This window comes from Akebia trifoliata, chromosome 13, assembly GCF_017979445.1.
Source record: "Akebia trifoliata isolate Shusen 1 chromosome 13, ASM1797944v1, whole genome shotgun sequence".
Classification (NCBI taxonomy): Eukaryota; Viridiplantae; Streptophyta; class Magnoliopsida; order Ranunculales; family Lardizabalaceae; genus Akebia; species Akebia trifoliata.
The window spans coordinates 5,147,872-5,292,050 of NC_141387.1; the positions used below are offsets into that span (position 1 = coordinate 5,147,872).

General features: G+C 34.3%; 13 protein-coding genes across 15 annotated transcripts; 6 read left to right on the forward strand and 7 right to left on the reverse strand.

Annotated features, from left to right (window-relative positions):
- Positions 1-4,089: 4,089 nt before the first annotated feature.
- Positions 4,090-17,437, forward strand: LOC147387481 (B3 domain-containing protein Os07g0563300-like). The gene is made up of 12 exons (XM_086420325.1): positions 4,090-4,452; positions 6,004-6,085; positions 6,222-6,320; positions 8,456-9,225; positions 9,465-9,561; positions 10,695-10,869; positions 11,102-11,181; positions 12,257-12,643; positions 13,465-13,514; positions 14,400-14,513; positions 16,042-16,112; positions 16,277-17,437. Exons 1-12 carry the CDS (start codon positions 4,334-4,336, stop codon positions 17,020-17,022), a joined length of 2,790 nt encoding a protein of 929 aa, XP_086276451.1. The 5' UTR covers positions 4,090-4,333; the 3' UTR covers positions 17,023-17,437.
- A 2,612-nt stretch (positions 17,438-20,049) lies between these two features.
- LOC147387482 (QWRF motif-containing protein 3-like) lies at positions 20,050-24,030 on the forward strand. Its single transcript, XM_086421343.1, has 6 exons — positions 20,050-21,243; positions 22,142-22,261; positions 22,380-22,496; positions 23,344-23,433; positions 23,531-23,638; positions 23,751-24,030. Exons 1-6 carry the CDS (start codon positions 20,050-20,052, stop codon positions 23,832-23,834), a joined length of 1,713 nt encoding a protein of 570 aa, XP_086277469.1. The 3' UTR covers positions 23,835-24,030.
- A 343-nt stretch (positions 24,031-24,373) lies between these two features.
- On the forward strand, positions 24,374-26,977 carry LOC147387483 (syntaxin-124-like). Its single transcript, XM_086420734.1, has 3 exons — positions 24,374-25,108; positions 25,585-26,027; positions 26,186-26,977. Exons 1-2 carry the CDS (start codon positions 24,618-24,620, stop codon positions 26,012-26,014), a joined length of 921 nt encoding a protein of 306 aa, XP_086276860.1. The 5' UTR covers positions 24,374-24,617; the 3' UTR covers positions 26,015-26,027; positions 26,186-26,977.
- A 1,241-nt stretch (positions 26,978-28,218) lies between these two features.
- LOC147387484 (F-box/LRR-repeat protein At4g14103-like) lies at positions 28,219-33,084 on the forward strand. Its single transcript, XM_086420733.1, has 4 exons — positions 28,219-28,316; positions 29,789-30,916; positions 31,371-31,538; positions 31,657-33,084. The coding sequence occupies exons 2-4, from the start codon at positions 29,831-29,833 to the stop codon at positions 31,810-31,812; spliced, it is 1,410 nt and encodes a 469-aa protein (XP_086276859.1). The 5' UTR covers positions 28,219-28,316; positions 29,789-29,830; the 3' UTR covers positions 31,813-33,084.
- Positions 33,085-37,182: 4,098 nt separating this feature from the next.
- LOC147387485 (vacuolar protein sorting-associated protein 28 homolog 1-like) lies at positions 37,183-39,025 on the reverse strand. Its single transcript, XM_086420735.1, has 2 exons — positions 38,863-39,025; positions 37,183-38,187 (listed from the first exon to the last, which is right to left on the reverse strand). Exon 2 carries the CDS (start codon positions 38,038-38,040, stop codon positions 37,411-37,413), a length of 630 nt encoding a protein of 209 aa, XP_086276861.1. The 5' UTR covers positions 38,041-38,187; positions 38,863-39,025; the 3' UTR covers positions 37,183-37,410.
- A 5,557-nt stretch (positions 39,026-44,582) lies between these two features.
- CCDA (cytochrome c biogenesis protein family) lies at positions 44,583-55,110 on the forward strand. Its single transcript, XM_086421796.1, has 12 exons — positions 44,583-44,740; positions 45,093-45,227; positions 45,938-45,993; positions 46,491-46,621; positions 46,714-46,799; positions 46,901-46,932; positions 51,124-51,285; positions 51,789-51,861; positions 51,974-52,074; positions 52,752-52,844; positions 54,454-54,500; positions 54,830-55,110. The coding sequence occupies exons 1-12, from the start codon at positions 44,656-44,658 to the stop codon at positions 54,900-54,902; spliced, it is 1,074 nt and encodes a 357-aa protein (XP_086277922.1). The 5' UTR covers positions 44,583-44,655; the 3' UTR covers positions 54,903-55,110.
- A 2,552-nt stretch (positions 55,111-57,662) lies between these two features.
- LOC147387487 (cotton fiber-like protein (DUF761)) lies at positions 57,663-59,175 on the reverse strand. The gene is made up of 2 exons (XM_086421797.1): positions 58,536-59,175; positions 57,663-58,238 (listed from the first exon to the last, which is right to left on the reverse strand). Exons 1-2 carry the CDS (start codon positions 59,107-59,109, stop codon positions 57,871-57,873), a joined length of 942 nt encoding a protein of 313 aa, XP_086277923.1. The 5' UTR covers positions 59,110-59,175; the 3' UTR covers positions 57,663-57,870.
- A 6,521-nt stretch (positions 59,176-65,696) lies between these two features.
- AGD5 (ARF-GAP domain 5) lies at positions 65,697-75,094 on the reverse strand. Of its 2 annotated transcripts, none has more exons than XM_086421795.1 (11): positions 74,864-75,094; positions 72,668-72,726; positions 72,438-72,528; positions 71,661-71,715; positions 71,394-71,484; positions 71,043-71,271; positions 68,331-68,526; positions 67,984-68,162; positions 66,600-66,845; positions 66,443-66,504; positions 65,697-66,113 (listed from the first exon to the last, which is right to left on the reverse strand). In XM_086421795.1, the coding sequence occupies exons 1-11, from the start codon at positions 74,912-74,914 to the stop codon at positions 65,954-65,956; spliced, it is 1,419 nt and encodes a 472-aa protein (XP_086277921.1). In that variant the 5' UTR covers positions 74,915-75,094; the 3' UTR covers positions 65,697-65,953. The 2 variants fall into 2 exon arrangements, with proteins under 2 accessions (XP_086277921.1, XP_086277920.1); XM_086421794.1 differs by having other exon boundaries at positions 66,443-66,507; positions 74,864-75,093.
- A 14,213-nt stretch (positions 75,095-89,307) lies between these two features.
- Positions 89,308-95,354, forward strand: LOC147387489 (uncharacterized). The gene is made up of 4 exons (XM_086420604.1): positions 89,308-89,486; positions 91,488-91,558; positions 94,107-94,196; positions 95,059-95,354. Exons 1-4 carry the CDS (start codon positions 89,366-89,368, stop codon positions 95,080-95,082), a joined length of 306 nt encoding a protein of 101 aa, XP_086276730.1. The 5' UTR covers positions 89,308-89,365; the 3' UTR covers positions 95,083-95,354.
- Positions 95,355-96,260: 906 nt separating this feature from the next.
- Positions 96,261-101,264, reverse strand: LOC147387490 (uncharacterized). Its single transcript, XM_086420603.1, has 2 exons — positions 100,935-101,264; positions 96,261-97,504 (listed from the first exon to the last, which is right to left on the reverse strand). Exons 1-2 carry the CDS (start codon positions 101,139-101,141, stop codon positions 96,305-96,307), a joined length of 1,407 nt encoding a protein of 468 aa, XP_086276729.1. The 5' UTR covers positions 101,142-101,264; the 3' UTR covers positions 96,261-96,304.
- Positions 101,265-104,706: 3,442 nt separating this feature from the next.
- On the reverse strand, positions 104,707-110,008 carry LOC147387491 (uncharacterized). The gene is given in 6 exon segments (XM_086421274.1): positions 104,707-105,241; positions 105,886-106,176; positions 106,706-106,828; positions 106,919-107,016; positions 107,019-107,210; positions 109,854-110,008. Coding segments are annotated over 5 exon segments (873 nt in total). The 5' UTR covers positions 107,185-107,210; positions 109,854-110,008; the 3' UTR covers positions 104,707-105,046.
- A 15,285-nt stretch (positions 110,009-125,293) lies between these two features.
- Positions 125,294-128,536, reverse strand: LOC147387492 (phenolic glucoside malonyltransferase 1-like). Its single transcript, XM_086421878.1, has 2 exons — positions 127,537-128,536; positions 125,294-125,897 (listed from the first exon to the last, which is right to left on the reverse strand). Exons 1-2 carry the CDS (start codon positions 128,347-128,349, stop codon positions 125,319-125,321), a joined length of 1,392 nt encoding a protein of 463 aa, XP_086278004.1. The 5' UTR covers positions 128,350-128,536; the 3' UTR covers positions 125,294-125,318.
- Positions 128,537-136,709: 8,173 nt separating this feature from the next.
- LOC147387493 (phenolic glucoside malonyltransferase 1-like) lies at positions 136,710-142,699 on the reverse strand. Of its 2 annotated transcripts, none has more exons than XM_086421604.1 (2): positions 141,778-142,699; positions 136,710-137,350 (listed from the first exon to the last, which is right to left on the reverse strand). In XM_086421604.1, the coding sequence occupies exons 1-2, from the start codon at positions 142,588-142,590 to the stop codon at positions 136,772-136,774; spliced, it is 1,392 nt and encodes a 463-aa protein (XP_086277730.1). In that variant the 5' UTR covers positions 142,591-142,699; the 3' UTR covers positions 136,710-136,771. The 2 variants fall into 2 exon arrangements, with proteins under 2 accessions (XP_086277730.1, XP_086277731.1); XM_086421605.1 differs by lacking the exon at positions 136,710-137,350 and adding an exon at positions 139,636-140,276 and having other exon boundaries at positions 141,778-142,676.
- Positions 142,700-144,179: the final 1,480 nt, after the last annotated feature.

A 144,179-nucleotide genomic window follows, 5' to 3' on the forward strand; every position in this document is an offset into this window, starting at 1 on the left:
AGAGAACGTGTTTGATGCGAGCTTGAGGTGTAGGCACCTTACCAGAGAGGAATTGGCAGTTTTTGAGAGAAATTCTATTGGCACAACAACTTTTACTAACAACACACCAATCAATTCTATTATCTACAATCTACATATATATGGTATGTTGGAAGAATTTCTCTTTTATAAAAAAAAAATACAAAAGTTTGATGGGTCAGTTGAAAATACTTTTTGAGCAGTTTGTGTAGAAGCTGAAGACAGATTTTTACTCATTGTGGGAGTGCAGTAGAGATTTTCTATCAACAATTAATGGAGGCCCTCCATCACACATCAAACTGATGGTTGTGATGCTTGGAATTTGTAGGAAAAATGTATCTCTAGAAAAAAAAAATTTAATCCCTATAAAAAGGAAAAGAAATCTCTAGGAAATGTGTTCTTTTTCCTCTAACCTCAACCATCTGTTTGGTGGAGAGCCTCAAGTATTAAATACATCATATCCTTGAATTGGAATTTGCTATTTACAAAAAAGACTTGAAAATTTTCACTCGATTGTACTCAATCGACGTGAAAAGTGCACAAAACCGTAGATCTTTTTCCCTTGTGAATCTTGAAGAAAAAGATCTATGGTTCTGTGCACTTGCCAGGTCGACCAAGTGAAATATTTTGTGTCAAAATATTGCCGACTCTACAAAAAAATGTGTTTAAGTCAATGATTTAACGACACAATGCCATGTGTGTGCAGAGAAAAGAGAAATAAAAACAATTATAATCCACATTCTTTCTCTTATAATTGAAAAATGATTTACCTTTTGCATATCAGTTTGCTTTTGATTTAAACATCTAAACACCATTATCTTCATGTAATCTTACCAAATTTTTTTTCACTTCTTTATTAGTTACTCTTATGTCATATGGATTGTGTGATCATACTTCGACGATCAAATTAATGATAATTCTAATAGACTAACAACATCTAGAACAAAAAAAAAAAATTGTATATATTTGTCTTTAGTCCTTTATATAGTGGTAGATAACTTTTGGTCTTTGTGCCAAAATTTACAAGGGACATCTCTTCCTTGCAACATGCTATCATAGTATTGATTTATGTTACTTGATTCGTCAATTCGATCGATTTGAATTTGGGTTTGTAGTTCGCACTCGAGAATGAACATGATTCGTAAGAGTAGGTAGAGAAAATTCATTTCTCGGTTCGCTTTGATTCCTTAGTTTGATTCACTAGCTTGGTTCGCTTGTGCATATATATAATAATTCAAATATACAAGTACGATTACGATGTTAAAACAAGTCTAAGTTAAATAGAAACTAATTAATATTATAATTCAAATTTTAAGTATAAACAATGAAAACAATATAATAAATTGATTTGGTTTACTGAACCGATAAAAAAATTATTGCAAACAGACATTCTTTGGTTTGTTGAACCCAATCAAAATTTGGAAGATTCGTGATTTGCTTGATTTTAGGAGCAAACTGGATTATTTCGAGTTGCAAAAGTTCGGTCAATGGAAAATATATTTTATATACTTTATATATCCCATCTCAAATAGTTACATTTCTAAAAGGAGTCAACATATATAGTAATATAATTATAAAATTCAAAAATTTTCAATTATGCCGACTATCAATCAAGAATCTTAAATATATGACGTACATATAATAAACTAGAATCCAAAAAAATAATTAATTTCTCAAGAACTTACATAAAAAAATTCTCAAAATTTAGAATAATTTGTATTTTGGAGAACGTTCATCATGTTTAGTTATAAACCCACAATGCGACAAATTCAAACAAGGGAAGAACATCACGGGAACGTGGAAACTTTTGTCTATTTAGCGCAGCAAATGTTGAAGTTTGATACTCACTCCGTACATAATACCCAACGTTGACCAGTAATGGCCTACAAACGTGGACCGTGACGTCGTTAGATAGACGTTAGTAGTTTTACTTTTAGCTGTTTATTTGCTTGTAACTTGACGAGTAACGACGTGGAGTAGAAAAAAAAGGGCGAAACGGAAACCCGAAATATAAGCGTGTGTGGTATGCGTGTGAGAACCGAACAATGGAGGCAATACGTGTGACTCATGACGTCACTATTTCATGCATGATTCATTCCTGATAATGATGTTGTCGTCTTATTAAGGAAATGTTTCAAGTGTTGATACGTTTTTTCCTCCCTTAAATAATATGTTATATTATAAGATCTCCATTATTTATAAATAATTGTATTTTCTCCATAACATCTAAACTATGATCGAATTTAGTCCTCTGTGATGAATATTTGAGATAGGCCATTAATTTTTTATTTTTTTTTCAAAAGGAAGATATATTCCTTGATTGAGGTCTTCTTTGAGAGACTAATGGAAATGAATTAAATGCCATTATCTCCAATCTCCAAAAAAATTCCTTGAACTATTCTATACTAAACTAGTCATCTTCAACCTTGATATTTTATCGTTTTCAATTTTCGGCCCTCGATAGCAGAACAAAATTTACGAGGGAATTGAAAATGATAGACTTTCGAAAGAATTTTTTATTTATTTTTTATTTTTGGATTTTTGACAAGAGTTTTAAAATGAGGGGATTAGGAAATGAAGTTGAATATATTAAAATAATTTGCCCTACAAATTGAATTTTCAAACAATGATTTAATTCAAAATAAAAATCAATGATTTGAACAAGAGATTGAAGATGAAGGCACTTAGGTCATTTTTGTTAGTCTTACATAAAAGAGCTAGATAAAGGGGGACTACGTAAGTTTGAAAACATATGATTATTTAAAAAATTTCACCAAAACCGGGTGAGTGTATGTAAATAATCCTTTCAATTATGAGGTAATTTTAACATCCCCTTGGATTTTAGTAAACATTTGAGTACTTCCATGATTTTTTTATTGATCTGTTCTTATCTATTGGAGATAAATATAAAATGATTCGCATCTCTTAACATAGTGGACCTCAAATCCTTGGGTTGATGATGGTGACAACAAACATTAAATGTTCTAAATAACCCCATCTCAACCTCTAGACACATGGGAGGATTTTACAATAGGGGGATTTTTCAAAGTCTATGGATTAGTGAACTATTGCGACAAATTTTAGTGACGGATAAAAAAATATGCCACTATTTCCCCTCACAATTTTTTTCTACTCTTAGTTGCCTCCACATGAGCAAAATCCTAGCTCCGCCCTTGTCTAGGTAACAACCTTAAATATATATTTTTTATTTAAAAAAATGCATTGTGTTGAACATCTTCATTCTTTAGGACATAAACTTATATTTGAAAATCATTGATTTAGAAGATCATAGTGATCTTGAAGATGGTTAATTCAGTCATTTTGTAAGTGCTCATATAAGATCATGGTTAGCAGGGGCAGAGCTATGATGTTCTTGTAATGAGGGCAAATTATGGTTAATTGTATAGTTGAAGAATTTGAAGATGAATGATTTTAGAGAGAAATTTAGAGGTTTTTATTTAGAGGTTAAAGAAAAGGATATTTAAGTCATTTCCAATTAGTATGAGAAGGCCCATCAACAAAAAAAAAAAAAAATTGAAGGGGGGGCGGGGGGGAATTAGAGGGAGGTGAGGGTGTGGGGGCAAATGGGGAGAGAGGTGAGGGAGTGGGGACAAATGGGGCATGTAATTAGTTGAAAATATAGGGGGCGTCAATTGCACCCCCCAACTCCTTGATAGCACCACCCCTGGTAGTTAGGGATATTTCACTATATAAGGGGGTCTTACATATATTCACAAAAAACTAAGGACCGACATATAATTTTTAGTGAGGATGCGTAGCTAATATGTCACATTAATAAGGGAGGGAACTGAAAAAACTACTTTATATCCGAAAAATTCTGAATTGACTTTCTTGGGTACTGCGTTCAACACTGTACTGACGTGGAAGTGTACAGGGAACCATTGAATTTGCTGTTTATCTCGAGGAAAAAATCTAAGATTTCTGGGCACACAACCACGTCATCGAAGTGTTGAACGCAGTGGATAAATAAGTTAGTGTAGAACGCCTCTTTTATCTATCCTTATAGTTACAACTTTTACAACGACGACAGCGACTCAAGGAAGAGAAAGTTAGAAAAATGAGACCCGAGTGTGAGTAAGAAGAGAGAAACGGACGACGCCACGAATAAGGAGCGCCACGTAGTCTTATATAACTCTACATTCGTCTTCTTCTTCTTCTTCTCTCTCTCTCTCTCTCTCATGCTTACAGATCACGGCACCACTAACGTCTCCTCCTCTCCTTCTTCATCTCGTCTTCGAGGATCTCTCTAGGGTTTCTCCTTCGTTCTTCGTTTGTTGTTGTTCTTCTTCTGTTAATGTCGTCTTCGAAGAAGTTCTGCTTCAATCCAGACTGTAACGCTGCCATATCGGAGCGATCGAGGAAAGGATGGCAGCTTCGAAGTGGGGATTTCGCTCAGCTTTGCGATCGATGCGCGTAAGCATTTTCTCTCTTACTGTGAACTTCAAATCTGTAATCTTTGTAGTAGGTAGATTAAATTTTTTTTCTTTCTTTTAATGTTAGTTTTGGAGGTTTTAGAATCGATTTATGTGGATTTAGTCGACTTGTTTGATGTTTTAGGTTCTAGTTGATGCTGATTAGGTTCGTTTGAAGCTTCAATTGGCTTTTAAGAAGGATTTTAGCGTAGTTTGTGAAAAAGGACTTGTTTAGGTTCTCGCTTTGATGATTTTGAGGTTCGTTTGTAGTTACATTACCGTATTAGTGGAAATATAGAGCAATAGGGAGGTTTAATTGTCCAGATTTTGTTTGCTGAGTTAGAAGGATAGATTTCGCTAGATTGAGTTTGAATAAATGTTTTTTTTATAAGTTGTTTCTATTGGAAATAGCAATTTTCCTTGCATTTTGATGATTGAATTCTTAACATTCCTGGATCAATTGCATTGGCTACTCTGTTCTTCTCTGCTGTCTGCTGGCTTTTTTGTTTTTGTTTTTTTGTGTGGGTGTGGGTGGTGGTGGTGGGGGTTAAGAAAGCAGAAACTATGGAGAAGGAAAAAGGACACAAACAAGATGCAATCACACAAAGAAACACACAGATTTTACGCAGTTCCCTCAAGATTGAGATTTGTCGACGGATCACACCGATTCCACTATGAAGAGAAAACTCGCAATTACAGATTACACCCTTTCACCAAAAAAGAGAAATATATACTCTAGGAAAACATAACTAGGGTCTTACATTATACTAATGAAATTACGAAAATATCCTTGGGAAATTTAAGAGGAGGGGGGGGGGGTTGTATTGTAGAATACTTGGCACCTATGGATTGAACCTGTTGTGGAGACTCATTTTGTGTATTCGGCTGCTTTCTAACTTAAACTATTTTGGTTTCATTCTTCATTTTTTGATGTTCATGCCATTAAACTTGCGTAGATTAAATTGAAAATTTTGAGTGAGTAATGACAAATGATGTGAGTAGATGATTCTTTCTTTATCTTATGACTTAATTTTGTCCAGAAATGAGAAACAAGAGCTCATTCTTTGGACTATCTTTGGGTTGCATTCTAACCTTGTTTCACATCTGCTTTAGGACCTTTAGGAAGCATTAATTCTCCCATTTTTACTATCATCTCATCTGAGATGACCCTATTGAGGATGTTTCTGTTCCATGTGAACTATTTGTAATCTGGTTGGGAGACCTGTTAAAGTTACAGAAAAAGCCCCCTATAAAAGACAGGTGTGATAAAATAAAATAAGCTTATCCTAGGCTTTTGAACATAGAACTAATCTCTTTGGATGATTACTCATTTAAATTGTTTGATTCAAAATATCTGAACATTTTAAAATGATGAGATTCATGAATGAATCCATTTTGGAATAAAGTCATTTGCATCATAAGTCTATCTCCATGTTTTCTTGGGCTGTCTATATTGCATTTTTGGACTTATCAAGATGAACATTGTTTGTTTCCTTTAAAAGATTCAAATTGGCAGTTTCTTAAAATTTGATCCTAGCTTTATGTGAACCAGTTCTGCATTTGAGGATGGGAAATTCTGTGACACATTTCATTCAGATGCTGCTGGTTGGAGGGATTGTGAGTCTTGTGCAAAGGTGAGCAAAAAAAATGTAACCTATTCAATGCCTTATATGTCAAGTTGGGTAAATGCTGCATAAACCCCTGAATTTTATTTTTGTTTTATTAAATCATTTGTGCTCTGATTTTCTAATTTTACATCTCCCTTCGCAGCGGGTACATTGTGGATGTATTGTTTCAATTCAAGCACTTGTTTTGTTGGATGCTGGAGGAGTCGATTGTATGGCATGTGCTGGAAAAAACATCATTATGGTAAGGGAGTAGTATGCTTCTGACCTGATATTCTCATCTTTTATTCCCGTTGTTCTATTTTAATTGCTTTGAGATGTGAAAGACATCTCTTCTTGGTTCTTTAAGAATCATTAAACACGATCTTTTTATGCAGAAGGATCATTCGTGATCCTTGTCATTTTTAAGACTAAAAAAGAAGGATAATTGATAATGCAAGGACCATGTTTCAATTCCAGTACATGCATATGGAAATCAATCTTAGTAAAGAATCAGGTCAACAATGCTAATAATTGTGAAGTATATGAAACTATGTTAACAAATGTATTGGACATCAATGCAAGTAATTTATTTGTTCAAATGGATCCTAAGAAAATTATATGGGACCTAATAATAAATTGATATATAAGTGGTCATATAATTGTGATTGCATAGACCTTTTATCAGGGAGCAACCCTAATTAAAGATACGAGAGTATTAGCTGAACTAACTCATTTCTTCTATAGATAAGTAATTGATGGAATTATGGATGTTGTTGGTGGTAGTAATTTTTTTTGCAAGAAAGAGGATCAAATATGTATATGTAACGGGTTGGTGCTATTTTGGTAGTTCTTCAAGTCACTACTTGGATACATCATTCTTGATGGTATATTACAGCAATATTTGCGGATAATTTTGGTCATTGATGCTAAGCTCCAAACAAGAGTATAAATCAATGTTGGAATGCTCCTTTATTGACTTTTTTTTTTAATTATTTAAAGAAAATCCTCTATTCACATTTTCTAATTTGGATTATTTCTAATTGTTTAATTTGATGCCTATGCACAAACTTGTGTCCAAGTTCTCTTTTAATGGCGAGTGATCTATATTTTTGGATATACTTGGCTATAATACCGAATGAAAAAGGAACACTAATTGGCCGCCATAAGGTATGGCATAATGAACTTGGTCATGCATAGAGACCCTCGTTCCTAAGTCACTTTGATTAGTAATTTTTATTCACAAGTGGTGATCCATGAATGGTATTTTAGATGTGGAAACAATCAATGTATTATCAAATATTGAATTCTTGACTTTGTTGATGTTAATCAATTACTATTGATTTTCGCTTAGAATTGATGGGTATTGTATTGAAGGATGCCAATGGGCATGCCTATGTAAGGTTGTAAATGTTGGTGTGGTGTATTCCTTCTGGTTGGGGGTCTGCCTAACCACCTCTTACTATTAAGAAAAAAAATTACCATTGTGTAATATTACTTGACAAGGCAAAAGGTTGAACTGGATAATGTGAATTTAATGAAATGGTATTGTAAATTTATTGAGATAGGACCCCCGGATGGTGGAGTAGTAGTTCAGACCATAGCTTGCTCCCTAGTGACGTGAGATCGAGTCCCCCTTCCCCCACGATTATACCTGATACGTTAGTTTGTGGTGGTTGGGTGTATCCATATGGACTAGTCCTATATCCAAAGGGGGTGGAGGCACCCTATGTCATAATTTTTTTTTGTTGAGATAGGAGTATGAATCTACTAAGTTTGGAGCATGAATCAGCCCAATCTCCAGCTCCTAGCTCACATTCATGCCTTGAGCAAGAATGCATCCCTAGTTGAAAATCCTTACTACACCAAATGCATATTCATCTCAATATAATTTAAAATAATAAGTCTTGCATCTAAAAGTTGTCTTTATATTCATACTGTCAGTGAACATACATGGTTGAAAGTATTGGATTATCCCGGGCAGGGTCCAAAAACCCAGGTGACTCGGTCATGGCCTTGTAGTGGCCTGACATAGTATGGCTCACTTGGATTGTTTTTAAATTGGCTAATATTCCTTCACTCCAGCTCAAAGTTGAGTTGGTCTAACTCAACCTTGACTTTGCCTATCTTGGCCATTGAGATGAGGTCTGTCTATCTTCAAAGCTTTTCTTTAGATGTCATAGGTCCATTCTCTGTTAAATCTACTCACCATTAAATCAATTGTCTGTTTTCAACAAAACCAATTCTCTGCTAAATTTGTAAGATTTTGCTGCTCTTTCATCAGTTTGAAGATCTTCATTAATGAATAGTTTCTTGCTTTTTAAGAGATAGTTACTCAATGCAGCTTCTACTCTGTCCAAAATTTATATTCTAACCATTATTTCTATATACTGTTTCCAGGCTTCAAACCAGATACGACCACCCCCATTGTTTTTGCCTGTACATGAGAGGCTTAAAGACATCTCCATGAAAAAGTGGAATCCAATTGATGGAACAAGAATGGTTTCTGGACAATGGCGGCAACCACTCAATTTATGGAATTCTGCTACAACTCATTCTGAATTGCATCCACGGATGCCCTATGAAGTTGCCTATGCAAATAAACTTGAAGATCCATCTGAAAGAGTGATGGCTAGCAGTGTCAACCCTGCTGCTTTAGATAGACTTGCACATGATAATACCAGTATTGATATGGTGACTGCATTTCATACTTTCCATAGGGAAGAAGGGAATGTAGATGTCTTTCGCGGTTCGTCCCACTGTACAGGAGACAATGATCCACTAGAGACGAGAAAACGAGTGATTGCTGAACCTCTCTTGAAGACTTCTATTTCAGGAATGACCTATGAGGCCCATCCAAATTCATGTGTTAATATTTTAGCTTCAAAGGATGAATCACCAACTCCTCATTTGGGTCTTTCTGTACCTTATTCATCACCTAGTGGGGCAAACGGACCAAATAGGTTTTCTGGAACTCAGTCACAACAACAAACCCCTCCAACTCCATTGGCCAAGCAATTCTATGCTGGTCAGCACAATGGAGAGGACTCATCTGTTGAAACTCAAATACCCAATGAAAGACCTCGAGGGGATGCACAAGGACGAAATCAGTTACTTCCTCAATATTGGCCAAGGATAACAGATCAAGAATTACAACAAATCTCTGGAACGTATCCACTTATTTTCATTTTAGTAAAAGCATTTTGTGGTTGCCTAGCACCAAAAAAAGGCAAAAAAAAGAAAAAGAAGCAGCAGCAATTTGTGGTTCTGAATTCAAATTGCATTGCTGTTCTACTATTTATTAACTTATTTCTATTTTGATCTTGTAAGATAAGCAAGGATTATTTTAAATTTTGATCTCATCCTACTTAAATCTAATTTAATATTATAAGCCTTAACAATATCCAAGCTCAAATTGTGTCATCACGCCTTTGTTTGAGAAGATATTAAGTGCTAGCGACGCTGGCCGCATAGGGCGTTTAGTGCTACCAAAAAAATGTGCAGAGGTGAGCCCTTACTATTTGTTCTCTATGGCATTTATGTTTGTTTGATACTTGAATTTGTAAAGTTTACCATTCTAGGAATTAAGTAGAACATGGTCATTTGGACATAAGATAGTGTATTAAGGTTGATATTGTGACTTCTTTGAAGGGTTCTCCCTCAACACACTCTTAGAGGTACTGGATGTAGAATTTTCAGTTGTGATTGCTGAAGCTCAAAAGGAAATAAAATGCATAGCCCATGTTTTCTCTCTACCCCCCCTCACATCATCATCTCTCATTTTGATTGTTATCCTATCCCATTAATATTTCATGGTGCTTTTTTTATGTTCAACGAGAAGAAATACGATGCCTTAAATTTTTGAACGTTCTAATACCATTTTACTCTGGGTTGTAGTTGCTTTTAAGCATCATATATTAGTTTTTAATCTCATGGTTTGCCCTAATATAGGGTATATCATCATCAATACCTTATCCTGAGTATTGGGTTGGCAACAAGAATCCTGTTTGGCCATTCAACTCTATCTAAAGTGCTATCTTCTTTCAAGGAACTTGTGTTGAAATTTTTTTCTTACTTCCTCAATTACTTCCTCAATCCATGTTGGCTATCTTCTTGTGGAGCCTTCAACCTTTACTGAAGCACTCATCACTAGTGCTGTCATTGGTCTATGTTGGACATGACAAAGCTCAATCAATCTATATTTTATCTTCTATAGGGGTTATTCCTAGGTTCCAACCATTGTGCTCATTTCTGATTTTTTTTCCTTGTCTTACCACTCATCCATCTCAACATCCTTACCTCAACTACTCTCATTTATGAACATATTGTTTCTTGACTGCCTGGAATTCAGCTCTTCAAAGCTTAACTATGTGCTGAATGGAGTATCATTTAGGCCAAAAGATCAGCGTCACTATCTTAGTGGCAACTGCAATCCTTTTGTGAAGGAAACTTAGCTTAGTCTGATTTGTTGTGGTCTTCTCTCTAGTATTCATTATCTTTTAGTGCTTCCATGTTTTTTTACACTTTACAAGTTGAATTTCCTTTTCTACTTGCAGGAAGATATTAAATTCGTGTGCTACATATTTCTTTAATTAAGATGGATCTCTTGTTGTATTGACATGCACTTATCATGAAACAGGCTTATTTCCCTACCATTTCTCAGCCAGAAGGATTACCTCTTAAACTTCAGGATGCAAGTGGCAAGGATTGGGTATTCCAATTCCGCTTCTGGCCCAATAATAATAGCAGAATGTACGTCTTAGAGGGTGTCACACCTTGCATTCATTCAATGCAATTGCAAGCTGGTGATATAGGTAATTGATCAACTTCAAGTGAAAGACTGTTTCTTACGTCCTTTTTTTTTTATTGGCTGACGTATTCATCTATTAGAATACTGGTATGCATGTGGTTTATTTTCTGTCCTGCAGTTCATGCATTTATTCTTTCCATTTTGAACCCTATATTCATTTTCTATGGTTATACCATTAATATTTGCTCCCCTACCCCTCGTTTTTTGGGGCTGAGTGTTAACTGTTGTTTTTTCAGTGACATTTAGTCGGAAAGATCCAGAAGGAAAGCTGGTGATGGGATTCAGAAAGGCTTCAAGCATTCCACCTTCTGACCAGGTTTAAATAACCAAGTGCCGTAATTTATTGTTTGATATATGCAGGGTGTGTGTGAATTTGTATATCTTCATCTTCGCTTTGGTTCATGCAAATTCTTCTTGCAGCCATTCTTAGTTATAAATGCTCAAGCAAATTCTCTATAGTTGTTTATCATGCCACGGTTTCTGTTGTTTTACTTTGTATAGCCAACCTATGTATTCTGGATACCCAAAGATAAATACAATGCCAGGAACTCACATATTATGAAGAAAAGCTTTGTGGTATCTTTAAGTAATTGGAAACACAAGATGTACTAGTAAATCATTGTGTTACAACATTTTTATCAGCTCTCCTCTCAGGCTTCTTGGAGGCATTGTGTGAAGCACCTCATTTTTATATCCAACACTAACATACGTGCACATGTTATTGATGCATAGCTTAGACATAATTTGTAACTTTGGGTTGGGTACATCTGTGGTCTAGAGAACTATCATTCACTACAAGATAATTTTATTTTCTTTATGAATGGTACTCAGAGAACATTATAAATTTATGTCTAGAATTGTGATCTACATATTCCATCATAACTTATAATACATAAGATTTTGGAAGTTATTCGGAATCTTCATTTCCTGAAGATTTTCATTGCACATACATCATTCTCTTTGTGGCTTCGCTCCTCAATAGCGAGCCTAAAAGATGGTAGATGGCTCTTCTCCGATGTGATTGATGTCCATGATTTTGAATTGGTAAGTCTGTTATAGTGCTGATGCAAGGATCTTGATCGGCCAACCAATTTTGTGATTTAGTTAAGAATTATTTTTCATTGGAGAACTTCATGACTTATTAGAAACATCTTAGCAGCTGTGGTGACAAGTTTAGTGACTTGCATTACAATTATTGGGTACATTTATTTATTTTTTGTAGCCCTTATACCCCTTTTATGCATGATCATCTATTGTTAGAATTTGGTACTTCTGCTTATGCATTTTGATGAGGTGACTAGAATGATCTTTTAATTTTTATTTTTGTTCCCGACAAGTCTTCACTTGATTTTACTTATTTTTTTAATTATATATATATTTTCTGTTGACAGGACAAGCAAACACCCAAGTCTGGTAACAGTGTCTCCAAAAAAGTTGTGGTTAATAATAAAAAATCTAAACCTAGAGAAAAAGTTTCAAATCCCGATCGTCTAAAGCGTGGTGCAGAATCAACTAGTTATTCATCAATCCAACAGGTTAATTCAGTAGATAAATCAAGTTATATAGCAAAAGAAGTTTCTGGGGCCAAGTCTTCCCTCCTCCCTAGTAGGAGGAAAAGCAGCATTTTTGGTTCAAAAAGTAAACGCCTGCGGATAGAAAAGGAGGACCTAATAGAGCTCAAGCTTACATGGGAAGAAGCTCAAGGACTGTTCCGCCCACCTCCTAACCATGTTCCTAGTGTTGTGATAATTGAAGGCCATGCATTTGAGGAATATGAGGTATGCCTGTCTATGCTAGTTGTGTTAGAAGTAAAAACAGTCAGCTTATGATTTATTTATGTATTCTCTTGTCAACGTTTTACTATTTCTTCCTGATAGTTCCCATTTTAGAGTGTCGGATGGGAAAAAAAAAGGAAAAAAAAAAAGTAAAATTGTGTCTGTATTTCTTCTGTAGAGTTGATATCCATGGATTATACTCATTGACATTGAAGCAGAAAACAAGAACTTAAATTCTATTAGTTGTAGGAAATAAAGAATGTGTGAAAGAAGCTAATAAATTCTCTTGTTTCAAACTCAATCATTTTACCTGCTTCAAGACTAGAGAAAGTTTGTCCTGAAAATCAGTACATTCTCTTCTTAGAGTGGTAGTTCTGTTTCATATATTCAATGAAGAAAATCTTTGAGTAGGTAAAAATATCAATATAGATGTCACCCAAAAAAAAAAAAAAAATAAATAAATAAAAACATCAGAAGAAAAAGAGAAAAAAAAAAGGGGCTAAATAATGCTTATATTGTTTTCCCTACCAATTATAGGGCTTCTACATAAATAATGTTTGGATGCTAAAATCCTCTAGTAATGTGGGACCAGCAATGTAGTGTTAAAAGGCAATGTGCGTAAAGATTTAATTTGTGTTTGTCAACTGCTCTATTGGTGTATCTAGTGATTTACTTTATTAGCCAAAACTTCTGAAAAATTGTTAATCAGTAAATGCGATATGATGATTTGTTGGTTTGCTAACCCTTGTTTCTTCATCTTAATGAAATAAACTGTGGTATAGTATGAGTTGGTCCTGGATCTCTGATATGATTTTCCCTAACAGGAAGCACCTATACTTGGGAAGCCTACAATTTCCACTACCGATAATGTGGGGTAAATATCGTCTTTCACAACTTTCTTAGCTGAAGAGTCTTTGTCAATAGATATTTCTTATTTGATTTTTAAATGTTCTTCAGTGTAGGTTTAGGTGGATTATAGATGCCGAAGAGTTCCTATACTTGTTCATGCTATAGGTTATATGCTTCTTACAGATATTTTTTTTAGGGTTTTTGTGAGAGGATATACACTTGTTAAGTGATCTAATGTTGCTTTACCATGCCTTTGTCATCATCATCAAAACCTTACCATAAAAATTTGGGTCGGTTGCACAAATTGTGATCCTTCAAATGATCAGAATTCATGTTAAGAGATGGTAAAGTTTTTACATTGGCCACCAACCTGAAGTAAACCTCCTTCAATATTCAGGCTTGGGAAATGCATGAATTGTTGCCCTACCATGTGTATTGGTAGCTGTTTCGGTGAATTAAAAAGTGACTATTCTTAACTCTGAGAAAGTGTTGTAACTGCAACTTTATAATCCTTCTGGCACTATATTTGATATAAAATGTTGGTTGAAAGTATGTAGAGCTACAAGTATATGTGCTCACGCATTCATGATCAGTATTTCTTGACTTCAACTACATTTATCAATCTTGATTATTCTTAGCCGGGATCTGGTTGAAGGGTATTCTTTGTATAAATGTTTGGCATTTCACATACATGGGTATTTTGCTAGCGCTCCATTTTTTGGATCGTATTACTCAATTTTGTTTACTATGACCTCTCGTATGTTTACACAGTTCATTTTTTCCCAATCAAATTTTAATTTCTGGTCATATTTTTCCGCTGTATTGCTTTGGACATGGTTTGGTCAGATTTGTTGAACCATGCATTTATCTTTGCCAAATGAGTTACAATATCGTGCTTCATCTTTGTCAGTGAAGAGATTCAATGGACTCAGTGTGAAGACTGTTCTAAGTGGCGTAAACTGCCTGTCAACACACTTCTTCCCTCAAGATGGACTTGTTCTGATAACTCATGGGATCCAGAAAGGTACTAATGGCACCCAACATTTTGGATCTAGAACACGAGTTCGTTACATTCTACAATGCTCTCTTTGCTTATGAGACGTTGAAATGTTTCAAAGCATCCTTTTTTTAGGCATAGGTGTTGTTAACCAAGTTCAGTATGTTTTTTTGTTGTATTTATCTGATTATTTCCATGTAGAAAATGATTTACATTAATGGCCCCCTTGGCTTAATTAGGGATCTCTTGGCCTCCTATCTATGAAAATCACCTATCCTACATGTCTAGTGCTTTCACAAATATTACAAATTAAAGAGGGAAAAAGGTCCCAAAGGGAAAAAAAAAGATCTGCGAGCTGCTCTCTTTGTGGGTTAGTGAGTCTTGTAAAATTAGGTCCACCATGTGGCACACAGTTCTAGTCTACAAGCTCACGGACGTTTGTTCCATCCCTTGATTGATCTTCCACTATTATTTATGTGTTTCTGTTGTAGTTTCTTGTTTTTTCTTGTGAAGTCTTCACCATTGCCATTGCTTACACCTTCTCCCAGTTAGTGGGATCAACAACATAGATCTTATAGAACCCTTATTTTTTTTTTCAATTGGTGAGTCCTCTAGAACCTTGACTTGGTCTAAAGCATTCCTTCTCACAATGTTATTTGAGATCAATATACTCATTTTTCTTTTCTTTAAGATAAGTTTGTTTAGCGGTTAGTAATCAGTAGGTGAAGGCAGGTTTGAACCCAAGTTATGGCATCAACTCTCACAGAGTTTAACTGACTTAACAAGCTGTCAATTTCAACATTCTCATCTGTACTATGCTCATTTTATGAATATATTGTTTCTTGAAAACCCATCCTTTGTTGTCATCATCATCAAAAACATTACCCAAATAATTTGGGGTCGTCTAAACAGACCATGTTCCTCTATGAAATTCAACTTCATATAAGATTGAATGTTGACAGCCCAACATTCAATCTGAGAGAGTATTGCTAGTAATATTGTTGTTTTGTAAAATTTTCCTTTTTTTTAAATTGGTATATATATCGATTGGATAACACTTGATAAGTGATCATGTACTTCTTTTCCATCTAGCACGAATTATATGAGTTACTTCTGTGTCAATTTAACCATCTTTTGTGGTACTGCGTGTCCGTTAATCTTTGTGCTTCATCCCTATAAGTGTCCCAATTAATATTATAATTCATATAATTTTTGTCCTACTTATCTTAAAATCTTTAGTTTCTTAGTTATGGTTTTGAATTTATTCCCTCTCTAGTTTCATTTCTTCAATGTTACATCATTAGCACCGAGGAACTTCTCCTTTAACATGAACCAGATAATCCATCCATAACTAGTGGACAATGGTACAAGTTTAGTGTAGATTTTTGGTGCATAGACATGGTAACTAGAAACTCACTCCTCTCACTATCAGCTGTTCTTACACTTGTATATTTGACATGTCTGATCTTTGTTCCTTATTGACATCTAGTCTCTAATATCCATAACTGAATATAGAATTTAATTGTTATTTGTTTTATTCTCTTTATACTTGTAGGTCTTCATGTTCATCAGCACAGGAATTAACCACTCAACAGCTTGAAGATCTGCTCTTACCAAAGAATACTGGTATGAATTTGAAACCCAGATTAGGCTAATTGATAATCACATTTATGTTTTATTATCATCATCACGATACTGTCAACATGCGTGGGTTGTCATATTCTAGACTAAGGAATACCAAAACATAATAATGTTAATTTTTGTCGCATGTGTTGTTTTTGACTCATCAGGTCCTCGCAAGAAAACAAAGGCCGTAAAGAAAGAAAGTGATGCCGTTGAAGCATCAGAGGGGCTTGACACTCTTGCCAACCTTGCCATCTTAGGAGAAGGTGAGGTACTACCTCCTTTATCCCAGCCCACCACAAAGCACCCTCGTCATCGTCCCGGGTGCTCATGCATTGTCTGCATTCAACCCCCAAGTGGGAAGGGTCCCAAGCACAAGGATACATGTGCATGCACTGTCTGCGAGATGGTCAAGCGCCGTTTCCGCACCCTTATGGAGCGGCGTGAGAAGCGACAGTCGGAGAAGGAAGCAGAATCTACCCAGAAGAAGCTGCAGTTGCTCCAGCTGCCCGATGAGCCAGATCAGGAGGAATCTCCACCATTGGTCAATGGTAGTGTTGATGACGATCGTAACCGGAACAGACCTTCATTTTCACCATTTAAAGGTGGCATTGACCTCAATATCCAGCCCGAGAGGGAGGATGAACCGTCTCCAGTGTCAGATTCTGGCAGCAATGCGAGAATTGTCCAAGAGAATGCTGACATGTATCTAGAGCAACGAAGACTGGTAACTTCATCTGGCAACACAGATCCAGTAGTCAATCAAATAGTACCATCTGGAGGTGGAAATGCTGCAGGAGGGGCTAAGCTCGATGTTGGTGTGACACATGGAAATGGTCTATTGGATGCCGATGTAGACCACTCCAGTGTCTTGTCTATGTCGATGAAAGCTTCCACATCAGCAACTGGTTAGATCTCGAGTTCTCTTTGGTAACGTTGAGCGTCACCTTGATGACACCTTAAATCTACATTTCATCAAATCACCATTCCAACAACTAACATCCCTTCAACGTAAGCTAAGCGGGACGGGTTGTACATGTACATAGAGAAAAAAAGGGTAGGAGTTGATTAATTTGTAGTGAGAGTGGGTGGTGGGGTTGAAGCTATATTTTTTGGACTGCTAATCTTGCGGCCCTCTGTATAGAAAAGTTGAGGATGTGGTGGGGAAATTTATCGGCTTGTTAAATGATTAAATTTTTAGTATTGACCTACTGTCAGCTTAAGAGATTATGTGATCTTATGTGCAAGGTCTACCGTGGAGTATGTCGATCAGACGGTTGGGATCATTGATCATTTGCTTCAAGAGTTTATTATTAGTGCCCTACAAACGATGGTAATAAGGGTAAAAATTTGTAGGACTTATTTTTCTTTCTTACCTTTTTTTTCTTATTTTTTATTTATTTATTTAAAAAAAAAAAAGTGCAATACAGTTGATTGTTTATGTTATGTGCTGATCTAGCATTAATTAGCAGAGTGCATTAAGAATTTAAGAATTTTAAGATAAGTAGAATCAAAGACAAAGTATATGGAATATAAAGTTAGTGTTGACAAACAAGAAAAGGAATATTTAGTTAAAATTGATAATTTAAAAATATTTTTAATGGGAAGATAGTTAAATCAAGAGAGCTGCTACTGCCACACTAACTTTTATTAATGTTACACAAATTCCTACGTAAATCACTAAAGAATTGCACAGTTGCTGTGTTGTTAGTAAAATTTGGTGTGACAATAGTAACTCTCTAAATCAATTCTGCTTAACTAAGCTGAATGTCGGACACTCAATAAACATGTTATTTTGGTAATGATGAGGATGTTGAGACAGAATTATTATCTTTTTATTTTTGTCTACTTCTACTTAGTTTTAATTTCTTGTCCTTAAATCAATATTTCAATCAAAACGCAATCAAGTCTGTATGGGATAGAATCTGGGCTACATCTTGGCCTTACACGTGACGGTAGAGGGTGCCTGTGAAGATGATAAGCTCAACATGACTGAGTCGACCTAGTAACCTGTTAGGGTAGCGGAGTAGATACTCAACGTGAGGATCTCTTCAATCGAACTGGGAAAGTATCTCAAGAATCTTAGAGTGATTAAGCGTATTAGTCACCTTTATCTAACCTAAAGAGAAAAAAGATAATGCTGTAAAGGACTTAGGAAAGTGGTTCGACCTTATAAGCATTATTTTTTATTGATACTGATATTAAGTTGAACGTTAGAGGTTTTTTGATAGGTGCCACATCACTACCCTAACTAGGCAGAGTGAGGCAGATTCACCGTTGAAGCTACGTTAAGGTGTTTGTTTAGATAAAATAAAAATAGAAACAAACGCGTTTGGGAGGAAGATTACAAGATTCATTAACCCGACTCCAAATCTAAACCTGTGATAATACTTTGTTATCAATGTATCACGGAATGCCCCACAGTCAAAGGCGTCACTAAACTCAATTGATGTGGAATGTGAACATAATCATAGATTTTTCTCTCTGTATCTCGAGGAAAAATCTATGATTCTGTGCACATTCCACTGAGCATGTTTTTCTTTAATCACGATGAGCTGATTTGAATAAAGTCACTCACGTGGCATGTGCATAGATCGGTAGATCTTTTTCTTCGGGATACGTAAGGAAAAAGATCTACCACGTTTCGGCAGCTAAATAAAGGAAAATGGGGTTTCTAAACGGAGCTTGAATATACCACGTGGCATGTAGGATGGCCTCCACTTGGAATCCCTCGTCTCCTTACAATGCCGGCACAAGTCGATATCTCGAACTGACTTCTTAGTGATATTTTAATCCCTGAAATGCCCCCACCCCCTTATTTCTCTAAAAGGTATTTTCCAAAACCCCTGTTAAATCGGTGATATTAGGGTTACACCCTTCAAAACAAAACGCAAGATTGAAATTACACCTCTTAACAGTAAGTCAACACTGTTTTTTTTTTTTTTTTTTCTTGATGAAACAATGAAATTTTGATTCAGTAATTTAAGTATTTGAAGAGCATTTAAAAAAATCAAAATCAAAATTTCACCATTAAATCATCAAGAAAATGCAACCTTGATTTACGATTAAGGGAAAAACCTAATCTTGCATTTTGCAATGGGATAATCTTAATATCACAAATTTTATCAAGGATATTTCTAAAATACCCTTCTTTAAATAATAATTATAGGGTCGATTAGTCTCAAATCACTAATTGGTGGTTGCATACCAATCTTAATTTTTTTTTTTTTAATAATCTCTATTTTAACTTATTGCTTGCACTCCAATACCTAATATTTTAGGGTTTAAGTTTTATTTTAACTTATAATTTTATATATTTTTCCTCATGCTCTATTTGATCGTGTTTTGTGATTGATTTTGTTCATATTCTCTTTTAATCCAACTTTATTAAAACACTGATTTTTCTAATCTTCGTTTAGAACTTAATTTGAGGATGTGTATTTCAAGATAATGTAACTTAGTAAACATAATTTTGAAACGAAAAAAAAAAGAAATTCTTGTAAAAATTACTAAATTAACAATAATTTCTTTGGACATAATTGAAAAAGAACAATAAATAAATAAAAATGACTGCATAATTTTTTAATTATTTTTCTGTCATCATCCCAATGGAGCAAGCAGCAGAGGTGAATTTTTAAGTGGTGAAGTGCCATTGGGAATGGGTGGTGTGCAACTAGTCCGTCCCTAATTATACCATATTAAAAAAAAGAAAAGCTTAAGAAAGGCCATTTCGGTAAAATTACCTACATCAATGTGTAGTGCGCCGGCTAAGGTCCTATTTTGCCGCCTATTTACAAAATGTCGTTTTTCTTAACCACTTTTCAAAAAAACAAATCTTTGATTCGTTCTCTCTCTCTCTCATTCTCTCTATCATAAATCCAAAATTTTCGCAACTTTTTTTAACTTTAAATCTTTGTTTCCTCTCTAACTAAGAAAAAACATGAAGAACGAAACTGAGAAAATGGTTTCAGATCAATTACCTAAACTTCGAAAATCCAAATCTCGTGAAGTTAGCTCTCGATTTCTTTCTGCCACATCGAACGAATCTGGAATTTCTTCTCCAAATCAAACTCTCTCTCCTCACAAGAAAAATATTGGATCCAATAAGCATCGAAGTGTCGAAGAAATCGGATTGATTCGAGGATTATGGCCATCTTCAAATTCTTCAACTTCATCTTCTTCTCTATCTTCAAACAAGAAATTAGGTACTTTAGCTGATTATCTTGGAAACGATCGATTAAAAGATTTTATTGATAAAAAAAACAGTAAAAAAGCATCTGATAATGGATCATCTCAGTTTCTTAATCGACAAAAAAGCTGTTCCGAGCTCAGTAGATTCGAGAAAGAGAAAGAAAGCTTGAAGGAAAATCACCATCCGATCGGTGGATCGATGAGATTTACTGGAAAATTACGATTTCCAGGAAAAACTACTTCTTGTGATTCTTCTTTAATCCCTGGAAGATTATCTGTCGACGAACACATTCGACGAAGATCTGATTCTCTTGATGATATTCTAAGCTCTGAATCTGAATCTAGCGAGATCTTCTCCAGTACTGAAGCTAGTTCTCCTGCGATTGGAAAAAACTCTTCGTTCTCATCTTCGATCTCATCGTACTTATCTTCTACAGCAAGCTCTCGAAGATCTGGAATCAAGATCTCTTCAAGGTACCTCCATGATCCATCATCAAAGTCATCGAGGACTCGTCGTGGTACTTCAGATTCAAACATTCAAACACCAACGACATCAGAAAATTCTCCAAATCTTAATAATTTGCCACCGAAAAATGCGATTAAGAGAGCAAAATCGATGACAACGACATCTAAATGGGCGTTATCGCCAGGGAGATCGGGATCACCACCAATGTCAGTTGAGAATAAGGGGAAACCGATACAATCGTTTTCGAATTTGAAGCCTCCAAGTAGTCCTTCTAGAAATAAAAGTGTGGGTAATTTGCTTAGTTTAGGGTTGGAATTGTTCAAAAGTAAGAAATCTTCGTCGAATTGTTTGTCGATGGGGTGTGGGATTGGAGAGAATGCTCATCTGCTTCGTTTGCTTCATAATCGGTTGGTTCAGTGGAGATTTATTAACGCTAGAGCTGATGTTGTGAGTCAGAATAAAATGAACCAAACTGAGGTATGTATCTAAGGGTATTTTCGTCATGAAAAAAATTATACTTAAACAACATTTGAGGGTTAGTAAAGTCATGAATTAAAATATGGAGCCCCTCCATGTTTTGGTGAATAATTGATATGCCCCTTGACTTCGGTATTCTATTGTAGACTAATTAAACTGACCTAAAAAGCCCTCATCTTCAATCATCGTTTCCATTCTCGTCTTAATCCCCTTATTTTTCTATTTAAAACTCCATCGGATACTTAATCTCCAAAAATTCAATCTTGTTCTTAAGGCTTGAAAGATAAATGTTAAGATTGAAAATGAAGGTAATATTTTAATTTTTTTTAATCTAAGAGTTGAAGATGATGAAAAAAAGTTTCGAAAGTTTTCAGCTTAAGATTAAGGATGAGGGCACTTAAGTCATTTATTCATTATTTTACTAGAAAAGACCGAGATCAAGGAGGTATGTTATCAGTATGTTCTTCGTGACTGGCTATCTGTCTGGGAAAGTTTTAGCTCCAATAAAAAAGGATAAATTCTATTTCCACACCAACTTTTACTTACTACACACCAATCCTTTTGAAATCTTTGCATATAGATTGGTGTGTTATTAGTAAAAGTTGGAGTGCTAATAGCAAATCTCTAAAAGATCCTTGATATTGCTAATGCTTAGAATTATTGCCAATTGTCTTCATGTAATGATCATCAAATTATATGGTTAAGATGGCCAATTGATTTGAATCTATAAAAAAAAATGGCCCATTGACAAGGTGGCCCACTCATTGAGCAGTTTGGATCCTAGGCCATGAAGGTTGATCGGGTAATCTTAACCATCCCATTCGGATAAATTTATTTGTTCATCTTGCGATTTAAGACCGCATCACCCAATTACAGCATTTTTGTGGTGATCATGCAGGGCAACTTGTTAAACGGATGGGCTAGTCTTTCAAAGTTGCAATCTTCTGTGGCACAAAAGCGCATTCAGTTTGAGAAAGAGAAGCTTGAGCTCAAGCTGAACAACATTGTTCATTCTCAGGTCAGTTACGAAACATATTCATGTAGGATGTAAATGGGTCGGTTCAGAACCAACCCGGATCTAGTCAACCCAAGAAAATTAACACCTTGTATGGTATTGTATGTGTTCATATATGTAGGTCAAGCCATTGGAAGCTTGGGGAGATATGGAAAGGCAGCATCTTTTAGCAATTTCTATGACTAAAGATTGCTTACATTCAGTTGTGTGTAGAGTTCCCCTCATTGAAGGTGCAAAGGTAATGCTAAAATCGTCCATTTCACATTATTATAAAAGGTCATTTTTGCCGTGTGTGGATGCAAAAAAAATCCAAGATGCTCCTCATTATTCATGATTAAGTTTCGATTATTGACTTTCAATTCCAACCCCTTGCGATGATCTAGTAACCGTTTTCTCAATTTCAATAGTCACTTGTGCATTGATTGCGTATATTGCATATGTGGAGTATATATTTTCCTTCACTCTCGGATGTGTCATACCCTAGTTAAAGCACGTGACCCTCTTATATTCATAGCTATCCCCCTCTCCAACGGATTGGTCTTTTGGAGTAGTTGGTTGGTTAACATGGTATCAGAACACTAGTTTTGCATAGGTCATGGATTCAATTCTTTCCACCCTTGTAAGTGAGGGGGAGTGTTGAGTGCATATTTTCCTCCACTCTTATCATATGTGTTATAACCTAGTTAAACCCCGTGACCCTCTTATATTCATAATTCTCCCTATTTCCAACAGATCGATCTTTTGGAGTAGTTGGTTGGTTAACAGTACAACCATTCCACGAGTCATGGAATCAGCTTGTAACCGCGTATAATTCCAAATCATTATAGATTCACTTATGGGACATGTGATGGTACTTGCTTAAGTTCAAATTAAAGTTCAAGACAAACAGTGGGCATTTCCAACACCAAAATCAACACTACTATAAACTTAGATTTGGACTCAACTTTTATATTTGGTCCATTTTACTGAAGAATTACACCATGTAATCATCTTGTATCTCGAGATGACATGTGTTACTATCACAAGAAATGTAAAAAAATATCTTCACATTGTGCACTATAACTTACAAGTTGAAGTGCATCCAGGTGGATCCACAATCGGCTTCGATTGCACTAAGACATGCAACAGATCTCACAATGTCGATCAAGACAATGTTAATCGATTTCTCACCCGCGGTATGTCCCATATTATTATCTTTGTTTCAATAATGTTTCTACATGGTATTTGAACATATATCTTAGTACCTATACCTTGAAATGTTGTGGACAATAGGGTCAAAAGATGGGTTCATTACTTTCAGAGTTAGCGGAGGTGGTGTCAAGAGAGAAATCACTCTTGGAAGAGTGTTTTGAGTTGCTGGGAACTGTTTCAGCTCTAGAGGTAATCAATAAACACCATATATATAACCAAAATATACATGGGAAAAGACATATGGATGTGTGTATGATTTTGTGACAATTTTTTCTTTTTGTGTTTTTAATTTTCTTGGCAGATCGAAGAGAGGAGCTTAAAATGCAGCATTATTCAATTGAAATCGCGACAACAACAACAAGAACAAGAAGGGATTATTGTGTAAAATTATTGCTTTTTGGATGTGATTTTGGACTATTGTTCTCATATCCAAGTGTTTAGCGAAGAATCATTCTAGCTCACATCTTTGATGTTTGTTATTAGTGAGAGGTTAGAGGGAAACCATCTTATTGTTTTGGACATGTTATTAGATTAAACGATATAGATAGGTTTTTTTAGTTTTAAACAAAAAATGAGGTAAGAAAATAAAGGTAGAATTAAATACAATTTTGTATTTCTTTTGTTAAATATCTCTACATGGGTTTTACTTCCTGGCAAACATGCAGATCTTTCTCACTTACCTTCTTGGATTTGACCTGTCGAAATTGACTCGGTCAAAGTTTTTTAAAAAGGGAAAAAGAACTCTTTAAAATTTCATAGAATGGCTCACAACCGTTGGTAATTGATGGGAAGAAAGGAGGACCAAGTCAAACCAAAAACCCCCATGCCAACCATTATAGTATCTATTGAACGATGGAATGCCACGTGGCAGGTCCAAGAGTTGATTTAAAAAAGCTTCCCCTTTTACATGTGAGTTGTGATTAGTTTGGTTCGTCCAATTAAGGCCCCCACCAGGGGGGACAACACACCAACGTTTGTTGATGAAAGCCTTGCTTTTGTCTTGTCTACTAGTCCTCCTCTTCCCACCATTCAACCAAGAACAAAACAGCAAGAAAAAGGTGCAAAGAGGATAGAAAGTAGTGTTTTTTAGCTGCATTTGTCGGGTATCAAAACTCAAAGAGAAAGATCGTCGAAGAAGAACAAAATTTGATAGAACAAGCCAATCAAAATGAATGATCTTTTCTCGAGTTCGGTCAAGAAGTACAGCGACGTAAAGAGCCAGACCGACCTCGACAACTTGGAGATCAGTGGAGAGGCCGAGAAGGAGAGTATAAACCTTGACAGATTCTTTGAAGATGTGGAGAATGTCAAGAACGACATTATGGGTGTCGAAAATCTCTACAAGAATTTACAAGAATCCAATGAGGAAAGCAAGACTGTCCACAATGCTGAGACCATGAAACAGCTCCGAACTCGAATGGATGGCGACGTCGAGCAAGTTTTGAAAACGGTTAAAATCATAAAGGGGAAGCTTGAGGAGCTTGAGCGTTCCAATGCCGCTCATCGGAACCTTCCTGAGTGTGGTCCCGAGAGCTCTGCTGATCGTACACGTACATCGGTTGTAGAGGGGTTGGGGAAGAAACTCAAGAACATGATGGATGATTTCCAAGAATTACGAGGGAAGATGACAATGGAATATAAGGAGACAGTGGAGCGAAGGTACTATTAAAATTCTTGGACTATGTTGAGTTTCTTGAGCGTGTCATACCCCGTGACCTATACAAACCTAGCGCTTTGATACCATTGTTAACCAACCAACTCTCCAACAGATCCTTCTCTTGGAGTAGTTGGTTGGTTAACATGGTATTAAAGCACTGGGTTTGTATAAGTCACGGGTTCAATTCTTTCCACCTTATGGGTGAGGAGGAGTGTTGAGTGTATATTTTCCTCCACTCTTGGGTGTGTCATATCCCTCTTATATTCATAGTTCTCCCCCTCTCCAACATATCGGTCTTCTGGAGTAGTTGATTGGTTAACAGACAATGATTACATTATTTTATTGGGTTTAAATAGATTCAAAAGATCTGCCAATGTGGAAAGATGATCAATCTAATATTATTACTAATCTATCTTAATTGATGCAAACATGATTTGCGTCTAACTTATCGCTATCACCACAAACTTTTTTCTATAAGGTACTTCACTATAACAGGGGAGAAGGCTGACGAAGAGACAATCGAGAACTTAATATCAAGTGGGGAGAGTGAAACGTTCACACAAAAGGCAATCCAAGAACAGGATGGGGGGCAGATACTTGACACAATTTCGGAAATTCAAGAGCGGCATGATGCTGTGAAGGAGATCGAGAAGAACCTTATTGATCTCCACCAGGTGTTCCTAGACATGGCTGCACTGGTGGAGTCCCAAGGTCAGCAACTCAACAACATTGAAAGCCATGTTGCACACGCTAGCTCGTTTGTCCAGCGAGGGACTGAGGAGATTCAAATGGCCAGAGAATACAAAAGGAAGGCAAGAAAGACCACACTTCTTGCCTTGTGTCTCGCTGCTGGCATTATCGTTATCCTTATCTTACCAATCTGGGCATCCCACAGGGATCCTTATTAAGTCGAAATAAAAGGTAAGGGGAAATGCCCAAATCCTCAAAGCTAGCATTTTTGTGTGTGTGTGTGTGTGGGTGGGTGTGGTGGGTGGTGGGTTAGAATTTGAGACGTCCCGTTAATATTTGTCTAACATGGTTCTTCCCTTCTGTGGCCTATTGTTACAAAATTATTGTAGATGGATGATATTCGTGTAGACTTACTTGAAAGAATGGAGTGAAGAGCAACTTGGACAAAGCTTCTCTCTTTCTTGTACATCCAAGCAACAGCTAGACTGGCAACCTATTCTTGTTCTTCACCTACAATGTCATGTGTGATTGTCAAAGAGATGGAGGAAGAACCCAAAATTCCAACGCAACAGAGATGAAGAACTAATTGCAGTGTCAATGGGTACCCCTTCCTTTGAATGAAATTGCATTCAAGATTTATTGGGGTTAGTCCAAGGTCTTATATATGAATGTATGGTGGAAGCAGATTAAACCAGATCAAGGAGAGGAATATGTATCACTATCCCAAATAGTTTGCGACGTGTAATTGGTCCTTTGAGCTAAGGTTCTACCAAGTTTGATAAGGATTTCTCTCTAATTACTTTGATAAATCACTATTTTTAGGTGCATCGTCATGGTAAATGTCTCTTATTTATGCAAAGCGAGTGATGAATTGATCAACCATTTGATTATTCATTGTTCTTTCAAGCATGACATTTCGTATCATTTCCTCTCAGTTCCATATTGTTTCGTGTATTGTTTCTAAGTCATTTGGAAGAAAATCACAGTCGCTTACTTGAAATGAAGGATCACTTTGTACAATAGGTCATTATTTATATTATTGGCTTCTTGTTTTTTTTATGCAAAGCGATCAAGGAATCAAGAGGTAAATACATTTTTCAGATGGGATTTGATTTGTATTGAGCAATGTAACTCAAGTTTGGATCTTATTTTCGTTGGTCTTTGGATTGTCACCATTTATGTCCCATACCGTGATATTGGAGATCTTGGGTCTCCGGTACTTATGGTGAAAATTATGTACACACTTATGAATTCATACTAATTACAAATGGTAGATTTTACAAATGAGATGACAGCTTGTAATTTTAGATGGTCTACTTGGTAGTTCTACTTACCACACACACCTCTTCTATTTAATGGATTCGAATTATTCAAAATATAAAAGGGAGTTGGAATTTACTTTGATTACTCACTTGAAGTTGACTTAGCCTTCTCATTGGCATCATTAGTTATGTCATGGTCAAGAAAATTGTAGAACGAAATATCCTTCCTAAAACTTTAGGTGATGACACGAGCATCTTCTTTATGATTAATAGGGTAAAAGAGGAAATATAATAAAGTTGGAGAGATATAATTAAGAAAGGGAGAAATGAGAAAAGACAATAAAATGAGTTAAATGGGTAAAAGAGGAAAGATAGTAAAATTGGAGGAATTTTATTAAAAATAAGGGAGGCGAGAAAAGACCATAAAGTTTGGGAGCGGGTAGTGTGAAGTATGGAATTCATAATGAGACGTTTATCTCTTACCCTACAAAATTATAGCAAAGTGAGCCCTACAATTGTATTTTATTATATAAATTAGAATTCACCCGTGTCAAAAAAAAATTTGTAATGAATTTACCTTTATACCCCTTTGAATTTTTAAAAATTACATAACTTATATTTTAAAATCAAAGAGGTACAAAGGTAAATTCACTATGAAATTTGTTTACATAGACGTAAAATATTTATTCGAATATGTAAATATTTTTAAACCATTTTTAATTGTGTGACTTGGCTAAAACTTTTATCTAATTTTTTTTTTTTCTTTTTGTCACCTTTTGTGTCTTATGTACCTTATTACGAAAAATCCGTGAATAAGTTGTCATGACATCTCTTGTGAGCATTTCCACCATTAGTAGTTCAACTAACATTAGAATCTATATTGCTAGCCCCTCCCATATGTGCTCACGTGCCAAATGCGCCCATTGATTGCTTGGATAATCCCATAAAAATACGTTTCAAAATCATTTAAGAAATCTTCTAAAGAGAAATGTCACGTGCTCTCCAACATAATTTTTTTCCATTTTTCGACTCTTCATTTATTACTTTTAATACAACATAAATGTGCTTACCTGACTGAGGTTAGTCGCGACAAATCTCATTAAAAATTATATTCCTTGATAAATAGATTTATCTTTTGATGCTCTGTATCAAAAGAAGCGGTTACAATAAAAACCTCTATATATAAGGTAGGGGAGGGATAGAAGATGCTTTGAGTTTAAAGATTGCAGGATAGTAAGGAGGGAAGTCACTGAGAAAGGTATCAATCTATTTCTCATGAATAAAAGAAAGTTTTTACATAGTAATTTTTCTTTTTCTTTCTATCGTTGTCATAGTGTGTGTTTGATAACATTTTTGAAGTCTGAATGGAAGTGGTCCACTTTTAAAATTCAAATTTCAGAAGTTTTATTTCCATTTATTTTGTTTAAGAATTTAGATTTTAGAATCGAAATTCAGAAATTTTTGAATTAGCAATAGGGGACGTTGGATGAAACTTTTGAAGTCTGATATCTACTTTCTAGACTTTAGACTTTAGACTTCAGATCTCAGAAGTGTTACCAAACATAGCCATAGTCTAACCATCTTGGAAACAATCCGATCAATAAACAATCTTAACTAGGGTGTGAATCAAGCAGATTGATCAACTAATAAAGTTTGTCAAAATCAAAAAACAAGGGCTATGGTTTTGATCTGAGCCAAAAGTAACAATAGATCAACTTGTAATTCTCAAGCCCTAGAATCCTAGTCAACCTGCGCATATTTGAGGTTTTATATGCTTACGCCTTATAATTATTCCCTTTGCTAGGGCCAATACAAATATCTTGTTAGATGATCTAACTAAAGAGTGAATCATCCATACCCTAGAGATCATCCTCACAAAAACTCAATTGCTCTATAACATATCTCCCGAAAAATCGATTTGAAGTGTATTCAAGAGTTACTCATAAGTTTACTTTTTTTAATAAGTAGTATATGAAAAATATTTTTTTTTTACTATATGATAAACATGTTTTATTTTCTTTGATAATAAACATAATGGTGAAAAATGAGAATAACTCGCATACGTGTGGCTCCCAAAAAAATTAGTAATTTATATTGGTCAAAATTGGGAGAAAAAAAATAATCAATTTTGAAGCCCTAAAAAAAGGCCCAAGCGTATGCTAGGGTTCGATCAATTATGGGCCTTATGGCTCCCACCAAATGAGATGCCAATCAGTCATGCAAAATGAGAACTGGAGTTGGTTAACTACAAACTCCCTGGAGTATAGGATAATGCAATAAAGGACTTTTGGGGGGTCCAAGTGTCCGTTCTTGACGGCGCAGTCGGACATATTAGGTCTGGCTGAGCTACAAGGCATGCTCACTAAGACGTAAAAGAAAAAAAGTTATAAAACCCCAACAAAAGGAAAACTTTCTCCTTAATTTTTAAATCATATAATTGATTCAATATTTTTGCTAATTCAAATCTCTTTTATTTCATTTTATTCATTTGGATTTTTAATTTTTAATTTTATTTAAATTTTTTGGCGATTTATTATTTTGTAACAACCAGTTTGATAATATGCCTATAAGAAGCAATTTCCATCAAAGTAAACCATGAATGATCTATAATGCAACAATGTAATTCAAAGATTCAGATCTTCAGACTATTTTTCCTAAGAGAAATTGTTGTTTACTTATATATATGGCATGAAATCTTAACTAAATGTATTAGAGTTTTGTTTGGAACAGGTTTTTTGGACTCTTTAATTGTGGTATTGGATACCATATTGCATGGATAACAAAATGTTCAATGAAAATGAAGGAAAATTAAAGAGAATATGTTGTCCAAATTTTCCGATTTTAGAAGACGATGATAGAATTAGTAGTTTACCGAATGAAATATGTGGTCACATTATCTCCTTTCTATCACAAAAGGATGGTGTCGTTACAAGTGCATTATCTAAAAGATGGAGATACATATGGGCTATTTACAAGAATCTTGATTTTAGTTACTCTCTTTTTCCGAGTATGGAACTGAAAAGGGATACTTTCATGGAGTTTGTCGAGCGTTCACTTTCTCTTCATGGTGGGTCAAATATACAAAAACTCCGAATCTCATTTGGACCTAAATATAAACATATGCATCGTGTCTCCTCATGGATAGAGTTTGCTCTAAAGCGTAAGGTTCAAGAGCTAGACCTTGATTTAAATCGTGGACTCTATGTACTACCTTCAAGCGTCTTTACTACTGAATCTTTGAAAGTGTTGAAATTGAAGTCGAATTTCGTTACTCCAAGATTTCCATCTACAATGGCCTTTAGTCGATTAATAAAGTTGCATGTTGAGAAGATTGAGTTTACGAAAAGTTCAAACTCGACACCGGAACTCTTTTGCTCGTGTCCGACACTTGAAGATTTGAACCTAGATGGTTGCATTATGTCTGGTTTTGAGGCACTCGATTTCTCTTTTCCAACACTAAAGAGTTTGACCATAAATGATTGTTCTGGTTTGAAAAAGTGCACAATCAAGGTATCGTGTCCATGTCTCGTAAGATTTAAGTACCTTGGTTTGTTGGCGAAAGACTATTCTTTGGTGAACCTTTCCTGTTTAGTTGAGGCATGCATCGATATTGACAAATTATATAGAGCTGGTGATGCTCCTACTTTTCAAGGTTCCTATGATGATGACTCCGATTCCGATATCTTTGATTCTGATGATTCTGCTTATGATGACGGCTCTCATTCTGATGACGGCTCTCATTCTGATGACGGCTTTGAGTTGCCAATAATTGAGGAAGTTCATCGGTGCGACGTGAGCGAGATTCTCAGAGGGATATCCTGTGCCAATGTCGTGGAATTTTCTTTCATTCGCATGGAGGTTTGATTCTTTAAAGATTTTTCAATCATTGCTTTCTCTACATATATGTATCTTTGCTCACCATGATACACATCAATTCAACACACTAAATGATACATGGAGAAGAGTCAAGGCCTGTTTTTGGTGAAGATAGTTTCTCATCATGGAGATCATCCTCACAACATATCATAATGAGTTTTGTTTTTTGTTTTTTTTTGTTTTGTTTTGTGAGAATGATCTCCATGACTACAAAGTAAGGTTTAAAATCTCATTTTGATTATTTATTAGACCAAATCAGTTGTTCTCAATGACCAATTAAAGCCTTACTTGACTTTCTTTGTACAAGATTGATTAACATGCCTGCTTACATTTCTCTATTTGAGGAACTCTCGTAATAAACTCATTCATATTAAATTACTGCATGTTTGGTCTGCTGTTAACTTTATATTTCTAATTTTCTTTCTTTTCTGTAAAGTGGAAGTTTCACATGCCGGAGCGAGATGTATTCGAAAGTTTGCCTAAATTTTATCATCTCAAGCATCTAAAGATAAGGATTGGTCTTAGTAAAAAACATCTCAATTTGCTGACCTGCTTACTAGAGAGTTCCCCTAATCTCGAAACTCTCATCGTTGATTTTCATGAGGTGCCAACTCCCATCTATGCCTTATGTGTTCATACCTTCCCAATTCTAAGCTCTTAATTTTTTTGTTGATTAGTTACTTTCTTTTTAACATTTCAACTTTTTCTTTTTGTTCTCTTAGGGTTTCAACAAGAAGGGGGAATATTCAATATCAAATAAGATGATATTAGAATTTCCAATTGAGCATGTGAAGATGGTTGAGATCCTTTACTTTCGTCGATCAACAAAGATTATTGAGTTTAGGCATCGGGCTCCATCCAACTCAAGAGGTACTTAATGGTGGATCACCTCAACACATTTGAGATCTGATACTCTACTTTTCATTTATGTCTACATTTTAAGGAGAGACCTCCAAGCTATAATTACTTTTTATGACATTATGATTTAGTTTTGGTTTTGTTGTGCTCATTTTCATATTTAAATTCTATAAATATCGTGATCTCAATTTTGTTTAGGCATCATTGTCTGAATTTGTCTATTATTGTACTATCGACTTCTTATTAAAACCGGAACCCGAGCAAGATGAATTAGTGCCATATGTGAGCCATTATTAGAGGCATATACCAAGATTAAGATTGCTTATCCATCTTAATATGATTATTTCAGTGGTTAGATTTTGATTCTTGATGGAATTAATAGTCATTGTTTTCTGTTATTGAAAGTTCAAAACCATACATGTTGCTGCCTCATGAATCTTCATTATAACATATCTATATCTTCAAGAATCAATATGTGTGGTTGTGTGTATCCCGAGGAAAAGAATCTACGATTCTTGCACATGCCACCTTAGGGGACGTGTGTCAGAGGGGGCATCAGAAAATGACGACTCTAAATAAAATTATCGTTAACGACCTTGGCTATGACCCAATGTTTGGGATCTTAACTATTTGATTGGTAATACTTTATGGTGACCATTTCAAATATTTATTCTTGATCGACTACTTGAACGGTATGCAGATGTCAGGCCAAAGAAATCATGTTTCCTAATTCTTGGCTTTATATTACTTTGTGTACCTCTTCCTATGTTCATAGTTTAGATTGCTCTGTCAAAACAGAGAAATCTTGAACATTACTATCGTCCAATTAATTTGTTACCTAGCTCGAAACCTAAATCTCATGGTTTCATTGGATTGTACTCATAATTCCTTGATTCTTAGATCTATATGAAGTGAGAGATTACTTGCTTTGAACAGCAATGTGTCTCTAAGTAAAATATTTAGTCTTTTCGAAGGACGATAAAATTATCCGTTACATATGAAATCTAACACTAGATTAGTTCGAGACCTGACCAAAATTTTTAAGTGAATTTTTTATTTTATCAGACACTTTTCAGGCAATGGTGTGAGAGAACTTAATTATAAACCAATCTTTGTTCATTAGTTCGAACCTAGGTGGTCCTCCAAATATCTTTAATCTGTAATACAGTAATTTAGGAATAAGAAGCACCATGAGTATAACAACCAGTCTAGCTAAAAAAGAATGGCACCACTGTACTACTAGAATAGCTAGTAGAGGAGTAGGTTTGATATGGAGGAAAGAATAGAAATAGGGAAGAAACACAAACAAGTAAAAGAAATAGAGGCCGAAGATTTATATCTAAATCGAATGTCCTGATAAGGAAAAAAATTATAATTACAAAGAGTACTATGTAAAGATATAATAGGCTAGTGGCAAGCCGAGCCTTGATAAGCTCCTTAGGAAGGGTGGATCAAGTGTTCGAAACCCCACGAGGCAATGAATTCCTTGGGGTTACCATCTAGGGTCCAGTTGACCCTTGACTCAACCAGTTGCACGTAGGACTTTCCAAGGGGGCGGTGCTTGTGACCGTGGGATTAGTCTCACCTGGAGATTATCTCCCTATATATACCTTTTTATTTATAATGAAAAGTAATTAGGTGACTCTTTTTATTAGGAAGTCTAGAATAGGCTCTTTTAACACAACTTGGAAAGGCCTGTTCAGGAAAAAAAAAAAAGAAATGTCTCTCTTGCTAATAATTTTCATCACCGTCAAAATAAAAAAGTTGAAAGCTTCTTATCTAGATATTTGATATAATCTTTGTAAACATGGTTTTAAAACTCGTTTTGCGGGCTTGTCTCGTCCATGAACGAGACTGAGTTGTCTCAGACAAGTTTTCTGATATTCTTGAGTCATCTCGTCCAACAATGAGACAAATGAAACATGGTTTTAAATCTCGTCCGATACATTTTACTTGTCTATGCATCTCGTTGGTGGACGATACAAAGACGTATAGGACGAGTCGAAAACCATAACTAACATCTATTATCTACATACATACATGCATATAATTCCACAGGAATGATTCAATTTGTTCTTGTTGTAAGTAAACTGAAGGAATGATAATGCATGCTTCACTATTGTAAATATGTTGGTGAACGGAAGGCAGAGAGGATGAGGACCGAGTACACAAAAGAAGTTGAGACCGAGCTCATACTAAGGCTGTGCAGTGCAGCTGAGGTTGAAAGAGAGTCTGGAAAAAAAAATGGAGAATATGTTGTAAAAGCTGTGTTAGAGAACAAAAGAAAGATTTTGGTGCGAATAGTGGTTCATGTTCCACCTTTTCTTTCTTAAATAATTTCTCTGATGGAAAAATTGAGGAGTCCGACTAGCCTTACTAAGATAGCAAGATAAAAAGGCCTCACTAAGCCTCATCCACCATAAAAAAATCTTGAGATTCGTAAAACAAATCCTTGAGATTTGTAACATGAGAACAGTCAGAGACTTTATTCAATGTGCCCAGTTCAGGAGCCAACAAGCACTTGGAAGATTATTCCTTGTAAAAGAATCCCAAGCACCCACAATCCTTGTTACACTTCTCGCTACACTCAACCAGCTTCAAGGGTCCATCTCCCTCTGTGTAGTCGTTCATGAAGTACTCAACACCCACAGCTTTGTAGTAATCTACATTGGCCCCACCCTTGCATGGAAGAAGCCTAGGAGGTTCACAAGTATTGCTTCACCCCAACAAACCTTGTGGCCTTGGGCAAGTACCACACTGATCATTATGAACCACATCTCTTTGGCAACTTGCACTCACTCAATCTCCAATCTCTATCACATATAGGTATGATACTTCTAATGCATAACTATCCCAGTTTGTTTCTCAAATAAATATCCCAGTTTGTTTCTCAAATAAACAACCTACTATCACACACACACACACAAATCCTCGATTAAACTTCACATATGATTGGCATTTGTGGAATTTAGCTTCTGAAGCGCCATCATCAAAAATGTATGTGACTATATTTAGAAACATGCCATCATTCCCGACCCATTTCTCAAAACTCAAAGGGGAACATAACATTCCAAATAAAAGGGGAAATACATTTACATCGAAGGGATCTAAGAAAAAAATCGAGAAAGCAACCTAATCGCACGATATGGCTCCTAGAAATAGATCTAGCCAAATCTATATTTGCTTTGATTGCAAAGTGTGAAACGGACATTAGTCATGAACAAAAAAGATTACACAAGATGTAAGAATGTCAATATATATAACAGAAGAAGGTTTGCTATGAAAAGAAGAATCAAATGTGCATTCATCTTTCAAGTCTCCCAACTCCAGAATTTAGATATGTCTGTTAATCTGCAACCAAACTACTTTGCAAGCAAGTGTGAGATAAACTTATTTTTAATATCTTGTAACAGAATTAAGGTCTTCCAATATAGCAGAACTTGTCCATGACTAAGAGACACGTGAATGATTAATACCCTATCACCAACAAACATCAGCTTCTACTAAAGAGATATTCCATTTTTCTGTTGCAAAAAGTTTGAACGGAAAGATCTAAAATGTGATTTAGTGCACATCAAAGCAATGATGATTCTCCATCGGAACCAAATCACCCATGTAGGTGCATCATTATCAGTGGACTCCGGGGAATGAATAATACCCTATTACCAACAGATGGTGATTTCTGCAAAAAAAATTATTGCAATCTGTTTGAACTGAAAGATCTAAAATGTGATTTTAGCATACAAGCAAGGATTTTCAAAGGTTAAAACTCTCGTCTTCATGCAATTTTCAATCAAGAGAAAAATTCATACTACATCAACCGGAACATTCTGATGCATTGTGAAACATTCCCCAACATTCAAAGTTCGAGGCCAATGTTTTGTATCGGTCTCAGCCGATACATTCCGATATTTTGAAACAAGGATGTTTCTCCAGGAAAAATTCTTCAGTCACTGTGTCACCAAAATAAGGATCTATAAAAGTAAATAATAAAACCTTTGTAGTAGCCTGATCTAAATTCTAAACAACAAAATATTTCCTTTAAGCCTTCACTAGTGGTACCTGAATTTCAAATCGTCCTAATAAACAAGTATATTATTCTAGTACAATTGTAATGGGACTAGCAAAGTCCTGACATCTACCTTCACCATTTTCTTCACATTAGCAGAAAATAGAAGCAATTTAAATTATTTGGGAAGACTTCATCAGCACCCTTTTTTTTTCCATGGTAGAGATCTCAAGCAACATAATTTTCTTATTAGAAGCCTATCTACAAGATGTCTGCATTGATCAAAGGAGGAAACACAAGATAAGGAAGATACAGAAGAGAGATTAGATGGTTTCAGACATGAGCTTTACAAAGGTTTAATGCACAACCACAAAGAAGGTAAAGACAAAGACTAGGGCACACCAAGTTCTTGAAAAAAGTTCTTTTTTTCCACTCTAGAGAGTAGATCATCTAGCTCAAAAAGCTTTCTTGCAAATGGACTCTTCATGAAAAAGAAACACGGAGCTGACCCCAAATTTTTTAGATAAGGCTTTGATGATAACAAAACGGAAGCATGGGTTTTACAAAGTATGGAAATCATCAGATACTTCTTCAGAAACAATGCATGATAGAGGGATCACTCAGAGGACCCTTGAAGATGAATATACGCACTAAACACCTAGAGGAAGTTAATGTGGTTTGGATCTTGATTCAACCACCTATTGATAATGAGATGGCCAAATCCATGACTAGACAAGAAGGCCTTTGCATAGTTGAAGATTGAGAATTTTTTTTATCTTTTTTTATAGGCAAAGATAGAGTTTTATTAAATAAAAAAGCAAAAAAGCAGAGGTCGAGATGACTATCCTAACAACAAATAGAAGACACCACAAAGGAACAACACCCCTAAACAAGCACTGATCCTCAATAAGATTACAGACTCTATCCCACCTTACAAGAAAGTCCCCAAAGAAATACCTCTAAACTCTTTAAAGGCTATGGACAAAAACATCACCACTAAAACAGCAGTGACTATATCATGAGTAGGGAACTCCTTATTCTCAAATATACGGTTGTTCCTTTCTTTCCAAATGACCCAGCACATAGCAAACCGAAGTGTAAGTTTAGATTTCTTGAAAGAGGCACCCCCACTGAAGAAACCAAGACTCAAGCAACACTTGCACTGTCGAAGGAAAGTCTTCTTTTAACAAAAGTGTTGCTATTTATAAAAGAAAATTAATAAATGATCTAAACACAAAAAATCAGGAAAAAAAAACAGTGCATGCCACTATAAAGAAGATAAACACATACATCCATGGGATTCCTCAAAACCAAAAACTGCAAAGAGGATGCAAATATTTAGATAACCAAAAAAAAAAAAAACACTAAAGAGTACACCCCATTTTTCTAAATATAATATGCAAAATTAATTCTTCATGATCGAAAAGAACTATGGTCTATAAATCCACAATGTCTATACTTTGTCGTGATCCATAATTTCTTACAAAATCTGAGATAACTTTTCTAAGTAATCACAAAAGTCCATCCAGAAGATACAACACATAATACCAAACAAAAACAACCCAATCAAAATGAAATTGTTCACTTATTACAAGCTTACCCATATAGATTAAATGCCAGCATTGGGCAAGGCGGCCATGAACAAGTTATAAGACGATTCAAGGTCGAAGTGAAGCTGTCTTGCCTGCTGTTCTGTGAGCTCGTCTGCAGCTCCCATCTTTGACAACCTAGCAATCCACTCCTTCATCTTCGTCCTTCCCTCAAATTCCGGAGGCAAAATACTAAGCTTGTTGAGAGAAGCAAATAAATCTGCGAGTACTGGATGAACCTGATCGACAGCAACCATGTTTAGCTTCAACGTGTCCATGGCAGTTATGAAATGTTGCACGCATTCCGCCACGTTTGCCGCAGATGTGTTAGAGGACCCAGACGAAGCCGCTCGGTGCTCAATAGTTGCAGGGACACCAGAGGTAACGAGGCGGTTGAGAGCAGCGGGGCAGTCCATCTTGTAAGTGTCAACAAATCTTTCCACACTTGGGACAATGTCTTTGAGACTGGAAGTTAGGGTTTTGAATTGGGCAATAAGTTTGAGGCACTCAGGCTCGTACTCGGCTGAGGAAACGATATCACGAACATAGGCCTTCTCGAGCTTCTCGGTGGCTTTGATAATAGCGTAAAGGTCGGCGAAATTGTCGTACATCTCCCTCTCACGCTTGTCATTCCAAAGCTTTACTTCCATTGAAGTTATAGTTGAATTGGAGATCAATTAGGGTTTATTTATACTTTTGGTTCACTTTCTTATACTAATTACTATAACTAAGATGTTTTTCTCTCGGATTAAAATTGGAGAAGAGAACGGGACACGCGCACAGGGAGATCTTCTTCACTGAAGAACAATTAGAAAAAAAAGATTGAAATTGATATGAATTATGCAATCACAGAAAAAATACAACTTGACATAAAGAAAAACAAAATCCCAATCAACCTAGGAAACACAACAGCATGGAAAAGATCAAATTTTGTGGATGGAAAAGAAAAGAATGAGCAAAAATTCTGTAAAAATCCAAGCTTTGGTACTTTTCTGAATCCTTTGATCAAATTTTGTGGATGGAGAAGAAAAGAATGAGCAAAAATTCTGTAAAAATCCATGCTTTGGTGTTTTTTCCTGAATCTTTTGATCAAATTTTGTGGGTGGAGACGAAAAGAATGAGCGAAAACTCTGTAAAAATCCAAGCTTTGGTGTTTTTTCTGAATCTTTTGATCAAATTTTGTGGATGGAGACGAAAAGAATGAATGAAAAATCTGTAAAAATCCAAAGCTTTGGTGTTTTTCTGAATCTTTTGATAGAGATTACCCCCTCCCAAACAATTTCTGGTAATGGAGGACAAATAGGGACAAATGAAATCCTAATTTCTGAAAACAAATCGCACAGAAACCCTGAAAAAGATGAAGATTTTCTGAAAATAAAAATAAACTTTGGATCTCTTTCTGAATCAGAACCACCATATATAAATCAAAATCCACATAAAATAAAACAAAGCAAAGCAGAGAGAGATCTTACCAATCAATAAAACGTAGCTTTGAATGTTCCGAGGCTATTGCAGGAAGGAGAAGGGTAGAAGAAGAAACAGTGAGAGAGAGAGAGAGAGAGAGATTGCGTGTTGGATGCGAAGAGTACTCTGACGCGTACGGCTCCTTGTAGAAAGATCAAATACAGGGAAATTATTTTTACAGAAAAAAAAAGAAAAAAACAAATAATATTTTTATAAAAAGTAATAAATTTAGAGAATTTCTATTGTCGCGCCAACTTTTACTAACATCACACCAAATGTGTAAAATTGGCCATTTATACTAAAAGAATTGGTGTGTCATTAGTAAAACTAACGTTGAGGGCAGTGTTAAAGGCGCCCATCAAGTTAGCTGAGGCACCGACACATATACTAATATTGTTTTATTTATCTAATTTTAATCTTATATGGATTAAAAGTTGGGGAATGGGTTGATTTTCGGTGAGGAGGATGTTGTGCTTCTGAAATTTCAAATCCCATCAAAAGTGATTTACAAAATAATGAATAATCCACAATTCTTCAACTTGTTTTGATAGAGTTAGAAATTTTAAAATAAGTTGATTTTTGATGATGATGATCTCCTAACCATGGAGATCATTCTCACCAAAATCACCTCATTCCAAAACTTTTAACCCATATAAGATATAAAAAAACTTTTGCTATGGTGTGGGTGCCCCCAATTAAGTTGTTGGGTGCCTTTAAGAATGCCCCAATCTTGAACGGTTGTTTAAGAGGTATTTTTCAAGAATGCTTGGTGGAGTTATTCATTATGTAATGATTATATACTCAAAATACCCTTTTAGAAATGCTTGTTGGAGAAGCGTTTTTCACCTTTGGTTGTTGATTTTATCTTGGGTCGTTCAATTTGCACACACCAAAATGGTCAATTGAACGAACTTACTTATGATATCCATATTAATTTTTAAATACCTAATTGCACACACCTAACAAATGCACTTTAACCTAAATTGCTTATTTCACCCACCTAAAGGTGTTGAATGATTTTTCTTCTTTTTCTTCTTCTTCTTCTTCTTTTCTTTTTCTCTCTCTCTCTCATTTGTTCTTCTTCTTTTCATTTGGAAAGGTTTCATGTTTTAAGCTTTGACCTTATTTGTTTTTCTTACCTTAACACTTTCAATCAAATTGAAGTCGTTTACATGAGAAAGTTTTGTTCAGTAGTTATCTACCGAATTAATTTTGTAATATTTGGTAGAAAGTTTTGTTTGGTATGTACCTACTGAATCTGTTTGGTAATATTCAGAATGTATCTACCGAATTTATTAAAACAATTTCAATCTGAACTTAGTGTACAAAATTTGTCAAAAAATCTTTGATTTCTTCGATTCAAAATCATCGTTTTGAGGTATTAATAGTAATTTTTCATCTTCATTGATGATTAAATGCAAAAAAAAATGTATTATAAAAAAAGTCAAAGAAATAATATAATTTAAAAAAATAGTCCAATACTTAATCTTCATTGATTCAATCTCTCACAAAACTCAGAAGGAGATGAATAAGAAAAATAATGAAGAAATGAAAGAAGAAAAAGAGGGTTTTTAATTTTTTATTTAGTAAATAGTGGTATGTGCAATAAGTAATAACAAAAGGTAAAATGATATTTTTCTTTTTACAAAAGTCACTTAAGTGGGTGCAATTGACCATTTCATCGTTTGTCTTAGTTTCAACTTGAGTTCATGTCCTGTAGTCCACCCATAAACAAACAAATCTAGTGGACCTACACACCAACATCACTCTCATAGAGGTTATTTTCAATTATTGGATTTATTCTTTTTTGTTTTTTTTTATCAAGAGTTTGAAATTTAGTTATATGGTCTGAAATTTTATTATTACAAATTTACTTTGTAAATTTATATTTAATAATAATAATAATAATTTACATTTTGGGCTTCATTTTATAATCTTCCATGCCAACATCCTTGGCAATTTACTTTTAGACCTACCACTTCCAATTTTTGGAAAGTAATAAAAAATTCATACACATCAAACAAATGAAATAAGATAAAATGTTAAAGAGTTGTGAGAATCAGATACTCTTTTTTTAGACGCCCTCTTACATCCCTATCCATAGTTGTAGATCATTTGTCTTGGGATACACTTGAAAAAGATTTATGGTTCTGTAACTATTAAGTCAGGGAGCGTATGAGGTTGTCTGGAAAAAAAAAGTATCAGATAATCATTAGTCAATGTTAAATATATGACTGATGATTTTCTGATGCCCCCTCTGACATATACTCTTTAACATGGCATGTGCTAGAATCGTAGATTTTTTTTCCTTCAGGATATACAATTACACATATTTATGGGGATGTATAGTTGTGTATCCCGAGGGAAAAAATCTATGGTTCTAGCCCATACCATGTTAGAGGGGACGTCAGAAAATCATGACTCTAAATATATGTCAAAATATTCAATAGAAAGTAGCATTGTACAATAAGAAATACCATCATTTAATGATAAACATACTTGCGAAAGTGAAACCATAATACAAGCTTGGAATGTGGGTCTTGTCAATTTTTCCTATTCTTCTTCCCTTTATAATTGTCATGTCATGACAAGAACTTTTCTTTGATGATGGTTTTTAACTTTACAAGGTTTCTATTAGGTCCACAAATTTAAATCTACATTGTAATTAAGGTTGGGTATCAAGAAAATAATGAGTATTAAGCATAGTGGCCTAGGCCTCCCACGATTTTGAGTTCAAACCTTCTTGTTGGCCATCCATTGGGATTCATCCAGAGTTACTTAGTATTTGTGATTTGTGTGGTATTGCATGTATCTAAAGGATTTGAATTAGATATGGTGTTCTAAGAAGTTAATTTCCTTGCCCTTGCTAGTTGGATCTACGGATTCAGACACCCCTATCGTAAAAAAAAGTGGGGGAGGAGAGGGGGGTTGGGTAGCAAGAACATGCTCCTAATAAAAAATTTGAAAAACCTAAGGAAATTAATGTTTGTGATATCCTTCTTGAGAATAGCTAATATGTGATACTTCATGACAGTTTGGTAGTCATTGAAAACCATGTTTTTGAAAGACTAGACACTTGTAGAAATTAACTCAAGACTACCAGAACAATTTTGTGGCTCTAAAGCAAGTCCTAAAATTAGTGACATATCTAGAGGGATAAATTGCAAAGACTTCCCTTTTATCAGAAAATATGTATTTTCGAACCTAGAAATTGTATTGTGAACCAAATGATTGTTACCTTCGAAAAGAAATCCGAACACAAAATTTTCAACTAATTTTTGTATTTGGAGAGAACGCTTGAGAAACTTAGTGAAGATGGTGATGTATGAACATTTTGTGTAATTGAATTTGCTGTATCAAAAATCATAAATGAAATACTAGAAATAAGTAAGTATTGTTGTAACATTTTAAAACAATTTATATAACAAAACACAATTGTGGAACACACTCCTTTTATTCCATACTAAAGAGAGGTGAAATTTTAATCTCGTTATGAATATCGAGGATAATTTTAAACTTTATTGACTTTTCTATTGAGTCGTGATAATCTAACTACGTCACGTGGCATACTCAATCGACTACCTAATGTGACAAGTTCGGGAATTGTAGATCTGTGCTCCTCGGGATACACGGTTCTCTTGAGATACACATTTTATATTGAAGTGCAGCCATGTATCCTGAGGAGCGTAGATCTACGATACTCGAACTTGTCACGTTAGGGTATGCGATTGAGTTTGCCACATGGGGTAGTTAGATTATCATGATTCTTTTCTATTCCCTTCCTTTCTAAGAAAATCTTTCCAACTTTACTGTTTTTCTTCTTTTATCTCTTTTTCCAAGAATGCACTTCCAACTTTATTAATTTTCATTTACTATATCTTTTTCGTTGATACCTCTCCAACTTTATTATCATTCCTCTTTTACCCTCTTAACCTAAAAGAGGACTTCAGATCTGATCATGCAAACTTTATTAGCATTATAGCATATCACATGTAACATTGGTGAGTATCTTTGAATATCTCAACCCACATATAGTTAATTGTTGTTCTTTACTTGAGTACAAATTTATAACTAAGAACAAAAATACGATCATGGAAAAGAATCAAGGTAATTGTTGTAAATGTTCCAAGAAATTCTTGGTTGAAATGTATTTCAGATAATTTTACTAAACAAATGAAGTGATTGATTGTCAGTAGAAAACTTGCTCGATGACTTTTAAGTCTGTCCCAATTAGTCTTAAGTTTGCATTTAAGTCTCGTAGGACTAAAGAATGGAATCCTATCAAATGTTGCAAAATACTAGATCAATCTCTCATTAATGATATTATAGACACAAAATTGTAAAATGAATCTAGCATCCCATCAAAATTGAAGAGCAATCCTTAACTCCTTCATAAATTATATATTAAAAAAAAAAAGTCCTTAGAAGTCATAATAGTCTCAACATCCAAATTGAGCCAATTGATTGGGACGATCTTCCTAATGCTTGGGTTTGGATTTTTGTAGATAAAAAAACCCATGATCTGAGTAAGAGGAGTTAGCTCATAATCAAACCGCAAATCCACAAAATGGGTTAGCCCATTAATCAAATACTTTGGTAATGGACATTTAACTAAATAGATTGGTAGAGGCCATCAAGGATCTGTAAAGTCGTCGAATTTGAAATTGAACCAATTTAACCTTTAGACCAATTAGGCAGAGCCTATTAATTTAAGGCATAGTTGAAAAGTCAATTTATCTTAAACTTATTAATATCTCCTAAGTTTATTAATACCAAAGCCTAAGTCGTTGGAAGGAATCTTTGGATCATTTCTCTCAAGCATGTTTGGACTCTAATATCTAGAGAATAACAAGCTCACAAGAATTTCTCTAAAACAAAGCATCGTTCAGAGAAGATCAAACTTACAAATCCATCTCTATAATCAAAACATGATTCTCAATTGATCATGGGCAAAGTTTGAAGAGAAAAAAATTCATACAGTTTCAAAAGAAATGATTAAGCCTAAAAGTCTTTTTTTAGAAAAGTTAAAAATCATTTTCAATCAATTAAGCACAGAGGCATGAGACAAGAAAATCTACAAAGTTGATCAAGCCTAAAAACCTTTGTCCAAAAACTAATAAATTATTCTTTGTCTATCGAGTGCGAAATCCAAAGAAAAGAAAATTACAAATCATCATTTTCTTGTATTCAACTATTAATTAAAAGAAATCACTCCGTTGAGCGAGGGTATTGAGATTTGTATCACCATCTTCATCAACAAATCAATAAAATAATTTATCTTCTTATTTTGTACATCTCGAGGTAAATTACAAAATTTCTTGACGACAAAGTGAACAAATTTAAAAGACACCCATTGAATTTTCCTCTAATATTTAGCATTGTTACAATCATAGTTTCAAAACTCATCTGAGTTAATTCGGTATTAGGACTGAACGATAGAAATGCACAAGTCATTTTTTGATCAAGATTTAATACCTCACATTCAATTTTTTTGATTTTTTGAACGAGACGTCTTAAATGTATTGGAAAACTCATCCGAGATGACTTGGTATTGGGCCTGGATGAGACGAGACAAGAAACCGAGTTTTAAAACCATGGTTACAATTGAATAAGAACTAACCATTGAAGATGAGAGCATTCTTGGTATTTCATGTTGGTCTCTCAGCAAGACTTAAGTCAAACTTATGGGGAGGTATCTCTAATTTTCACCAAACCCAGAGGGTTACCTCAGAAATCAGAATTATCTCTAACAGTAACAGAGCAAGAAAATCTAGAGCGAGTTCAGTTGGTCAGGAACAAAGATGTATTCGGTTGTAAGCAGTTGGAGAGTTGCAGGTGCTCTCATTCCTTCTCAAGTCTCAAGCTATAAACATCACCCCATTAATGGTTACTCTCTCTCTCTCTCTCTGTTTCTCTCTGATTCTTTCCATATAATTATATTTCTATTCTGTAAACAAACGAAAGATCAGAAATTAGGGTTTCAAACCTGTAATCTGCACCTGAATTTCTGTTAATTGTGTTACAAAATAAGATATATAAATTGCTATAATTCATTTTAATTGGGATTTATAGATTGTTGATTATGTGTGTATCGATCCTTTAGTTGTATTTGTGTTCTTAAATTGTTGCACTATACACTTGTTTAAGTGACTGAAAATTCTTTTATTTATTTTTTATTTTTTTGAATTATTATATCTAAATCTAATACAAGTAGGATTGTTTAATTATACTTACAAAGGGAAATACAAAGTGCCCATCAAGATGCTCAAGAAATTGCCGGTTGCCAAGGTGTCGGGCGAAGATCACGTGACACTATTAGAGAATAATAGCAGTAACAGCTTTCAAATTATGGCTTTGGTAAATGCTCTTGCAGGTATTGAATTTCTTCCTACTCAATTTATCGAGTTATTGTTACTATTGTTCCAAATTTATATTATTTGTAGTGGTTCATGGTTAGAGGGAGAGGGTCACGACCATATATACTTTGCTATTCAATTGAAGAATGGCTAATCAAAAATTGAAATTATAAAGGGTAGAACTCATAATCTTGATAAATGCTAATTGATATCAAACAATACGAAAAAAAAGGAAAATAAGTGAAGTGTCACACAATAGTATGTATGTGGAGTGTTGAAATTTGACATGTGTAGTTCTTACTTGACAAACACTGGCGGAGAAATTCCTTTTTAAATACTCCCAAAATTTTGGGCAGTATCTTGATAGTCAAGTTGGTAAACTTTTTCTTTCTTAATGTCCCTCTACCCCCTTTTCAATTGGTGAGATCGGTTACTCAAGATTGAAGATTCAAATCATTGAGATCAATCCTTGTTCCAATCATCGAGATCAATTATTATAAATTTTCAGTCTTGATGTTTGAATATGAATTACCAAGATCAATGATTCAAATTATTGAGATCAACGATTTAAATAATCGATTTTGGTGGGTAGGAGGGGTGGAGATTGACCAACCTAGATTAAAAGTCTCTCTCTTTCATTTTCCTTCTAATTTTGCTGCGACGACTTGAATGTTGGGTTGACTAGGATATAGCTTTAACTATTATTTTTTATTTGCTGTTGTTTCAGTGGCAAATTTGGCTGTGGCAGATACATCGGAGGCCATATCCATGAATGATGTATTGGTGAGAAATGTTTGCTTCCATGCTTTGATTCAATTGCCCTTGTAATTATGCATATGCATCCTAGATTTCGATTTCCCCAAGTTTTAACACTTCTTGCGTCCACTTCTAGCTTTCATCTCCTATTATTTCTTTCTACTTATTGTGTTCTTAAGAAGTGGGTTTTGCAATTTTTATCTTAGATTTTTCAAAAAGAAACCATCTAGTAATCTTGAGTATAATGTCATTTATCTTGATTCAAAACTTAGTTTCTCATTTACTTTTGAAACTGTTCATTTTCATGAACAAATTCACTTGGTAGCTGGTAATGTGATTGTTTACAGATTTAGAGCGTGACTTATGTTTTTGTTTTCTCCTGGTGAAGACTCCCAACTAACAATTTTGTGCACTTCTTTTGACCAATCATGCTTATATTTGCTAGGTCATATTAACATTCCATCTTGCATCCAAGCTAAACTGTGTATAGTCTCAGGAACTAGATTTATTTTCCTTTGAGTCAGGAAAAAGCAGCATACGTGCCCCATTTGGCTGATATAAATCTTGGAGATTGGTTTGGAGGCATCTTGTATCTGACCGGGCAACAGGCTAATGAAGCAGTTCAGAGCCAGTTGTCAGCTCTCAGTTTCGCAAGGTTCACTGCTTTACTTTGGCTCTTGATTCAATTTAACGTCGAAAGATTTGGTATATTCCCTAATGATTCCTTGGTTCCCTTTTTCCCCCCAGTTTAGCAGTTATTTTTGGTGCAGGGCTTGTAACTAGTTTGTCTCCTTGTACGCTAAGTGTTCTACCACTGACTCTTGGTTACATTGGTAGGCTTTTTTTGATATTAGGCTTCTGGAAATTAGTTGTTATATTGTGCTCACAATCTCTCTCTCTTACTGACTTGTTGTTCTTGTTGGCAATCACCCAGGAGCGTTTGGCTCTGGGAAAAGCAAAGCTGAGGTAACAATTCTTTTTAAGCTCCTTTTCCCCCCTGAATTTCTCTCGTTTGGTGTCAGATTATTTCAATCATTGCCTAAATTTTGAACATTGAAATTAGCTGATAATTAGATGGGGCTACCCAGCCAATTTAACGAATCAAATCTTTTATGAAGAAAAACTGATGAAAATTTGAAGTAATCTAACGATGCCATTCTTTGATTACCATATAGGATTAGAAAACATGGTTGCAATTTTCATTAGTAGGGCTTTCTGTATAATTAACACAATCACACTTCTTGATGTTAGCCACACTCATCATCATCGAAGCTTTATCCCAAAGATTTAGTGTTAGACACACTGACCCTCACAAACCTGATACACCAACATGTTAGTAAACTTTATCACACTGTTGAAAGATATATCTTTTAGAAGACTTTAGTTCACAAACTACTTTGATATAGTTAGTCGTCATGTATCTAATACATAGGAATGACACACAACACGACAGATATTTCAATTGTTGATTAAAATTTAAACATTGAAATCAGCTGATAATTAGATAGGGCTACCCAGCCAATTTAACGAGTCAAATATTTTATGAATAAAGAGCAAGGACGGTTTCTTCACCACCAGATCTTTTTACCGCTCTTTGGAGAGCGAGGATACTTCTATGTTTCCAGGGGTTGCTTTTTGGGGGACCTAGAGTGCCCTCCAAAGTTGCCTTCTTTTCATGGACAACAACATTGAGGAGAATACAGACCATGGACTTGTTGATGCATAGAGAGTTTTGTGGGGCTAACTGTTGTTGTCACATCCCGAATTTCAAATCCAAGGACTCGACTCAATTTCTTGGTCCAATTCCAATATCCAAAATTCAGGTGTGATTGACATTACATTTAATTCAGTTTAATAACATTAACTAGATTGAAGTCAAATCAATATGTAAAAAAAAAAAAAATATTAATCGTTAACAGTTAACTAGTTTTGAGATGCCTGCGACTTTGAAAAATCATAAATCGGTGTAGGAAATTCAAATCGATATCCATAATATTAATTCTGAAACTTTAAGAAGCTTATTAATACTTCAAAAATATGTTCATGACTCATAAAAATACTAAACACTTCCAAAAATGATAAAATCTATTTTTTTTCTAACTTGCCGACATTTAATGAACTCAGAAAACTCTAATTTTTATGATTTTTAAAAAATTCATTATAGATCCAAATCAATAATCTCAGAGTCTATATTCAAAAGTAAAAAATTAAGGATTTGGAAATAATAAATAAATAATTTAATACGTAATACCTTCAACGAAAATGTATCAAAATATAAGTTTTAATTGAAAATTTCTGCATATTGTCATTCCTGATATGTGTTTAGTGTAAGAATCATATAAATTTTATTTTATCAAAATTTTTAATGAAATCAAAAGGACGTAAAAATTGATAGAAAACTCTACAACTTTCATGTCTTATACTTTTCCAAAATATTAATAAAAATAGGTGCGATTTTGATTGGAAATCAGCAATACAATATTTCAGTACAAAAAACAATCATAAATTTTCATCAATAATAAATACATTTAAAATATGAAGCTGTCGAGATAATTCCTAAAACAAATTCTTACATCTTCTTAGGCTTATGAGAAAGTTATAATAAAAATTTCAAGTAAAAATCCTATTTATGGAGATCATAAAATTTATAGAAATAAATAAGAGTCAAATGATTCGACCAAAACTTTATTTACTCATCAAATCATATTCTTCTAAAAAATACCGTCATTGCATATATCTTCACTTCAATTTAGAAAAAGAAGTTACATTTTAAAATTAATAAATAAAAATAATTAAAAGATGATAAATTCCTAAAATTTATTCTCCACTCCCATTACACTAATCTTCCAGGTAAACATATCCTGAAAATGTTAATTGCAAGGGTGAGTTTGATAAATCTAATACATTTCACACAAAATCAATTAATCTAAATATCTTTATTTACAAAACAATCAATGATGCCAATATGTGAATGCATGAAGTCTACACACCCAAACTGACTATCCCGAGTCAGTCAACCATTAAGTGTGGTCTGATTAATTACCCAACTTGGCCAACCATTAGGTTATCTCTATACACGAGATCTTCTTTACAAGATTTTATCACTTTTATTTTTCCTACTACAACTCTGTCTCGTCATTGTATGCAATGCATGATTATAATACCATGCATCACATCTTATGCATATGTATGATCATTTAAGAATTAAATCATAAATCTATATTAACATTCACAATCATAATTATTTATGTAAATTTATTTGATATAATTCATCTATGGAATATAAAAATATATATTAATCCTATAATCATATTTGTCATAGATCTAAAATTCAATTTCTACTAAAAGGGAAAGAAATTGCAATAAAGTACTTGGCTAATTTTTTTAATATGAATTGTAAAAGATCCAACAAAACTCTCCTTAATCCAAAATCCAAATCACAATTTTCCTCATAATTGGTTTTTTTTTACAATAAGAAACTTGGATCCACCTCTTCGTTTCCTACGTTGTTCGATTTGTCTTCTATAAAGCCCGAATCGATTCCCTTTTGAGTTTCATATCTTAGATCTTGATAAATCTTTGTAAAAAAAATAGGATTTCGATGATGAAATTAGATGATGGCTAATGATAAAGAAACTTAAGAAAGTGGAGAACTACAATGGAATTAGGTTTTAATGAGTATTTTCTATGAGATGTTCATGACCACGTGTTTCTCTCCCAGGAAAAAGGGGTTTTGAAATAGTAAAACCCTTGCTACTGGGATAACAACCCCTATCTTTTGTAATGAACTAAATAGGATTCTCAGGCCCTACAACTAAATACCCTACAATTCTATTTAATTACAACTTAATGCCATGCACACATTTAATTCAACCAAATTGACAAAACTACCCTTATTGGTATTTATTTAATAAATCTCACTAGATTTAATTAATTAAAATCATTTAATTATTAAAATTACTAATCTACCCTTTAAAATAATTATTTAATATTGGGATATTACAGTTGTACCTTGTGCATGAGGGATGCAAAATCGGCAGAGCACGTTTTACTACATTGTAAGTTAGTGGCGGAGGTTTGGTCGTTCTTTTTTTACCTTTTCAGTATCTTGGGTTGCCTCCCTGGTTCGGTGCGAAACCTATTTGAGTCTTGGCTCACTATAGGGAGCTCCTTTTCAGGGGTTAAGAGACTGTTGTGGAGTATTACTCACTTCGCGATTTGTTGGGGTCTTTGGTTGGAGCATAATAAGCTTATTTTCGAACTCTCTAGATCTTGTCAACTCTGTTCCGGGTCTTGTATTTCTGTGGTCTAAAGTCTTCAAGGAACTTAGACGTGTAAGGTTTCAAGATTTTGTAGCAAATTGGGAGGGTGTATGTTGTATTATGGGAGATTAGGCCCCTTGTATTTGGATGCGTTTGGTTGGTCAACTCGACCAACCGTGCAATCTTTTATTTAATGAGAATCTTTGCTTATCAAAAAGATATTTTATGAAGAAAAGACAATGAAAGTTTGAAGTAATCTAACACTGCTGTCCTTTGGTTACCAACTTACCATATAGGATTATAAAACATGGTTGTGTTTTTCATTAGCAGGGCTCTATGTAAAATGAACATGAGCACACTTCTTGGTGTCACACACATGCATCATCATTATCAAAGATTTATCCCCAACAATTTGGTGTCAGATACACTTTCCCCCCCCCCCCCCAAACTTGATACACCAACATGCATGTTAATTTTATCCTATATGTTGAAAGAATATTTTTCAGAATACTTTAGTTCACGGGCTAGTTTGTCATCATGTATCTGATACAAGGGTATGATACACAACACGACAGATTATGTCATTGTTATATTGGCTGTTTATCTTATATTCCTTGATAACTTGATATGCTGCACTCAACCATGAGTTTGCATGTTACAATTCTTACCCAGCAGAAAAGAGATCACGCCTGTAAATCAAATGGTTGATGTTCAATTCTTAGTCAAGTTGGTTTAGCTATTCTTTTTTGAAAGCAGTGCTCCCCGTAGTTGCCCATTTTCTCTATCTGTAGTTATATTTGCTATAGAATGTCCTTTTTTGTTTTTTGGTTTTTGGTTTTGTTTTTGTTTTCTTTTTTCCTTAAAACATGCTTTATGTGCTTCTTTTTCTGGCTAGGTTATTGGAAATTCGGTTGCTTTCTCATTGGGATTGGCAACAACATTAGCAATTCTAGGGATAGCTGCCTCATTTGCTGGAAAGGCTTATGGACAGATTGGGCAGGGACTACCTTTGGCAGCTTCTGGTTTAGCTGTTATTATGGGTCTGAATCTCTTGGAGGTAACTAATCATACTCTTGATTTGACAACAGGTTATGTTTTTCATTAACTAACCATGTTAAGTTGGTTTTGATTATTTCAAGAAATATTAAGTTGGTTTCTAGTGTCTTCCTGAACTTTTTGCAAATTATGTTTTCCTGCACTACAATTTATATTTACAACTGTGATTTTTTGTCCATCCTTCCCTGAAAGGTGCTCTTAATTTGAATTATGGAGAAGGTTTATGACCTGTTTTTGAACTTGATTAAAGCTCAAGCCCTAAAACATTAAATCTATTCAATATGGGATTCTCTTTATATTTTCATTAGATGATTATGCAAGTCCATCATATTCAGCTCCAACTTGCTCCAAATGAAAAAATGTTCCTCATACATTTCCAACATAAGTTTACCGACTTTTTCATTCTTGAATGAATTTGTTCTCTCTTCAATTTTTAAGCTGCATAAATTTATTCTAACCCTCCCATTATTCTCCATGGGCTAATGTTGGTCTCTACAATTGCAGATAATTGAACTACAACTCCCCTCATTTTTCAACAACTTCGATGCCCGTGCTGCTGCAGCAAACTTCCCTTCAAGTAATAGGCTTGATCCATGATCCCCATTTTCTAGCATATCGGGTAGCAGTTTCATCCCTGTATTGTTGACCGTCTGAAAGTGTCGTAACCTACATAAGTTTTGACTTTTCAGGTGTGCAAGCATATTTGGCTGGGCTTACATTCGCATTAGCTGCCTCACCTTGCAGTACACCTGTGCTGGCTACTCTGCTTGGATACGTGGCTTCGTCCAAGGTACTGTCAAATGTCTGTGATCTTGAGTTCCTTGTCATTTTTAAGTTTTGTTCTCTCTACATGCAAATAATGTTGGAATTGTAGGATTCAAGTGGATTGGACTTTGCATTGAGGAAGTTATCTAAATGGGACCCATAAAATGATGGGTCCTGGTGCTTCTGTCTTCATGTGTGCCATGTTCACAGAATATGTTGGTAGGGAAGGGTATTAAATGCACAGACCTCCTGACCTATACATTTCTTATGGCTACATGAATGCTAGCATCGGTCTGGGTTATGAAACACTAAGTAGGGTTTGTATGCTCAATAGTACATGTTTACACAAGAAACCATGGGATCACTGTTAAAAGTGTTCTATGGCAAACACTGTGCTTTAGACTTGAAGACCGAAACTTTGTTATCTTGGAAATAAAAAACTACTGCAAAATCGTATCGGCTGTTTGGATTTTGAACTTCACAATAACCAGATCTTAAAAAGTTAGTGTAATCAAGATATAATCATGAGATCAGCACAATAACTATTTTCCCGAATATCCATACGAGTTGATACTCCCTTACTCCTTGGATTTATTAACAATCAATGTATTTCATCCATATGTTGGTTTTTCGGTTTATCTACCAGTTTCTCTTGTGCACACCGTTATTTCCTTATGTTAAACTGTGTATTTTTCATAACAGGATCCAATTATAGGAGGCAGCTTACTCCTTACGTACACAACCGGCTACGTTGCTCCTCTTCTTCTTGCCGCTTCTTTTGCAGGCGCATTGCAGGTACAAATATTTTATCATAAGTTCAAACAAGGACACACTTGGGTTGGCGTTTATCATCTGATCTATTTCTTTTGGACACTTGTGAAAACTATGGCGAAGGTCCGAGATTGGATGGTTATAATCATTCAATGTAGTGAAGTCAATTGCATGCATCCTGTAAGAGAATATGATGTATCATATTATGATACATGAGATACATTGTATCATATCAATGTATCTCATCTCAAAAGGAAGGTAATGTTGAAGAATAATATATATAGCAATATCAATTAGGATATTCTACATTAGGAAGTTCTAATAAATTAGAATATTTATATTAGTCTAGTTTCCTTATCTCGGTTGATGTAATCCCTATAAATATCCTATCAGGGTTCATGTAATATTTATCCAAGAATTATCAATAAAATCAGTTTTCTTTACATGGTATCAGAGCTCAAGCTCTACTGAGCACATTGATCTTGGTGCGCTGTTTCTTTGGTGATGGTGGTGACGCCATCGTCATACGCAAATCCTTTTTTTTTCCTTCTTCACTACTATTTTTGTTTTTTTCAATAAAAATCCTACCTTTCTTTGTCTTTCTACAAACCTCCCTAGTCTAAAAACTCATGTTTCACAATCTCAATAACCATTTTATTTAAAATCTCTTCAATGAGACACTTTCTATTTAAGCCACACAATCCTAATTCATATGTTTTTGGGAGAGATCATGGTGGATCTGTTCTAGTGTGCCACATGCTCTGACAGACTCAAAATCAGTGGGATGTGACAGTGATGGACATCACAGACAGACGGTAAGTTCGATCGGCTGTTTGTGGCATTTCATCATCAATTTTTTTGTGAGATCAAGAGCAGTTATTCAATTAAACCAATTGCATACTCTTTCTTCAAAAGACCATGCAATTGCGGGTACATTGTATCGTATCAATGTATCATCTCAAAAGGAAGGTAGTGTTTGAGAATAATATATGTAGCAATATCAATTAGGATATTCTACATTAGGAAGTTCTAATAAAATTAGAATATTTATGTTAGTCTAGTTTCCTTATCTTGGTTGATGTAATCCTTTTAAATATCCTATCAGGGTTCATGTAATATTCATCCAAGAATTATCAATAAAATCAGTTTTCTTCACATGGTTATCAGAGTGCTAGGTTCACATAGGTCACGGGTTCGCATCTCCTCGAGGGAATTTTTCACCCCTATGGGTGAGGGGGAGAGTTGAGTGTTTTGTTATCCGCCTCCGCTCCCGAGTGTCGTCTGCTTACGTATCGTGTGCCCTAGTTCGACCTGTGACCCTCTTATATTCATAGTTGCGCCTTCCCCATCAGATCGATCTTTTGGGGTAAATGGTTTGTCCACACATCCAACATGTTTGCATAACCGTAGGGCTTGTTCCCATTCTTCTATCCTAGTACAAGTTTTTTTTTTAATTAAACCAAGACTTCTAATTAACCATCATTATCACTATGCATATGATTTGAACAAGTTTCTCACTTGTATAAGATTGTCACATTGAAGTCAAATGAATGATTACCTGAAAAACCCAGTTCAGATAGAGCTTTGGGATCTCACCACTTTCTGATATGTTTCCACCTTGTTATATGTGCAGAGTTTACTTTCATTTCGCAAGGTCTCAGCATGGATCAACCCGATGAGGTATATTTCCTTTAAATACTTGAATGAATGTAAGATGAACAATATACACACCTACATTTCTGTTTCACACTCACTGTGCCAGCAACTTCCCTTGACATGATCATGCCTTGGTGGCTCCAGTCACCTTCCATACATTCACTTGTGGTGCTGGAGCCAACTCCAATTACCTCCCAGCTGTATAACACAGCAACAAAGCCATTGTGTCCATCGCCTGACTGGAACATTCCTCTTTAAATCCTTAGAGTAAGTTTATTATTTGAGTGGCTGATACATGCTTGAATCCCCCTCCCCCCCCCCCACGCTTTTTTTTTTTTTTTTTTTTTGTGCAGTGGTGCGCTCTTACTGGGTGGAGGTGTATACAGTCTATTGGATAGGCTATTTCCAACCACAATGGCGATGTAGCCATTTCCAAGCAAAAATACTAATAATAATAACAATTATAGAAAGAAAAAAAAAAAGAGGAAAAGAAACACTATTTAATGTAAAACCCATTGTAATTTCCTTTTTTTCCTCTTTTTTTTTTTTTTGTATAAAACATATGTTGTGACTTAATCTCCAAGTTCATAATTCATATGTTATGGATTATAATATGTTGTGATGTTCTAACTTACACCACAAGCATTTTGGCAATTAAACTCACGATTTTTATGTCCTGTGATTGCTCGCCAAAGATCAAGTTAGTATAAATTTTAACATAATAATGGTTCTTTTAAGTAAATTGCATCCCTTTGTCTTTATTTGTGTTGTTTATATAATGTTTGAAAATCCTTGATTGTATTATCTTTTTCTCTATCTATATCCTATCTGGAGATGGTAGAACACTTGCTATCTTTAAAATTTCCGCAGAAGTTCCTTTGCCCATAGTAGTCACGTGTCAGCATTCATGTGTTACTTAGTTTCACCATTGCTTCGCCATTTTTTGTTATCTACTTTGAATGTACGTAAATGTAGTTGAGTTTGTTCTTTATCATGATAATCTTGTAAAACCTTGTGGACCATGGGATCGTGGGTTTTGGTTCTTTCGAGATATTAGCTGTTACTACAGTTTCGGGACTTGGGGCAATTTTTCATGTTCCATTGTTCCATTATTCTATTGTTGCAATACCTCCTGTAGATCATTTTAGTAGCTTTTATGGAACCAAAATATTAAATATTGCTAACATGTATATTCTTCGGCCCGCTGCTTTTGTGAAATCGAGGAACAAATGAAATCCCCATTCACTTCCCTTAGTTGAACAGGCAATGACAGTACGCACACACATGCCAACACGTGTTATACTGATATAAATGCCACGTAACCAGTATGATTTAAGAGACATATGTTGGTCTTAATGGCTGTGTGGATGATGGTAAGTAATTTTGTTTCAGAGACGACAATACTTGCAGGTTATCTTGATTCTTAACTGTCATCAAAGCCGAAATACCAAATGGACTTGACCCATTACTCCAAGTGCCACTAATGCATTACACATGTGCCCAACAATCTCTTACCGTCACCAAATTCAGGTTACTCTCACCCACTCTTTGGGTGGGATATATAAAGTCATCTTCAAATAATTGAAACACATATTGGTGAGTTGGGTAAGGTGTTGGTCAGCAGTTTCTGGACTATAGAAAGAATAGGACATACTAGACCAGCTTTCCTCTCCAGAAAATACCAGTGTTTTATATCAAAAGGCTACTTAAGGGTATAATGTGCCCAAATGATCATAATTAGTTCTCTATATTGTGATCCTAGGATTGTGTAAATCTAATCATTCAAATTTGATTTTCTTTGAAATTAAGTTGAAAGATTATTTCCACATCAGCATGTATTCATTATCGTGTATGAAGTCTTTCCAACTTTGCCTTTGGACATAAAATAAAATTCTCGACAATTCAATCAGGTTGGTAATTAAAGTCAACGTGTTTTATAGGCTTTTGAGTACTTATCGGTAACATCGTGAAACAATCCTATGTGGGGAGCAAATCTTAAATGCTTTAACAATGTCTTAAAAGAGACAGAAAGACCAAAAAGATCGTAGATGGAGATGGTGAAAGTACATCTAAACTCTTTCTAACCATTAGGGGAGGTTAGCTGAGATGGTAAGGGTGACTGGATTTGCTCCCCCGGTCACACCTTCAAATATCTATATGCCCCCTTCCACATAAAAGTGGTTATATTTAACTGTTGAGCACGTGCTAACGATATTTAACTGTTGAACACGAGCAAGGGTGGTTGGTATGTGCAGCCCGCGAAAGCCACAAAAAAAAATAAAAAAAACATATAAACTCTTCCAAAATTAAAGACATGGCAATAATGAAGTCCTTCGAATAAGGCTTTCTTGTTGTTGTCGTAGTCTTATCATTTGTTACCTTACATGAAACTGCATGGTTTCTACCTCAGCCTTACCCTTACATGTCAATTTCATATATTGTTGTACTCCCAAGAGAGAGCAGGGTAGCTTTGTACCAATAATCGAATAGTAAGAAACAATTGCTTTCTTGACCTTCAAACTCTTAAGTAAGTTGCATTAATTGCATGTTAATAATAGATTACAGTATGTTTACTAAAATTACTTAAGAGAAACAATTTGATGAAAAATAAATGTCAATATTAGATAATTATCATCTGTTACCAGTCAGTTATATAGAATTATATATCATGTTGGTTGCCACTTCCAAGTTCCATGGTAGTAGCAGTATGTATATATTACTTTAATTTATTTTCATTAAAAACAACATCAACAACATTATCATGTTCTTCTATTCGTTAGCGTGTTCAGATCACTATTTGCCCCGGTAGTAAGGGCGACTAGTTGAAGCTCAAAAGTACAGGAATCCCAATCGCAATCGAAATGTAAGATGGCATGTTGCCCTTAATTTTGTTTTTCGATCGACCATTTCTTCTCTTTTCCTCCTCTTCGAGTGTCGTTGGTCTCCAATGTCGGTCGATGCCAATGGATTAGCTAGTGAAAGAGTTATTTTAGTGATTTTTTTGTCCATCATATATGATTGAGTTGCAAACACAATCACTTCTGGATGGATAGATATCCTAAATCAATGTCAAAAGAATTCTCTCCTTGTCTTTTTAACCATAGGGACTGACTAGTCCCTGATAACACAACCTTAATTCATATATTCTAATTCCATAAAGCCAATAACAGTCATAAAAAATAAAAATAAAACCAAACCAATCAAATTCATTTAATTTCTCCAACTAATAAATTGAAGAACATCTCTTAATTTCTCAGTCAAATTTCTTTACACACCACTCTCTCTCTCTCATTCTTTCTGTATATCGAACTAAATTTTATAAACCCATACCCAAATCTTACCATAAAATAAAAATAAAAGAGTTTATTAGAATATTTTATTTATTTTTCGCCTTTTAAAGGGTTTGACGGTTAACCATCTCCTTGTATTGGTTCAAGGACTCCTGTCTCTGCAACCTCATTTCTTGATTAAATTTCTTTATAAACGCTTCGACTCGCCGATTCAGCTCATCTTGACTCAGAGATGGTTCTTTCCGAAGCTTACCTGAAGCTGGTGATGGTGTCAGGTTGTTGCGGTCATTAAAGGGCTCTGCTTTCTTCATCGTCTTCAATGGCGATGCTTCTTGTCGTCCGTGCGTCTCCCACGTATCACATTTCTTTAGGTGCCTCGCCAATGGGATTGGACGACCATCCGTTATCGTCTTCCATGTGCTCTCTAACGTATCGTTTCGTTTCGGCTTCGCTACCCCCAATACCTTTCCACCTGAAAATCACACAAAAATTAAATCGAATCGAATCGAATCACCAATCTACCCTCGTCTTCTATCAGAATTTTCGAATCTATAAGAGCCCTTGAAAAGAAGATGAGGGTGTTATAGAGAGATTTAGATTTTCACTGTAAATGATAAATCCAAAAAGTCTTTTTTTTTTTTTTTGGTGTTGAAGCAGAGACGAGAGAGCAAAATCGAAATTTAAAAACAATATCTGCTAACATGCGCCATGATATTTCCTGCGCATGTTAGTATTTTGGAAAAATCGTAACTTGGAGAGAGACTGATACCTTCCGGACTCGCTTTAACCGATCTTCGATGACCGAATCTTGCAGAAACAAGCGGTTTCTCTGTCAAAAACGAATTTTCCGTTGGAATCTCCGTAGAATCCTTACGAATCGGCGTCCACGTAGACCTAGAGATCGCGAAATCATCATCTTCGTCCTCTGAAGTAGTAGCCATCACAGTCTTCACCTCCGAAACCCTAGTTTCAGTCTGTCCGTACTCCACCGGACTCTTCAACACTACGGCATTGTATCCCGCCGAGAGAGGGAAATCCGACCGTATATCGACTGGAATCTTAGCCGGAACCATCGGTTCCGTCTCCTGTTCTTCGATATTTTTCTGAAACCTCGAAGATGCAGCGATGGTGATGATAATACCGTTGATGATAACATAGAGAAACGGAGGCGTAAACCATGAGAGAAGAGATCTCCAAATCACAGGAACTTCAGAGACTAAAAACTCCAAAACCAATGGAACAGAAACCTTCAAGAACACCGCCATGGATAAAACCCCAGTTGAGATCAGTAAAACCTTCAAAGAGAAGATCCAGTTGCTTGAGCTTCGAGAAAGAATCGCCATTTTTTCGATCAGGAAAGCTTCGAATCGATCGAAAGAACAGAGAGAGAGAGAGAGAGAGAGAGAGACTTGAAGCTGAGGTGGTGAGGATATATAAGAGTGTTGTGGAGAAGTTCTTTTTTGATGAAATATAGACCGTTGGATGCTCAAGGTGTATTGTTCGAGGTTTGATAGTAGAGAAGGTGTGGTCGTGTCAGGGCCCACCAACTTGAAATGAAGTATATTCGACTGGGATTCAAGTGAGAAATTTAAAAAAATTGAAAAATCTTTAATATTTGTTTCAATGACCAAAATGCCCCGTCAATGTTCCTTCAAGAAACCATGCTAATGTTTCATGATTTGCATGGGATTTGTTCATGGTTGGACCTAACAAATTACTTGATTTGTAAATTCTACAAAATAATAGATTTATTTTTCATTATTTTCTTGCATGTATTAACTAAACATATTGTGGGGGTATTTTCCTTGAGAATCTTTTGGTTTTACCTAAGTAGTTTCTTCTAAGTGTTTCGTCGTGTTCTTGACGGATTACTCCTATACTTCAATTAGTAAATAATCCGACAAAATAACAATATAAGAGAGACAAATTTCATATCTTCTTGTGTCATGTCTATGGTCTTTTATCCATCACCCTTAATGTTTTCTTCTAATTTGAACTCTCACGCATCTGGCAGTTTCCATCTTTTCTTTCACGTACTTCTTTATCGAAATTTGACCTTATCATTTTTTCACGTTAATCGTAATTATTTTTGCATGTTTCTAATCCTATTGAAGATCCTTATAAATTCTCAGATATCCTCCCGTATATTTTCTTAAAAGGATAAACGTGCGTTTAAGACTTTAATAATGTATTTGAACTCGTAAATATGTCATTTTTTCCCCTTCTCGTGCTCTGATCTAGCTTCCTTCCTTAGTCCTTTGATCGAAATCTATTTTCACTGTTGACGGGATATATAATTCTAGATGGATTGAATGGAAAAAAAAAAAAATTATGAAAAATTTATATTGCACTAAGGAATCATGAATAAAATCTAAAAATTGTACCACATGAATTAAAACCTGTGAAATCTGTATGTAGAGAAAACATATATATACATCGATTGAGCAAAATGAATTGTTAAATTATCTATTTCTTCATAGTCTAATTTTGATTTGAACATCTGAATATCTTTGGGAGATACTTCATCATGTGAAGATTAATGAGACAACAAAAAAACAAGATTTGAGACGAGGGCTAATAATAATAAAAAAATTAACATCGTTATTTGCTTTGTATTCCCGCCCTCCTTATTAGTTGAGTAGAAAGGCTTAGAATCCTAAAGATGTGTATTGAATAAGGATAAGGACATTAGGTAGTTATTCCAGAATCAACAAATCCGTAAATAAAATCAAATTCAGAAGAAACAACTGCTTTCTAGTCAAACTCCAAATCAACGGTTGCTACTAATAAGGCAACACCTTGCCTCTCAATCGATCGATCCCATCTATCACGTAAGGGTTTTTCAAAACTTCGACTTCTTTAAGTAAATCTTTGCTCATGATCTCATTTGCTTATCATTCAAAACAATAGTTAATAAGGGTAATATTGTCATTTATTGGCAAATTAACAATTAAGCTGTTTATTGATGTTAATTTTTTACATTTTTGGAAGGTTGTTGGGCCAGGGGTTTAAAAGTAATCTTTCTTGAGAATCTCAAACGATGCTGTTTAATTAAGTGTACTATGGAGTATCTGGTCAGAATATTTGAAATTTAAAAAGCCGTCATATTTATTAACGGTCATATAATAGACCGTTACAAACGGAATCAGAAGCCATGGTCCAAACCTCGCACGTGCCCAACACCCTACTGGATGTGTCCTAACCGACCAAAACTCAAAGCCATTCAAAAAGAGTGTTGTTTTTTACTGACGCCCTTTTCTCTCTCCTGCCCATGATAATAAAAAATAAAAATAAATTTAATAATTTAATAATCTCGTAACATCAAAAATATAATCTGATGCCATGAAATTATAAAAGATAAAATTATATAAAATTTGAAATAAAAATTTAAATAATTATTTTTTATCATTGAATTTTATTTTTAAATTTGAGGATCGTCAATTTTTAACACCTTAGATTAAATTTGAAAATAATATTTTTTTTAATTTTTTTTAATATGAATATTTTCATTAAATTAAAAGAATGTGTTGTTAGATTGCGAATGTAATAATCCATGTGGGCCTAATGAATTTTTTAAGATTTGAAATTTAAAAAAATAAATATGTGGACATCGGGCAAGAGAGAGAAATTCATTCTAATGATATATTATGCCACGTGTCAAAGGTTTATTAGCAGCACGTAATAAGGCGTGTGGGGCTTTGGCCAAAATCCGCGTCACTTAGCGTTTCTCATTTAAAAAAAGCAAAAAAAGGTGTGATGTTACAGTACTATTGTGTCCCACGGTTATCAGGGATTCCAGCAATAAAAGCTAAGAGGGCCCACAATAGATCGCCAATTGTACGTGCCTTTCTATGCTTGCTTTACGGGAAATGTGTAAGCTGTGGTACGTTTAGTAAGGAGCATAAGACTTTTACTGATCTCACGTGATAAGTAGGATAAGTCACGTGATAATATATATATATATTTTTTGAAAAATTACTAAAAAAATGTTTAAATATTTTAATATTTAAAAAAAATTATTTTTTCAAAAATTATCAAAAACAAATTAAATCGATGGGTCTTACGTCTTAATGTGTTAAAATTCATTATTTTACTAAAAATGCTCTCCAACTTATTAAAATGGCACATTGTCCTGTGTTTTAATAGCTTGTTTTAACACTCAACAATTTAGCCATTGTTTAAAATGCTAGACTATCCAATGAGTTACTAAAATGGTGGATTGTCCAATGACTTAATTCATTTTTAGTAATTCTTGAAAAAATAGATTCTTTTTAGTAAATATTAAAATATTTAACTCTCTTATAATAATTTTCTCTATTTTTTAATATTTGGATTGAAACCTAATTAGCATATTCCATGTAGTAAACTTGTTTTTTTTTTTTTTTTTTTAATGAGAAACATTTTTCTTACTTAGTCAAATTTTAAGCCTTACTGAGGGTTGTTTTGCTCAAATGGATTACCACATTGCCAATCCAACACCAGCCCTCTAGATTTTATGGAAAAACTCAGATATATATATATATATATATATATGGGAAATGTTCAGCACCCTAAGTTTTACCACACACTTTAACAAACGTTTTTTGTCCTACATGGGTTAGAAGTTTTGGAATGAGCTGATTTTTGGTGAGGATGATCTCTATGATTAGAAGATCATCCTCCTCAAAAATCAGCCCATTCCGAAATGTTTAGCCCTATGTTTACACGTTGAAAAATCGTGGACCGTCCATTTTTTGTAAATCAATTTTGATGGGGTTAGAAGTTTTGGAATGAGCTGATTTTTGGTGAGGATGATCTCCTCACCATAGAGATCATCCTCACCAAAAATCAGCTCATTCCGAAACTTCTAACCCATGTAAGACAAAACGCGTTTGTTAAAGTGTGTGGTAAAACTTAGGGTGCCGAACGGGACCCTATATATATATATATATATATATATATATATATATTGGGCTAGATCCAAGGTTTTGAAATTGGACAGCTACTGAACTCTTAGAAACTCTCCAATTTAAAATTAAAATTCAATAATAAAAATTTATATATAAAAATATATATATATATTCAAAGTTCGTAGAGTTTTGTCCTCTACAATTCTTTGGGATCGGATCATGTTTTTGGATGCCACAAGGTGAGGTGAACGGTGATAGAATCCTTACTAACATAGTAAGGCTAGTCGGATTCTTTTTTAATTAAAATATCTATTAAACACACCAAAACTTTACTATATCCAAATCTTTAGGTTTGGAATCCTCTAAAAATAAATTTTGTTCTCCATTATATTATATCCAAATCATACTCCTACAATTACAAGAGTGTTCATATATACTTTTATCATCTCCATTCATTTATTTTAGGTCTTAGTATTGCTCTTTTAGAACATTCACTTGGAATATTTATTTTAATTACCCTAGTAATCATCCTTCATTGAAGATGCCCATTAACATTAGAAAAAGGGAAATTAAGCTAGTGTGAGAAGATGTGATGACACATGAAACAAAAATTCAAAATATGAATTTGGAACGATGAACAATATTTACTAGATCAAATCCAAAATAGTTTAATAATGACTTCATCATCATAATGTGAGGTCCTTTTCTTCCTTGTTCGATCTTCGTCCTCCTTGTTGATGACTACTTGTTGGAGTAGGTGTCCTTATGAATAACCCTCCAGCGATCAGATTAGTTTTCAATATAACTACTTACAAGTAAATTTGTTCAGAGAATTACATACATTTGCTTTATAATTCTTGACTTTGGGGGGTCGAATCCAAAATCAAAATCCAAAATAATTTAATAACGACTTGATGATTATAATTAGCTGTACGAAATTAATTTAAAGAGTTCTTAACATCAACAATGATTTGACTGTTAGGAACGATCGAAATTGTGAAATCCTACCAACCCAAACAACATAAAAAAGAGTCGTGATAATCTGACTACCTCACATGGTATACTCAACCAATTACATGATGTGACAAGTTCGGAACTGTAGATCTGTACTCCTTAGATACATGGTTGCACTTCCCCCTATAAATGTGTATCTCTGGGGAATTGTGTATCTCGAGGAATGTAAACCTATGGTTCCCAAACTTGTAACGTCAGGGTAATCGATTGAGTTTGCCACATGTGGTAGAATGAAAAAATTATGAGATGGGTTGATATTTTGATACAGTGTCATAGCACGTGTGGTCATTAAACCTCCATGAGAGGTTGAGATTTCTAGCCCGACAAGTAATCTATCTTATTAACCGACACACGATTCATATTAACTTCAACCATGCCAAATTGCAACCACAATAAGATTGTATGCTACGTGGCAAATTATAATTGGTTTGGAATATAATAAGTTGTCAAAGACGTGTAAATGGTGACGAGCAGATAGGCTTGACATTGTGGGCGCCCGAAAGCCCAAAGTGGCTGCCATGGTTAGACCAACCACTAGTCCAAGTCTCTTCTTTCTTGGCACCGTCCAATGTCCAAATAGTATCCACGTGTCAGTTTGAGATGAGTATCTTTCAAGTATTAAACTTGATTATCTCTAACAATAGTTTCTTCTCTTTTATTTTTTAAAAGGCCTTTTAACTTCACAAATCCCAAACTCAGGTCTTTTTTACATTTTATCTACTTTAGTTGAGAAGATTCTCTCCAAATTATTTACTATCTGTTTGAACACTTTTTGAAAAAAGATTTTCTGAGAAAGGGTTTTGTTAACATGTGCCCTGTAGGGTACATGTTAAAGTGCAATAAATACACTTAGGAAATTGGAAGGAGGGTACTTTGGTAAAAAAAAATTCTTTTAAAAATATTCAAAGTGTATTTATTGCACTTAACCCTTTAAGAATGCTTTCAATACATGTGAGTTTGTGTGATTAGTCGATCTGAGATTCATCAAATTAACTTTTCTTTCAACATTTTTTTTCCCCTTTTCAAGAATTTTTCTACACCTCTCATTCTCAAATATCTTTTGATTTAAATTAGAGAAAAAAATTCAAAAAATTACACGTAATTTTGTTTATTGCCAAAATACATTATAAATATTTTTAGCTTTTCATTTCATTACTCTATGACTATAATGCCCTTTTACTCTATAACAATTATTGAAATACCATAAAAAATAACTTAAAAATCTATCAATTATCGCACGTTTAACGAAATGCATGATGGTGATGTGAAATGTTATTAGAATTAAGAACCATTTGATTTCTTTAAGATACACGATGAACTTTAAATTAAATAAACAATCATTAAACCTAATGAAAACTACAAGTTTGCCTTTAAAAAAATTACTTAAAAGAAATTGTCTTTGTTCATATGTATCAAAAAAATCTAACAATGATGCAACTTGGTGATTGGATTGTGAACTAGTCATTTTATTGAGACACAAATTATTTTATCTTTCTTTAAAAATTTAGTAACAAAATCTGAATCATATTTTGAGCAATGTAAGTCATAGATATGTTTAAGAACGATCAAGATGATCTGTCAACAACTAAAGAAAAGTAAGTCAATGTTATAGGAAATCAATGATGGTTAGGAGTGTAAAATAGAGAAGTGTCTCATACCACTTTTCAAGCATTTGCAGGAATCGGATGAGACATAAAATCATATAATTTTGTATGATAATAATACCATTATTTAGTTAATTAAATTAATAATAAAAAAAATCAAGATTTTCAATATGCCCATATAAGCTATTTCCCAAAAAAGAATAATTTTATATATATATATATATATATATATATATATATATATATATTGGTGAATTATTTTTCATTTATGCAAGAAAATTTGTGGGTGCTGCCACACATCCTTATATGGTGAATTATTATGGTTTTCTTGTCTAAGATTAAGATTCAAAGAATAAAATGAATCAAACTAGAATCAGAACAACTTGTATCTATGAGGGAAAAAAAAGTGACGAAAAGATGGAATTCCATCCTCCCACAAGGGGAGTTCATATGACAAAGAACAATTCAAATAATTTGAACCCATCTTTATTAATCCAGGTACACCTACTAATACAAATGAAGCCCATCACCAAATTAAAAAAAAAAAAAAAAAAAAACTGAAAACTGCCCCCAACAAGAGAAACCCCCCAAACTGCTATATTTCCTGTAAAATTTCTATTATGGTATGGAAAGGGTGAAAAACAAGATTTGCTTCCCCACAACAATTCTGACAATCAATTTTAGGGTTTTGGTAACATTCCTTGTGTTAATGAAGAGAAATCGTAGTCGTTTCCTGATCGTGTAGGAGTGATAGAAGAGACGGGGGATGCCGAGGGAGGCCTACTGACTCCATTGTTGGCTACACCATTTGTTGGAGCAACTGGTCCCATAGTGTACATGCTGCAAAAATGGAAATAATGTTGTCAAAGTGATTATGTAAGAGTACCAAGCAAGTACACTAAACTTAGAGAGCTGCTATTGGCACCCCCAACTTTTACTTATTACAACCCAATTTCTTATATTATTTATCACACCCTAATTAAAGATTAACATACCATTCAAACATTACAAAAGTTTGGTTAAAGTTATTACTTATATGAAGCATTATAACACAATCAAACAACTACAACAGTTGATTACAATAAGGATTAGACCTATATAAATTCCTAAATCTAACAAATTTAAATTTGACTCTGAAAACAAAATATAAGATAGAATATAGACAATACCTCGATATTGGATGGGGAACAGAATTCCCTGATGTATGTGCAGGTCTGACATTTCGCATCTGCTGCTGAAAGAAGAAATCATAATAAGATATCGATTTATTAGAAAAAATTCGATCCAAACATACAAAACTTGATGTTAGCTTTCTGAGAGATCTACCTGCATATATTTCTGCAGCTCATTCTGCGCAGCTAATGGCATCCTCGCCGTGGGGACCTGATAGCTGAGGTTTGGCCAGCTTTGAGCAGGCAAGTTGATGCCATTAGAGCCAGGTTGTGGCATACTGACAGGAATTGTCGGGGCTAAACCACCAGATTTAGCTGCAGCAGCCATTAGAAGAGCTTGATGCTGTCCCAGCATTGCAAGTTGTTGTTGATGGAGGGAAAATGGTGACACCATATTGGACTACACATTAGACATTATTAAGATTAGAAAATGTAGTCCTTTTTAATCCAGAAGCAAAAAGAATAAAATAATAACAAACTAATAAATACTAATTATTACACCTATTCTTATATACAACATTCTTTATTATCATTACAATCATCATCATTGAAGCCCGTCACAAATCTTAAGTTAATCTCTCTTATTTTACCTATTTGATTCACTAAGTGATTTTGCGTGCATGCGTGCGAGATTGATTGCATCCACCTAAGAATGATTGTTTATTGGGGGAATCCCGTGGAATCGACATCATCCTGGATTTTACCCCCTACAAGAAGCTTACTCATTCATAAATCATTTAGCCTATGACGAAAAAAAAGCTCAAATCTGACAGCTAGAAAAGTAGAAGTATCTCCAATAAGTGATAAACTAAGGGAAAGACAAATGAGATGGTTTGATCACATATAACAGAAATCGATTACGGCCCTAGTTAGAAGGAAAGTGCAAGTTGAAGGTTATAAAATGGATTGAGGTAGTGAGAATGGATATGTACTAAAATTAATGAATGAAATGTGACAAGAAGGTTTGATGAATGTTAAAATGATACCAGCCCATGTGTCTCTCCTTAAGTCTGCCTCAAAAAGTAATTTTGTTTTGTTCTGATTTTCAAAATTCCCTAGCTTCCATTTGTATATTGGTTTGTGTTAAACATGGTACTAATACAAAGCTCTCATCCGAGATATTTATAACAATAATTATTTAATATTTCTATTTAAGGCCATATGCGAAGCTAAGAAATTCTCTTGGAAGAGTTGGTCCTTCCTCTCCCCCCCCCACCCCCACAATAAACCCCCTTCACCCTAAAGTTGTATTTTCGAGGTCAAGTTTAATTTGGAGTTGTAATGCAAAATTAAAATGGACTCCAACATTAAATCAAGGTAAAAACTAATTGATTTCTGGAAAAAACAGATGTTAGACTCAGCATTAGCATCTCCTGACAAGTTCTAAGTTGACCAATGAGTTTTTTTTTATCATTGGTTCTTCATAAAACAATGGGAGTTATTAGCATTAATTCTTACAGGTCAATCGTCAGGTTAGGATCCATCTATCGATGATAAATAGTTCCCAAAAATCTATAAAATGACACTGCAGCACATACCTTTTCAAAGAGGCTCATGATGTCATTTTTTACATCTTTCTGCGGTTTCAACGAATCCAGAGGTGGTATGACAGAAGGAGAATCTTTAAATAGATCCTCAATTCCAGATGTGGGTGGGGTCTTACTTTCAACAGGCTCTGTTGAACCGTCTTTCTCTGTTGAAGAAGCTGAATTCGCGGCTGCAAGTTTCCAAGGTTCAAAGTCAAGGGAAAAAATATGTAAATTTACAAAAATTGCCATAATTCTAAGAAAAAATTGGTTCCGATGGGAAATGTCAGCAAACAAAAGAATAAAAGAATCAATCTCGCATGAATGCCATCATTGGTATTTGATAAAGCAATACATACACTGGAATCCTGCCCACGCATTATCATCAGGAGAAGATGTCTCAGTCCCATTTTCACTTGACCCATCCATAGAAAGCATGTTGAAAAGATCAGTAGCGAAATCAACTTTTGGGGGTGGGATTGGTGTTGATTCAGCCAGTGGTGCAACTGGTTCTGGTTTTTGCACAACAGGTGCCGATTTTGGATCAGGTAAGACCTGTTTATCAAATAAAATAAGTCACGAATTTTTTTATCTAAATTCAAAAGCGGGAGATGAAAAAGGGTGACCAAACCAAACCAAATCTCATACAGGAAAGATTGAGCCTTCACAAAAAATGATGTAGGTTTTAAAAGAATTAAGATACAGCATTCCAATTGTGATTTCGTAATCACTCGTGTAAAGAAGGGTTCTAAGGACTGTTATTGCCTCCATACACCACATTTCTCTAATGACCATACTCATTAGCACTACTCAGTACTCATTATACTTCAAATTGAAAATTTTCTCTCTGATGTCAAATCTACTATTTGATAACCATATCACTGATTCCAAAAAGACCAAACAACGGATTAAGGACCAAAGAGACAACAAAAAAGAAAAAGGTCAGCTCTCTACATAAATCAAGATACTACAGTGAGAATAGATGGTATGATTTGGATTCAATTAGACTCTTAAACAAAAGATAACCATATCATATGCGAAGCCTATAAAGGATATCGCATTTCCATTATAAACATGTTTGTTGATAAGCCTCATCTTGACCACACAAAATCTCTTTAGTTTTGTGGCCCTTTTTAACTTCAAGGATCACATATTAAAGCAAACTTTCTGGTAACGTGTACTCAACATAGTCAGAAGAATTTGCCAATAGGGGTCACTCAGGCAAGGGAAAATCTGGGGGATTATTTATGGGCAATGATATTACCACATCGTTATGTTATGAATAAACACTATAAGTGTTTTTATTATATGGTGTGATTTTAAACTAAAATAAGTTGTGATGTTTATTCTGATACAATGGTGTTGTTATATCATAACCCTTATTTATTGATCTACTTATTTACTTCGTAAAAAAATATTAAAAAAATGATCAAAAAGTTATTGATTGGGTTTTTTTAATAAGTGAAAAGATTGTATTGATAAGGGAATGGACAAGATGGCCACCCGGCAAGCAAATAGTACAAGAAACAAAAGCTCAAAATACCGAACTACTTTGTTCTATTACAAACCCACTCCAATCTTCCCAAGAAGTCCTCAAAGAAGATTCCTCTAGCCTCTTTAAAAATCACACTCCAATAAAACAGATTGCCCATCAAATCCAAGATGATATCAAAGTCCGCCTTCATCCAAAATTGTATCAACTTCGTATACTTGTTTGGAAGACCAAATTAAACTGTACTTGATAAAATTTTATAGTTGTAGAACTGAAAGTCTACTTTCAAAGGCCAACCCGAAATTTCTAGGAGATGGCTTTGATGATGATTACTTGTAAGTATAAAATTCTATTTAATGTGCAAAGCAGATTTAACATAGATTTACACGTCCAGCCTACACAAATGCTATATGTTTAGAGCCTGGGGCGCACTATCCGCACCCATTTTATTGCTCGCCTCACCCACTTTACTGCTTTCACCCACCATTCACTACGGAATCTGATCTGTATTCATCCTCAAACTCATCCTTCTCCTCCTGATTCCTCTTCTTCTCTCTATCATTCGCCTCTTCCTCTTTCTCATTCTTCTTTGAACCTACATAAGTTTCAACTAGGGTTTCGTAGTACAAGAAGCAATACCCTTAGAGCTTGCAAAATAGGTAGCAATGATCGTGGAAACCTCAACTCCTAATCTAGTAGTTGATAGAAAATCTCAGTAGCCAAAAAAAAAAAAAATCAAACGAGCTTTATTAAGTAGGTCAGAACCGAAACATAGATTCGGTAGGAACCTACCAAACCTAGGTAAAAGGATTCAATAGGATTTGGTAATGTTTCGGTTTTTGAAAAAACCGAAACAACGGTTCGAAACTAGATTTTAAACCTTGCATATAACTACTCATGTCCAACACAAAAGTGTATAAATCGTCTGTTGTTGATCAACTACGTTGCTGTTTTTTTCCATCCATTAAAATTGATTGACTAAAAGAAATAGTAGTCACAAAAGTGTTAGGGACTGTCCTTCGGCATCATCCCAACTTGGTTTCTTGCATTTGATAATTGTGGAACAGACAATTTGAGAGCTTATTACTATCTCAACGCATTTCATCAGAAGTCCTATCCACATAAACTAAAGTACAAGCCATCATTAATTTATCATCCGTTTAAAGACACTGAGAATCTTTATCTTGGAGAATGACACCAATTTTTCTTCATAAGCCTCGATGTACAGGTACGAATTAGGAAAAAAAAATTCTTGTGAATAAATGTAGAAACCTCACAGGTGGCTCAAGACAATATATGTCAACTACACTTCATCTTTTTAATAACTAACAAGTTCACAAAAGAAAGTAACAAATAAAGCAACGGTAAGGAAATCCAGAAGAGAAGCTGTCCTAGGCAATAGAGGAGAAAACAAGATAGATAAAAACTGAGAGCTTCTATTGCCACACCAACTTTTACTAATGCCACTCCTAGATGTGTGCTAATTCTATGGTGATTTACATATGAATTGGGGTGGCGTTAGCAAAAGTTGGTGTGGCAATAGAATCTCTCAAAAAACTAGGTGTAAACATTTTATTACCTGATCTGATAGTTTAGGAGGCGCAGAAATACTGATTTTTGCAGCAGGAGCACTGTTTCTTGCGGCAGGTGGTGTAAGGTTCCTCCGCTCCTCAGAGGTCACATTATTGGTGTATCCATGGCCACTTCTATTCTCAGGTTTCTGCCTATGTAAAGAAGCCTTCTCTTCCCACACTTTTGAAGGTGATTTTGGTCTTTCATTCCTTTGAGTCCATCTTTTCTCTTCATACCTAACAGATTAACATCTATTAGTCAAAATGATATGTGTACCCTTAAGCCTGCAAGCTAGCAAAGGAACCGGGTTTGTACAAGTAATGTTGGTACAAGATGGTTAAGATTCAAGGAAATATACTTGGCACGGATGAAGTTCTCAATCCCGACTCTGTCGTAATTTGGGGGTAGCTCTGCTTCCCAGTAGCTATTTGACTTGTCATTTCCCATTGCTGCATGTAACCAGAACCCAATTAACATGAAGCAGGCCGTTCTCAATCTTAAGTCAGATTGTTTGTTTTTGTTGTCTTTTTTATAGGCAAAAAATAAACAAAATAAAGCAAGCCCAAGACTTATAAGAAAACAAAAAAAAGTAATTGAATTCCTGAGAAATAATCCCTGATCTTACATTGAATAAATGCAACCTGTTCTGGAAGCCATGTGTCCAGTGTAGCAGATCTAACCTGTAGCAAATATCCAGTACAAATCAGAAGTTATTTAGCAGAAAAAATAAAATAAATACGGTAACAAATAAGTTGTATGCAAATCGAGAAAAATGGAAATAAGGGATAGAGAAGAATGTAACATTAGAAAATGATTTGTATGGGAAGAAATGATTTGTGGATCTCTAATTTTACAACAGTACAAACTTTGGTGATGGTATAAAACTTGCCTGATAAGGAGCAGAAATACAAAAGTTCAACAAATAATTCCAAAAAACTAAGTATAATGGAAGAAATAAATACAGGTCCATAGAAAACAAAAATAAAGAGCATGAAAATATCAATTGAGAGGCCTCCATAATGTGTTTTTTTTTTATACTATAGGCATAGCAACAAAGTTTGGATTCTGTAATTATTCAATGCGGTTTCACTTATGTTAATTCAAATAAATTTGGAAAAGTTACGTAAAAAAATCAACAAAATTTTGGAGATAATACAAAATAAGTATATAACCCAAATATATAGGAACAATACATTCATTCAAAACATAGTCTTGGTTGAATTTAATGGGAAAAAATGATATTTAGGCTTTCATAACTCCAAATGAACCTAACTGATTCTATTAAAACCCATATAGGCTCAAAAAAAGTTTTAACTGGTCCTAACCAACCACATTTATCTTTGCATGAGGTTGCATTGTCTTTTAGTCTATATGATGCAAGCAACTAAAAACAAAACATCACCTTTGATATGTGTACTCCAAGACTTCTGTGGATTCCTGAACACTGCATGCATATGAAAATTCCCAGATTCACACTAGCCCATCTTGGACCTCTGTGCATATAGAACAAATCAACATTAGCACATACAGATGCAGCCATTTGTGTTGGGAAATTGTACTAGATCATAATGAATGCTATTTCTTCTGGCATAAAAGACGTGTGCACTATTCCATTTTCTCGCAAAAACCTACTTGCTTTTGCAGTCGGCGCACTCCCTGTTCTCTGGCAGTTTAAGAAGTCCCTCCAATATCTGCAAACGAACATGAAAGACAAATTAAAATCTTAGCATTCTTTTTTAATTTTATACCAACTGAACAAAATCAGAAACTGAAGTTGGCTATAATATAGCATTTTAGTAAAGGGATTAGCTGAGTAGGCTGCATTAAACCCCGTAAGAGGGAAAAAAATAAAAAAGTTAGGGCTCAGACCCATAGCTCAGTTGGTTTGAAAGATTGCAAAATAACTTTGAGGTTGTGGGTTCTAGTCCAGATTACCCATAAAAAAAGATATGGATAAATTAATCATCTAGCATGGATCAACACCTTGCATGGTCCATTAGAGTGAGTTCAATACTTTACTTCATTCAAGAGATGCATTGGTGTCAAAAGATGTCATCCACATGCATGTAAGCCTTTTGTTAATTCCTTCATCCTAAATTTGAAGTTATATGGGCATCTGCTAAAGTTTCTAGGCTACGTGAAGCTTGAAAAAGGCCTAGCAAACAGCCATTGACACAGACCGTTTGAGCTTCGTTCCACCTTTATGGACTCAGTTAGTATTTTATCCCTTATTGGGGTGTTTTAAGCCCTTAAACCAAACATAAGCCATCCTCTTCTAAGACATAAAAGAACCAATTTGGTTGTTTAAAGTTTACCATGAGCAAGTTCATGAAGTAGTTCATGAAATAAAGAGTTGAATGATGACAATTTGGTAGACACAAAGAAAATACAACTTACTGAAGATATGTGACAGAGGACATATATACGATAATATCTGAAGTCTGACCATCATTAATTGACTCCCTTCACCCCAAACCTCTCAACCCAATCAAACATGTAAGTTCAGGACAACTTCAGTCTGGGAACTACCTATTGAATTGGGTGCTCGAAAAAAACCATACCGATAGAAGAATATCAATCTAGAAGGTAACACTCAACAAGTTAAAAAAGCATAGCTGTACAAAACTACAAAAAGAGTATGAGTTTGTGCATAATACACAACCTCTAACACAATATACAATCATACATGTGTCTGTATGCATAATATCATATAATAATACATGAATTCCAGACTTTTACTTTTTGATAGGAATAGATTCCATCCACCTAATCACCACCTGCCACCTTGAACAACCATGATTGGACCATGGACGTAAAAGGGACATATTCCTACTAAAATACAAATTATTGGATAAAAAACGTGTTGCATCAGCATGGAAAACCAAATACACAAGACACAAAACATTAAAATTTTGATTAAATTAGTGGATAAAAATAATATATGGGTTGAGTAAAATGTCAAAGTATTCACAAGCAAAATAAGAATCAGCCAAGAACATTCAGAAAACCGTCTGGTACACGAAAAATAGCATTTTTTCCGTAGAAATTTAGAGGGGAAAAAACAATAAACCTCAATATGTTTTCCAAAACACCCATTTGTCCGAGTGGATATTTACACCACTTCCATTCAGGACATCAAGAACTACTTTTTAAGCCAAATTCTCAGAACCAAAAAATTCTCCAAAGATTAAAAGCCAAACTAATCTGAAGATAGAAAAGAATATAAATTAAGATCCACATAAAGACATAATTATGAGGAGTACGGGGTGATTAAATACCACACCTTTTATTATGTGTTACAAAAACATCGTTACACCGACAAAATCGCATTCAGATCAACCCCAATTCAGAGATTTGCAATCCCAAACCAACTTCATATCTTCAATTTAAGAAAAAAGATTGAATTTTGATAACGAACCCAAGCTCTAAAAGCATAAATCGGAATTCTATCAATCCTAAATCCCTAACCAAGGATCTAAGAATCCCAAAATTCAAATAACACAATCAAACAATAAAAAATTAAGCTCAAATCATATAACGTTCTTGTTATTAAGAATAAGTTTGTTGGGATCTCCAATTCGCAACCCTCCCCCCCCCCCCCCCCAACACCCAAAAAAGGTTTTATTTTGCCAAAAAGGCTCTTAGAAAAATCATTTTGGGGGAAAATTGAGATCCAAAGATCCCTTGGATTTATTCAATCAATCAAAAAAATCATAAAAACGAGTTTAGGGTTCAATATTTACTGATCAAAACTCAATGAATTCGAATTAAGATAAAATAAAATAAAAACAGATAAATATGTGAAGGAAATTAAGAGAAAAAAGAGACCTTTTTGTGCCTCGCATTGAGTTCTTTGGAGACATTAGCCTTCTCGTTCATGCTGCCCTTTGTTGCTACCCGTTCTGCCCCAAACTTGAAAGAAATTCAGAACAAATAAAGGAGAGAGAGAAAGGCAAGAATCGTAGAGAAACCTCTCTCTCTCTCTCTCTCTTCTCTATCTCTCTCTGTAAGAAAAAATAGAGAATCTGAAATCTGACGCCAACAAGCGAAAGAGTAGAAAAGAAGAAGGGAATGGCTTTGGTGTCTCTTTGACTTTTTTCTCTTTCATATTTTTGGAATATTTTGCTACTTCTCCTATATAATAAAGATAATTAGTAAGACCACCCTATACTTTAGAAAATTAATATCACCCCTTTTAACAGTTAAATTGAAACAACATTGATGGTTGACACGAAAGACATATTGACACAAAATTCGTTTGTATCCTAATAATACATATTCAAAGTTATCTTTTTATGGGACGAAAGTGTGCAAATGTGGATCTCGACAATTTTGATTTTGATTTCATCTTTATGCGATCATGCTTGATTTTTCGATACTTCTAATTAAATCAACTCTAATCATATAGTATTCCAGATCATATCGAATATTTAAACGAACTCTTATTAGATCGAATTTTTTATTGGATCTTAATCTAACGATTTAGATCTGATCCATTAACAATTGGGTCTGGCTCAACCCGATTTTATATATATAATCTAAGTGAATTCCATATATCTCAAGAAATATATAATATAATTTAGAATAATATTGAAGTGATCTTAAGACTGTACCTCACATCACACATCCTGATCAAAAAGTGTATGAGAATCGTAAATGTTTATTGTCGAGCTCAAGATACGAGTGAAAGAGCATATATGATTGCTATTCACTTTCACCTCAAGATGTGTACTCTATAATTTATATACTTTTGAAGATATTATTGATCGGGGCATGATTGATTCAGATCCAGATCCAATAAGATATCGGATTATCTTATTGGATCGTTATCATTCCACAATATGGATTCAGACTCAGAGTTATCAGATCGAATTTCGAGTCTGATCCAATCCAATGACAATCCTAACATCCATATTCGAATAAAAGAGGATTGTATCAAATTGATAATCGGTATAAAATTCTACCACAACTTATATGATAAGATATCTACAATAAATTGTTAGAATCAATACTTATTCAAATCATTCATTTGAAGAAATTGAAACCCTTCTGGACGAGTTTTTTTTAGTTTTCATCAGTCGAAATATCCCAACCCTCCAATAAATGGGTTAGGAGTTGGTGATTTTCACATGTTACGTATCTATGAGTCAATAACATTGACCAAACAGTCAAAGGAGGTTTTATTGGTCTAACAGAGTACAAGGGGTGGGTTCTTACTAAATAATCCTGTTTCTCAGGGAGTAGCATTGGAATTTCTCTATTTTTATTTTCTGCCTCTTGTCTTGGTCTACACGCGTGTGAAGAGAGTACTGTGTAGAGGGTGAAACTTGAAACTTGGTTCTCTAACACGTGTGGAAACCGGAACGTAGTTTCTGAACATATATATCCGTGTTTTTTTCTCTTTCGTTCAACCAAAACACCATTCTAACCCTTACTTAGGTCTTTCTTGGTTTGACAAATAATTATAAAAAAATACCCAAAAAATGTCTAAGAAATTGGTAGGAAGAAGGTGGTACTTTGGGTATATGTCAATTTTAGAGAAAATGATAAAAGGATGGTTTACAAAAAGGGTAATGTATTTTATTGAAATTACCAATTCAGCATAGTTATCAAAATGATTATACCATTTTGAAATTTATTTACGACTAATGATAAGTTGGTGAATAATGATTTTTTGATTCCCCACTCTGACATACTCCTCTGATGTGGAATGTGATAGAATCATAGATTTTCTTTTCTCGAGATGCATAACTACACATGTGGGGTTGTGCAGTTGTGCATCCCAAGAAAAGAATATCTATGATTCTATCACATTCCACATTGGGAGAGTATGTCGGGGGGAGTCAAAAAATCACAACTCTAAGCTAACGTCCAAAAATCTGATGCTCTTTGCACGTTTCCTAACGTGATAATGCATAGAACCATATATTTTTTCCTTGAGAATCTCGAAGAAAAAGATCTATGATTTATGTACTACCACATCAGGGAGTCTACAAAGAACGTCGGATTTTGAGACGTCAGTTTATCATGACTCTTTATTTATTTTACCCAAACAAATATCTAAAAACAGACACTAAATTGAAATTACCTTTATACCATATTAAAGTCATACAAATGAACTCATTTATTTATTTATTTATAGGAAATGATAAAAGGATTCTTTACAAAAAAAGGTCATGTATTTAATTGAAATTACCAATTCAGCCTATTTATCATAATTATTATACCCATTTTAAGATTTATTTATCTTACCCAAACGGATATCTATTATATAGATATTAAACTGAAATTACCTTATTACTACATTAAACTCATACAAATGAACTGATTTGTTTTCCCAAAAAATCTTCTTTTAGCTATATTTGTCTTCATAGCTTTGTTTCAACTTGAAATCAACCTTAAACATAAGCATAATTCTGGATTTTTCAATAAAACACAATGTGACCCTACCATAGATACCCGTTTTGGTATAATACATAATTATCAAAATAGATATATCAATCTCTTGATAAATATTTAAAAAAATTATTGGACCAATAATTTTGATTTTTGTAATTTTTTTCATGAAAACCATTCATTCATTTGGAGGACCATGAAGGGAAAATGTTGTGGCACAGGGTGCTAGTGACCTCTTGGGCCAATAGGTTATAGCTAAGAATCATTTGTTACAACCAATAGGATTGTCTTTTAGTAGTAGAAGCACAAAAGAAGGGACCATGGAGAGGCATCTATCAACTTTTGATTAAGTTTGAGTGGCTGTCAACTGGAAGAGTCTTTCTTTCTTTTTTTTCTTTAATTTTGATAGTGGATAGGTGGACCTATATATTTGCATGATAGTGGGACTTTTGACTCAAGGCATTATCCTCATGATGTTTTATTGAATCAGTTTTCTTTTTTTCTTGAAAAATTTATAAAAATGGAGAATTTTTCAAACTTATTTATCAAAATAGTGAACTGTACATCGTATTTTCGAAAATAGTAATTTATCATTTTTGAAAATATTTTATTTTATTAAAATGATTAAATTTATGCTATAAAAAAAATTATTTTCTGATCTCATGTTAAAAGGATCCTTCATATATTGTATAACATACATTTTAATCTCACGTCAGAAGGATCATTTTAATATTGCATAAAATACATTCTGATCTCATGTCAGAAGGATTCTTACGATAAATTTTTTTTTGAGATAACGATTTATTTAAATGATTTCAATCTAAAAGAACCATTTTTGATCAATTTTTATTCAAAAATTAAGAAAAAAAATATGAAAAAGCTTTAGTTTTTTACATACATCTTCAAATGTTTGAAAAAAATCCTTCAAAATGACTTTTTCTTCCTTCTTAAATCTTTTCTAACAAAATAAAATATTTGAAACTTCGTTGAGATGCCAAAAATCCAGTTTTTTTACATGAAAACAATGAGTTCGAATGGTTAGAGCATTCAATTGTGAGAAATGTGGTAGATGAGGTCCAAGGACTATTAAAAAAAGAAAAATTTACTAAATAAATTATTAAGAGACAGCCCATAACTTAAGGACTATTTAGAAAGAAGTCCCTTTATGAAGATCCTTAAAGTAATTTTCCCTTCTTTTAAAAGGATTTTTTTGAACTTTAGAATTATCAAATGACACTTTTCAATGTCAAAGTTGGCTAGGACTAACAATAGTACTTGAGAAAGCTCTTACCTATATTTTACAATATTATCATTCATAAATAATTTATTTAAACAAAAAAATAGTTGGAAATTTAGCATGCTAAACTTGAAATTTTGATTTTTTTTTGACTTATAATACTTTCAAAAGATGATTAAAAGCTGTCCATAAGTTTCTACCAACCTCACCAAAATCAATTTTTTCATTTCTAATCTCACGTAAAGATGATTAGAAATTGAAAACCACATATCTTTGAATTAAAACATTAAGTCAAGTCAAATTTATATACGTAGATTTAGCTGAAACATCATTTCAAGTCAAATTTGCATATTGAGGTTCACTGAAAGCCCATGATGAAAAGCATTCTTAAATCCAACTTCCAAAAATCACAAAATGAGGTTTTGTTTGAGTAAGTAGGGCCATGAAGGAGTGGCTAAAATTAATTTCCAATGAGTTACTAAGAGGGTGTTTCCCCCTCAGTAAGTGGTGAGAGTCTGTAGGCTGTGTGTTCGATATCCAATATGAGCAATATTTCCTCAGGGCCACCCGCAAGGACGTTTCCTCACTTACCTTGTGTGTGTGATGTGCGGGTGTTGCATGTGCCCAAGGGAGGGTCCTATATGCTTTGGTTCCCGCCCTGGCTCATCTGGTCCGATGGTCCCCCTAGTTAGATGTAAGTTCGGACACCCCCATTATATATATAGATATGGGTCGGGTTCCGTATACCCCTATTACGACTCACATTGCGACACACCATTTTGTCTTATATGGGAAAAAATGTTTGGAATGGGCTGATTTTTTGGGAGGATGATCTCTATGGTGAGAAGATCATCCTTGCCAAAAATCAGCTCATTATGAAACTTCTAACCCATGTTTACAAGTTGAAAAATTTTAGACCGTCCAATTTTTGTAAATCAATTTTGATGGGGTTAGAAGTTTTGGAGTGGGATGATTTTTTTCCAGGATGATCCCCTTATCACAGAGATCATTCTCACAAAAAATCAGCCCATTCCAAACGTTTTTGCCCATATAAGACAAATGGTGAGTCGTAATAACGCCATCATATATATATATATATATATATATATATATATATGGGTCCCTTTCAGCAACAAACATTTTGGCAAAACATTTTTCAAAACATAGGTTAGAGGTTTTGGAATGGGCTGATTTTTGGTGAGGATGATCTCTATGGTGAGGAGATCATCCTCATAAAAAATCAGCCCATTCCAAAACTTCTAGCCCCATGTTTACAAGTTGGGAAATCGTGGACCGTCCATTTTTTGTAAGCCATTTTTAATGGGTAAGAGGTTTTGGAATGGGCTGATTTTTGGTGATGATGATCTCCTCACCGTAGAGATCATCCTCACCAAAAATCAGCCCATTCCAAAACCTCTAACCCATATTTTGAAAAATGTTTTGCCAAAATGTTTGTTGCTGAACATTTCCCTATATATATATATATATATGGGAAATGTTCAGCACCCTAAGTTTTACCACACACTTTAACAAACGTTTTTTGTCCTACATGGGTTAGAAGTTTTGAAATGGGCTGATTTTTTGTGAGGATGATCTCTATGATTAGAAGATCATCCTCCCCAAAAATCAGCCCATTCCGAAATGTTTAGCCCCATGTTTACATGTTGAAAAATCGTAGACCGTCCATTTTTTGTAAATCATTTTTGATGGGGTTAGAAGTTTTGGAATGAGCTGATTTTTAGTGAGGATGATCTCCTCACCATAGAGATCATCCTCACCAAAAATCAGCCCATTCTGAAACTTCTAACCCATGTAGGACAAAACGCGTTTGTTAAAGTGTGTGGTAAAACTTAGGGTGCCGAACGGGACCCTATATATATATATATATATATAAAAGAATGCCTCATGACATTCTATGATTGAATAATCAATGTCTCGTGTCAGAATAATCAAAGTTGGACAAAAATTCGTAGCGGGATTAATTTGGATAGATTTGAGTGGAATAGAGATTTGTTGTTTCGAAATTTAAGTGCTTAGCTGATGAACCAATGACAAACTCAAGTAAATAAACCCCTTCAACTGCTCTGAAATTTTCACTCCACTGATCAATCATTTATTTATTTATTTTTTTTAATACACATGGCTTTAAGGGTGTCAATGGTTACCCAATTACCCGATGTACCTAAAACTGATTAGTCGATTTTGGGTTTGTCATTATGGACCCATTAATTTCGAGTTCGGTTCTGGATAGCTATCTTAAGAATCCGATAAGAATCTAGTCTCCTTTGGGTGGCTGATGGGTTACTGATGGATACCTGACTAATAAATTTATTTTATTTATGACATCTATAGTAAAGTTAATATTCTAATTAAATATTAACATTGAGATATCTTGGAGTAAATGTATTCAACATAAATTAAAATATGAAATCCTTAATTCTTAAATTTTCTCTATGTGGACATTAATTCATTTATCACATTTTTATATAATTTCAATAACTAATCAATGGGTTCATACCATTTTTTTTTTCGATTTTATTCTCAAAAGTTTGATTTGCTTGAATAATTCATTGTTGGTCTTAACTTTCATTTTATGAATTATAAACTAAATTGTTTTATTTATAAATAATTATCTATTTTATTGGATGTCCATATGTTTTTTCTCGTTCAAACAAATTTTATATATTTTAATAGGTGCTCGATTGGTACCCGAAGGTCGGGAATAAATGGGTCAGATTTTATCTAAAATTTGAATCCGAATTCGAGTCTAGAGGGTTTGGTTCTTTCAAGTATATTCGAATAAAAAAAATGAGTCGGATATGGGTTAATGTTTCTTGACCCGAGTCGAAATCGGGTTGAATATGGATTCATTCCTCTGTCCACCTAGATTCGAATGATATATTACTTTTTTTTATAAGCAAAATGATATATTACTTTGAAAATTATATTTTTATGTTTTTAAATATATATTTCTTTAATTAACAAGTGTTGGGCACAATAGTCAAGGTCTCCCTAAAAAAAAGGGGTGGTTTTGAGTTCAAACTTCCTTTTGGTTACTCTTAGGGATTTTCTTTGAAATAACTTGGTATGTATGAGGGAGGGGTCTCATTTAGTAATTCAAAATTATTCAACCAAACTGACCCAAATCAATTAATTAACTCGAGTTGGATCTAGATACAAGTTTGGTGAAAGCAAAATGATTTAGATATGATTTTAGCTAATAGGATCCATATCTAGATCCGGATAATTTTTTTTGGATATGGACATGGATATACTCATATCCAACATGAACCCGACCCATTTTAAACCCTATCCGATGGGTATTGTGTATTTGTAAGGTCAGTTCTGGTTCTAAGGATCTCTAAAATCGAAAACAATAAAAATCGGAATTAAGATTTTATTTAGGTACCGATTTTGGGTATATGTGGAATTGACCTAGAACAGACTTGTTGATATCCTTCATGGTATCATGCCATTGGTTCATCATCTTAGCACATAAATTTTGAAATGGCAAATCTTAGATGAAATGCATATATTCAACCGATCATTTAAGAATTTGATTAAAAAAAAAACAAAGCATGAAAAATGCCAAAAATGTGGTATGAGAGTAGTTCGGTTACAATTTGAATTCAACCCTCTTAAAAGCATTTAAAATTTTAGTTATACACATGACTCAAGTCATATTCATGAAAAATGATTCACGGAAATTCCCAACCATGTAAACGCAAAATTCAACAATTGAGATTTATCCTCATGATAAGTGCAACAAGATATGTATTATAGGGTTATGTATAAATGTGGCGCCCCGCCGAACGCTAACACAAATCCCCATATCAAATCTCGAGATACTAGGTGGCACCTCGAAATTTCGGCATGGTCTCCTCTGTTTATGTTAGCATTCCAAAGTGTTTAACATGTATTTGATATATGACATACAATCCTGCATATAAATAAATAAAATATAATACTAGCGAAAGCCTATATACGTCTAATAACAAACGAAATATCAGAGTGCGGAAGAAGAAAACTTATATACATGATTATATAGAGATTCCTCACTCTAACAAAAGTCCTAACGCTCAGAACAAAATCTATAATATTCCCTAGACAAACTAACACCACTAGAGGGATGTAGCCTCAATACTCACCAGATGATTCTCACTCATGCTCTATACCTGCTGTAGACACCCCAATTTGCACGAACCCATAGGAAAATCCAAATTTTCTCGAATTAATTTCGATTTAGAACTCAAGTTCTTCGACGGACCCACATTGCCACTTGGCATCATCTTCATGCATGCATGCATCATGTCATATAGTTTGCATCTCAACCTTGTCCCTAACCCACTCCCAATTCGTGTTCATTTGCAATTAACCGATCCATTCTAAACCCATAACCTAAATCCATTACCTAGTCCAACCTAAGCCTAAAACCCAATGCCATTCTAAACCCATAACCTAAATCCATTTTCTAGCCCAACCTAAGCCCAAGACAAAATCCATTCTCTAAGCCCAATATCAAACCCACTCCAAGTCCATCCTCTCACCCCTTCATAAGATGACACATGTTGATACCTCATAAGCCCTCAATATCCAATGCATCATCTAATTGGAGGGTCAACTTCCTTTTTGTGAAAACTCAAGAATGCCCTTCTCAAAAAGTCTAGTCAAATCAAAAAGGTTATTTGGTCTTTGGTAATAATCCATAAAGGTGAGGGAACTTCCCATTATGCCCTCAAAAGGTGAGAATCTTCAAGTACATACATGGAGTTCTCCCATTGGTCCATTTCAAAATTATACTTCCACCCTTGCTTTATTTGTTATTTACAAATGAACCAAAGTCTACTTTTCACCTACCACTTTACCTTTACACATGTCATCCTCCTATTCACCCTCCCAAATGTGCTTTTGTTTTCCCATTGGTCCATTTCAAAATTACACTTCCACCCTTGCTTTATGAGTTATTTACAAATAAACCAAGATCTACTTTTTACCTACCACTCCACCTTTACACATGTCACTCCCCCATTCATCCTCCCAAAAGTACCTTTGTTCTCTCACCTCTATTTACCAAAAAACCAAGGATCAAAGCATGCTTTTAGGGTTTCTTCACAAATGTCATCTTTACCCTCATACAAATGAAAAATCCAAAAAGAAATAACCTAAATCTCATGTCCATGTTCTTTATTTTTAGGGTTGGACCACTTTATCCCCAAAAGTTCTCCAAAAACTCTATAAATACCCTCATTTCCTATGAGCAAGGCATGCTCTCAAGCCCCTATCTCTCAACCTAAAACTCTACCAAATTCTCTACTCATCTCTCATCTCTCAACCCTTATCTCTCAACCCTCAACTACATCTTTCAAGTCCTAAGTCCATTACTCAAGTTCAAGATTCATTCAAGACTTCCAATGGGACAAGGTGGGATAATAGTTATTTATTTGTTTTTGTTTCTATTTTGCATCTTCTTCTTCTATCCCTCTCTTTTTATTTTTAGAAGCCTTTAGGATGTAATGGAGAACCCTCCTTCATCCCGAGTAGATTGAACCTCAACCTTGGGCATGGAATGCTTGAGGCGGTTTGGTCGAAAGGATGGAGGTTGAAGCCTTTTTTTTAACCCATTCTCATATCATGCATCATAATGTACACTATGCACACACATCACACATGTTGGCTATGATGAAGAAATGTGTAACTCTCTTGATGGGGTTAAAACACTAAGTTTCTAGCTAAACATGCATGCATTAAGGTTATGGATCTAAGGGTATTCCATCCATGAAATTTCTCTAAAATCCCAAACCAACATCTCAACTCATGCAAAAGTGTGTTGACACCATAGAATGTCTTCTTCCATAAGATATTTCTTATGTCAACACCAACATCAAATCCTCTTCTAATGAGGTACATACACACTATGAGCACCCACCCACTTCATGCATCTCATGCATTCTACTTGTTATTTAATCTTTTTCCAAAAAATGGCCAAATCTAAAGGTAACCACCTTAGGTGGAGAGAATGGGGTACTTAATACCTTCCCCATTCTCTAACCGAATCCCCTTACTTAGATTTTAGGTAGACCATACCTTTTCCATGATTGAGAGTCACTACAATGCCATAAAAAATGGTTTTCAAAAAAAATTGATTCGGGTGCCCATTCACACCCATTTATAAAAAAGAATGGTGGCGACTCCAAACAACGTAGCATTGAGATTCAAAGGTGAACATTCTCATGTCTACAACTGCCTCGTCAAGCTTCAGATCTGAAACTAAAAAAAAATGGAGAAGGAAAGGGTGAGTAATAATGGTTACCCAGTAAGGAATAACACAATTTCTGCCAATAATCTCTTCTAATATAAACGAATAAACATACTAAATAATTTTAAAATATACAAAAATTTTCAGATGAAACTACGATTAACTGATACATATAACCAGGGATGAACAACTAAACATTTTTAAACTCACATTACATCGATCAGCAGTACTCACTATAACATTATCTTTTTATACAAATCTAATTGATTAAATGGAAACAATAAACATGGATTTCATTTTATATATCAAAATAAGTAACAGATACATAATACACAATGGTGGAGTATTGGAATTAAAGAGTTGGGATTCACGACTGGATCGCTCCCAATCGGGACATGATGTTACAATTCTTTTCTGACTTTTAGTTCCTGATTTTGTGGCCGGTCACTGCACTTGCCACGTTTGGTTGACCATTTATCCGGCTCAGGCTGACCGTTTGACGTGACCGTAAGCAATGGGTCTCTTTTCGATGTGTCAGAACGTTCGACTACTATAGATTGTTAGTGATCACTGACTAATCATCTTCGTCTATGCCTATCAGGCGCGCATGTGATTCCCAAATATACAAACCATTCGTATACGACCACCTTTACATTACAAGTTCACTGGTAAAGATAGAGAGGAATATCCCGGATTCCAGTTGTGACTCCACTCTCATACGCGTCCCATACCACGTATGAGTTTGGTGGTCCCTACCGTACATCCCAGGATAGTACACCACTCCGGATGATATGACGTACTATCCCTTCAGGCATTCACAAACTCTTTAACAGCTCACAAAATAGTTACATATATATATATATATATATATATATATTATTTTCATTTGAAAATAAAAGAGAAATTAACAATACAAGGTTGAGAATAGATATCCAGTTTCCTACCATGTAAGTGTGGCCACCCGCCCTAAAATAAATAACATAACGGAACATAAACAACGCCTTGCGCTAACAGAAATTAAAATAAACATGCAACCAACAATATTATCCCTGGATATCTGTTCACCAACCTGCACACAACACAACAACATTAAATGCAGACATCACCCCTCGGGTGTGACTCTGACATTTTACCGTTTCATACCCTTTTTTCCTCTTTCCGATTTTTACAATTTTCAATCTCTTCAATAAAACATCCATTTTCTGATATTCATCAACTCAATATGAGTTCATTGAATATTAAATCACATTTTCCAACTAAAGAATTTATTTTTGTCAATAATATTGAAAAAGAAAATAAATTTTATATCGAAACGGAGTCCGAGTAGTGCACAAGACCTAATTTATGGAAATAACCCATTAAAATACCTTACCCACGTATAATTTGTTAAAAATACAATTAAACATATCAAACATGCAATTTCTGGCGTGAATTTTTGAAATAACAAAATAATTCTATATTTTAGAAATACATCCAAATTTTTTCGATAAAATCCTAAATGAAATTTTAACAATCTACGATTATTAATAGAAATTGAGAGTTCCTTACAATCTCTAGGAGAAAGGATTGAAGCGTTGGCACGGAAATCGAGGTGATTGGCACAGAAATCGAGACAGACCGAACTTCGAAGCGGTTGATTTTCGAAACCGGTCCGGTGATTTTGAAGATCTCGATGTGCTTGTCTCTTCTCCCTTCTACGACGAAAGACGGTTTGACCCCGAAATCGATGAAAATCGAGGTCGAAGTTACGAAATCTCGGTATAAAAATACGGTTGATTTTTGACTATACGGGGTGAAAAAGACGAGAAAACGGAAGGAATTCGGTTGGGTTATGTAGAGAATAAGGTTGCGGACGTTTCTCCCTTCTGCGTCGGAAAACGATTTGATCCCGAAATGGACGAAATCCGAGGTCAAAGTTTCGAAATTTTCGTATCCAAATACGGCTGATTTTTGATGATATTGGATGAAAAAGAAAGAGAAATGGAAAGAGGTTGGGTGGGTTTTGTAAATGTCGAAGCTGCGAACATTTCTCCCTTCTGCGTCGATCGTCAACGGTGAACCGTTTACGAGAGATCTGAGGTTGACGTTTTAAGAAAAAAAAAACAATTTTTTTTTAAACGTCGACTGTTGGACGGTTGGAGGAGACGAAGTAATAAGAAAAAAAAAATTAAAATTTTATTTATATAAAATTTGGGATGAATCTAGTATTTTGTCAATTATTTTGATCGATGATAACTTGATCATCCGGATTCCAAAACTGATAAATGAATACTCTATTTCACCTAATTTTTTGTTTTGGATCTAATGGTGCAATCAATTTCTACAAATTATGTCTCCATAAAAAATTTACATTTTTTACCTGAGGTGACCCCTAAACTTGATGTCGTTTTCGTTTTAGACGATAATTCGACTTCCTGATATCCAAAAATAACAAATAAATAGTCCATGTTGAATAATTTTTCGTTATAAACCTAATGGTATGATCGAATTTTAAAAATTATTGCTCTAACAAAAAATCACTGTTTTAACCTGGTCCGACCCGATAATCGAGGATTTTGCAACTTTTATGTTCGGACTCGCATTTGAGCGTGTTTATAGGCTAAACTATGTTTTTCTATCATTTTGAATCTAATGGTGATGTCAGATTCCATTAAAAATGATCAGAAACATCCTAAAGTTTTACCCCTAAGTCCCACTTTTAAGATTTTCTTAAAATTTCACTATTTATTTTTTCCTCGAGATACGAATTAAAATTTTAGGGTTTTACAATAAATCCCGACTGTTGGATTTCATGCTTACATGGTTGGGATTGTGCATATAATCATTTTTCGAATCAACATAACTTGGTATCATATAAGATCAAATTTGATTGGAACTTCTAAAGTTTAATAAATAAAGATAGATAACTTAAGAATATAAATAATTAACAAAATGAAAACTGAGTCAAATCTACTAATCAATTAACAAAACTGTCAAACTCATAAGAATTATCGTTGTAATCTGGAAAACTCTCCGGTATCCTTAAGATTCATTATTTTTGGGAAAAATTTCTTAAAAGACCTTGGCAAAGGGATTTCTTTTCTTCTAATTAGTCCATGAGCTTTGAGCGACTGCTTATAGTCCATTCAGTAAACTTTTATTTCTTAATGGTCCCTCAACCTCATCTCAGCTTATAAAATTTTGAAATAATCAAACTACCCATTATTTCATCTTTTTCACATGCTTAAGTTTTTGGAACGACGATTCCAATAATTTTCGACGATTTTTTTATGGTGAATGATGAATGAAATTGATATATTTCTAATTGTGAACATTTATATGTATTTTTTTTTTCAACGATTTATAACAAAAAATGAAGTATGAAACTGAGATTCACAATCTTTTGTACAATGTCGAGCTCACCACTTTTTATTTATTGTTGAGTTCAACATTTTTATTATCGAGATTACCAATGTTTATTGTTGAATTCAAAAATAAAAAGTGGTGAACTCGACGCTGGTAAAATTCACTCATTTTTTTTTGAGTTTTTTCAACTAAAACACATGGAAACTTGATATAATGACTTAAGTAGATGGTTTTAAACCAAAAAAACCATCCTTGATCGATTTTTCATCCAAAAACGAAATAAAAAAGAATTGAAAAAATCCTTACCTTTTTTACTTACATCTTCAAAATGTTTGAAAATGACTTCTTCCTCCTTTTCAAATCCTTTTCACTGGAATGGAGTCTTCGAAACTCGACTAGAATGTTGGCAATTCAATTTTTTTTAACGAAAATTGTCAGTTTGAATGGTAAGGGTAATTTCAACATTTCAATCGTAAGAGATATATAGAGTGGGATTCAGGGATTGATTAGAAATACAAATTTTACCAAATGAACTATTAAGAGAAGTCCTAAAACTTAGGGACTAATTAGAAAAAAATCTCTCTACCAAACTCCTTCAAGTGATTTTCCCTATTTACAAGTACAAGTATGTTCATGTAAAATTTTAAACCCAAAAAATAGAAATCAATTAAAAAAGTGAGAGAGCTTCTATTGACACCCCAATTTTTACTTATACTCAACCATTCACTTATTTTCTTTACTTCCAAAGAGAGCTATTGCCACACCAATTCATATGTAAATTACCTAAGAAGTGCACACAGTTGGTGTGGCATTAACAAAAGTAGGTGGGGGGCAAAAGCATATCTCTAACCAAAAATTCAAATCGTTTAGACTAATTTTGTTTTATGACAATTATTTACTAATAATTGCTATAACCAATAAAAATATATAACCCGGTTGAGTCGATGGACGATTTACATGGATGATCTCAGTCTCCCGAGTCATCTCGGTCTCCAACGAGTTCAATAGCCTTATTCCCCATCGGTCAGGTAACATATTCGCCCCCTCAACTCCCTCTCCCTCTCCCTCTCTCTCTCTCTCTCTCAAACTACTAACAATGGCGGCATGGGCGGCTTCTGTTCGTCAGCTCGCGTCTTTAAGTCGGCTTTCCTCTCCAACAACATCAGCGGCTCAAGCCGCCAAGCTAATCCAGCGTCGCGGTCTTGCTGGCGGTGGAGGTAGAATCTACTACTACTCAATTTACCCCAATTTAGATCTAAATTTTGAATTTGATTACTGGCATTTCTGTAACGATTCTGAGAATTTATCAACCATAACATAGACATATTGAATTGGGATTTAGGTTTTCTAACTCTTTTTTTAGGATAAATCAGTAGTTAGTGTTTATTAAATATGGAAATAGTTTCAGTTTCGAAGAATAGTTCAGCACCCAAGTAAAAAAGATTGGATTTTTAGGTCGACCCATTTTCTGTATTAATGTATTATGTTGATCGTTAATTAGAAATGGAAATTTATCACAAAAAGAACCGATTTTTTTTCTAAACTTCTAGGTTTGTTTAGTTGGGACTCTGTTTTTTATTGGGTAATCTGTATCAGTAATCTACCTTGGATTCGGAAATTTGGTTGAGTTGTAACTCAATTATGCAATGGTTGCGGATTCAATTTCGGCTTACCCAATCCCAAGAAAAAAAAATTGAACATTTGGGAAAGAAGATATCCTATTTCCCCTTCTTATAAGCAATCTACATTGATTCGGGGATTTGGTTGAACAGTAACTTAATTATCTATTGGTTGTGGGTTCAATTTCAGATTTCCCACAAAAAAAAATTGAATTTTTGGGAGAGAAACTGTTCATTGGCACATACCATTTCAAATGGAACAATACAGTAATCATCTTGGCACATACCCAAGAAGAAATTTTCTCCTTAGTTCTGTAGAAAATCATGTACGAGAAGCAACGATAACGATCAAAATAAAAACGTAAATCCGATTCTGGAAATGCACTCTCAGATCCACTTTATAATGAAGGTGACCTGACTCATGTAGTGTAAGTAGGTTATTTACATGTCAGTCCTTAAACAATTACAGGTGATAACTTGTTGTCACCTGTTACCTTTTCATTGTTAGATGAGTTTAAACAAACACCTTTTGAGGCCCCATTGATTATAGAAACTATAGAAAGAAACACTGAACGAATGTTATGAAAGGAGTTCTTTTATAAATGAAGGGCAATTATGTTTCTAGAATTTTGCTTCAAATCACTTCCCGCATAGATGAGGTTTTCTTACATGTGGCAGCTGCAGTGCAAGGCTCCATGTAGAAAGTTTTTGCTTAATGGCATACTTGCATGTAGTGAGAAGATGATTGCTTCTCATACTTCTAAAAAAATTAGAAAAACATGGAGGGTTCTCCTTTAGACCTTCCCAAAGGATAGGTAAGGTATTGTAGATCCAGCACTAGCATGTCATTCCCTGCTCTCGGTCATAAAATAGTTTAATTTCTAATTTTCGATGATATTCCTGCTCTGTACTTCAAGCCACTTTCAATAAATTGGGTATGAGCATCGCATGGATAAGGTCATTGTCCACATGGCAAAGCCAAAAGGTTATCTTTTAGATGAATGGTTTGGATCGTCCATGTGCCCCACCCCCTCTTCAAATGAAAAACCTTCATCTATGCAGAGAAGAGATTTTGTCCAGCGCTTTGCTTTCTAGGAGATTCATTCTTATAAAAATGTGAAACAAAAATGTTTCTTATCGCAACCTAACACCACCTTCTTCCTTTATCTAGGCTTCAAAGCGGCAATGCAAGGCTAAAACTTAACACTGGCATTATGCACATATTTTATTTATTTATAGGAATTGATCTTTTGTAGCTTTCTTTCCGTCACACCATTCTTCAGGGCAAAATAAAATAAAATATCATTCATGATTCTAAATACCTTAGGACTTTGAACAAATCTTATTTTAGTGACTTCCATGAATTCCTTGTTGCCCCTTTAGTAACTCACCATATTTCTTATCTTCACTTTCTGCTTACTTGATCTTCATCTGTTTGAATAGCCCTTTAACTTGTTACGAAAAATCTTATCTTTGGCAATATCGTGTTACTTTGCTGATGATTCATGGATTAGATAGCTTTTTAAATCAAATACCATTTTGGTTCTCAAAACATTCTTAACCTTCATGAATGGTGTTATTGGTCTTTACTTTCTCCAGATCATCATGGACCCGCAAAGGTGAACGTGTGGCAGGACCCTTTAAGCCCATCTAAATGGAAAGAAGAGCATGTGAGTCTATTTTTGGCAAATGAAGAGGATTCATTGTTTTTTGTACATATTGTAACATGGTTATTAGCTTGTCATTAAGATGATTGTGAAAAAACTGAAATGCTGTTCTAGAACTTTCCTTATAGTTATAATATTTTTTTTTGAATTTGTTCCGTTTATCAGTGACTTGATACAAAATTTGTTATATATTGTTTCAATTGTTTGTTACTTTGGTTGTAGCAATGCATTATTTCCTTGAGTTTCATATTATAACTCACAAGTATGCCACCTCAGTTAGGTGGTAAAGTCTATGTGCAGGCATACCACATACCTAGGATCAATACCCTGCCTTCACACTTATACCTACCTATCCTCCAATCCCCCCACCCCACAAAAAAAAAATAATAATAATAATAAATAAAATAAATAAATAAAAAGGGAAGAAAAAAAAGAAGAGAGAGGTATTCAATTGTTTACGTATTTGTGCATTGGCTCCAAAATCATTCATATGAAGTATATGTTGATGATTTTTGGGCTCTTTCAAACCATGTGTGACCTTTACAAAGAATCATGCACCATGGGTGTACAGCCTGGCAGGCCTTCCCTTGTGGGCGGAGCTTCTTGGGCATTGGCTCAATCCCCAATCAGATAATTCCTAATTTCATTCTATTCAAATAGCTATCACCTCAAGCTGATTGGAGGCTTTTAGTGGACAAGACACAATTGTGAATGTCAGCCAAGAAAACAACAAAAATGTTTCTGCTTTTGGACTAAAATTGCAGTTCAAAAAAGTATTAGGTCTTTAGAGTAAATTTTCTAGCTTATTTTAGCATCTTTTTAAACATTAGGAAGGCTACCTGTGTTGTTAGAAACATTTCCATGCGTTTCTTGGTTGCACAGTTTATAGGGTGTGACACTTGGTAACATATGTAGATGAGTTGGTTGTCTTGGTGGGGAGATTTGTATGCTTGTGCCATACCTTGCGCCCTTGCATCTCTGATGAATGTCCATGTTAGATGATAGCATGGCTACTAAAATTTTCCGAGTTCTCGATTATGGCTTCAATAAGCACTATTTGTATTGGTTGGAGGATTATTAATTAGGAAGCATGGATAATAGTGCTTGGGTTAGAGTGAATTGTCATACCGTGGAGTTCATGCCATTTACATCATCATCATGACCAAAGTCTTGTCCCAAAAATTTAGGTCGATCCTGTTTAAAGTCCCGACAAAATTTTAGGGGATGATAAAGTTTTACATTGGCTGCAAACTTGTGGCAATCCTCTTCCTTTATTCGAGTTTGGAATAACAAAAACAGGCAAAAAAATGAGGCTTTACATGGATCATTGTTTCATTAACATTTGTTGGCATAATGAAATAAGCTATTGATCCAACTGCCACAATTGACAGCACAATCGAAATATGTGCAAACTCTTTTTTCTTCTTTTTTCTGATTGTGTGCAAACTATTTTTTCAACTAATTTTTATCTAAATCAATTGGGAATCATCCTGAATTCTATAAATGCCCTGGATATGAACTTAAACATTAGAGAAATGTGCTAAGGTCCAGATCTTTTTAAATGGCCTGGATGTAGGTGAAGAGAAAAGATATGAACTTGCCTCGACTCTATATGTTTCATAGAGTAATATAATATGGAGAAGGTGTAGACGAAGATGATGATGACAAATGGTTATTCAGCGGCCTTATTATCTCCAGTTTGTATTTTAGTTATGAACAGATATTAAAACCTTGCTGCACTCCAACATTGACTAGATAGTAAATACAAAATTTAAAGTAAAAAAAAAAATGGATTTTAATGTAGAGCTACTATGAATATCCTTGAGCCTCTTATAATGATGCATGCATTCTGATCCTTTTTTATTTCAAAAAGGTTAAATTTGTTTTGAAAGTAAGCATTCTGAACCCTGCCTTCACACTTATACTTAAAAATAAAAATAAATTGTGTATGCAATCTAATTTTACTCTTTGTGCTTCTTGTGGTTGTGACCATAACAGTATTATAGTCTACTAGTGTGGAAACTAGGGGATTAATGCAGTATATAATTGATGGTTTTGGATACTTTGAACCGTGATAATCTATGTTTTGATTCTTTCAACAGAACGATTTCTGTTTTTGAACAAATTCCACAGGGATTGAAAGCTCCAATCTAGTTTGTGCTTTGTTAATTTCTGATTGTTGTTCCTATTATGTGTGTAAGAAGCTGTAACTAGATTTATATTCAATTAACTGATTTTATACCATGAAATTCAGAACTCGGCTGAGGTTAATATCTGTTAGCTAAGCTCGATTCCCAACCCCCACCCTCATCCCCGCAAACCACCAAGAATGAAAAGGAGTTCCCCATCTCAGTTTGTGTAGAGTGATTTAGCAACTTGTGACATCTTATAAATTCTCCGTTGGCTTTTTTTTTGGAGTCATTCCACTTATTTGCCACTTTTTTTTTGTGAGACTGACGACATTCTGTTTGAGGTCTTCCGCAACTACTGTGAAGTATTTTTCTGAAACTATTATGATCTGGCATTCATGAATAATTTAAGTCTTTTGCAGTTTGTTATTGTCTCTTTATCTGGATGGGGATTACTTATCTTCGGAGGTTACAAATTCTTTACTGGAGGCAAGAAAGACAACAAGGAAGAGGTATTTGTTATAATTTGAATCTCCAATTTGTATTTGTAAAACAATATCTAAATCTGCATTCTCATTCCTTGGTGTAACCTTTCTTTGACATCAGATGTTAAGAACATCACTGATGAAATTTATGATATTGGATTAATGGGCGGATGCATAGTCGTTCTTGTTTTTGTTAAGTGCATGGTGGTTCATTACTTTGATTGCCATGCTCATCTAATTATCTTATATTCATCGTAATATAACTAAGATTCCCAACTGTATAAAATTGTTGGATTGAGTGGTGGTTGGATGTCTGTGTGGAACATTTAGGTAAAAGTCGTGATTTTCTGACGCCCCTGATGTGGCATGGGCTAGAACCATAGATTTTTCCCTCGGGATACTCAACTGTACATCCCCATAAATATGTTTAGTTGTGTATCCTGAGGAAAAGAATCCATGGTTCTAGCACATGCCAAGTCGGGGGGTGTATGGGGCCGTGTGTCAGAAAATCATTCTTTAGGAAAATATTCATAGAACCTTTTCATTTTCCATAATATGTGTACATCTTGTGGCCAGATTCTAGAATAGATTTTTCTGTATTGGACTAGATTTTTTCATCAGTCCGTGACACATCGAGAGTACGAGTAGTGGTGTTTTTTTTTTATTTTTCTTTTTCTGAGATGAGTGTATAACCTTGTGTACATGTTTGTGTGTTGGAATTTCCTGCATATGGAGTCTGACAAACCTTGTGCCCTTGTCTCATTTACATGCATTATGTTTTTGTTTTGCATATGGTTTCGGCTGCAACCCCTGTTGATTCAATTATGTAGCTTTTGGGATGAATCATACCACATAGTTACCAACTCTGACTTGGGTCATCTCATTGCAGAAAGTGGTTGAAGCTGCACAGTAGGCTGGTTGGATTGTTCGTGGCTGATTTTGTTATTCCCTAAATGCACTTGGAAATAAAGTATTTGCGAGGACTCCACATTCTCTAGAGAAGGGAGTCTTTTAATTGATTGAAGCGACTGAGTTTTGGACAATTTGATTTGAATAACACTCTTGGATGATGATGAGTGATAAATTGAAAGGGTCACTTTCTTTCTTTTGCTTGCCTTTCTAATGGCTGTTTATGTACTCTGATTCATCAAATAACTGCTTACATGCTCCAATGGATTTCAAGTAGCCAATTGTTTCCTATGAGTTGGGTAACACGATCAAGCCCTTTTATTTTTGTAGGCGACGCATGTTGAGCCTTGATTTTGAAGACCCAACTACTTAACACCTGTTCAAATGGCCGCAAAAGGCCCCTTTTATCTCACATGACCAGTCACCAAATTCTATGATTGACTGAAAAAGTCTTGAATTAAATCGTGTGGGGTATGTCAAATTCATATGATGCACTAGAAATATGGGGAATTTTGACAAAATTTCGACCTTCCCATGTTTAATCTCATATGATGCACAAGTAATAGGAGATGATATTTGATAATATGATGGTGACAATTTTATCAACGAAACATCAGACAATGAGAATGACATCGAATTTGAAGTTTTGATGGGTGATGAATTCTAACTTGAGTTCAAATACTACAATCTTTTTATATTTTGAACAATATAAACCTCGGATGTATTAGGGACCTATGATTACTTTTAGTAACTATATGGATGATGTTTAATATGAGATTTGACGATATAATATGAGAATACAACTAAGTAGGAAACTGTTACACAGTCTAAATCCAAGCCTGCTTCCCCCCCACCCACCATTTTTTCTCGATATTTTTCAAAATTTTCTTAGTTTCCCCACTGCCAACTTGTTCCCGAACCCCGACTTGGTAACTATGCACATTAACTACTTTTTAGAAAATGGCCTTAAAATTCACTAAATCTCTTCAACGGAAAGAACATATTAGTGTTGGGTATCACAGCTCTGCATCCATTTGAAGTAATATTATAGAATTTTCTATTATATTCCATCAAGAGAACTCATTCTGTATATGTGTGCTCAAGAGAAGCCTTTGTGTTTGGGGGGTGGGTGGTACATCTTCTACATAACTAGCTACTTCAGAAGAACAAAATGCTGTATCATGCATAATTGTCTAACAGCTCTATAATAAATAAACAAAAACCATTCATGTTGTCAGCTTGTTCTTGGCCTCTTCATCTTCTTTCAACTTGTAATTAGCCTCATTGGAGACGGCATCATCGGCAACTTCCAACTTTTTTGGTTCTTCCTCACCATTTGTGTCCTTTGTTCCTTCACTACTATTGTGTTTGACGTCTAAGGCCTCCTTAACTTCCTGACCTTCTGATTGTCTGAGTTCTTCATTTGGCTTCTGTTCAATAACATCGATGGCAAATTCACCATATTTTCCATTGATACCAACAATTTCTACACCTTCCCCATCCTTAGAATTCTCTAGCTTCTCCAACTTCCCATCTTTGGAAACAGTTTCATCTTCTTTCCTTGCATGGCGACTTGAATCATCACTTAAATCTTCTCCCTTTGTATCACCCGTGACCGTGTTTCTGTGACCACCTTCATTACTCCTCCATCGTTGGCCTCGCATGCTCACACCTACACCTTTAAAACTTCCATTCTTCTTCAACTCTGCATCTCTAGATATTATTCTCACATTACTTCCCCTTTTTATTCTTCTATAACCATATTCACCTCTCACTCTTGAACCAACACTTCGTGATCCATCAAGCCTTTCACCATCTTGAGTATTATCGAGTTTCCACGACTGCCCATTTATTGCTTTTGTATCACCACTTTTGTCTTTAGTTTTTCTAATTTCATTGTGTTTAGAACTTTCAACAGCCTCCATTGTGTTTCTGTAACCCTTTTCACCTCTCATTCCAAAACCTTCATCATCTCGATGATCCTTGGAGTTCTCCACCTTATGTCCCGAAACTTCTACCCTTACATGACTCTCTTCTTCATTCTTCTCACGAGCTTCACTGCTCTCTCCCAAACCTTCACCATCTTGATTGTTCTTACTTACTGATCTGATATTAATTGATTTCTCAAGACGGCTCTTCATAATTTCGATTTCAGCTTCTTTCTGCTTCAAGAATTCTGTTAGAGCTATTACTTGAGAATCCTCCCTTTTTGAGTATCTCTCCTTTTCCTTCAACATTTTGATCTCATTCTGCTTCTCCTCTATCGTCGACTCTAAGGCTCTTTGTTCCTCTTTAAGTGATGTAGTCATGGACTGCATCTCCATAAATTTGTTACGAAGAACCACCTTTTGAGTTCTCAGAGAGTACATCTTGGCCTTCAACTCTTCAATTTTCCTTTTCATTTCTTTGGTTGAATCTCTTTCCTTCTGAAGGAAAAAAAAAAAATTACAAGTTACGTTTTATAAAAAAAAATGCAGAATATGTGCTAAAGAACAACTTCACTCAACTATATTTCAAAAATCTATATGTTGCAAGCGAAACATAGTCTAACCATTATTTGTTCTCCCCCAAACTCGTAAATAGCTAAACAACGACAAAGTACCATCCCAAAGATTTGGGGTTGTCTAAATGAATCTCATTTCTCCATTCCACTCTATTCAAAGTGAAGTCTTCTATTATTAGAACTTGAAAGTGGGTTCATATTTGCTTCCACGATCTCCATTCAAGTTCTTTTAGATCTTTGTCTCGTTCTTTTAGGATTGTCAACTAAAATATGTTTTCTAAGGCCATAATTGACCTTCATAATTTATTGACTAAACTAATACATGCATAATTCAAAAAAATTCAGTGATTTTGGAATGTTTTAAATTCAATAGCACGAAAAAAATGCGGCATTGATGAAGAATTTGTGACATTTGAATACAAAAAATGCGACAAAAAACATTTATTTATTTGCAAAGAATATATGATTAAATACAAAATCTATATATTATTGTTGCTGACCCCATTACTTAGGATAAATCACAAATGGTGTTAACGATATATAATTAAATAAATGAATAGATTATCATAGGCTTTATCACTTTTGATTGACTATAATACTAAGGGTTCGTTTGGTTCGGATTTAGAATCTGATTTGCCCATAATCATATTCCAGAATCGGATTTTAAGTTTGATTTTGCAAATAAAAATGAATCTTTTATACTCAAAATCAGAAACAGGTACAACCTGGTTCTTGACTTATTGAAATTTGTCGCGTTCATATGCTAATTAAAGTGATATTTTTGTACTCCAAATGAGGTTCTTCTAATGTTGGACTCTGAAAATCAATTCTAGAAAAAGTGCAGTCAAACGTAGATTCTAGATTTTGGAAATGAGAATCTAACAATCTAAATCAAATACTCCCCTAAATCTCACACTCAAAACTGTCTTTTATCAAACATCAAATGGGGTTTCAGCTGGTGAAGAGGCATATTGCCATTTGTTGATTGGTAGCCAATCAAGAACAACATTAAATGGCAACAAATGCCTTATTCATTGAAACATTGGCGCATACGGTTTCACTAGATCATTTTTTATAATGAAGAAAAAAAAAACCAGTTGCATACCACCCAATAAAGCAGCACTTGAATATGTTTTATATTCTAAGAAGGAGAATTCCTCTTGGGCACTAAGAAATATATAAGAAAAAAGAGGTAAACCACTTCCTTTGCTAGGAATTATATTTGGTGGTGAATTGTGTTCAATATAAACATCGACATGGAAATTTCATCTATCTTGTTCAAGTTCCTCACGGAATTAGGCAAGTGTTTGTTTGGTCTTGTTGAGGGCGAAATATGTTATCTTATAAATTACGATGACAACATTGGGAACCTTAGTAACCAAGCTCGACATCTGAGTACATTGAGAAACGATGTACAAAACTCGGTAGATGAGGTGTGCAGGAAATTGGAGGAAATCAAAGGAGTAGTGGTAGAATGGTTGGAAGAAGTAGACGCTATTGAAGTGGAGGTGAGAAGTCTAGACGTCGAAGCTAGTAATGAGAATGTGAGATGTTTAGAGGGATTGTGTCCAGATTGTAGTTCTCGTTGGCGGCTGAGTAAACAAACAGTGGAGTATTGGATTATACAAGGAGGAAAAAATACAAGGATACGATATACTAGTCAGTAAAGAATATTGTTCATCATTTAACACAATACTCACCGGTCAAGCACTACAATTCTGTAAAACCCTAGTTATATTTTCCAAGGGTAATATTTCTCTTTTTTATGAAAGGGTATAATCTGTAACTGTGAATTTTCTCTTCATATTGGAATCAGTGTGATTTATGAACGTATCTCAATCTTGAGGGAACCATGTAAAATCTTTATTTTTGTATTATTGCATCTTGTTTTTTTCTTTTTATTGTTCTCCTTACTTTTCAATTTTTTCTCAACACGTCATGCCAAATCACATGAGTACGATGATGTAGGCTCCCCACTTGTGGCATTTAAACAAGACCACATAATACATGTTCACAAGCTCGGTAGAATGTATAGTAATGATAGTGATTGAACTCGTTTCCTAAACACTTGTAAAACACTAGCCCCACACCAATTCTTATGTAAATCACCAAAAAATAGCACAAAGTTGGGGTGGCGTTAACAAAAGTTGGTGGGAGGCAATAACAGCTCTCTAATAAAATAGAGAGCTCTTATTTGTGGTTTAAGAGAGAGAGAGAGAGAATGTATGGATAAAAAAAAAAAATAGGAGTGACTAGTTGACACCTCCTAAAACTGATTGCACTCATCACTAAAAAAAACCACTACTTGCACTCCATTGATACAATTGCAATCAGGGGTGGATTTACAGAGGGGGTAACGGGGGCACTTGCCTCCACACAATTTTCAAAGTCTATTAGTGGTTACGACCTATTGCGAGTTGGGACAAATAACAATAGCGAATAAAAAAAAATCAGCCGTTATTACCCCCATAAATTTTTTTACTTTTATTTACCCCCACAAAGTTCTTCTACTCTTAAATTGCCCTCATAATTTTTTTTTTAAACTCTTATTTGCCCCACACATATACAAAATCCTAGCTCCGCCCCTGATTGCAATCATAAAGAAAGCAAGCTGCACTCCATCTAATTTGAAAAAAAAAAAAGAGACAGGTCTAGAGCGAACTTTTTCGTCGTCCAACAGAGAGAGAAAGAGAGGTAACTTAGCTAAATTATAGAAAGAAAAAAAAAAATAGAAACTTGATTTTTTTTTTTTTTTTTAAGATTTGGGTGCAACTTCAGCTTTTGATCTGCAACTAGTTATTCCCTATGTTTGGATTGAGAAAAGTGGAGAGAAGAGAAACTCACTAAGAGAGGAGAAGGGAAACTTAAATCCTCCCCGCCATGTTTGGATTGAGGAGAAAACTTGGGACAATTTTGAAATTTTAAAATATCTTAAAAAAGATCCCGGAGTAGAATTGGAATTATAAAATATTTTAAAAGGTTTCTTCATTTCTTTCCACTTTTGGAGGAAAAAAAGTCTTTTTTTTTTTTTCTCTGCATTTCTCTCCGATTCTTTTCTCTTCTCTCCCCCACTTAACAATCCAAACAAGAGAAATGGAAAGACTCATTTATTTTCTGCAACTCAACTGTCAGCTTTTGATCTGCAACAAGTTGATCCCAAAATACCAAAAAAAAAAAAAAAAACTCTTTTACTCTTGCAAAATGCAAACCATAGACACAAGAAGCCATGCTTGATAGGTGAGAGTGAAGCGGCGACACGCGTGTGTGTGTGTGTGTGTGTGTGAGAGAGAGAGAGAGAGAGAGAGAGAGAGAGAGAGAGAGAGAGAGAGAGAGAGAGAGAAAGAGAGAGAGACCTGTAAGAGGAGGTGAAGGGACATGAGGTGACGGTCCTTGTCTTGGATGAGTAGGTTGAAAATTCGTCTTTCCCTGAGCTTATGGACCACCATCACTCCAAGCACAGCTGCACCAAATGCCAGAATCAACATCATACCATATGGTCTTCCTCTACCACCACCACCACCACCACTTTTAGATGAACCAGAACCACCACCCAAACCCATTTCTCTCTCTCTCTCTCTCTCTAGAGTTCAAAGAATATATTTCTCTCTCCTCTCCTTCCGTTACGTTACGTATAAACGGAGAGAGCAAAGGTGGAAGAAGCATGGGAATTGTGTCAGAGGCGCTGATTATGGAGACTTTAGTTTTTTTTTTTTTTTTTATAACTTTTTTATTGTTATTGCTACTGAAATTACTTAAATGACCTTATCTCTAAATTGAAATGATTTATAAAGATGACAAAAGTACCCTTCACGAATCATATGATGGTTACCTTAAATAGAGGGGGAGTTCGGTCTTAGGTTACCAGATTCTGATTTTGGATTATGGAAATTGATTTTAGGAATCAATGACTCACAATCTCCTCTTCTTTTTTATGAGGATAATTGATTTCAAAATCACAAGAAATAGATTTTGTCGTATTTTTATTTTGATTATGAAAGGCTTACTTTTATACTTCAAATCAAATTTAAGGTTTGTCACTCTCAATCATGGTTTAAAATCTTGTCCAGATCGAGACGACTCATTTGAGTTGATTCGGTATCGTCCACCAACAAGACGAGTTGACAGGCCCTCTCAAAGACATGGATTGTTTTAATTTTTATGCATTTTTTAAAATCTCGTCTAAGACAACTCGATCTTGTTCATGGACGACACGAGACTTCAAAATGAGTTTAAAAACCATGCTCTCAATGGATCCTAACACCGAGGTAGCCAATGTTAAAATTTTCATATCTCGAGAAATGATTCAAGGGATAGGATTACTTGTTGATATGTATGATTATCCCTAGAGTGTATATTATGAGTTTCTTTCGTATTCTTAGGTTGTTAACATGTGACTCAAAGCAGTTTTCTGGAAATTAGTGGGTAATTGAGTCCATTTGAGATTTGTTGAAAAAAAAGATCATTTTTGAACAATTTAAATGCTTAGAAATTTTGTTGATCTCTTGAGGGATCAAAATCCTGAAATATTTTGAAATCAAGTGGATATTTTGGTCAGTTTGAGCTATAAAAAGAAAATCAAATTTAAACATTTTAAATGATCAGATCTTATTAGGAATGAAAATCTTTTTACTTGTTGAGAAATTAAAAGTCAGATTTCTTTCCATTCAGGAGGTGCCATGTATACACATGAGAAGAAGAAGTCATCACTAACCTGTACGTGTCAGTTTCTAAATCTAGAGATATCAAGATTGTAATCTTGAAAAGATATCAAATTTTTGTTAGTGTTGGGGGCTCAAAGTCAAGATTCAACATCAAGAAGTGTCCTTTTTGAAGAATAAAATAAAGAAAAAAAAAATATTGGGGTTTTGCTTTAGCAATAAAAATGGTTCTATTTTTATACTAATTTTACTAACTTAGGGATGGAAAGAGAGAAAGGTCTCGTAGAAGGTGCTTTTGCATTTAAGTATGGCAGAAGGCAGTTTCTAGTCGAAACGCAAGAGAGAGAGAGAGAGAGTAAAGTAGGCAAGATTTTATTTGTAAAAAGTTAAGGGTTTGTTTGTTAAGGTCTTTTTGGATTTTGAATTCAAAGAAAAATACATTTGTTGGTAACGACTTCTACTTCAACATCTTTGAGAAGCCTTGTTGGGACTGCTTTCGAGCAAGAGCCACTAATAAAAGCTAACACTGAAAAAACTATGCTCATTATTCTTAACTTAAGGATTAAACAACAAAATCAATTCTCTCTTTCTTTACTAATTCTTCTACTACTTTTTTCGTTAGTTTTAGTAATAAACAAGATTTTCTTGGAAGTAACTCCTCAAACTCAGAGCTTCTGATTCTCTTAGACACAAAATCTTGAAGTAGAAATTAAAATCTAAAACAAACAGACCCTAGGCATTTCCAAATCTGAAGAGGGGAAGTCTCAATTGATTTCTTTGATGAGTTTATTTGCACCATCATATCATATATATATATATATAGAGGGTCGGGTTATTACGATCCCCTTTGCGAAACACCATTTTGTCTTATATGGGCAAAAATGTTTGGAATGGGCTGATTTTTTGTGAGGATGATCTTTATGGTGAGGAGATCATCCTTGCCAAAAATCAGCTCATTATGAAATTTCTAGCCCCATGTTTTCAAGTTGAAAAATTTTAGACCGTCTAATTTTTGTAAATCAATTTTGATGGGGTTAGAAGTTTTGGAATGGGATGATTTTTTGCCAAGGTGATCCCCTCATCACAGAGATCATCCTCACAAAAAATCAGCTCATTCCAAACATTTTTGCCCATATAAGACAAAATGGTGTGTCGCAAAGAGGGTTGTAATGGGGGTCGTAATAACGCCATCCATATATATATATATTTTTGGGACAATTACTTTGAGAGATTATTTGTTGAGAATACGCACCGGTTAGTCCCCTGGTAAAGAATACAGACCATTCAAATCTCATTTAATAAAATATTCAATATTAAGGAACTTTTGAAGAATTTTTTACAAAAATTACCTGAAATACCCTTTTAACAACTTTACAAAGCAATTTAATATAAAATATTACCCAATCAAATAAAAAATTTGACCAATTTATTTAATTTTTAATATTTTTGTGAAAATAAAATATAAATATTTTTATTTAATAAAATCTATTTATAAATTAAATATGATTTTATTTGACTCACACTTACTATTTTTTTTGTTGAATCAATTCGATGAATATTCAAGTTTTATTTTAAAATAATATTTTAATTATTTATATTTTTTAATAAATTTAATATACATAGATCAAATTAGTTTAATGTTGATGATGATAAACATACTCATCTCCATCATCATCCATGTGAATTAAAAATCACTAATTTTAGAAAGAAAAAAATAAATAATTTTTTTTTTACATTCAGATCCTTTGTTTTCTTTTTTCATATATAATTATATAAGAGATTGTCATAGTCAAGGGACATGTCTTTAATTTTAAAACATAGGATTAGAAATAAACACTTTTCTTTGAACCTCAAAATTCATTGAAAAGGTAATTACAGCATTTCACTTCAAAAATCCTCTTTAAACTAATATTTGATAAAATGAGTACTACTAAAGAGTTCATATTTTTTTCAAAAGGGACTTTTTGGTACATATTTTCAAAAAATAAGTCTTTGGGGGGTAATTGTCCTTTATATATATATATTTTATCATTCACATATAATACAAGAATGTTACATGCAATTTACCTTTTTAGGATATTAGTTGAACCATTATAAGGATAATAAATTTTAATAGTTAAAATGAAATCCAATGGTCAGGATTTATTGTAGGAATATATGATATATTCTTGGGGATGCAAACAATCATTTTATTTTTTTTAATGAGTGCAACCTTGTTCCATTTATTCCTCAATTTCGCAATGCATAACCTCGGGTTTTTCAAACATTAAGAACTAAATGATCTTAAAACCCTCATCTTCAACCTTTAGCCATAAAATCATTATTTTTCTTCTGAAACTTGTCATTAATATATAAGGGAAGATGAAAGTAGTGGAAGTGTTGAACTAAAGGACTGATGTGGTGGAGGAAATTAAAAAAAAAAAAGTGGGGGAGTGTCCATATCACCCAAAAACAGAAAAAAAGAAAAAAGAAAAAACTTCATCATCACATGTGATTATAACACCAAATATGGGGCAGTAACAGCAATACAAACAGTTCTAACTTATCTCCATTTATTTACAACACAGGCGTAGATGCATAAATATAAGATCCAAAATGAGAGAAACAGGTTTTAAACTCACCAAAGCCAAGAGAATTATTATGCATAAATATAAGATCCAAAATGAGAGAGAAACATGTTTAAAACTCACCAAAGCCAAGAGAATTATTAAAGCGCAGATACGTCTAGCATTCCAAATACAGACCAACTCTACGATCTAGTATTGTGTATCTTAATGGTCACCCCTCACTGTTTCCCTTCTTATTAATCAATCCTTCTTCTTGTCCGATTTAATCCCACTGTAAGGTGTAGCAGGGTAAGCAAAGCACTGGATAATGGAAAATATGACCATCTCAACACACACTAAGATGTTTTGATAGCCTTCCTGAATGTGCTCTACGTCTATCCAGAAGTGTTGAGATTTGATAATGCCCAAAGAAACAAGGACATCCAGCACAATTCCCTACAAACAAAAGTTCATGGAACATAAACAGATTGTCAGGACTCTCGAGTCTGGACTCATCATATGGTGGAGATTTCCTAATTGAAAAATCCAATCGATTAAATGTCACCTAGTCCACCAAACGCCTCTCTCTACCAATACATAGGCCATGATATGAAGCACTCACCTATTGGTGCGGTTTTGGGCAGTCATTAAAACATATTCCAGATCCAGAAAAGAAAAAGGTTTAAGACAATATCAAAAGGTTAATTTTTCACTAGGCACAACCATTCAAAGACAGTTTTATTAAATTATAGAGCAGCACCGAATCATTTTTGGTGTAAATCATTAAAATAGGGAAGTTATACATCATGATCTTTGAGAATATTAAGGATTAGCTAGTTAGAAAATGTTAATTAATTAGGGACAGAGTCTTCCCACTTATGTATCTTTTCTACATTTTGGGTCGATGTAATTCTCTATAAAAAGCCTATTAGGGCTCAGGTAATGACCAACCAATTAAATAGAAATAATTTCTTCAAGCTTTTCTACCATGTAAAAGAGAAATACTATCATCTGTGTAGTTTATAGCTACAAGGAATCAAAATGCTTTTAAACTAAATTATTAGAACATAAATGTAGTAGGAATAGGATGAGTAACATACCTGCCAAAAGCAGAAGAAGACAATCCCTTTGACGCACAAGAACTTGGCTAGAGGGCTGTGCGGTTCCAACTCTTTTGCAAACACATGGTAAAATATCACCAGAGAATACAGCGCCAGAGACACAGAAATGTTGAGAATCATAGTGAAAGTCCAGCTGACCCAACCAGGGTACACCCCAAGAAGTTGAAGTGAGATCATTAGTGCAGATAATACGGGCCGGATGACAACAAACTGCCATGTCCATTGTTTGAGAAGCTTCAATGTCTGATGGTTCAGGCGGGAGGTGTGGGGCTGCAATTTGTAGAAACATGTGTCAAAAATGTATCTATGACAAGGATTTATGGTTTCAACTCTTCCTTGGCTGTGTTTCCTGTCCAAATTTTCAAACTAGAAAGCTTTTCCTTGATTAGCCAAAGATGAACAAGGAAATTAGGTGTCTGATTTCCTACTCAATTCTAAGTTTTGAGAGAAATTATGCTTCTTGTAAGGTAGTAACCAAAGATTACAACGTAGCTTCTGCTTCTGCCCTGTTAAGAACTCATGATTATATAAGTTCATAGAAGTATTAGCAAGAATAAGGGCTCAACAATGAGATTTCATATATTTTTTTCCCTTCTTTGGTAATTAAAGGGATTATAGACATCAAGATCATTGCCAAAAAGTATAAAAAAGAACAGGAAAGATACGTGTTCATCCAATACAGGTATGCATCAAGGATTTCACAAATCTCAAGTAGATTATGAAATTTTTTGCATCAACAACTTTTATCCACTTTATCATATAAACTAAAGTCAGAAGAAAAAGAAATTTATTTCCAAACCTGGAAAAGTGTCATTGGGAATGAATGGTGAATTTCTCTTCCTTTGATTTCATCTGGCACTATGTTTTTGCTAATTGATATGTTCAAGTAGCTGTACATCAGAGACAAGAACTTTGCAATCACCTATATTTCATGAGAAGATTAGTATTGATCTGATAAACAAGCAAAGCCACATGGAAAAGTTATTTCATGAAAGAATGGAAAGACACTTACAAGTGCCTCATAACATTCCTTAATTGAGTCCAAGAATGTGAAAAATGTTTTGCTTCCCATAAAATCCACTAGACCAACAAATGAGTCGATGGCATATATGGAGCCATGAGGATGATTATTATTATGGCCGTTTGCTCCTTTGGGTTCTTCCAGTTGGAGAGATGCCGTAATAGGAGGTTTACTGTAAAAAACACTGTAAGAAACACACAAAATCCAGCTCCTAGAAAAGTGAGTTCTCCCCAGTTCATTGTAGCTATATTCTTCATTTTGCAGTGCGATCAAAATACTGAACCTGCAAAAATGTGTTCAAGCTTCTTCAACATCTAAAAATTCAGCAAAAAAAAAGTAAAGGACAGAAGAAACATTAAATTTTACAGATTATAACGGTTTATTTGAAGCAGTAAAATGTTGGCTTTTTAATACGTATCTCCACACTTTTAAGCCTCCAGACAGGATACATGAGCTCCAATTCAAGGCACGAGTTACAATAGCATTCTAGAACAATGAATTAAACTGCAGTCTTGAACCGCATGCTTCTAATGTATAGGATAAATTTCAATTTCTAACTCTCACTCCTTTATCATGAGGTACACATACAAATGCGCTCTAGAATAAGTGATCAATTGGTGATAACCCCCATTCACGTGATACAAATTTCCAAGATTCACACTCATATCAATGATGAGCCACAATTGCTTGCAGAGTTCAATGAAAATGAGTTATTATGTAAACCAAAAGTCTTAAGCTATAGCCAGGCTCACAAAATGAAGAAAATGTAGTAACATGCAGTATTCTGAGTCCACTCATCTCATCATCATCTAAGTCTTATCCATAGATTGTTATTGATAAAATAAATCCTTGTCCTCCATTCTTGGTGTTCACTACAAGTGTATTGTAATGGTGCAGACTATGATAAAAATGGCTTGGAAAAATGCAGTTCTTGTAGCCATTCAAAAAAAAAAAAAAAATCTAAACAATGACATCAAAAACCATATATGCTTATTTTATTCATTTCTGCACATTTTTCATGTTATTATTATTTTATTTTTTTGGGGATAAAAACGCAGACAGACTCAAATCACCAATGTTACTCCAGGAATCAAAAGTTGTAAGTAACTGCATGAATTGCTTGTTCAATACAAACATATTGTAATGTTGCAGACTATGATAAACATGGCTTCCAAAAATAGAGTGCACATAGCCATTGTTAAAAAGGAAAAAAAAAAAAAAAAAAAGAACAGAAAGAAGCAGCTAACAAAAGATATAATGAAAGCTAGACATGTTATTTACAATATTTTTGGCAAATTTTCATGTTTAATTATGAAAGGTCTTCCTTTTTTTTTTTTTTCCCCACTAAAAAACATGATTGATGGGAATTCAAGTAGGTGGGAAAAAAAATAGCACTACCAGCTCAAGCATTCATGCCTCAGATGCAGGCAAGGTTATTGGTATGGAGAAATGATCTCCAGTTCCACGGCGAGAATGCAGGTGAAGAGTCAAGCTAGCGCACCTCATGCAAAAGGCCCTATTCGGTATGAGAGGTGTTTGGCTCAGAACAAGACGATGGATACTAGCGAGCACCACATCAAGTGGAGAACTTCGCTTGCTAAGTGAGCCTAATATCTAGCTTAAGAAAGAGGCTAGGAAGCTAGGGAAAGCTACTGGAAGAATGGATCGAGGCGTTAAGAAGGAGGATGGAAGGGAGGGCTATTCCAGATTGAGAAGAATGGTTCTAAGAACATAATCAGAAAGAGGCTCCCATCTTTTTTGTTGCCAGCTATTACTCAATAATTCGTTCAAGCCTATCAAATAAGAAAACTTTTAAGACTGAAATTACCAATGTTGTTTTGGAAATCAAAAGTTGCAATAAACTATGCACCCCCCCCCCCCCCCCCCCCCCCCAAAAAAAAAAAAAATAAATAAATAAATAAGGCACCCATTGTCTCTCTTTCTATCTTTGCAAGTTACCTGTAGTGATTACAACTACGATAAGAGATGCCCTCGGCAAATAGATCACAGTGATAAATACAAGGGACAAAATTGAAAATAAAACATAAAGTCCATTTGGATAAAGAAGATTTACAGTTTGTTTGGATTGAGAGAAACGGAGAGAAGACAAGAGAAAGCAACTTTCTCTCCACCCTGTTTGGATAGATAGGAAAGGGAATAATATAATAGGAAGTAATTTGTTTTATTTTCTCACTTTCTCTCCAAATCTTTCCTATTTGGGAGAGGAAAAAATTGAACAATTTTCTCTCCTACTTTCTCTCAATTAACTTTCTCTTCTCTCCTCACTTAACTTCCCAAACAAGAGAAATGGAGAGAAAACTTATTCCTTTCTCTTCTCTTCCCTTCATTTCACTCAATCCAAACAGAGCAGATCACACAGAACTAAACCCAACAAGATGAGCAAACAACTCATTAAAGTTATAAGCTCAAAGAGCTTAAAGAATAAAAACACAGAGAGCTTCTTAAAGGAAAAAAGAAGTTCCAGAAATACCAAATTTCAACTTCAATATAAATAATTAATAAGTTCACTAAAGATTCAAGCTTTTCATCCCAACTAATGGTCTTCCAACCATTAACACTAGATTCAGAAAGTTCTGTACTTCAAACTATGATTGATGGATCATCTAAGAAAGATCCTTGATTTCTTCCAAATTCACAAACAAAAACAACACTTTTTCTCAAAAATTATTCAGATTTCAAAGTCAATGATCATCTTAAACAGTCCCTCATTTAATCTACATAAGAAAAAATTATCTTTGAACTTAAACACAATCACTCATTACTTCAAAGTAAAGATCAGAAATAAAAGAACATCAGTAGAACAAAGGGATCTATAAAAAAAATGCAAAAGAGAACAACTTTGACTTCAATAACAAGGATTATTAAGAGAATCTACAAAAAGTTATATAAATCGAAGATCACTTACAGAGAAATCTGGGCGATCGATCGGATATCGAAGAAATTCAAGGAATTCGAGAGGTTTTCAGTGTGTAAGATTAGAGATGATGAGTAGAGGACACTGGAGTAGATATTTGTGTTGTTGTCTCCGTCTGTCACTGTTGATTCATGATTTTTAAACTCGTCCGACACGTATCACCCGAGTTAACTCCGTATCCCGGCTGAACGAGACCAACTCACAAAGTTGTTTGAGATGACTGCGTATCGTGAGATAAGTGAGATGTCTCGAACGAGATTTTCTAATATCTTGTCCGTGACAAACAAGACCTCACAACAATAAATAAATCGCGAGTTAAATGATACGTACAAACTATTAGCAACATATCACAGCTCAGCACTACCAACAATTGTGAGAGTCAATGGAGAAATAAGGATATACAAGAATCTCGTATATCCTTATTTCTCCATTGACTCTCACAATTGTTGGTACCCACCACGTTGGTTTAGTTTGTTTTATTTTTTTTGTTCTCTTCAACTTCCATCTTACCTTTGCTCATTTCTTTCACTATGACTATCTTGTCACTCAATGTTAGCAACTTCATCACCCTCCGACTCACCTCAAACAATTACCCCTTGTGGCGTGAGCAAGCATTGTCTCTTGCTGAAAGTCAAGAAATAGTCGGGCATCTCACAAATGAAGATCCTGCTCCAACGAAATACACAAATGCAGAAAATTCAACACCACAATTAACAGATGCTTTTATAGCATGGCGAAAGTCAGATCGACTCCTTCGAGGGTGGATCATTGGAACACTCTCTGAGGAAACTCTCGGACTTGTTGTTGGTCTCGACACAGCTCATGCTGTTTGGGAGGCTCTCAAAAATGCATATGCACAAGACTCACAAGAACGTGAGTTCACACTAAGACAACAAGTTACCTATCTTCGAAAGGAAGACAATACAACAATCACAGAACATATTCGCAACTTCAAAGGTATCTGTGACAATTTATCAGCCATTGGAAAGCCCGTACCAGACCAAGAAAAAGTCTTCTGCCTTCTTACTAGCCTTGGTCCTCATTATGAAACATTCACAACAACCATGTTGAAGCCCCCTAGGCCATCATACTCTGAGTTGGTCTCCCAACTCCAAAACTTTGATCAAAGGCGCAACTGGTTCACTAATCACACAGACATCCCAGCTTCTTCCCTCACTCATCAAATGGCTTTTTATGGACAGCAACGCCCACAACCAAACTCTTCAGGCTATCGTGCATCTTCTCAAAAATTCACTTCCAATGGTGCATCTTCACAAAAATTCACCTCCAATGGTCGTGGATTCCAGGCTCAACAGCAAAGGGATTTTTCTTCAACAAACTCACAACGTCGACCTCCACCACCTGGTGAGCGTCGCATGACACCTGCAGAGAGGGACAAGTACCGTGAACAGCAATGCCAATATTGTGGGATGATGGGCCATGTTGCTAAGATATGCTGGTGGGTGCCAAAGAAACCCGCTCAACAAGATGAGATTCCACAAGCACTTGCAGCACTCACTTTGGACACCACCATTGCTGACACCGAATGGACAATGGACACTGGGGCTTCCAACCATATGACAGGTAAGCCAGGTATGCTAACTAATCTTTGCAAATACTCTGGTGCTGACTCCGTGCTAATTGGAGATGGTTCTTCCATGCCAATTCTTGCAATTGGTGATTCTTGTATAAAACAAAAGGTGTCTGCCTTACCTCTCAATGATGTTCTATTGGTTCCTAACTTAACAAAAAATTTACTTTCAGTAAGCCAATTAACTAAACAATTTCTTGTTAATTGTGAATTTTCTAACGTTGATTTTTGTGTTAAGGAACGGGAAACAGGTCAGGCAATGATAATAGGGAAACGCAAGGGTGATCTCTATGTCCTACCCACTTCACCAGAGTTATATTTCTCACATCGCTTCAAATCAGGAACTTCAGAAGTTTGGCATCAACGCCTAGGCCACCCACAGTCTTCAGCTGTACAAATGCTGAAAAATAAAGGACTTATTGATGTCGTAGGGACAACAAAATTTCAAAATCTTTGTGATAGTTGTCAACTAGGAAAACTTAGTCGTTTACCTTTTTCTTGTTCAGAACATTCTAGTACTAGTGTCTTTGAAAAAATTCATTGTGATTTGTGGGGACCTGCACCCGTTTTATCAATTGAAAATTTTAAATATTATGCTTGTTTTGTTGATGATTTTTCTAAGTATACGTGGATTATTCCCTTGCGCAACAAATCTGATTTTTTTAATGCATACTTAGTTTTTGAGAAATATGTTGTAAGACAATTTAACAAGCAAATTAAAAATTTTCATTCAGATGGAGGTGGTGAGTTCATCAATTCAAAACTATCAACTCATTTCCTTTCTACAGGTGTTGTTCATCAGGTATCATCCCCATATACCCCTGAGCAAACTGGTATAGTTGAGAGGCGTCATAGGACTATAAGAGAATTAGGAATGACTATGTTATTTCACTGTGGTGCACCCTTATTCTTATGGATAGAGGCCTTCACCACAGCTGTGTATCTTATGAATCGCCTACCTTCATCAACTCTCAACTTTGAAACACCATATTTTGCTCTTCATGGAACACATCCAGATTATTCCTCACTCCGAGCATTTGGGTCTAAGTGTTTTCCCTACACTTGGGATATACGAAAACACAAATTTGATCCAAAAACACTTATGTGCATTTTTGTAGGCTACAGTGAAAAACATAAGGCTTATAAGTGTTATCATCCCTCAAGTAAAATTTTTTTTATCTCTCGTCATGTTGTCTTTGATGAATTAATTTTTCCATATAAGCCCATCAACAAACCCTACATAACAGCACATCAGCCACAGGTAATTAGTATTTTTTATTCTTGGTTACCACATACTAACATTTCTTCTTCTGCAAATACAACTTTGGAATCTCCCTTACCTCCATGTGAAAGTCCCTTGCTGCAAATTAACACTTGTTCTCCTCTAAGTTTTTCCCAAAATTCTAGTCCGACAGAGTCATCACTGCAATCCCCCTCTATTGAGTCTCAGACCAACGCAGAAATTAATGAACTTCATGAGTCTCTTTACAACACTAGTCCACCCGAAACAATTCTATCACAAGAATGTCAAGAGTCTCACGGGGCTGCCCAAGAAATAGCTCCAGAAATTGTATGTGAAACACCTCAGTCCTCCCATCATAGTCCTGGTCCTTCAACACCATTGATCCATACCATGGTCACTCGGTCTAAACTAGGTGTGGTAAAACCAAATCCTAAGTATGCCTTAACCACCATCACCTCCACTAATATACCTCGTGAACCTCAGAATATTAAGATTGCATTGGCACATCCTGGTTGGAAAGCAGCCATGGACGAGGAGTTGGCTGCACTACATCAGAATGAGACCTGGAAACTGGTTCCTCGAACACCAAACATGCATGTCATTGGTTCAAAATGGGTGTTTAAATCAAAAATCAAACCAGATGGTTCTTTAGATCAACTCAAAGCACGTTTAGTTGCAAAAGGGTATCATCAAATTGATGGAGTAGACTACACAGAAACTTTTTCTCCAGTCATCAAACCAGGGACAATACGCATGATAATTACCATAGCTCTTGTTCAAAAGTGGTCCATTCGTCAACTGGATGTAAAAAATGCCTTCTTGCATGATTTAATTTCTGAAGATTTGTACATGCAACAACCACCAGGAATGGCAGACTCTCAACATCCGACACACGTCTGCAAACTACAAAGAGCTCTCTATGGACTAAAACAAGCACCACGTGCTTGGTTTGATCGTTTTAGCTCTTTTCTTCTTAAATATGGTTTCTTTTGTAGTCTAGCTGACCCTTCATTGTTTGTTTTTCATTCGGACTATGGCTCATTGATTTTACTCCTTTATGTAGATGACATGCTGCTCACAGGATCAACTCCAACACTTGTTTCAAATTTTATTACGTTGCTAAGCAGTGAGTTCGCAATGAAAGACTTAGGACCTATTCACCACTTTCTTGGGATGGAAATAACGTCAACAACAAATGGCCTTCATTTATCCCAGTCACATTATGCATTGACGATACTTGAACGCTCAAATATGGTTGACTGTAAGCCAATGAGTACACCTCTTGAAGCTAAAACGAAAATATCTTCCAATGGTACTCTCTTGGAAGACCCAAGTTACTATCGAGGACTTGTTGGAGCTTTACAGTACCTTACACTCACTCGTCCTGATCTTTCATTTAGTGTTAATTATGCATCTCAATTCATGCATGCTCCCACAATGACACATTTAAAAATGGTTCGACGTATTTTACGATATGTTAAAGGAACAATTGAAATGGGATTAAATTTTTCTTCACACACTACACTTGATCTGTTTGCTTTCTCAGATGCAGATTGGGCAGGGTGCACTACAACAAGACGATCTACTACTGGCTATTGTACATTCCTTGGAGGAAACCTTATCTCTTGATGTGCAAAGAAACAACATACAATTTTCCGATCAAGCACGGAAGCAGAATATCGCGCAATGGCTAACACAGCGGCTGAACTCACTTGGATGACCTTCATTCTCAGAGATCTTCGCATTACATTGTCATCACCTCCGATACTTTATTGCGACAACCTTAGTGCACTTCATATGACAGTAAATCCGGTATTCCATGCTCGAAGCAAACATATCGAGTTGGATTATCATTTTGTGTGCGAACGTGTTGCCTGTGGACTGCTTGTCACACAACACATCTCCTCTGATAATCAAGTTGCTGACCTCTTCACCAAACCAATGTCAAAATCAGCTCTTCAATATTTTCGCAACAAACTTTGCCTCCAGCCCCGGCAAAGTTTGCGAGAGGGTATTAGCAACATATCACAGCTCAGCACTACCAACAATTGTGAGAGTCAATGGAGAAATAAGGATATACGAGATTCTTGGAGAAAAAATGGTGAAGACTCCCACAATCTAGCCTCAATTAGTGGAAAGAAATTGTGTGATCTTGGAGCTCTAACAGCAACATGTTCAGATCAAGATCACAATCCAATCGAACCTATAGATTCGGAAAGTTCAAATTTGAATTTAGATTCCAAATAAAGAAGGATTCTCTGTTATCAACCTCCTTTGTCATCAAGCTGTCAATACCACAAATGGAAGTGAGATTCCAAATAAAGAGGGATTCTCTGTTATCAATTTCCTCTATCATCAAGTTGTCAATACCACAAATGGAAGTGCACAACAGATTGTCAAAGGAGTAAAAGTCAGAAGGAGGGATTCTCTGTTATCAATTTCCTCTGTCATCAACCTGTCAATGCCACAAATGGAAGTGCACAGCAGATTGTCAAACAACTAAAAGTCAGAAGCAGATTTCATGGGATTTCTTCCATTTTTTCTCCAAGAATCTCGTATATCCTTATTTCTCCATTGACTCTCACAATTGTTGGTAGTGCTGAGCTGTGATATGTTGCTAATACAAACGAGTTAAAAAAAACTCAACCCTATATTCTTTTACCCAAATCAATTTTTCTTCATATTCTCAATCAAGTGAATAAAAAAAAAGTAAGATTTTGGGAAAAAAAACTTCATCTTTTTTATTCGATTCAAGATGAAATCGAAGTGAATTTGTTTTATCTTCCTTCAAATCAAGTAAGTTTCATCTTCTTCCTTTATGTTATTTCGAGAAAATTCAAATGGATCGGAGTTTTAGCATAAATTTTTTTATAGTAGTGCTTTAATATTTTTGATGGTAAGTTTGGTGCTCTTTAAATGTTGTGTTTGAAAAACAAGTTTGGTGTGCTTGTATAATAAAAATGAAACATACATAACAATGTAAATATTTAATTTATTTATTTTGACAGGTATATTATGATTTTTTTTTTTTAATTTTAATTTTATGCTTTTTTAACTTCATTTTTTTAAATAGGAATCATTATAGATTTTTTTTTTCAGAATTTTTAGATATTTTAAATGGTTAAAAATCATTGTCTTAATGTCGAAGGAGACAACTCGAACAAAACGAGATGTATCATCCGAGTCAACTCAATATCAAAGCTAAACAAGACGAGACGAGACATGAAACTAAGTTTAAAAACCATGTTGTTGAAGTGTGAAGTTGTCAAGTGTGACAATGAAGCACATTAGTTAATGGTTTGGTACATAGTTCATTTACCATTATGTGAAAATTTTGTAAATAGGGTTTATTTGCATTTTAAAATATTGATTAAAGGGATTTTGAAAAGGAAAATGCTGAATTAACATTAAAATTTACATCGATTCTCACATTGTTAACTTGAATGTTCTCACATCGTTAACTTGAATATATGTACAAACTCATAGATGCTTTTTATCAAGAAACGAGTGAAAAGTATCTATGGTTAGGTGTGCACCTACACATCAACAATGTGAGAATTGATGTACATTTCAATGTTACTCCATCACAACTCTTTTGAAAATTACATATAGTAAAAAAATTATATTTTTGTAATTTTGAAAATTAATTAACGTGATTATAAGATTGTGGGATTACAATTTTCTTGATTTTTTAAAACTAAAATGACCCCTAATTATTAAAATAATAAAATAAAAAGGTGGGGTCATTTGTGAAAGAGTCGTGCAGGAGTAACATTGTAATTGACATCATTTGGAATATTGGTGTGCACAGAATCATAAATGCATTTCACTCATATCTCGATGAAAAGCATATATAGTTCTATAGAGACATTCATGTTAGCAATGTCTGAACTGAAGTCAATTTCAATGTCACTTCAGCATTTTCCTTTGGGCTGCAGGACGATGTATGGGTTTGCTTGTGAGCTTTAACATTCAAGACTCATGAGGAAGAATGAAGTTTATTGATAAATTCTTGGACGATTGTTACATGAACCTTAATAAGTTACTTAAAGATATTACAACTAAGGGTGCAATTTGGCCCGGTTCAAGCCAAGAACTGAACCACACCAATAACTTTGGGTTGATTTGGTTTGATTTGAAACATATTGTGGTTCGATTTTGGGTAAAGAAAATAGATAATTGGTCAATTTGGTTCGGTTCTAGATTTAAGACTTGTATAGAATTGAACCGAACCCTCATACAAAATATATATATATTAGGAGTGAGAACATAGAACCATGAGTTACCTTTTATGAATCAATGAATGACTTTTTTTTTTTTTTTTTTTTGGATAGGTTTATGATTTATTCTATGAAATTTTATGCATATTATATATTATTTTTTATTTCAATTGGTAATATATTACTTTTAAAAAAGTTTATAAAATATAGGCAACCCTTAGAACCAAACCAAACTTAGTTTGGTTTACATTGGTTTGATTCTATTGGCATTTTGAGTTTGATTTTGATTTTTGTTTAGTGGAACCGACCTATGTTGGTTCGATTCCAATTTTACCCCAAACCAAATCAAGTTGCACCCCAAATTACATCAACCAAGATATGAAAATTAAGCTGATATAAATATTCTAAGGGTTATCATGTATTCATTAAATACACCTTAGAAATAAACATTTGACGGTGTGTTTGGTAGGATTTTATTTTTAGGGCATTTTCTTGTAGGAAAATAAAATTCTAAGGTGTACTTAATGCATCTTAACATGTGCCCTTTGGGCACATGTTAACAAAAACCTATTTTCAATACTTCCTAATAAAGAAATCCTAATTGACATAAACTAGATATAGCACTTTCCAATCCATCACGACCTACAAATATCGGCAATGATGCATTCCATCACATGCATCTTGATGCAATGAATCTTATTCTCTAATATAAATAGTAGAAGTAATCATCATTGTGGCTAATTAGGATGATAAATGATAATCTGACGCTCTTTTTTGTAGATGCCCCTCATACGCTCCTTGACCTGACAGTTACAAAATCATAAATCTTTTTCATGTGTGTCCCAAGGTAAATGATCTACAGTTCTATGATGAGGGCGTTTGGAAAAAAAAAACGTCAAATTATCAGGACTCAATTAGGATTCATGTTAGGAGCTGGTGGATTTTTTCACCAATTCCCAATTCGTCGCAATCTTTCTCCTTTATAAGAGTTTGGGAGTAAGAAAGTGTAGTTGCAATATCATCATTTGGTGCTTAGAAATAGTCTCAATGAACATATTGGTAATTATATTAGAATTTTAAATCTTTTTAGCCATTAATTTAATGGGTTGGGATCTGTTGTCTCCTAAGAATGACTCATGAAAAAAACACATGATCCCAACCTATTAAACACAAAATCAAATGATTGAGATTTATTAGTATCTTGATAACACAAATCTCAAAGATATTTATTCCAAGGATAAATCTCAACCATTGGATTTTGTATTTAAAGGGTTGGGATCATGTGTTATTTTCATGAGTCTAATAACTTAGAGGCATTATAAGGGTATTTAGTCATGGGTTGGGATCTGTTAACTCATAAGAATGACTCATAAAAAAAAACATAATCCCAACCCTTTAAACGCAAAGTGTAATGGTTGAAATTTATGAATATCTTGATAACACAAATCTTGTAGATTCTTATTCCCATGATAAATCTCAACCATTATATTTTGCATTTAAAGAGTTAGGATCATGTGTTTTTTTCATAAGATATTCTGCAAATGCACTTTGTGCTTTACTTTTCCGATTCCAAAGACACATTTCAACATGAAAAGTGAGTTTCAAACATGTACAAAATGTGTATGCTACCAGGATACTCTTTTAATCCATATGAATGTTTAACCCTCCAATTGATCAAACCTAAAATTAACTTAGATTCGTGGTTTCGAGTCTTGCTTCAATTATGGAATTGGTATCTATATCAATGGTCTTATTCGTCGACTCCTCATGTCCACACTCACTCTATTTCAAAATTTTGTGATTTGATAAATGAATCCTTATTCCTCCATGCAATTTTATCCAAAACTATACCTTCTCTTAATTTTGTTGTATTCATATTCATTTAGTATTCTCATTATAACAAGGAAAAGGCCCTTGGCAAGATAGGAAGATAGAGGAGCTGCAGTGGTGTAAACAAAAGGGGCACAGTGAAAGTTATAAGTAATTAAAGAAACAAAAAAAGGAAAAGTACTTAAAGGACATAGAGTGAGGGATTTCTTTCTAAATAATCTCTAAGTTTTGGGCGGCAGCTTGAGAGTCCATTTAGTAAATCTTTTTTTATTTCTTAATGGTCCCTTATTATTGCCGACCTCGCCACTTTTTATTTATTTTTGAGGTAAACATTTTTATTGTCAAACTTGCCACTTGTTACTATCGGGCTCACCACTTTTTATTGCCAAGTTTGACAATTTCTATTGTTGAATTCAATAATTTAAAAAAGGGGCGGTTCAAGGGCCATACGAAAAAACATATGTAAAAACAATGGTTTTTCAAAATATGGGTTAGAGGTTTTGGATTGAGCTGATTTTTTGCGAGGATGGTCACTATGATGAGAAGATCATCTTCACAAAAAATCAGCTCAATCAGAAACTTCTAAATCCATCAAAAGTGATTTACAAATTATTGACAAAAATTAGCAAAAAATCAATGGTCCACATTCTAAATCACTTTTAATGGGGTTAGAAGTTTCAAATTGGACTGATTTTTTTTTTCGGATGATCTTCCCATCATAGAGATCATCCTCACAAAAAATCAGTTCAATCCGAAACTTCTAACCCATATTTTAAAAATTTATTAATGTTACATTATTTTTACATATGTTTTCTCATATGTCCCTTGAACCTGATCCTTTAAAATATATATATATATATATATCGAATTCAACAATAAAATTTGGTGAACTCAATGCGGGAAAATCCCACTTGTTTTCGTTTTCTTAGTTTTTTCAATTAAATAGATGGAAAGATCGACTAAAACTTGACATAACGACTTATCTAGATGATTTCAAACTAAAAGAATCATCTTTTATTGATTTTCATTTAAAAAGATGGAGCAAAAAATTGAAAAATTCTAGGTTTTTACATATGCTTTTAAAAATTCTTGAAAATGATTTCTTCTTCCTTCTCAAATCCTTTATTTCAGAACGAAGTCTTCGAAATTCGATTGGGATGCTGAAAATCCAAATTTTTTTTATGATAGTGGTGAGTTCGAACAGTTATGGCACATTCGACATTTCAATCATGAGAAATGTGGGGAGTGAGGTTCAGGACTGATTAGGAAGAATTTTTTTACTAAATAAATTGTTAAGAGAAGTCCTAAAACTTAGGGACTAATTACAAATAAATCCCACTATTCGGGTCCTTTAAATAATTTTCCCAACAAAGAATTCATGGGGATCAATTTCAACATGGTTTCCAACACCATTCCTTTACTAGACAAGATTTAACATATTTCTTCTAACTTACTTTATCAATCATGATTTTGGAGAGTTTGGTTATGGTATACTTTCTCTCCTGTTTTTTTTTTTTTTTTTGGCTTGAGTCGAAGATCGAGATATATTTCATATAAGATAAGTTTAAGTTGTTTGGCTCGGATTAATTTCATGGCCTTGTGGGAGCTGATCCTCTGTAGTACTAGTACTTTTTTCCTTGTAGTTTCCTATTTTACTCTTTCCACAATGGAGAACCCATGTTGAAAAAAAAATATTATTGATCAGCCATGCAAGAATCACGTCTTAGATCAAATAAAAAAAAAAAAAAAAAGCTTTTTAAGCTTGATCAAGGGCTTTGAATGACCATAATACCTCTAAATCACAAGTGGGCAGTATAATATAATATATCATTAGTTTTGGTCCTATTAGACAAATATTTTATATTATTGGTATTTTATGAGTTTCTTTTATAAAAAAAACACAAATAAAGTAAAATTTTATAAATCTTAAACTCATTATATAATAATAAATGGGAGTATTTGTTATCAATGAAACATTGGTATCACTTGAGAAACAAAGGAGAGAATGAGTAGCATCTTACCTTTGGAGAAGATTTTGGTCTTATTAGAGATGATTCTGATATTTGTCTTCTCATTTAGTGGAAAGCTGAAAGTTCACCAAATGATTTCAATCCCAAAATGGCCTTTAATTTCGGGTACAAAAGCAGGAATCTAACCACCAAACACTACCTTATTAATCACTTACAGTGCTTGCAAGTCCCAACAATGTACCATGACAAAATATACAAATTATACTTCCCTTATTAATGAAAAACTAACAAATCTGGCTTAATTAGAACAAAACCAAATCTAATCTAGGAAAGGCAAACAAAAATTCCAATCAAGTTCTTTAATTATCCCGAATCTTAATAATCATTATTAAGATTATTAAGTGAGACTAATCCATGGTCACATGCACCGCCCCCTCGGAAAGTCTTACATGCAACTGTTGAGTCGAGGGTCCGAGTGACCCCAACTAATTCATTGCTTCGTGGGGTTTCGAACATTTGACTTTCCCTTCCCGTGGAGCTTATCAAGGCTTGGCTTGCCGATAGGCCAACCACTTGGGGTTCAAGATACCAATCACTTCTCTAGTAAAGATATTGTTCAAATAACAAATATACCATAATATTGTGTTTACCATAGATTAAATCATTCATCATGATATAGGGGCATAAGTACATCAAGAAAGAACTTTGAGTGTGTCTGCAAAGACAGAAGAAAAAGCATCCATTTCAAGCTTGTTAAGGACCAAGCCAACCTCCAAGTCACCTTTTCCATCTCTGCTCTCATTAAGATTTATGGCTCCCCAGCCCCCTCCAGTGTCAATTGAAATCACCTCGGACTTTTTTGGCTTCCCCCACCCAAAATCTGTCTCGTAAACCTCCAATCTAGGCGACCCAGCAATGGTTACAATTCGTTCGTGACCAAGCGAAAAAAGTTTGGCCAAGAAGTTATGTGCATCTCTCAACACTCCTTCATTCATCATTTGAATTGCATTTCCAATCGATTCTGCTGCAATGGCTATCCCATCTTTTCCAAGTAAGTCACTCCTCTTTACGTCTACGTAAAAAGGACCAAGCAATTACCAAAATAAGTTATGGGTAAAGGAGGGTCTAGGCGAGTCCTGCAATCCACCGACATTCTGCAAATGCACTTTGTGCTTTACTTTTCCGATTCCAAAGACACTTTTCAACATGAAAAGTGAGTTTCAAACATGTACAAAATGTGTATGCTATCAGGATACTCTTTTATTAATTGATCAAACATAAAATTAACTTAGATTCGTGGTTTCGAGTCTTGCTTCAATTATGGAATTGGAATCTATATCAATGGTCTTATTCATCGAGTCCTCATGTCCACACTCACTCTATTTCAAAATTTTGTGATTTTATAAATGAATCCTTATTCCTCCATGCAATTTTATCCAAAACTATACCTTCTCTTAATTTTGTTGTATTCATATTCATTTAGTATTCTCATTATAACAAGGAAAAGGCCCTTGGCAAGATAGGAAGAGAGCTGCAGTGGTGTAAACAAAAGGGGCACGGTGAAAGTTATAAGTAATTAAAGAAACAAAAAAGGGAAAAGTACTTAAAAGGACATAGACTGAGGGATTTCTTTCTAAATAATCCCTAAGTTTTAGGCGGTAGTTTGAGAGTCCATTTAGGAAATCTTTTTTTATTTCTTAGTGGTCCCTTATTATTGCCGACCTCGCCACTTTTATTTATTATTGAGGTAAACATTTTTATTGTCAAACTTGCCACTTGTTATTATCAGGTCACCACTTTTTATTGTCAAGTTTGACAATTTCTATTGTTGAATTCAATAATTTATATATATATATATATATATATATATATGGGTCAGGTTCAAAGGACAACCATTCTCTACACACATATAGACAACATGTTTTATCTTATATGGGCAAAAATGTTTGGAATGGACTGATTTTTTGTGAGGATGATCTCTGTGATGAGGGGATCATCCTGGCAAAAAATCATCACATTCCAAAACTTGTAACCCCATCAAAATTGATTTACAAAAATTGGACGGTCTATAATTTTTCAACAAAAATTGGACGGTCTAGAAGTTTCATAATGAGCTGATTTTTGGCAAGGATGATCTCCTCATCACAGAGATCATCCTCACAAAAAATCAGTCCATTCCAAACATTTTTGCCCATATAAGACAAAACACGTTGTCTATATGTGTGTAGAAATGGTTGTCCTTTGAACCTGACCCTATATATATATACATATAGGGAGCAGTTCGGCAACCCTAAAGTTTGCCAAGTTTGGTGCCAAACATTTTTTATAAAATCACTTTTGATGGGATTAGAAGTTTTGGAATAGGCTAATTTTTTGTGAGGATGATCTCTGCGGTGAAGAGATCATCCTCATAAAAAATCAACTCATTTTGAAACTTCTAACCCTAGTTTACAAGTTGAAGAATCGTGGATCGTCCAATTTTTGTAAATCACTTTTGATGGGGTTAGAAGTTTTTAAATTGGCTGATTTTTGGTGAGGATGATCTCCTCATCATAGAGATCATCCTCACAAAAAATCAGCTCATTTCAAAGTTTCTAACCCATATTTTGAAAAATGTTTGGCACCAAAATTGGTAAACTTTAGGGTTGCTGAACCATCCCCATATATATATATATATATATATATATATATATATATTATATATATATATAATATAATTAAATATAAAAAAATATATCGAATTCAACAATAAAATTTGGTGAACTCAATGCAGGGTAAATCCCATTTGTTTTCGTTTTCTTCGTTTTTTTCAACTAAATAGATGGAAAGATCGACTAAAACTTGACATAACGACTTATCTAGATGATTTCAAACTAAAAGAACCATCTTTCATTGATTTTCATTTAAAAAGATGGAGCAAAATATTGAAAAATTCTAGGTTTTTACATACGCTTTTAAAAACTCTTGAAAATGATTTCTTCTTCCTTCTCAATCCTTTATTTCGGAATGGAGTTTTCGAAACTTGATTGGGATGCTGAAAATCCAAATTTTTTTTTATGATAGTGGTGAGTTCGAACAGTTATGACACATTCGACGTTTCAATCATGAGAAATGTGGGGAGTGAGGTTCAAGACTGATTAGAAAGAATTTTTTTACTAAATAAATTGTTAAGATAAGTCCTAAAACTTAGGGACTAATTACAAATAAATCCCACTATTCGGGTCCTTTAAATAATTTTCCCAACAAAGAATTCATGGGGATCAATTTCAACATGGTTTCCAACACCATTCCTTTACTAGACAAGATTTAACGTATTTCTTCTAGCTTACTTTATCAATCACGATTTTGGAGAGTTTGGTTATGTTATACTTTCTCTCCTTGGTTTTTTTTTTTTGGCTTGAGTCGAAGATCGAGATATATTTCATATAAGATAAGTTTAAGTTGTTTGGCTCGGATTAATTACGTGCCCTTGTGGGAGCTGATCCTCTGTAGTACTAGTACTTTTTTCCTTGTAGTTTCCTATTTTACTCTTTCCACAATGGAGAATCCATGTTGAAAAAAAAATATTATCGATCAGCCATGCAAGAATCACGTCTTAGATCAAATAAAAAATAAAAAATAAAAAACTTTTTAAGCTTGATCAAGGGCTTTGAATGACCATAATACCTCTAAATCACAAGTGGGCAGTATAATATAATATATCATTAGTTTTGGTCCTATTAGACAAATATTTTATATTATTGGTATTTTATGAGTTTCTTTTATAAAAAAAAACACAAATAAAGTAAAATATTATAAATCTTAAACTCATTATATAATAATAAATGGGAGTATTTGTTATCAATGAAACATTGGTATCACTTGAGAAACAAAGGAGAGAATGAGTAGCATCTTACCTTTGGAGAAGATTTTGGTCTTATTAGAGATGATTCTAATATTTGTCTTCTCATTTAGTGGAAAGCTGAAAGCTCACCAAATGATTTCAATCCCAAAATGGCCTTTAATGTCGGGTACAAAAGCAGGAATCTAACCACCAAACACTACCTTATTAATCACTTACAGTGCTTGCAAGTCCCAACAATGTACCATGACAAAATATACAAATATATACTTCCCTTATTAATGAAAAACTAACAAATCTGGCTTAATTAGAACAAAACCAAATCTAATCTAGGAAAGGCAAACAAAAATTCCAATCAAGTTCTTTAATTATCCCGAATCTTAATAATCATTATTAGGCATCCTAGACACCTTTTTTTCTTTTTTAACTTATCGTGGGTATCACCACCCTTCAAGTGAGACTAATCTAAGGTCACATGCACCGCCGCCTCAGAAAGTCTTACATGCAACTGTTGAGTCGAGGGTCAATTGGACCCCCCTAGAGGGTGATCCCAAGTAATTCATTGCTTCGTGGGGTTTTGAACACTTAACTTTCCCTTCCCGAGGAGCTTATCAAGGCTTGGCTTGCCAATAGGCTAACCACTTGGGATTCAAGATACCAATCACTTCTCTAGTAAAGATATTGTTCAAATAACAAATATACCATGGTATTGTGTTTACTATAGATAAAATCATTCATCATGATACAGGGGCATAAGTACATCAAGAAAGAACTTTGAGTGTGTCCGCAAAGAGAGAAGAAAAAGCATCCATTTCAAGCTTGTTAAGGACCAAGCCAACCTCCAAGTCACCTTTTCCATCTCTGCTCTCATTAAGATTTATGGCTCCCCAGCCCCCTCCAGTGTCAATTGAAATCACCTCGGACTTTTTCGGCTTCCCCCACCCAAAATCTATCTCGTAAACCTCCAATCTAGGCGACCCAGCAATGGTTACAATTCGTTCGTGACCAAGCGAAAAAAGTTTGGCCAAGAAGTTATGTGCATCTCTCAACACTCCTTCATTCATCATTTGAATTGCATTTCCAATCGATTCTGCTGCAATGGCTATCCCATCTTTTCCAAGTAAGTCACTCCTCTTTACGTCTACGTAAAAAGGCACCAAGCAATTACCAAAATAAGTTATGGGTAAAGGAGGGTCTAGGCGAGTCCTGCAATCCACCGAAAAACCGAAATGTTCCCATTCCCTGAAGACTTCATCATCTTTTCGAGCTTTAACCAAGCAGACCCACACGTAAGCGCATGTTAGCACAAATTTTGATAAACGAGATACGGGTAATTCGACCTGTTTGAGAAAAGTGGTCAAGAATCTAATAATAATAATAATTCCATCTTGACCCGCTAATATTTTAATAGTTGCACTTACCTCCCAATATTTTACTAACATGGTTAAAATTCAGATGTTATTTTAATATCATAACCTCTTATTTTAAATTATTTCTTATTTAAAAATAAGTTTTAAATAGTTAGGTTGCCGACAATTGGAAGAAAGGGTTAAGTGAACCCCTTACATAACTATAACTCTATAATGGACGTAAGTGCAACTATTAAAATATTAGCGGGTCAAGATGGAATTATGCCAAACTACAGGGTGTCAAAAGTGCAATTTATCCTAATTAAAATAGATAAGTAAATATTTTTATTAGTTTCCCAGTTTCGAAGACCAAAGACGAATTTAATATATATTCAAATAAAAAAGTTGTCTTATTATTAGAACTTCCAAAATAATCAAACAGAAATAGAATTTTTCTTCAAAATTGATTATAATAATCATATTAAAGGTCAGATCCGGAGGCTCGTCAAACTTTGACTTTTGGACAAAAGAGAGTTGTTTTGAGCACACCAACTTTTACTTATAACACAATCAAATTTCAATAGATATTTATGAAAACATGCACAACAAAATTCTGATTTTGATATATTCTTCATTTTAATTTTCAAACCATGTTTTTTCAAGTGAATTCATCATTTTTATAATCAACAAATTCGTTGATAAATTACCAACGAGATTTTTGATAAAGAAAAATCGTTGGTTTTTAATCAACGAATTCGTTGATCAAAAAAATAATGAATCAAGGAATTTGTTGATTTTAAAAAGACGAATTCACAGGAAAAATATTTTTGGGAAAATAAAATTAATAATGTACAAGACTTTGGAATTTTGTGATATACGACACACAAAATAGACATCCACCCTAATTGCAAAAGGCTTGATGTGTTGTAAATAAAAGTTGGTGTGATAATAGAATTTTTCAAACAAGGACAAACAAATGTGGCACAAGTAAGGGTGTCAATGGATAGTCAAAAATTCGAATCCGATTCGAATTCGAATTCGAAAAATCGAATATTATCTGAAAATCTCAGATATCGAATTCGAATTCGGATAGTTTTATATATTTGAATATTGGATACGGATTCAGATATTAACATTTCGAATATAATAATATCCGATTCGAAATAATATATAATATATATATTTTATTTTATTTAAATAATATAATATATAATAAAAAAAATTAATGATGAAAATCAATTGAATAAAAAAATTGTAATTTTTTTTAAATATAAATTATCCGAATTCTAATAAAATATTATTCAATATCTAATAAGATAATCGGATTCGAATTTAGAAAGAATTTTAAAATATTCACTATTAAATTTGTATTTAGATATGAGATAAAAATTTTAGATTCGGATTCAGACATTATTGTATCCAAATCGATAAGCATGCACTGACAGGGTAGGGTAAGAGTATACATTTAAAGGATTAAACAAAGGCACGGAATCATATATCGTTTTCATACGGGTACGGTTCTTTGCCCTTGCCACCGCAGCGACGGACCAAGAGTTCAAGACCACTAGCATTCATCGTTATTATAAATATTTTATATGCAATATTAAAAAAAAAGAAATTATAAAATGACCTGATTGCCCTTCTCAAGTCGAGCCACCACCCATTGCTTGAGTTTCTCGATATCGGCTCGACCCATCACGAACGTGGCTCGAACCTTGTCGAGTACTGGAACCACAGGAGTGTTCATCAATTGTAAGCTTTGTCGAGATATTTTGATTTTCTCCAAATCTTTCAAGTAAAGCATCTTCAATTCATCAGAGTCTTCCACCACTGTTCTATCATAGAAAGGAAGCGATTCCATCATCAAAGATGTATCTCCTTCTGATCTACAAACCGACGCCCATGATTTGATGAAGTGGTTTGATGTTCGACCATCGGCAACCACATGATTAAAGGCAATTCCTATACAAATTCCAGAGTTTGGAAACAAAGTTATTTGTATGGCTAGTAGAGGAACTCGGTCGTTGGACGGTAGTGGTAACTGGGGAACAAGATGATAGAAATCATGGTTGTTTCTTGGGTTGTCACCTATGAGATAGTTGAAATCATGAGTTGATTCGGATATGGTTAGAGGGACCGAGTCACCATCTTTGTAGATGAGTTGGGGGAGAGTGGAGTTGAGAGGCCAAGTGAGGCTTCCAACGAGTGGGTAGAAGTGTTGGAGAGTGAGTGAGAGAGAGTGTTTGAGGTTGGGAAGGATGGAGTTCATGAAATGGGTTATAGAGTGGTGTGATTGGTAGAAGAAAAGACGTTGGACAGGTGGGAGAAATAGCCATGGTATATCAAAGAAGGTGAGAGGGAGAGGTGTTTGAGGGATCAAAGCTTTTGATGGTGGAGTGATTTGGCACTCCTCAAGCACCGTTGCCTTGTATGATAGGGCCATGAGTCTGTGTTTGTTTGTGAGTTTGTGTGTCTCTGTGTGAGTGTGTGTGTGTGAGAGAGAGAGAGAGAGGAGTTCTGACAACTTCAAGGGAGACTTAGTTTATAAAGTTTGTTATGGAGCGATCCCTTGTAGCACATGGTTCGTGTAGCATCTTGTATCACAGATCCAACGTATGAGAAAGAGTTATGTTGGAAAAAAAAAATTAACATATTAACCTTTTATGATCATGATTCAAGACGAAAAAACAAAAACAAAAACAAAAACCTCTACATCCATGTCTTTGAAAATGAAGGGCCACCGAACACCCAATATTTTAAGTGTAGAATCTAATTAATGGTTGACGGGACATTCTTTCAAATTGTTAGTTTATCATACCTTGTAGTGGATTCTAACCCTTTGTAACATCTAAAAACATGATTTAATGACATAAGATTATAAAACGGCAATATCTTAAGAACTTTGAAAAAATTAAAAAAGAAGTTAATTTTTATCGTTGAATTTTAATTTTAAATTTGGGACTCATGCATTTTCAACACTTACAATCAAACTTAAAAATTACTAGAAATTTTGTTTAAATTAGAGATTTTTCATACAATATAGAAGTTTATAGTGTCGGATAGTTAATTTGATAATACATGTGGGCCCAATGACCCTTAGTAAGATTTGAAATCTTACCAGGTCATGTTAGATTGATTCATAAACTAAGAGAGTTTTTATAATAAAATTGTAATAAATAATCTGCCCTGTAAATTTCTCTATTTGTATTTTGTAATATTTTTGACTAACAAACTACTCAAAAATCACAACTAGTTATTAGATTATGGAGCACGGGTTTGCTGTCCATTTTAGATAGCAAATCTGGATGTAAAACTAAAGAGTACTGATAATTTGATGGACTTTTAGTGGACAGACTTGCACACTGACGTGGAAGCATATAACTTATTATAAAAATAAAAAAAGAGAAAAAGATGTTTTCTTTCTCTTGTCCGTAATGAAGAAATTTTTTTTTTTTTAGATCTTATCATAATGTGATATTCAAAATTATGATCCGATGAAATGGGGTTGTAGAGGATAAAATTATATGAATTTTAAATATATAAAAAAGCAATTATTGTTCACCGTTGAATTTTATTTCTGCATGTGGGTACTTGGTAGCCGTCTGTTTTAAAATGGATCACTTTCAATTGTTTGTTTAATTTTTGTTTTATTTGTTTGTTTTTTTTTTTTTTTTTTTTTTATATAAATATCTTCATGAAAATCTAGATATTTGTATTGTTGGATTGTTAACGTGATAATCAATGTGGGCACAACCATCTTTTTCAAGATTTGAAATCTAAAACAATAAGTTTCTCAAACAACAAATAGATAAGACTGAGCGTTGGTCCAACTATTTTCTTTTTTTAATAAGATATGTGCCTTCACATCCATGTGCGCCAAGTACATCCATCATGTTACCAACACTTAAAACTAAAAACTAACTGTAAAGGAACTGTTGAGATGAGAAAATAAATTTTATAAATCTAAAAAAAATTATATTTTCAGTTTCATAGACTTGATGACGATAAATGACCCCTTGCCCAATATTAAAGTGTCTTAAAACTTTAATACACTTTTTCCTAAAGAGACATTTTTCTTGAAAAAATGGTGCATTTGTAAAGACGGGTTCAGACTTTTTTTTTTTTTTTTTCTTCCAAAAAAAACTTGAATTATGGTAAAATTGTAATTATTTAGTTAAAATGATTAAATTGTAAATATTCAAAGGTCTGACTTTTTCTAGAAACTGGAAAGGTATTATTTAGGATTAGAAATGAATTTTCAAACTTTGAAAAGATATCAAATTTTGATTTAAGCTCAGTTATTTGGTGTCCATCGTTGTGAATTAAGCAATTATGATCACATCCATTGGATCTGATTTATTCATAAAAACATGATCCCATGCTACAGTGGCAACAAGTTTACGTGAGTACGTGACTTTGACGGAATGACGGGTGGTTCCGCTTCAAATTTTTTCCTTTTCGAGTAATGCTGGGGGTGACACTTCCCACTTTAATTTTTGAAAAGACACTTTCCTGTCACGTTAATTTGTGTCAGAATGCTCACAGATTTTCTGATGCGTGTCACGTCACGACAAGTCCAACGAGGGTAATTTTGTCAATTGCTCAATACACGTGGAGATGTGATTTGTGGATCCCCTAAGCAAATAAATTGTTTTTTTGGTCATGATAAAATGACTCGCGAGGTGGCCTACTCAATTGATTCACTAATATGGACAAGTTTGAAAATCGTAGATCTTTCCACATCGGGATACATGCATCTCTTGGCTATACATTTTTACGGGGAAGTGTAATACTGTATCCCAAGACGGAAAGATGTAAGATTCCGAAATTGCCATGTTAGTGAGTTGATTGAGTATGCCACCTAACGAGTCATTTTATCATGATTTATTTAATGTTTTTTTTCATTCAAGAAATTTGAAAAAAAAATTTCAACAAATCTACCTTGAGATTTGTGAAATAAGATTGCAAATGATTTTATTGATTTTGATAAAAAGGAGATACAAATCTCAGTGTTTCTTCTTATTAAAGTACAAAATATTGATGATAACGTATGTAGTTTTTCTTCTTCCGGGTTTTGCGCTTTATCAGCTAAGAAAGTTGTTTGGGTGATGGATTTGTTTGTGCTTAATCTTCTGTAGAGACTTTTGTAGATTTTCTTCTCTCTAGACTTCGCACATTATTAGTTGAGAAGATTTCCTTAACTTCCGGAAAAAGGCTTTATGCTTGATCTTCTCTTTAATTGGAATCTGAATCTCTGAAAAACTTTGCTTTGTCTCTTGAGAGCGGCTTGAGAGCTTATTTTTATCTAGAGGGAGAGCTTCTATCTTCTAAGAGAAAGTAATCTCGATCCCCTTTCAATGAGAGAGACTCTTATATTTATATACTTAAAAATAATTTAATTTTTCAATTATACCCCAACTTAAAGAGGTTTAATTGATTTGTTTAAAGGTTAAATTTGTCCAAATCCAATTGTGGACACGGGGATTTTCAATGTTTTGAAAACATCCCTCCACTTTGGGGTGTTTTGGAGTCGCCACCATTCAAATGCGGAATTGGGTGTGAATGGTTACCCGAATTTGTATTTTTTGAAAAACATGTCGCTTTGACACCTTTTGATGACTCTCGTAGGATAAGGTGCATGGTCCAACCTTCGATTCAAGGTAAGGGGGTCCATTTATGGAGTAGGGAAGGTGTTAGGCACCTTACTCCATCTACATAATGTGGTAACCTCGGATTCGATATTTTAAATTAAAAAAAAGAAAATGAAATCGAAAAACAATTCGTTGTGTGCCCTCAAGCATGAGGGACTTTCGATATCGGTTCAAATCATTGAGGGCACCCTTATGAAGAAGGGGCCCTTTTGTGATTTAGACCATAGTGGGGTGTGTGCAAATGTGTAGAGAAAGGGAGAGTAGAAGAGGGGAGTTGAGGGGGGTGTTCCTTTTGTCAAACCCACCTTGACCCTTCCTTGACTTCTTTTTCCTTGCTTGATTTGTTTGAGAGAAGTTTGAAAGTTGAGAGTTGTGAGATGTAAGGTGAGTTGAGGGTTAAGAGAGAAAGGTTGAGAGAGTGATTTCTTTTTTATCTTTTGGAGGGTTGGATGTGGGATTTTTCATTAGTTGTGGTGAGGGGAGAATGGAGGGGTTTTTATAGGGGTTGGGAGGTATTTTAAGGGTATAATAGGATAAATGATGAGAATAGTAAATAATGGCATGGGTTTTAGAGGAAAAGAGTGTGAAATTTGAGATGAAAATGAGGGTAGTTTTGTAATGAGGGAAATGGGTTGTGTTTTAACCCAAATGGTTTGGATCTTGCTCAAATCCATTTGGATAAAGTGTTTGGTGGGATGAGATGAGTGATGGTTGATGGGAGGAATGGTGGTGTAAGGGAGTTGTTTGGAGAAGGAGTGTTGAGATGGTTGAAGAGGTAAGGTGTTTGATTTGGGGGGATGGGTAGTGATTGGTTTGATTTTGAGAGGGTTGAAGGGATGATGACATGTGGCAAATGGAGAGATGAAGAGATTGATTGATTGGTGATGGTGGTTGGTTGATTAGAGAGAAGAGTATGGGGGTGATGGTGGGAGGTATGGGTTGAGGTGATTTTGTGGGAGTGTTTTAAGGGAAAGTGATAGATAGATATGGGTTGTGATGTGGGTGGTTGATTTTGTTAGAGAATGGGGAATAGGTTAGGGTATGTAGGGTATGGGTTGTGATGTTGGTGGTTGATGATGAGAGGATGGGGAATAGGTTAGGTTAGAGTAGGGTTATGGGTTGAGTTGATTAGATGAGGGAGGTGGAAGGAGATGATGACATGTGTCATCTCTTGGTGATTGGTTTGATGTGATGATGATGGGTTGGATTGGATTTTGGGTAGTAAATTGGGCTTTGGGCTTTAGTAGTAGATTAGGTAGGGTTTTGGGCTTAGATAGGGGATTGAATAATGATGAGGATGGACTTGGGTTTTAAGAAGAGTGATTGGGCTTGGTAGAATAGTATAGGGTTGGATTTAGGGATGTAGGAGGGTGGTGAGGTGTGCGGGTCCATGGGCCACGTAAGTGGCCTCGGACATTTATTAATTAAAAATGCATTGTATTTTGTAGGTTTGGGCTTTGGAGCCCATTCCAATTTTTTAATTTTTGGGGCATCTTGCGTCGAGGGCCCGCTCAAATTCGGGTGTCTACACCAATTTTAAGTAATCTATGGATTATTATTGGGCCAAATTGATTTATTTGGATGTATGATTCAATATTTATGTGGATCATTTGATTTTGTTTAGATCATGAGTTTTATCTACAAAAAACCTAAACCCAAACATATGAAGCCCCGCTCCAATTAATGGACTCCCAATTTGTATGCGAGGCCCATTTATAATTTTAGGTACTTTTTTTTTTATTTATAAAATTTGTAAAGACCTCCTCAAGATTTTGATGCCTACAATTGTATCCCAAGACGGAAAGATGTAAGATTCCGAAGTTGTCATGTTAGTGAGTCGATAGAGTATGCCACCTAACGAGTCATTTTATCATGATTTATTTAATTTCTCTTTTATCCAAGAAATTTGAAAAAAAAAAAAAAAAAAGTTATTCTTTGCGATTGAATTTAAATTTTAAATTTATGACTTCGGGGCTGTTCATTTTCAAAATCAAAACCTTCGATAAAACCTGAAAATACTTTTAAAAAAATTTATTTTAATATAATATTTTCATGATATCTATGGTGTTGGATTGCAAATAGAATAAGAACATTGACCGTGAGAGACTCTTTACTGAGAATATGTACTGATTAGTCCCCTAAAAAAGAATATAGACTATTTAAGTCCTACTTAATAAAATATCCACCTATTTTAGATCTTTTGAATATTTTTTAAGAAAAATATTTGAAATACCTTTTTAACAATTTTATAAAGTGGTTTAATCTAAAAATATACCGATTTATTTAGTTATTAATACTTTTGTCAAAATAAAAAATAAATATTTTTATTTATTAAAATCTATTTATAAATTAAATATAATTTTATTTGACTCATTTAAGTAGACTTGCTAATTTTTTAGTTGAATCAATTCGATGAATATTCAAGTCGAATTTTAAAATAATATTTTAATTATTAAAAATTATTTATAATTTTTAATAAATCTAATATACATAGATCAAATTAATTAATAATGATAGCCATACTCATCCCATCATCAACATCATCTATGTGAGTTAAAATTTGCTAGTTTTGGGAAAGAGTATACAAGGATATATATATAGGGTCAGGTTCCGTAGACACATAAAGCTACTCATAAAACTATAACGTTTTTGTCTTATATGGTTAAAAAGATTCGGAATAGGCTGATTTTTGGTGAGAATGATCTCTATGGTGAGGGGATCATCATTGCAAAAAATCATCTCATTCCAAAACTTCTAACCCCATCAAAACTGATTTATAAAAATTGGACAGTCTAAAATTTTTCAACTTATAAACATGGGGCTAGAAGTTTCATAAGGGGCTGATTCTTGGCAAGGATGATCTCCTCACTATAGAGATCATCCTCACAAAAAATCAGCCCATTCCAAACATTTTACCCATATAAGACAAAACACATTGTAGCTTTATAAGTAACTTTATGTGTATACGGATCCTAATCCATATATATATATATATATATATATATTAGATCTTTTTATTTTCATTGTTATATAAAAGATGATCATAGTCAAGGGGCATGTCATCAATTTTAAAACATAGGATTACTTCAAATAGTCTCAAATCACCACTTTTCTATAAATCCCAAAATTCGTTGAATGGGTAATTACGGCATTTTCAACTTATAAACTGGGGCTAGAAGTTTTGGAATGGGCTGATTTTCGGTGATGATGATCTCCTCACCGTAGAGATCATCCTCACCAAAAATCAGCCCATTCCAAAACTTCTAACCCATGTTTTGAAAAATGTTTTGCCAAAATGTTTGTCAAAATGTTTGTTGCTGAACGGGACCCATATATATATATAAAATTAAGTATAAAAAAATATATCGAATTCAACAATAAAATTTGGTGAACTCAATGCGGGTAAATACCACTTGTTTTCATTTTCTTAGTTTTTTCAACTAAATAGATGGAAAGATCGACTAAAACTTGACATAACGACTTATCTAGATGATTTCAAACTAAAAGAACCATCTTTCATTGATTTTCATTTAAAAAGATGGAGCAAAAAATTGAAAAATTCTAGGTCTTTACATACGTTTTTAAAAACTCTTGAAAATGATTTCTTCTTCCTTCTCAAATCCTTTATTTCGGAATGGAGTCTTCGAAACTCAATTGGGATGCTGAAAATCCAATTTTTTTTTTATGATAGTGGTGAGTTCGAACAATTATGGCACATTCGACATTTCAATCATGAGAAATGTGGGGAGTGAGGTTCAGGACTGATTAGGAAGAATTTTTTTACTAAAAAAATTGTCAAGAGAAGTCCTAAAACTTAGGGACTAATTACAAATAAATCCCACTATTCGGGTCCTTTAAATAATTTTCCCAACAAAGAATTCATGGGGATCAATTTCAACATGGTTTCCAACACCATTCCTTTACTAGACAAGATTTAACATATTTCTTCTAGCTTACTTTATCAATCACGATTTTGGAGAGTTTGGTTATGGTATACTTTCTCTCCTGTTTTTTTTTTTTTTTTTTTTTGGCTTGAGTCGAAGATCGAGATATATTTCATATAAGATAAGTTTAAGTTGTTTGGCTCGGATTAATTACATGCCCTTGTGGGAGCTGATCCTCTGTAGTACTAGTACTTTTTTCCTTGTAGTTTCCTATTTTACTCTTTCCACAATGGAGAACCCATGTTGAAAAAAAAAATATTATCGATCAGCCATGCAAGAATCACGTCTTAGATCAAATTTTAAAAAAAAAAAAAAAGCTTTTTAAGCTTGATCAAGGGCTTTGAATGACCGTAATACCTCTAAATCACAAGTGGGCAGTATAATATAATATATCATTAGTTTTGGTCTTATTAGACAAATATTTTATATTATTGGTATTTTATGAGTTTCTTTTATTAAAAAAAACACAAATAAAGTAAAATATTATAAATCTTAAACTCATTATATAATAATAAATGGGAGTATATGTTATCAATGAAACATTGGTATCACTTGAGAAACAAAGGAGAGAATGAGTAGCATCTTACCTTTGGAGAAGATTTTGGTCTTATTAGAGATGATTCTGATATTTGTCTTCTCATTTAGTGGAAAGCTGAAAGCTCACCAAATGATTTCAATCCCAAAATGGCCTTTAATTTCGGGTACAAAAGCAGGAATCTAACCACCAAACACTACCTTATTAATCACTTACAGTGCTTGCAAGTCCCAACAATGTACCATGACAAAATATACAAATATATACTTCCCTTATTAATGAAAAACTAACAAATCTGGCTTAATTAGAACAAAACCAAATCTAATCTAGGAAAGGCAAACAAAAATTCCAATCAAGTTCTTTAATCATTATTAGGCATCCTAGACACCTTTTTTCTTTTTTAACTTATCGTGAGTATCACTACCCTTCAAGTGAGACTAATTCATGGTCACATGCACCGCCCCCTCGGAAAGTCTTACATGCAACTGTTGAGTCGAGGGTCAATTGCCCCCTAGAGGGTGACCCCAAGTAATTCATTGCTTCGTGGGGTTTTGAACACTTGACTTTCCCTTCCCGAGGAGCTTATCAAGGCTTGGCTTGCCAATAGGCCAACCACTTGGGGTTCAAGATACCAATCACTTCTGTAGTAAAGATATTGTTCAAATAACAAATATACCATAATATTGTGTTTACCATAGATTAAATCATTCATCATGATATAGGGGCATAAGTACATCAAGAAAGAACTTTGAGTGTGTCTGCAAAGAGAGAAGAAAAAGCATCCATTTCAAGCTTGTTAAGGACCAAGACAAACTCCAAGTCACCTTTTCCATCTCTGCTCTCATTAAGATTTATGGCTCCCCAGCCCCCTCCAGTGTCAATTGAAATCACCTTGGACTTTTTCGGCTTCCCCCACCCAAAATCTGTCTCGTAAACCTCCAATCTAGGCGACCCAGCAATGGTTACAATTCGTTCGTGACCAAGCAAAAAAAGTTTGGCCAAGAAGTTATGTGCATCTCTCAACACTCCTTCATTCATCATTTGAATTGTATTTCCAATCGATTCTGCTGCAATGGCTATCCCATCTTTTCCAAGTATGTCACTCCTCTTTACGTCTACGTAAAAAGGCACCAAGCAATTACCAAAATAAGTTATGGGTAAAGGAGGGTCTAGGCGAGTCCTGCAATCCACCGAAAAACCGAAATGTTCCCATTCCCTGAAGACTTCATCATCTTTTCGAGCTTTAACCAAGCAGACCCACACGTAAGCGCATGTTAGCACAAATTTTGATAAACGAGATACGGGTAATTCGACCTGCTCGAGAAAAGTGGTCAAGAATCTAACAATAATAATAATACAATAAAGGAGGTTGAAATCGAGCCACGCAATCGTCGTCCAATACTCGTGATTAATTATTCAAGTTTGCAACATCAAGTCTAGTGAAACATTTTTTTGGAGACGAATCCATTCTCTTAATTACAATTCATCCTCGTGCAACATTGGAAAATTACATAACTCAATCTAGTATGAATGATTTGTAAAGAATTTTAGAATTGGTATGCCTCGAAAGAATTTAAGTTTATAGTAATTTTACTAGCAGGAGCACGTGCAAGCACACGTGTATTGGAACCAATTGGACGGTTCTAAGTCCCATGTTTTTTGAAATCGATTAGAGTCAGGTCTCTTGGAATCCAACTGATTAAGAATCAAAATTGATTTGAGACCGATAAAACTCAAGAATTGGAACCATTTAAAATTGATTTGAAACCAAAACCAAAACTCAAGTATTTTTTTTTTTTTTTTTTTTTTTGTAATTTAAAATATTAAATGATCTAAATATAATTTTATTGATTTTTGATCAAATGATCCTAATTTTATTTAATTTAAATTTAAAGTTGGGGGCATTTGAAATCAAACTTACTCCGCTATCTTTCAACATGAAATTGTTGTTAAAATTTATGTGTTAAGCTGATGAAATAATGACATGAAGCCACGCGTGTGTATTGGAAACTACTAAATATGCAAATTCGTACTCCTCCTATTTATAATTGTAAAGAATTTATTTAAATAATTAAAAGGGTAAATTACACATTGACCCCTTGTAATTTGGCATAATTCTATTTTAACCTCCAAATATTTTGATAATTGCACTTACCTCCACTTTTAGTTAAAATTCAGATGTTATTTTAATATCATAACCTCTTATTTTAAATTATTCTTATTAAAAAATAAGTTTTAAATAATTAAATAGACGGCAATTTAAAGAAAGGGTTAAGTGAACCCCTTACATAACTATAAGGGAGGTAAGTGCAACTATTAAAATATTAGCAGGTCAAGATGGAATTATGCCAAACTACAGGGTGTCAAAAGTGCAATTTATTCTAATTAAAATAGATAAGTGAATATTTGTCTTAGTTTCCCAATTGCGCGTTTTGACTTTCGAGTTTGGGGTCACTTCCGAAGACCAAAGACGAATTTAATATATATATTCAAATAAAAAAGTTGTCTTATTATTTGAATCCTTACAAAATAATCAAACAGAAATAGAATTTTTCTTCAAAATTGATTATAACAATCAAATTAAAGGTCAGATCCGGAGGCTCGTCAAATTTTGTCTTTTGGACAAAAGAGATTTGTTTTTAGCACATCAACTTTTACTTATAACACAATCAAATTTCAACTGATATTTTCAAAAACATGCACAACAAAATTCCAATTTTATATATTATTCATTTTAATTTTCAAATCATGTTTTTTCAAGTGAATTCGTCATTTTTATAATCAACAAATTCATTAATAAATTACCAGTGAGATTTTTAATAAAGAAAAATCGTTAATTTTTAATCAATGAATTCATTGATTAAAAAATAATGAAACAAGGAATTTGTTGATTTTTAAAAGACGAATTCACAGAAAAATATTTTTGGGAAAATAAAATAAATAATGAACCAGACTTTGGAATTTTGTGATATACGACACAAAATAGACATCCACCCTAATTGCAAAAGGCTTGACGCATTATAAATAAAAGTTGGTGTGATAATATAATTTCTCAAACAAGGACAAACAAATGTGGCACAAGTAGGGGTGTCAATGAATAGTTAAAAATTCGAATTCGATTCGAATTTGAATTTGAAAAATTAAATATTATCCAAAAATTTTAGATATCGAATTCAAATTTAGATAGTTTTATATATTTGAATCCTTATCGGATATGAATTCAGATATTAACATTTCAAATCTGATAATCTCCGATTTGAAATAATATATAATATATATTATTTTATTTTATTTGAATAATATAATATATATAATAAAAAAAATTAATAATGAAAATCAATTGAATAAAGAAAAGTTGTGTTTTTTTTTTTAATATATAAATTATTTGAATTCTAATAAAATATTATTCAATATCTAATAAGATAATTGGATTCGAATTCAGAAAGAGTCTTAAAATATCCGTTGTCGAATTCAAATTCGAATATCAGATATAACTTTTATATTCGAATTCAGATATTATTGTATCCAAACCGATAAGCATGCAATTACAGCCTTAGGTAAGACTATACATTTAAAGCATCCATTTCAAATAACAAATATACCATAATATTGTGTTTACTACAGATTAAATCATTCATCATGATATAGGGGCATAAGTACATCAAGAAAGAACTTTGAGTGTGTCTGCAAAGAGAGAAGAAAAAGCATCCATTTCAAGCTTGTTAAGGACCAAGCCAACCTCCAAGTCACCTTTTCCATCTCTGCTCTCATTAAGATTTATGGCTCCCCAGCCCCCTCCAGTGTCAATTGAAATCACCTCGGACTTTTTCGGCTTCCCCCACCCAAAATCTGTCTCGTAAACCTCCAATCTAGGCGACCCAGCAATGGTTACAATTCGTTCGTGACCAAGCGAAAAAAGTTTGGCCAAGAAGTTACGTGCATCTCTCAACGCTCCTTCATTCATCATTTGAATCGCATTTCCAATCGATTCTGCTGCAATGGCTATCCCGTCTTTTCCAAGTAAGTCAGTCCTCTTTACGTCTACGTAAGAGGGCACCAAGCAATTACCAAAATAAGCTATGGGTAAAGGAGGGTCTAGGCGAGTCCTGCAATCCACTGAAAAACCGAAATGTTCCCATTCCCTGAAGACTTCATCATCTTTTCGAGCTTTAACCAAGCAAACCCACACGTAAGCGCATGTTAGCACAAATTTTGATAAACGAGATACGGGTACTTTGACCTGTTCGAGAAAAGTGGTCAAGAATCTAATAATAATAATAATACAATATAGGAGGTTGAAATCGAGCCATGCAATCGTTGTCCAATACTCGTGATTAATTATTCAAGTTTGCAACATCAAGTCTAGTGAAACATTTTTTTGGAGACAAATTCATTCTCTTAATTACAATTCATCCTCGTGCAACAACAGAAAATTACATAACTCAATCTAGTATGAATGATTTGTGAAGAATTTTAGAATTGGTATGCCTCGAAAGAATTCAAGTTTATAGTAATTTTACTAGCAGGAGCACGTGCAAGCACACGTGTATTGGAACCAATTGGACGGTTCTAAGTCCCATGTTTTTTGAAATCGATTAGAGTCAGGTCTCTTGGAATCCAACTGATTAAGAATCAAAATTGATTTGAGACCGATAAAACTCAAGAATTGGAACCATTTAAAATTGATTTGAAACCAAAACCAAAACTCAAGTAAATTTTTTTTTTTTTTTTGTAATTTAAAATATTAAATGATCTAAATATAATTTTATTGATTTTTGATCAAATGATCCTAATTTTATTTAATTTAAATTTAAAGTTGGGGGCATTTGAAATCAAACTTACTCCGCTATCTTTCAACACGAAATTGTTGTTAAAATTTATGTGTTAAACTCATGAAATAATGACATGAAGCCACGCGTGTTTATTGCATGTTTATTGGAGACTACTAAAAATGCAAACTCTTAATCGTTCATAAATTTTAATTCAACCAATCATGCTTGCTTTTCCAATACATATGGCGCCATGTCATTGGTTCATCAGCTAAACAAAGAAATTTGATAGCAGCAAATTCGTACTTATTCTCTTAGTTATAATTGTAAAGAATTTATTTAAATAATTAAAAGGGTAAATTACACATTGACCCCCTGTAGTTTGGCATAATTCTATTTTAACCTCCTAATATTTTGATAATTACACTTACCTCCACTTTTAGTTAAAATTCAGATGTTATTTTAATATCATAATCTCTTATTTTAAATTATTCCAGTTTTAGTTGGAATTTTGTGATATACGACACACAAAATAGACATCCACCCTAATTGCAAAAGGCTTGATGTGTTGTAAATAAAGTTGGTGTGATAATAGAATTTCTCAAACAAGGACAAACAAATGTGGCACAAGTAAGGGTGTCAATGGATAGTCAAAAATTCGAATCCGATTTGAATTTGAATTTAAAAAATTGAATATTATCCAAAAAAATTCAGATATCGAATTCGAATTTGGATAGTTTTATATATTTGAATCCTTATCGAATATGGATTCAGATATTAATATTTCGAATCTGATAAAATCCGATTCGAAATAATATATAATATATATTATATTATATTATTTAAATAATATAATATATAATAAAAAAAATTAATAATAAAAATCAATTGAATAAAGAAAAATTGTGTTTTTTTTTTTTATTATATATGCAATATTTAAAAAAAAGAAGAAGAAAGAAACTATAAAATGACCTGATTGCCCTTCACAAGTCGAGCCACCACCCATTGCTTGAGTTTCTCGATATCGGCTCGACCCATCACGAACGTGGCTCGAACCTTGTCGAGTACTGGAACCATAGGAGTGTTCATCAATTGTAAGCTTTGTCGAGATATTTTGTTTTTCTCCAAATCTTTCAAGTAAAGCATCTTCAATTCATCAGAGTCTTTCACCACTGTTCTATCGTAGAAAGGAAGCGATTCCATCATCAAAGATGTATCTCCTTCTGATCTACAAACCGATGCCCATGATTTGATGAAGTGGTTTGATGTTCGACCATCGGCAACCACATGATTAAAGGCAATTCCTATACAAATTCCAGAGTTTGGAAACAAAGTTATTTGTATGGCTAGTAGAGGAACTCGGTCGTTGGACGGTAGTGGTAACTGGGGAACAAGATGATAGAAATCATGGTTGTTTCTTGGGTTGTCACCTATGAGATAGTTGAAATCATGAGTTGATTCGGATATGGTTAGAGGGACAGAGTCACCATCTTTGTAGATGAGTTGGGGGAGAGTGGAGTTGAGAGGCCAAGTGAGGCTTCCAACGAGTGGGTGGAAGTGTTGGAGAGTGAGTGAGAGAGAGTGTTTGAGGTTGGGAAGGATGGAGTTCATGAAATGGGTTATAGAGTGGTGTGATTGGTAGAAGAAGAGACGTTGGACAGGTGGGAGACATAGCCATGGTATATCAAAGAAGGTGAGAGGGAGAGGTGTTTGAGGGATCAAAGCTTTTGATGGTGGAGTGATTTGGCACTCCTCAAGCACCGTTGCCTTGTATGATAAGGCCATGAGTCCGTGTTTGTTTGTGAGTTTGTGTCTCTGTGTGAGTGTGTGTGAGAGAGAGAGAGAGGAGTTCTGACAACTTCAAGGGAGACTTAGTTAATAAAGTTTGTTATGGAGCGATCCCTTGTAGCACATGGTTTGTAGCACATGGTTCGTGTAGCGTCTTGTATCACAGATCCAACGTACGAGAAAGAGTTATGTTGGAAAAAAAAATTAACATCTTAACCTTTTATGATCATGATTCAAGACGAAAAAACAAAAACAAAAACCTCTACATCCATGTCTTTGAAAATGAAGGGGCTACCGAACACTCAATATTTTAAGTGTGGAATCTAAAATAAATTTTATGATTCTAAAAAAAATTATATTTTCAGTTTCATAGACTTGATGACGATAAATGACCCCTTGCCCAATGTGAAAGTGTCTTAAAACTTTAATACACTTTTTCTTAAAGAGACATTTTTCTGGAAAAAATGGTTCATTTGTAAAGAGGGGTTAAGACTTTTTATTTTTATTTTTTTCTTCCAAAAAAAACTTGAATTATGGTAAAATTGTAATTATTTAGTCAAAATGATGAAATTGTAAATATTCAAAGGTCTGACTTTTTCTAGAAACTAGAAAGGTATTATTTAGGATTAGAAATGAATTTTCAAACTTTCAAAAGAAATCAAATTTTGATTTAAGCTCAGTTCTTTGGTGTCCATCGTCGTGAATTAAGCAATTATGATCACATCCATTGAATCTGATTTATTCATAAAAACATGATCCCATGCTACAGTGGCAATAAGTTTACGTGAGTACGTGACTTTGACGGAATGACGGGTGGTTCCGCTTCAAAATTTTCCTTTTCGAGTAATGCTGGGGGTGACACTTCCCACTTTAATTTTTGAAAAGACACTTTCCTGTCACGTTAAATTGTGTCAGAATGCACACAGATTTTCTGATGAGTGTCACGTCACGACAAGTCCAACGAGGGTAATTTTGAATTGCTCAATACACGTGGACATGTGATTTGTGGATCTCGTGAGCAAATAAATTTTTCTTTTTAGTCATGATAAAATGACTCGCGAGGTGGCCTACTCAATTGATTAACTAATGTGGCAAGTTTGAAAATCGTAGATCTTTCCACATTGGGATACATGCATCCCTTGGCATATACATTTTTATGGGGAAGTGTAATATTGTATCCCAAGACGGAAAGATGTAAGATTATGAAATTGTCATGTTAGTGAGTTGATTGAATATGCCACCTAACGAGTCATTTTATCATGATTTATTTAATTTTTCTTTCATCAAAGAAATTTGAAAAAAAATTTCAACAAATCTACCTTGATATTTGTGAAATAAGATTGTAAATGATTTTATTGATTTTGATAAAAAAGAGATACAAATCTCAGTGTTTCCTCTAATTAAAGTAAAAAATATTGATGATAACGTGTGTAATTTTTCTTCTTTCTGGGCTTTACGCTTTATCAGATAAGAAAGTTGTTTGGGTGATGGATTTGTTTTGTGCTTAATCTTCTGTAGAGATTTTTGTAGATTTTCTTCTCTCTAGACTTCGCACGTTATTAGCTGAGAAGATTTCCTTGACTTTC

Coding starts and splice junctions, on each gene's coding strand:
- LOC147387481 (XM_086420325.1), top strand. CDS start 4,334: ATGTCGTCTTCGAAGAAGTTCTGCTTCAATCCAGACTGTAACGCTGCC. Junction 6,321..8,455: donor CTGGAAAAAACATCATTATG/GTAAGGGAGTAG, acceptor TACTGTTTCCAG/GCTTCAAACCAGATACGACC. Junction 13,515..14,399: donor TCCACTACCGATAATGTGGG/GTAAATATCGTC, acceptor CATCTTTGTCAG/TGAAGAGATTCAATGGACTC.
- LOC147387482 (XM_086421343.1), top strand. CDS start 20,050: ATGAAGAACGAAACTGAGAAAATGGTTTCAGATCAATTACCTAAACTT. Junction 23,434..23,530: donor TAATCGATTTCTCACCCGCG/GTATGTCCCATA, acceptor TGTGGACAATAG/GGTCAAAAGATGGGTTCATT. Junction 23,639..23,750: donor GAACTGTTTCAGCTCTAGAG/GTAATCAATAAA, acceptor TTTTCTTGGCAG/ATCGAAGAGAGGAGCTTAAA.
- LOC147387483 (XM_086420734.1), top strand. CDS start 24,618: ATGAATGATCTTTTCTCGAGTTCGGTCAAGAAGTACAGCGACGTAAAG. Junction 25,109..25,584: donor AAGGAGACAGTGGAGCGAAG/GTACTATTAAAA, acceptor TTTTTCTATAAG/GTACTTCACTATAACAGGGG.
- LOC147387484 (XM_086420733.1), top strand. CDS start 29,831: ATGGATAACAAAATGTTCAATGAAAATGAAGGAAAATTAAAGAGAATA. Junction 30,917..31,370: donor TTTCTTTCATTCGCATGGAG/GTTTGATTCTTT, acceptor TTTTCTGTAAAG/TGGAAGTTTCACATGCCGGA. Junction 31,539..31,656: donor TCATCGTTGATTTTCATGAG/GTGCCAACTCCC, acceptor TTGTTCTCTTAG/GGTTTCAACAAGAAGGGGGA.
- LOC147387485 (XM_086420735.1), bottom strand. CDS start 38,040: ATGGAAGTAAAGCTTTGGAATGACAAGCGTGAGAGGGAGATGTACGAC.
- CCDA (XM_086421796.1), top strand. CDS start 44,656: ATGTATTCGGTTGTAAGCAGTTGGAGAGTTGCAGGTGCTCTCATTCCT. Junction 45,228..45,937: donor TTTGGTAAATGCTCTTGCAG/GTATTGAATTTC, acceptor CTGTTGTTTCAG/TGGCAAATTTGGCTGTGGCA. Junction 46,622..46,713: donor TCAGCTCTCAGTTTCGCAAG/GTTCACTGCTTT, acceptor TTTTCCCCCCAG/TTTAGCAGTTATTTTTGGTG.
- LOC147387487 (XM_086421797.1), bottom strand. CDS start 59,109: ATGGCGATTCTTTCTCGAAGCTCAAGCAACTGGATCTTCTCTTTGAAG. Junction 58,239..58,535: donor GGTTAAAGCGAGTCCGGAAG/GTATCAGTCTCT, acceptor TGTGATTTTCAG/GTGGAAAGGTATTGGGGGTA.
- AGD5 (XM_086421794.1), bottom strand. CDS start 74,914: ATGAACGAGAAGGCTAATGTCTCCAAAGAACTCAATGCGAGGCACAAA. Junction 66,846..67,983: donor TCATGAGCCTCTTTGAAAAG/GTATGTGCTGCA, acceptor TCTAATGTGTAG/TCCAATATGGTGTCACCATT. Junction 66,114..66,442: donor GTTCCCCATCCAATATCGAG/GTATTGTCTATA, acceptor CCATTTTTGCAG/CATGTACACTATGGGACCAG.
- LOC147387489 (XM_086420604.1), top strand. CDS start 89,366: ATGGCGGCATGGGCGGCTTCTGTTCGTCAGCTCGCGTCTTTAAGTCGG. Junction 91,559..94,106: donor CTAAATGGAAAGAAGAGCAT/GTGAGTCTATTT, acceptor AGTCTTTTGCAG/TTTGTTATTGTCTCTTTATC. Junction 94,197..95,058: donor AGAAAGACAACAAGGAAGAG/GTATTTGTTATA, acceptor ATCTCATTGCAG/AAAGTGGTTGAAGCTGCACA.
- LOC147387490 (XM_086420603.1), bottom strand. CDS start 101,141: ATGGGTTTGGGTGGTGGTTCTGGTTCATCTAAAAGTGGTGGTGGTGGT. Junction 97,505..100,934: donor CCCTTCACCTCCTCTTACAG/GTCTCTCTCTCT, acceptor TTTTTCCTTCAG/AAGGAAAGAGATTCAACCAA.
- LOC147387492 (XM_086421878.1), bottom strand. CDS start 128,349: ATGGCCCTATCATACAAGGCAACGGTGCTTGAGGAGTGCCAAATCACT. Junction 125,898..127,536: donor GACTTGAGAAGGGCAATCAG/GTCATTTTATAA, acceptor TTTCTCAAACAG/GTCGAATTACCCGTATCTCG.
- LOC147387493 (XM_086421604.1), bottom strand. CDS start 142,590: ATGGCCTTATCATACAAGGCAACGGTGCTTGAGGAGTGCCAAATCACT. Junction 137,351..141,777: donor GACTTGTGAAGGGCAATCAG/GTCATTTTATAG, acceptor TTTCTCGAGCAG/GTCGAATTACCCGTATCTCG.